Source organism: Aphelocoma coerulescens, chromosome 5 (assembly GCF_041296385.1).
Source record: "Aphelocoma coerulescens isolate FSJ_1873_10779 chromosome 5, UR_Acoe_1.0, whole genome shotgun sequence".
Taxonomy (NCBI): domain Eukaryota; kingdom Metazoa; phylum Chordata; class Aves; order Passeriformes; family Corvidae; genus Aphelocoma; species Aphelocoma coerulescens.
This window is the reverse complement of record NC_091019.1, coordinates 2,063,456-2,199,729: the sequence shown is the minus strand read 5'-3', so window position 1 is coordinate 2,199,729 and position 136,274 is coordinate 2,063,456. Positions and strand designations below refer to the sequence as shown.

Sequence of the window (136,274 nt, the reverse complement as noted above, 5' to 3'; positions counted from 1 at the left end):
TCGGTTATTCCAAGGCCTGGAAGAGCCAGAGGTAGAGAGCTTTTGTTGCATGGAACTCTTTGCCTTATGGAATCCCAGCTGGCAAGGAGAATTTCGGGATTCTCCAGGGCCTTGCTCTGACTTTGTGTTCCCCTTGGATGAGGGCGGAGGAACGGGGAGAGGCGGCTTGGGAGGTGGGAAGCACGTGGGAAGCTGCAGAAAATGCTCAGGAACGGGCGGCTGAGTAAGTGTGGAGCCTCCTGGGAATACTGGCAGAGCCAGTGAAATTCCCATGTGAGGTGGGGAGCAGGGATTTGGGGAGGGAGGTCGGGAACACGCTGATGCTGGAAGTTTCTCTGTTATCTAACGTGCGGGATGTGTTTTATCCTGGAGAAAAGGAGGATCGGGGGGACCTTCTCATTCCTTACAAATCCGTGACTGGATGTGGGAGCCAGGTGGGATTGGGCTCTTCTCCCAGGGAACAAATGACAGGACTGGAGGGAATGGCCTCAAGTTGCACCAGGGGAGGTTTAGGCTGGATATTGGGGATATTTCTTCATGGAAGGAGTTGTAAAGCACCGGAAGATGCTGCCCAGGGCAGTGGTGGGGTCCCCATTCCTGAAGGGATTTAAAATCCATGCGGATGTGACGCCTGGGGACATGGGTTAGTGGTTAATTGTTGGATTTGATGATCCAAGTCTTTTCCAACCTTAACAATTCCATGATCCTCTATGGGCAGGCCAGGTGCTCCTGAGGGGTTTGATGTTCCCAGCTCTTCCCATGTCCTTCATAGCATAACCCACGTTTTGTGTCCATGGATTTGCTGGCTCCTTGGGTGTTTGTTCCCTGGAATGGCTTGGAACCCTGGTTTCCCACCATTTCTGGGCAGGAACTCCAAGGATTGTCACTTTTAGCCTTTATTCCTTGGGACACACGAGGTTAATTTGGTCCTCAAGGGAATGATCCTGCCAGATTTTCCTTCTCCTGGGGGGCGACAAGACAAGGAAGTGAACTTTTGGAATTACGTCATCCGCAAGCCCGGTAAAGGCTCGCGGTTCTGGATTTTTAGGATACACTGAGGGGGTTCAGGCAGCGGAACTGATCCGAGGTGGCTTTCAATGGCTCCGGGCTCACCCAAATCCTTCTGGCTCAGGAGAGCGGAAGGGAATGCGCTGTGTTTGTTCACTGGATGCTCATCCCAGGGCTCGGATTAGTTCAGTGTTCCGTGGCAGCTCCGACCGGGTGGACGAGGTGCTGGGGAGGTGTCACCTGGGCAGGCCGAGGAAGAGGCGGAGTTGCCCAAGGGAACGTGGGAATCTCTCCAACACAGAGGATCCTGGACTCTCCTCAGCCGCTTATCCTCTTAAAACCTTGGGATGTTGCGCAACGGACAAGTCAGTCATAGGATATCCCAAGTTGGAAGGGATCCACAGGGATCATGGAAATCCTGCTCCCGTTGTCCTTGGTGTTCCTGGCTGCCATTGTATTTATGCTGTCGTTTTCCAGCTGCTCTCCTCATTTTTCTTTCCTTGTTAACTCTTCGTTGATCAACATCTGGAAGCGGGATATGGATTGAGGGGAGCGAGAGGTGCTTCCCACTGCTAAGGAATGAGGCCTCTCTTTCCAGGAAAGCCTAGGCAGGGGGGTTTTGGAAAACCAGGTGGAATGGGAAGAACTCATCCTGCAGCTGCAGGATTTTGCCTTGTGTGTGCCAGAGCTGGGAAATGCCTCCCTTTGGAGTGCAAAAAGCATGGAAGGGTGTGGTCGGAGCAATCCGGAACCTTTTCACCTGAAAGCACCTGATTTATGACACCAAAATCCCAATGTTCACATGGATTTGTTTGGCGAACCGGTCGGCTCTGAGTTCCCTGGGGCTGGGCCAAAACACTCCCTCCTGCCTGGCATGGAAAACACAGCCCCGGAGCCTCTGCTCCGGAGCACGAGGGCTCAACGTTCCCGAAAAACGGTGAGTTGGCCTTTCCGTTCTTCCAGCAGGTGCTGTTTGGTTTAACCTTAGTATTTAGGGAAGTTGGTTGGGTGGAGAGTGGGAGCGAATCCCCTTTTCCCTCTGGAATACTTCCATCATTCCAGTGTATCAGGGCCTGGAGGTTTTATATGGATAGGATGAAAGCAGATGGATCTTCTGCCTCAACGTCTGGAGGTGCAAGGTGTCGTGCTGGAGGGTGGGATACTGGAATTCCTGGTTGTCCAGGCCTGGAGAAGCGGGAGATCCTGTTCCCAGACAACGTGACCATTTGTTTCCCTGTTTCCCTTTACTTTCCCTGTACACCCTGCTATCCTGGTGTTTGCTCAGCTCCTTAGAGCTAGCTCCAAAGGTTTTCCAGGGATTTGCATTTCGCATTGGAACTTTTGTTTAAGCTCTGGATTTCTTGAGGAGAAAAAGTGACAAATCCAATTAGGAGAGAGGAAGAGGGAGGAATTTAGGATTACCCAAGACGTGGTGGCCCTCAGGAGTGTGGCTGCTGCTCCCTTTTTGTAGGAGAAAGGAGAGCAGTGTTCTTTTACCTTTCCCAATATTTATAGTATTCCTGCTGCTGAGGCTCCATTAGGCATTGCTGCTCCTGGAAAAGGAGATGAGGTTGGAAGTTCTCATGTTCCTATGGGAACAGGGAGTTGCAAGGCTTGGAGTTCTCATTTATAAGGAGATTTGTCAAGAAAGATGGGAAAGGGATTAAATTTTTGACTCAAGTGGGAAACCAAGATTGCTTCTGTCCCGGTTGGCTGCTGACTCTGAGTTGTCCCATTCCAGGCTGCTCTGTGGCCTCGGAGTTAATTACAAGTTGGATAAGGAGATGCCCGAATCCGCCCTGCTGTTGTTTTGCTGACTCAGCAGCCCGGTGCTCCTTTTTTTAGGGAGAGCGGCAGCAAAAAGACCACCCTGGATTCCGGATGCTTGTGGAGCAGGGTTGGGAACCCCCTTGGGATGAGTTTTCCAGGCTCAGCTGTTCCTTAATCTGCTTTTCCCACCTCCTTGGAAGTAGATAAGATGTTCAGGACAGAGAAATCCATTTTTTTTCCCCCAGTGCAGCTGTTGTTTAAGTAGCTCCCAAGGAATATGGGACTTTGCCCAGCCCTGTCTGCATGCCTCTTCCTGGGAATATCGCCCCACGTGTGTTCAGAAACGTTGGGAGTGGGGGCAGATCTGGGAAAACAGCTGCGTTGTGTGAGGGAAGAGGAACGGCCGTCCCAAAGTCCACCTGGAAAACTGAAACGGGAAAAAGACGAGAGGTCGATTAAGGGAGAACTGTAGGTTTTTAACGGGTTTCCAGCCAAGTCCAATGGAAAACAGGCACCTGCTGTGGGATGGGGCCTGGATTTCGGTGTGTTGGGATCCTGACTGAAGCAGCTGTGGAGTTTTTTCCCTGTGGGAGCTTCCCAAGGGCTCTTCTGCCGCTGCACTGTGGCTGCGTTGTGGTCAGCGCATCCGGGACTCCTGCCTGAGGGATACAATCCCTTCATTTAGCGTAAATCTGGGATTTGGGGCTTCTGCCTGAAGGTTGTCATCCCTTATTTTATAGTAATGGGCTTGTCTTTTTGCCCCCCAAATTTGGATTTTCCATTAATTAGTGGCTGTTATTAATTATGACTTGGTACTTTAATACTTCAATTTTCCATGTTTCTGGTGCTGTAGAATGGAATTTGAGTTCATCCATCCCTTTGGAGCGCAGGGAAGTTTCGGCTCTCCAGTTGAAGGGGAGCTCTGTCTTCCTCAGAGCCTTTTGCCTTGGAACTATTTTGGGAGCATGATTTCATCTTCCTCCTGGAGCGGGGGAAAAGCCCACCCCAGAAACGTGGGGGATTCAGAGCTTCTGTTCTTCCCTGCAGAAAACCACGGAATTGTGCCTCAGATTTCCCTAAAATGGGGATGTTGGAACATTGTAGGAGGGAAAAGGGGTGAGTTGCGTGCTGCCGGTGGACGGATCCGCGTTCTCCAGAGGTCACTCCTTGCTGGCAGCCCGGAGCAGGAATGGGATCCCTGGGTGCCGGCAGCTGAGGGAGGGCTGTTTTAAAGAGGCAGCTCCTGCTGGCCTCTCCCAGTGATTCCAACCCCTTGCCTCCTTGTTTTCTCTTGGATGTTTACCTCTGGATTCTTTGGCTCCCATCCTGGTCGTGCTAAATCCTGTGGTGGACTTGGGAAGAGCTGGATGAGGGCAGAGGTGAGATTTTTTTATCCCAACATGTTGCAGAGCCTGGATTGTCCCCTTCTCTCCCCGCACTGCTTTCCTGGTGGAAACACGGAATTTTCCCATTTTGCTGTGTTGTCTCCTCCCTGGCTTGTCAGGGAGAGGAGGAGGGAGAGAGGGAAGAAGGGATGTGTGGGCTGCTGGTGCTGGAATTTAAAACCTCCTCATGGAAAGGGACGGGGTCATCCCAGTGTCCTTTTTCCCTTTTCCAGCTTCACTTCAGGCTGGCAGCTGAAACACCTTGAAAATTCCAGCCAGGAAATCATGTAACTGAGGGGGGGAATTATTCCTAGTGTCATTCCATAATCTTACTCCTTGACTTGAGAGGGATTGTTTGAACTCTTCTGCTGGACACTGATCCCAGTGGGGAGCAAGGAATACGGTGGAGGGAGGAAGAAACCTGTGCACACTCATTTTTTCCAGCTTAAGGAATGCTTGGGTTCATCCTGTGCTGGACAATTCCAGGCTGGATGCTGGAGCTGGATATTCCCTGGGTCTGTCTGCCCCACTGTTTCCCTCTTTGCAATGAAAATAAAATCCTTAAATATCCATGGGATCTTGAGGTTGCAAAAATGGGACTGTCAGAAGCTGGAGACAGATTGATTTCTTTTTTTTCCCCTCTGGAGAAGGTGTGCTGTCTGTGGAATGTGGGAAAGACTGTCAGGAACATGGCTGGGAAGGTGTGTGAGAAGCTCCTGGAATTCTGGGAGCTGTTAGGAGCACTCAAGATATCCTTTCTCCAAGAGACCTTTGGAATTCTCTTGGTATTTTGGAAAAAAATCAAAGCTGTCTGACAAGCCAGGTGACAAGTGACACCTGAGTTGTGCCAGGGGGAGTTTTAAGTTGGACAGTAGGGAAAGTTCCTTCATGGAAAGGGTTGTAAAGCATTGCAACAGACTCCAGTGGCGGAGTCCCCATTCCTGGTAGGATTTAAAATCCATGTGGATGTGGCACTTGGGACAGTGGTGGCCTTGGCAGTGCTGGGGGAATGTTGGACTGGATGATTATGGTGGGCTTTTCCAACGTGAACAATTCCATGATCCGTTTGTCCTTGCTGTTGGACACACAGAAGGTCTCAGCCTGGGATTTTTTGCTGTTCCTGTGGGTTGTCCACAGGGATGCAGGCAAAATTCCTGTTATTCCCTCCCAAAAAGACTGGGAATATTTCCCCTTACTGCCCAGAAAAGAACTGTAGGAGATCTCATTTGTGCCTGTGCTCAGAATTTAAGGCTGAGGGAAGGAACTGAGGGAAAAAGAGGCGCAGGATTGGGATGGAGAGCAGTTGGACCTGGGCTGGGATAATTCCTGATCCTTGGGAGCTTCATTATTCCTTAATCAGCTGTGTTAATTACAATACAGTGTTGCTCCCAGGCCTCTGAGCTCCGATCAGGGATGAGGATGTGAACTGAAAAAGGTGGAATAAAGGAGTTTTTTCCGGCTTTGGAAGTTCACTTGCCCCGGCAATAACGGAATGAGTCACTGAACCCCAGCTCTGGTGCCTGTGATCTCTTCCCGGCTGATAAGAACATTCCCGCCAAGAGCTCTTCCAGGCATTTCCTTTTGAAGCTTAATTGAAAAAGCTCTGGATGATTGGATGCTTCATGGTTAATTATAAGATAATTAAAGGAAAGGCGGGAAAATCCACACCTGGACAAATCCTGCTGAAGGAATCACTGCAGAGGTGCTCCATTTAATTACTGGGATGGCCACGCGTTGCCTCGAGAATGAGAGGAAAAAGGAATTTCTTTTCCAGCAGCCTCAAACTGGTCGGGCTGGGAGCCAGGGGCTTGTCCTGGAGTAGATCCCAATATACAGCTTTTTTCCTTATGATCCTGTTTGGATTATAAATTCAAGTGTGGAATTCGTATCTGCTGGACGAGGGGAAAGGTGGCTCTTCCCGGAGAAATCAATTGCAAAAAGCATCTCTGTGCTGTTGGAGCAGGGATCATTCCCATTTGCCGAGGGTTGCCAGCTTCCCTGGGCAAGCTTTGAGGTGAATTTCTTTGTCTTTGGGAAAATGGAATTGCTTTCCTTTGCTTTCCAAAAGCTGCGGAGTTACTGCGTTTGGTAGAGAGGGATTGGGATCACCTGGCCGTGGTCCAGGATGCCCAGCAGCCAGGTGCCAAATCCAGGTACAGCCCGGAGGATGATCCTGCTGGGATTTGCTGCAGGAAAGGTGATGTTTTCCCTGTTCAATTCAGACATGGTTTGAGGACAGGCTGGGATTGCTGGGAATGTTCAGCCTGGACTAAAGAAGGCTCCAGGGAGACCTTAGAGCCTCTTCCAGTGCCTAAAGGGGAGAAGGCTTCCCACTGCCAGAGGGCAGGGATAGATGGGATATTGGGAATCCTTGTGAGAGGGTGGTGAGGCCCTGGAATGGGTTTTCCAGAGAAGCTGTGGCTGCCCCTGGATCCCTGGCAGTGTCCAAGGCCAGGTTGGATGGGGTTTGGAGCAGCCTGGGATAGTGGGAGGTGTCCCTGCCCATGGCAGAGGGGCATGGAATGGGATGATTTTAAGGTCCCTTCCTACCCAAACCATCTGGAATTCAGGGGTGGTTTTAGGAGGAGCACATTCTTCTCATTTTCAGGATCATCCTGTCTGTATTTTAGGAATCACGTGGTTGTTTTAGGTTCTGGATCACCTCCTGCTGCTCCTGGGTACCTCCTGCCATAATCCTGCATTCCCCAGCTCTGGAGCTGGTGCATTCCCACATGTGGCTAGTTCATCTTTCCTGCTCCCCGCTCGCTTGGGAAGGATTGTTCCCGCTTTTGTGTGGTATAACCAATTGTTAGGAACAGTCAGTTCCAATCTGTGCCTTTCAGTTCGTGCCTGCACAGCTCCTTGGAGCCAAGGAATGCTTTTCCAGGGGATTTCTTCAGCTGCAGCTCTGCTCTTGTCACGTGGGGTCTCTGCTTCTGCCTCACCTCCTTTCACCTCCCTCTTGTCCGGCTTTTCCAAATGAATTCTGGCTCCGGAGCTGGTGGCCGAGAGGGCAGGGACAGTGGCCCTGGAGTGACAACTTTCCAAGCTCTGCTGAGGGACTTCTCCTAATGAAGGGAAGCAAGGAGGGTATGGAAACACGGAGAGTGGTGGCAACAGGGAGAAAAATCCCGGAATGGTTTGGGTTGGAAGGGATTTGGAGTGTGATCCAGTGCCACCCCCTGCCTTGGGCAGGGACACCGTCCACTAGCCCAGGGTGCTCCAAGCCCCGTCCAGCCTGGCCTGGAACACTTCCAGGGATCCAGGGGCAGCCACAGCTTCTCTGGGAAATCCATTCCAGGGCCTCATCGCCCTCCCAGGGAAGAATTTCTTTCCAATATCCGTCTAACTCTGGCAGTGGGAAGCATTCCCATTGTCCTGTCATTCTATGCCTTTATCCAAAGTCTCTCTCCAGCAATCTTGGAGCTGCTTTAGGCACTGGAAGGAGCTCCAAGGTCTCCCTGGGGCCTTCCCTTCTCCAGACTGAGCAAGGTCAGTGTATCAAGGAGACACCAGGAATGTAAATTAGGGAATGAGCGTAGAAACAGGAGGAGATTCCTGGTGCCACAGCTGCAGGCAGGAATGTGTGGCCGTGCTTCCTGTGGTACCGAGTTTGCCGGATATTTGGAGAGCAGAGATGGGAATCAGCAGTTCCAACTCCAGGATCTGTAGTGATGAATCCACGGGGAGAAACAGGCACAAGGAATCTGTGTCAGCAGGAAAAAGTTGGAGTAAATATGCGTGAGTAATTCCAGGAGCAGAGCTGGGAAACCAGAGGGCTGTGGAACTTTAAGGAGGAGATGTACAACTGCCTTATGGAATTAAATAAGTCCTGAGCTTGAAACCGAATCCCTGTCTCCCAGCTCTCCCTGGGGAGCAGCGGGAAGGGCTGGATCCCTGCTGGGAGGGATGGGTGTTGTGGCTGCACGGATCCCGAGGGCCGGGAGAAACTGCGGATCAGCTCCACGTGCAGGCTGTGGGTGGTGAGGAGGAGGGATGTGTGTGCTGGGCTTTGGAAATGCAGCTCCTGGAGTGTCCAAGGAGAAGGGAATATGGAAAAATAAATGTATTTAAGGCTTAAATATGACACAGGATCAGGGAAGCCTGGGCTTGATTCATCCTTGCTTACATAAGCAAAAGGAAAAGAGGATTCCTGCTTTCCATCGCAAATCTGAGATTCAGGAAGAGGCTGGAGACCTCAGCTTGGCAGGATTCAGCCCAGGATTCCAGTTCTAGGTTGCTCTGTTGTCATTAGGGAAGCGCTGCATGGGTGAGAATTCCTGGGAAAAGGAGGAGGAAGCATTTGGTCCGTTGGTCCCAGTGGGTTGGAGAGGTGCAGGACCGGTGCCGTTTGTTCCCTGTGGTGATTCCAGCATCTTTATCCCAGCTGGAGGAAAAGCAGGCTGGTAAGTCCCGGAATTTGATTTCCACTGGGTGGGAATGGAATTTGGGACTTAATTCCCTAAACTTGGGAGAGAGTTGGAGCTGCGTGTGCTGGACTGTTGGTGGCTTTCCATGTGCTCTTCCTCGGTGATCTCTGTGTTCCTAATAGACAATGGGCCTTTCTGGGATGGGATGAGAGAGGAGCTGTTGGGGTGTGGAAGAAGGGACGCTGCTCCTGAGGGTCTCCATGAGGGCTGAAATTTTGGGCTCCCGCAGCAGTGGAAAGGGGGATTTATTCCTAGGAGCGGCAACTGAGGCAGGAAAAGTTTTCCCAAGCTGTCATTTGGGTGAGCCAGAGACCTGGAATCTGCCTCCTCCTTCCTCATTCCCTGCTCCTGCTTTCTTTGGATTTGCACTGTAATTAGCAGCTTTACGGGAGCCGGGGCAGAGCTGGCAGCTTCCTTTAGAAAACTGTTCTCCAGGCGGGAATAAAGCAGGGTTCTTCTGCTGGGAATGCTCAGCCTGATGATTTTACTTCCAGGGTTGTTCCCGTGCATTGAGGTGGAAGCCACAGGATGGGAGGGGCAGAACCACATTTCTTGGGAAGTGGCAGCTGGAAATCTGGAGTTAGACTTGAAATGTTCCCTTTGAGTTTAGGAAAAAGGGAAAGAGGATGTTGTCCATATCCATATCCAAGCCAAGGACATTTCCGAGCTGAAATTCCCACTTCTCTGCTGTTGTGCATTTAAAATTTAAAACACTATGGCAGTGTTCCTGTCCCAGCCCTTCCCCAGACAGGACTTTGGTGTTTGATCCTTGCTTCCGGGGTAAACATGGAAGTGAAAGTGGATACACACCTGGATTCAGTGAGGAAATAAGCCCTTGTATAGCAGCAGTCCTTTGGATGCTGGTGATTGTATCACAGGATCTTGCCAGAAAAACGTGGATTCAGGGTTGGATTTTTATTCATAAATATTCCTGTAGGTTCCGGTTTGTCAAATGAACTTGCAAAAATAACTGATTCCAGGATATCCTGGTGTTGGAGTGATTTTCACTGGAGGCAGGGAAAAATCTGGAGTTGGGGCCAAGAAGCCAGATTCTGCTTAATAAGGAATAAGATATTGGAAAGTGGGAATCTGGGAAGGCTTGGGAAGTAACTGAGAAGGCAGATGTGCAGCGAAACACCAACGTGGTGCTTTCAGGGAATTCACAGCATTTGGGAATATTCCCTGTTGGATGTACTCCTGCAGGATGAGCTCCTCAAGTAGCCTGTTGGTGTCTTCTGCTGCGAGTTTCACTTGGACTTTGGGAAGTATGACCTCCATGACCTCATCTTGCCAGGCTGATTTCTAGGAATGTGGGACACAGGCACATCCTCAGCCAAAGTAAACAAGCAGGAACACGGTGAGGGAAATAAACAGGCAGCACCAGGAAGATGGGACTAGGTCGTGTCCAGGTCAGGTTTAGGCTGTTTGAAGCCATTCCCAGTGTTTATGAGCCTGGAAGCGTCACAGATCCAGGATCCCCGTTTAATGAGGACAAATTGTATTGAGAAAAGATGCCTTTGCGTTTAGATTCCCAAAGAAACTTCCCAGATAGCCCCGATTCCCAGCATTTTTGACTTGCAGCTGGGCGTGTACCTGCCTAACCACTTAGCCATGGAATGTGGGAAGAGGAAAACTCCTGGGATAAGTTGTGGTGGGATGTGACGCAGAAAAAAGCACAATTTGGGAATGCTGGTGAGAGTAAGAAGCTGGAGGCCCTGGAATTCCACGTGTGTCCCTCTTTCCCTCTCAGTGCCAGGAGGGAGGGAAATAATCACTACTTGGAATTCCTTAGGATCATTCCCGGGAGGTGAGCAGAGCCAGCTATCCCAGCAGATGCACGTGGAGGGAGCATCTCCCCGGCGATTCCCAAGGCTCTGGAGCCTGGAGCTGCCTCTCCGGATGCGCTTCTCCTCTCCAGCACATTTGTGGGGAGGGGAGCAGGGAAGGAGTGCCAAGGAATGGTGTTGACCACACAGTTTTCCCGAGTTTGGCAGGGATTTTGTGTTCTCCCACTTCTTTCGCTCTCCTCGTGTTGGCAGCGGTGGTCCCGGCGCCGCTCCCGGTGGCTTTCCCTGCATGTGACTCATCCCCAGGGAATTCCTGAAGCAATGAGTCAAGTTATTGGGAAAACTGTTTGCCCACTAGCGTAAACTAGGGAGCCAAGGAGCTGCCTGCAGGACGGGAGAGAGGCAATTCCTACTGGGAATGCCTGGGCTTCTCCTCCTGCTTCCCAAAGGCATCACTCCCAGATGTGCCGGAGCAGGGATGCGCCTCCGGAGTCAATATCTCACCTGGAAATTTGCTCCTCCTACTTTTTTTTGCTCCTTTTTTGAAAGGAGGCTGAGCTGATAAGCCTTCCAGGCTGGAGTAAAACTGTCAGATAGGAATTTGCCAGGATTGCAGTGGAAAACAGCTTTTCCCAAAGAAATGAGGCTCTGTCTGAAACGCTCCTTGCGTAAGTACCGGTCACCTCTTGGATCTGCCCTTGGAATTTTGGCTATAAATAACTCAGAGGCCGTGTGGTTTCCAACCAGGAATTACCAAGTTCTGTGTGTAGCCATGGGATATTCCAACAAAAACCAAGAATCGGTGATTCCTAGTAACTATATCCAAGGAGAATGAGCTTGTTCCACAGCTGGGAGCAGATTTGGGATGCTGGGACCATTTATTGCTGTATCCATCACCTCATCCAGGTATTCCCTTTGCATTCCCTACCCCATTTCATTCAAGCTGTCCTTGTAGTAGGGGGTTTTATTCCTCTGTAGAACACGGAGTTCTGTTTCAAATCCCAAATTACTTTGGATTTAATACATTTTCCCCCCCTGGCAACTTGGCCGTTATTTTTGCCGGAGCTCGGAGTGGTCGGGAAGCTGCCTGTGGGCTCTGCTGGCACAAACTGTGGGTGGAATTGCGGAGCTGGCGGCATCGAGACAAGGATTGGGGGTTGTTTTTAACTGCATTCCTGGCAGCACGCTGGGATTGTGCTCCTTCTCCACTCCCAGATTCCCGACAAAGTGGTGGCTTCCCTTGTTTCTCGGCCAGGTATTTGTGCAGGCTTTGGCTTTTCCATAGGCTGACAAGTCTGGAGCTCCAGAGTTAAGCTGTGCTTCTGCCGAGGTCAAGGAGGAAAGTCTTGGGAACCTTGGAGCTGTGAGTGAGGCTTTTCCATCCCTTTCCAAGCATTATCCTGCCTTTCATTTGGGCAGCTGGAATGTCTCACAGTGATCCCTGTCTTTATGGACTTATCCCTACAAACCTCTTCCTTTATGTCCAGGGATGGTTGCTGAGGTCTGGAATTAATAAAGCCCAGGGGATCCTGCACACAGGGAGGACATGGAAGTGCTGGAGCATGTCCAGGGGAGGGTTTGGAGCACAAGGAGCAGCTGAGGGACCTGGGGGAGTTGGCCTGGAAAAAATGAGGATCAGGAGGGATCTTCTCCCTCTCCACAAATCCCTGGCAGGAGGGTGGAGTTGGGTGGGATCGGGCTCTGCTCCTAGGGAATAAGGGGCAGGATGAGAGGAAATGGCCTCAAATTGCACCAGGGGAGGTTTAGGCTGGGTATTAGGGAAAACTCCTCAATGGAAGGGGTTGTAAAGCACTGGAACAGACTCCAGTGGTGGAATCCCCACCCCTGGAGGGATTTAAAAGCCACGTGGATGTGGCACTTAGGGACATGGGTTGGTGGTGGCCTTGGAAGTGCTGGAGGAATGGTTGGACTCGATCTTGGAGGGCTTTTCCAGCCTTAATGGTGATACTGTGGACAAATCCTGGCCCGCGGGGTGGTGCAGGGATAGCAGGGATGTCGCTGGATATCCACTGGGGAGAACCACTGGGATCTGCACTGTCACTGGTTTGTAGGACTGGGATCAGAAGTGGTCCCAGTTGTTTGGAGCAGGTGCATTCCAAAGTGGAGAATTTCCTTGTTTCTCTTTGATTCAGTGAATTTCCTGCTTTTAACTGGGAATAAGTGCTGGGAGTGGCACCTTTGGGACTCATCCATCCTCTTGCACTAAAACCATTAAGGTTTGCAAGATAATCCCATTTTTCCTGAAAACTCTGCTGCTGCGGTCAAGTCTGTGCCAAGGAGATCCATTCTGGAGTCTCCTTATTAAAAGTTAATCATTCCCAGTGTAACAGGAAGGGGATGTTGTGCATGTTTGAGGGAAGTGTGGGATTCATGGGACCTGTTTCTACCCAAGGCAAGGGAGTTTGGAGTTAAGGAAAAAGGGGATGGGTTTAAACAAGGAGAACATGCATCGTGTTGTGTCTGTGGCAGAGGGGCTTGGAGAGGGAATTTGGGAGGAATGAGCTGGGATGGAGATGGATCAGTGCTGGGCCAACTGGGAAGTGGTTACACCAGTCTTGTGTCCATCACCATTGCAATTCCAAGGAATTTATATCAGGACTTCGGCGTTAAGCTGCTGGGCCAAAGAGGTAGGTTCTTGTTCCCTGTGTTTCGAAGGTCAGCTGATACTCTGAGATTATTTTGGGAATTGGTGTCAGTGGGCAGTGCTGGAGTTCCAGATCCAAGCTGATCCCATTAGTTCTGTCCCGATGACATTGTGGAGGTGATTGTGGTGCCGTGGCCTTATCCCGAGGGAGCTGCATCCGAAGTGTGCCAAGCCACAGGAGGCTTCTTGAACCTTTCCTGTCTCTAGGCTTCATTCCCTGACTCTGCCGCTGACTCATTTTATTCCCTTCTCCTTGGAAAACAAGAGATTATCAAGAGAATCTCCAAAGTAACTGTGAAGACATCCCAAAATTCAAATCCCTATTGATCTTTGATCCCTGCCTGGGATTTGCTTATAAACATTGCTCTTCAATGTTCCATGAATCCATGGAATATTCCTTAAAGGAGGGATCTGTTCCCTTAATCACATCCAGTGAGGGCAGAGCTCTCCTCACAAGCTTCCGGCAGCTGCTGTGCCTTCTTCCCCCTGGGAAGAGCTTTCCCTGCAGTTCCTGCAGGCACTGCTTGCAGCAAACACTTCCTGCCCCTTGGAAAAGGCAGAAAGGAAAGGACTCGCCTTCCTTTGGTGCCATGGAATTTGTCCCCTCTTGGTGTTCCATCCTGGAATGGTTTGGTTTGGAAAGGACTTGGAATGCTCATCCCATTCCACCCCCTGCCATGGGCAAGGACACCTTCCACTATCCCAGGTTGCTCCAAGCTTTGCCCAGCCTGGACTTGTCACTTCCAGGGATGGGGCATCCGCAGCTTCTCTGGGAAATCCATTCCAGGCCCTCACCACCCTCCCAGGGAAGGATTTCTTCCCAGTATCCAGTCTATACCCACACTATGTCAGTGGGAAGCCATTCCATGCCCTATTCCAAAGGCTCTTTCCAGCTCTCTTGGAGCCCCCATAGGCGCTGGAAGAGGCCCTAGGGCTCCCCGGAGCCTTCTCCTCTCCGGACTGAGCCATCCCAGCTCTCCCAGCCTGACTCCAGAGCAGAGCTGCTCCATGCAAATTCCTCTGGCCAGCTTCAAGACATTCTGTATGGATGTAACCCCATCCCCCTTCTCCCTGGAAGGCGAGAACAATTCCCAGATTGTGAGGAACCAACTCGGAAACAGAAAGAGCCTCATTTAAAGCCCTTCAGAACAGCTGGATGGGGCCCGATGGAGTTGGATCCAAGCTGGAATTGATGATTTCCGTCAAGTCCAGTAAGTGCTTGGTGGGAACGGGAGGGTTCTGGGAATGATCCAGCCTGGGCTGGGAAGCCCATATTCCATGTGGGACGTGTTGGTGACGGAAGGAAGGATTTGGGGTGACTTGATGGGGCCGGAATTCCATTGGTCAGGGAAGTGGGCTGTCCTCCTGCAGAGTGAAAAAGCAGGATGCAGCATCCCTGCTGTGCCCTCAGGACAGGAGTCTCCAGCACCTGGGCGAGGTGACCTGGATGTGCTCTCAGGGAGAAGGGAAGCGCCTCTGCTCCGGAGCAGAAAATCACTCCCGAGGAAAAGCTGCTGTGGAAGCTGCCAGGGCACAAAGATCCTTTGGTTTCAGTTTTCCAGCTGCATTTCCCACGAAGCTGAGCTGGGAGCTGGCAGGCCTGGGCTTGAACTTCCCAGCAGGACAGCAGGTTGGGACTGGGACATTCCCGGGGAACATGGTGGCATTTCAGCCAGGGAAAGGGATCCTGGGAGGGGCAGCATTCCGGGACATGGTGCTGGATTTCTGTGGAACAGCAAACAACACTTTGTCCTTTAGTGGCACCTGCAACCATCCACTGAGACTAGAAATCCCATTTCTGGGGAATTTTGTAGCCCTGAGGAGTGAAGGCAAACATCTGGCTTGTTTTGAGGGAATTTCCCTGGGTGAGTCACACTGGAGGACTCTGGAATTTGCGGAGGCCAGCTGGAAGAGGGTGTTGGCAGGGATGGGATTGCTTTGTCATACCTGGGTCGTGTGAAAGTGCCAGCAGGTGCCTGAAGGAAAAGGTAGGGAAGGAATATTGGGATAGCAGGGCTTCCTCCATGCAGACATCCCCAGGGATCTGGCAGAGGGAGGAAAAACTCCTGGCAGATCCAATTTCAGCCTGGGTTTGGCCTCCCTTCTTTTGCTCTGAAGAGCAGGAGGTTGGGAACCAGGGGAGGTTTTGGGGTGAGGGAAGTGGGAATGCTGAGTTAGCCTGTGGATGCAGGGATGGGGAATTGCTGTGGGTTGGGAACCTGTGGGTGCAAGATTGGGAATTTGCAGAGGGTTGTGAGCCTGTGGATGCAGGGATGGGGAGTTTCAGGGATGGGGAGTTTCAGGGATGGGGAATTGCTGTGGGTTGGGAACCTGTGGGTGCGGGGATGGGGAATTGCAGGGGTTTTTAGCCTGTGGATGTGGGGATGGGGAATTGCAGGGATGGGGAATTACAGAGGGTTAGGAACCTTTGGATATAGGGATGGGGAATTGCAGGGGGTTGGGAGCCTGTGCATGCAGGGATGAGGAGCACTGGGCTGTGTGGGTGCCTTGGGAATCTGCGATGCTGGGAGCTTGGAGCAAATCCTGCCTGGATTTGGGTGGAGGGAGTGGGTGACTCCGGGGGTGTTGCTGTGGTGTGGGTGGGCTCCTGGCGTGCAGGATCCAGGCACAGCCTTTTTCCTTCAGCTTTGTTTCCTTGTGTGCTTCTCCCTGAGGAGGCTCCTGTCAGGTGGGATGGGCTGTTGGATTAGCCTAAGTCTCCGAGGTTTAGCTGGAATGTTGTCGCACGGTAGCGTTTTTCTCCCTTGCTCTTTTCCCTAAGCCTTTCCCTACAGACAGCTAATTCTCCCCTTCCCCCACATCCTGTCATAGCCCAGAGCATGTCACAAGGAATTAACGGCTGGAAAGGCCGGGAGAGGCTCCTCTGGAACAGTCTCTCCTTTCTGTGCCCGGGGTGGCCCCCTCTGTGTGTCCCTTTTGTGTCCCATCCAAGTCCCCTCCCCCTGGCCATTCACTGGGGAGTCCATGGCCAGGAGCCTTTCCCAGCCCGATGCCATGGCCGTGTCCGAGGGCTCCCGGCAGCGCTCCCGCTTTCCCGGTGGGAAGAGGGAGGAGGTTTGTGCCGCTCGAGGGTTTTCCTCCTCTCCCGGCTCCGCATCTCTGACAGCATCGCCCGCTCTCGCTCCCAGTCCTCCTTCCCACAATCCACGTACAATCTCCTCAGAATAGGGATGATGTCACTTCCTTCCAGAGGGTGCTGGGGGGTGTGGAAGGGGGGAGTCACGACCTCTGGCTCTCGGCATTCCCGGTGGATAAATGAGGTGCAGGGAGGGAGTCGCTCTGAGGATGATGCCCGGCTCTGTCGGCAGGCAGATCCCAGATCCCATGCCGTGCTTCCCTTTGCCGAGTGGGATTTTCAATGGCTGCAGGAAGAGTTTGCTGTTCCCTCCTGAGCTTGTGATGCCTGTCTCCCTGGATATGCACTTTTCCTGAAATACCCTTCTGGGAGAGGAGGATGCGCAGCGGCTGGACCACATGCCATGTAAGATTCCTGCTTCCCTAGACCGAGGGGACTCCTTGTGCATGTGCTTCCCTTATTTCAGTGTTGGGAGCTTGGGGCTGCTTGTACTGGGATTCAGCTTTCAACATCCTGGGAATTTTTGGCTCTTTCCAGCAGTTTTAGGGGCAGTGTGAGGGTTCTTGCTGTCGCAGAGCCAGGGTCAGTGATCTCGGGGCTGTTTGCACTCCGACCTTCCGCTTCCTCCCAGTTCCTCTGCCGGATCATATCTTCAGCATCTTAAAACACAATTCCTGGGATTTGCTGTGCTGGGATGAAGCCGGAGAGTCCTCACAGTGAGAGCTGGTTTTGGTGGGTTTTCCAGTCTCAGACCTTCCGTCATTGTCTCCCTCCTTTCCAAAGCAGGGGCAAAGTCCCAAACCTCCTGGTTTAAATTTGGGAGTCTTTGGGAATTAATTGGGAATGTTGCCGCCCTGGGAGCCTGGTAAGCGGAGTGACAGTTCCACACTGAGTATTCCCATGTGTGACAGCGAGTGACAGGCTGCTCTGCTCTGTCCCCATCTGTTGCCGTGGATAAGGAATCCACATTGGATATTTGTTGCCGTCGTTGATATCCTGCTTCTCAAACTGGGAGAGGGTGGTGGGAACTGGGAGAGCCCAACAATCGGAGGGGTGGAAGAGTTCCCGAAAGCGCGTTGGCGGGATGCAGCCGAGGGATGACGGGAACGGAGCTGGGCTGGGAGATGCTGTCCAAAGGCAGTGAGGGAGCTGGAGGTGTATCCAGGGTTTGTGATATCCCAGCTATCCCGGCTGGTGAATGACAGGCACGATGGGGCTGGGAGGGAGTCTCCAGATGGCCCGAGCAGTGAAGGTAGAGCTGGAATGTACCCAGCGCTCTGATTATTCTGTGCTGAGGAAGTGGGAATCCAAATGGCGTTGGAATTCCGCATTCGCTTTGTTTGTGGAATGGAGCGTTTCCTTCAACCGAGGGATGGGCTGGAAGCGGCCCGTTAACTATGGAATCTCCTGGAATTTGAGGGGATTGTGTAGGTTTTCAGTAATGGGTGACTAAAATGGGTTGGAAGATCCATTCCAGTGGTCGTGGGTGTCGGCACAGGATGGGAGACTCCGGATTTGGGATGTTCTGGGAACTGGTGGGGTAACCACACCTGACTGCTGGGTTGGATTTAGTGGGACGGAGCAGGAATCAGTGCCGTGGGCTGTCCCAAACCCAACATCTGTGTTACCTGCAAGCTTCAACTTAGTTTAACTTGTGAGCAGCCTGGACTGGTGGGAGGTGTCCCAATCCACGGCAGGGAGATGGAACTGGATCATCTTCAAGCTCCCTTCCTATCCAAACTCTGCTGGAATTCTATGGATGTCCTCCCCTTTCTAATTTGTTTTACCCACAGCATTACATTAGGGCCATCATATCCAAGCACAGGGTTTTTTGCCTGGTACAGGAAGCGTTGCAGGTGATAATTCCCTCGGGAATGCTGTTGGAAATCCTGTCATAAGTAATGGATGAGGACACTTTGTCCTGGCCTGGTGACTTGCTTTTGGGTTCACAGAGGCAAAAATCCAAGAGCACTTACGGATTTGGAAGTGCAGCTTTGGAAGAGCGTGGCCACCGCAGGCCATGGATGGAGCATCCAGCAGCAGTGCCTGGATGTGGGAATTGGGAGGTTGGTGGGATTGGGAACTGAGTTGGATCAGTTGGGAGAGCTTGGAGCAGAGAGGCGCAGGTGAGGTGTGGCATTCCCTGGTAGCACAGGTAAGAGGTGGGACAGGGATTAGGGCATGGAAAGAGGGACAGGACCAATCCCACAGTCCAGAAATCCTTGGTGGCTGTGGGCAGATAGCAAAGACGCCATCCCGGATTCGGCAAAACCAAGGAAAATTCCTGGTTATGGGTCATGTGTTGGGCCAGGAAGGCAGGAGTGGGATAAGGTGTGCTGCCAGAGTCCCTCTGGAGCAGCTTGGAGTACGGCCAGCTGGGATGGAGTGGGACGGCTGTGCTGGAGGAGGCTGGAGCGCCCTGTGCAGTCTCGTGACTTTGCACGGCTCCTGTTTCTATTTTCCAAAGGGTTTGGGAAGCCCTAAAAATAGGAGCACAAACAAAACACGGGGAGGAACAGCAGCTCCTCAATCTTCCACCTCGGAATTGGTCGTGCCTGTCAGGGCTGGTGCAGATGCGACGGAGATGTGGAGCTGGCAGGATGCCCCTGCTGGTGCAGGGGGAGATCTCTTAGGAGCCAGTATCCTCACTGGAAGTGCTGTTGGGAGCCAGTCCGTAGTTCCCCAGGCGCTGCCACTGACTGTTAATGGATATTTTGGCTTCCCTGAGCCAAGTTGGGGGGGAATTGTTGGACAACAAGAGCCTGGCAGCAGGTTTGTCCACAGAAAAACACACTAATAGAGTTTTCCAGAGATTTAAGGCCAGTATGACCTGTCCCAAATCCTACGGTGGCTGCTCACCATCACAGCCTAACAGGATTCCAGGTAATCCCATGAAGTGGAGCTGGATGAGTTACACACCGGCTTCACCTAATGCTTCCCACTCCTTCAACTCCCAGCCCTCCTTCCCGAGCACGCTGTGCCCCCTGGTGCTGGAAGGAAGCAGCTCTGGGATAAACCGGGATGGCTCCCAGGTTGTGGGGCTCTCCAGAGGGGGCTGGAGAGGCTCAGCAGCGGCTTTGCTTCCATTCTTTTCCAGGAGGTGAGTGCCGTGCCTGCTGAACTTCCTGGGACCCGCCAGCCATGCCAGGGATTGTCGTGTTCCGCCGGCGCTGGTCTGTGGGCAGCGATGACCTGGTTCTGCCAGCCGTCTTCCTCTTCCTCCTTCACACCACCTGGTAAGTGAGAAGGGCACAAGGATGCTTGGAATTCGCCCAGGAATTCTTTTGGCTATTCCTGGCACGGCTGGAAGTTCTTCCTGTGCTTCTGCACGGGGCTAGAAGGTTTGGCTGGGGCATTCCTGATGGACACCAACATTTTTCCATCTTCTGTGTTTCTTAGCTAAGCTCTGTTCCAAGTTCTATCCTAGTTCCAGAGAGCCTGACCAGAGCTCCTTGTTACCCTCCTTTGTCACCCAAGATTCCCCACTGGAGTTTGGCGCTGTGTTTTTGTACAGAGGCTCAGGAAAAAGAAGCATGGAATCCTGGAACGGGTTGGGCTGGAAGATGCCTTAGAGCTCATCCCTAGGAATGATACAGAAGACTCCTGAGCATTTTGTATCTGCAGTTTTACCCAGTCATGGAATCCTGGAATGGTTTGGGTTGGAAGACACCTTAAAGGCTTTCCAATTCCACCCCCTTCCATGGGCAGGGACACCTTCCATAGGCCAAGTTGTTCTAAGCCCCATCCAGCCTGGTCACAGACACGTTCAGCTATGGGTCTGCTGGAGTTTGGGGCTGTATTCCTGTACAGGGGCTCAGGAAAAACAGTCATGGAATCCTGGAATGGTTTGGGTTGGAAGACACCTTAAAGCCCATCCAGGTGTCTTAAAGACCACCCAATTCCAACCCTCTGCCATGGGCAGGGGCACCTTCCACCAGACCAGGTTGTTCCAAGCCCCGTCCAGCCTTGTCCTGGACACATTCAAGGATGAATCTTCTGGAATTTGGGGCTGTGGTTTTGTGCAGAGGCTCAGGAAAAGCAACCACAGGATCCTGATTTGGGTTGGAAAGGACCTTAAACCTCATCCCATTCCAACCCCCTGCCATGGGCAGGGACAGCTCCCACTAGGTTGCTCCAAGCCCCATCCAACCTGGCCTTGAACACTTCCAGGAATGGGGCAGCCACAGCCTCTCTGGAGTGGTGAATCCCATGGGATAATGTGGCACAGATGAAATGGTTCTGACAGGGGTAGCAGGGCCTCTGGATGGCCTGTGGGGATTTGGGGCCCAAACGAAGATTAATGTAAGGAGCTGGGGGATGTTCCATGGTTTCCCTTGCCTTTCCTGCCCGGCAGGTTTGTGATCCTCTCGGTGGTGCTCTTCGGGCTGGTGTACAATCCCAACGAGACGTGCTCCCTGAACCTGGTGGACCACGGCCGGGGCTACCTGGGAATCCTGCTGAGCTGCATGATCGCCGAGCTGGCCATCATCTGGCTCAGCATGCGCGGGAGCATCCTGTACACGGAGCCGCGGGATTCCATGCAGTACGTCCTCTATGTCCGACTGGGTAAGCGGCCGGAGCCCCCGCCTGCTCTTCCCGGGAGCCTCCTCTCCCCGCTCCGCCGGCACGGCCAGATGGCCGCCGGGATGTGCTGTGCATCCCGATGAATCCATAGGCTGCGCCTTGTCACTGTCGGCTGGCAGACTGGCAGGCGATGTCCCAAATAGCCTCCTTTTCCTCGCATGGAATCTGCTCCCCTTCTGTCTCTCTTTTCCCCCCTACGTTTTCCAAGGATAGAGGCATAAATCCCAAAGGTTCTGACTCCGAGGTGTTGCCTCTTCACTCACCTGATCCCTCCCTCCATCCAACCCACTTCCAGGCGCCGGGAGGAAAATAGGTTTTCCACCTGCTCGCTCCTTTTTTCTTCCTATAAGCAATTCCTGTCTCGCTCTCTCACCAAAAACTAGAGCAGGGAAGAGATTATTCCTTGATCCCCTGGTTCCCTTTTAGCTTGTTTTCCCTGGGTTCTGTTGCCTTCCAGGTATGGAAATTTAATCAGATTTTTCTGTGCCGAGTGAAGATTTTAAGAGAAAAGTCTTTGGAGATGCAGAGCCAAACCCATTCCAAACAAATCATCCCGTGGGTTTTCATCCCTGCTTTTTGCTGGGTTGTTTTCCTGCAGAATCCACTAAAACAGGGATAACCTTGCTTGAAAGCTCAGTCTGGAAGACTTGGAATGCTCAGTGCAAGTCATTAATGTGAACAGCAAACAAATCTCCCTCTCCAGCTTCCCAGCCAGTCTCCCTAGGGAAGCACGGAGAGCCTGGCAGTTGGTGTTAAAACCAGACTAAATGGGGCAGGGGAGGTAGGGAGAATCCAAAGAGAGGTTTTCCTGCCCCCCCCAAAATATCCCTTTTCCTTCCTTCAACTCTCCGTGTGCTCAGGAGTGGGATTTACTCTGGATTTTGGGTCTTGTATTCCCTTTTTCCTGGGTTTTTTTTGCTCCTGGTGGTTGATCAGTTGTGCTGATGGAAGTGGGAGCGTGACCAGTGCGTGGGCAAGGTCCATGTGACTGTCCCAATTTAAGCGTGTGCTGTTTAATGCAGAGGAATTTAGGGAATTAACTCCAATGTGAACCCGGGAATGTCTCATCCCTCCTCCTGCCTCTCCTGTCCTGCAGCAGGCAAGAGGGGAGAGGAGCCAAGGGAAGCAAAGCCTGACTCAGGCATGAATTGGGTTCATCAGGAACCAGTCCCAGCCCTGATTCCCTGCCCAGGAAAGCTCTGTCTCCTGGAACTGGTCTTTCCAGGTCTGTAGCAAAGCCACTTAGGGAAAGACTCTGTGCCAGCAGGAGATAAGGAGGGTGGGTGGAATAAGCCAGGCTGGATTTAGTCGCGCGGCTCCAGCAAAACTTTGACAATCCCAAGCAAGGTGTTCGCCTTCTCCACACCCAATTGCCCACCTGTCCTTTGGAATTCTGGGGAGAAGGTGGGAGGATGGGCTCTTCAGAGCAGTTTCCCAGCTTTTTTGTTCCAGGGAAGCACTGTTAATCCCCAGTTTCTAGGTTGTTAGCACAGTCACATGCAAAACCGAGGAGCTCCTTAAGCACCGTCTCCTTGGAACCCTTATGGGAAGGGCTGCGAAGGTGCTGGGAATGTGTGCTAAGCGTAGTGAGCAGGATTAATCCTGGATCCACACGATTTATTTTGGATCCGTGAGTCAGGCCAGCTGTCGGAGGTAGTTAAGGTTTGGGTCCTGTGATTTCTGCTGCCTCAGGGAGCCTTTCCAGTGACGTGGGAGGAAGGTCTGGATCTCTGATTCATACCTGTGACACAAACAAGAGCGCCGACCCCTCCACGATCCCATTTTTTCGGAGTCGTCAGGAACATGTCGCGCTTTTGGCTCGTCTCCTTGCACATCCCCTTCCAAAGCCTTTTCATATCCTGCTAAGTAACCTGTTCCTTGTGAGAAAGTGGGGAGAGGAGCTCATCCTTAGGGAAAGGGCCGCTGTTATCCGTGCTGTTCCCGTTTTTTCCAGCGATCCTGGTGATCGAGTTCGTGTACGCCATCGTGGGCATCGTGTGGCTGACGCAGTACTACACCTCCTGCAACGACATCACAGCCAAGAGTGTCACCCTGGGTACGGAGCTGGAATGCGCCCTGGGACCATTCCGACGGATTGGCGGGCATCCTTCATTCCCGCCTGTGCCGGTTGACTCTGGGAAGTGGATGGGAGCTGTCAATGTGGGGCTTGTTTTCCTGTTTATTGCTCGGAACAGTCGTTCCATTCATCCGCCTGTGCTGCCGGCACTCAGGCAGGGATTCGTGTTCCCAGGGAAGGGCTGTCTGTAGACTCCGCTTTTTCCCCTCAGAATGGCTTTACTGTTTTCCTGGAAGCCTTTCCCAGTCTCCTGGTGGTGGGGGGGGATGATGTTAATGCTGCAGTCCCGGATACTCAGGGAGCATTTAATGGCCCCATAAAACAGCCGGAAGATTCATCCAGCTGTGGCTTAAAAGCCTTTCCAGAGGATTTCCTTTTGCTGTGGGCGTTTGGGGTGGGAAGTAAGGGCCAGAGCACCTGACTCTCGTTTTTTTTTTTTTTTCAGGAATGGTGGTGTGCAACTGGGTGGTGATCCTGAGTGTGTGCATCACTGTCCTGTGCGTCTTCGATCCCACGGGACGCACCTTCGTCAAGCTCCGCGCCACCAAGCGCCGGCAGCGCAACCTAAGGACCTACAACCTGAGGTAAGGCAGCATTCCATGGGATCCCAGAATTCCGGGGTGCCTTGGGTGGAAGGGACCTTCAAGATCATCCAATTCCAACCCCCTCTCATGTGCAGGGATACCTTCCACTAGACCAGGTAGCTCCAACCTGGCCTTGGATGCTTCCAGGCATGGGGCAGCCACAGTTTCTCTGGGAAATCCATTCCAGGGCCTCACCACTCTTTCAGGGAAGGATTTCTTCCCAAAATCCAATCTAAACTCACCCTCTGTCAATGTGAAGCCATTCCCTCTTCCCTCTGTCCCTCCAGCCCCTTGTCCAAAGTCCCTCTCCAGCTCTCTTGGATCCTCTTTAGGCACTTTAAGGTCCCCCTGGGGCCTTCTCCCGTCCGTGCTGAACATTCCCAGCTCTCCCAGCCTGTCTTCACAGCAGACTGAATTTCCCTTCTGTCCAAGAACACAAAAATTTAAGGAAAGAACCAATGGAGGGTTTCAGGGTTACCAGTGCTGTGTCCTCATGGCCACAAGCACCCAAAATCCTCCCAGAGCTAGGGAATTCCAGGATGGTTTGGGTTGAAAGGGATCTTTAAAGCCCTTAAAGCCATGGGCAGGGACAACTATCCGAGGTTGTTCCAAACTGTCCAACCTGGCCTGGAGCACTTCCAGGGATGGGGCAGCCACAGCTTCCCAGGGCAAGGTTTTTGGAAGGGTGTCCTGCTTTTTTTGGGATCTTGCCCTTCTCCTTGCCTTGCTGCAGGGAGCATTCTGCTCCGCTGAGGGGGATTTTGGCAGGCTGCAGCTCCCTGTCAGGTGCTGTGTGTGGGCACCTGCATCCGAAGGAGGCGAAGCCGTGCGGAATCCAGCTGGATTCTGCCTCAGTCACTGGATTTGTGGATCCTATGGACCCTGCTGACCACAAGAACCTGTTTGTCTGTATCCCATAGCAGCATTTTCTGTGGAAACAGTGAGTCTGTGCTTAAATTTTCCTCACTTCGAGGCAGCATCTCCTTCCAAATCCCCTTCCTTCCTTTATTTTCCTCTCCAAAATCCAACCTTTTGCCCTGAGGTTTCTCCTATTTAGTCTTGGCCACAGAGCAATTCCTTTTGTGTTGGCAGTCGGATCTTTTAATTAAGAATTGATTCCATCTTGGAGCTCCCCAGATGGGAGAGGAGAAGCTTTTCTTCACCAAGCAAAGCTTTTTCTGAAGGATTTTTTTCCAGTAGGGGACAACACAAACAGGCTTTGTTTCCTTTGATATGTGAATGTCCTTGAGGAATGTGGCTTTGGAGGGCACTGGGATCCAAGGGATGAAAAATGAGGCTTTCAAGAAATGCTCTGCAAATTTCCCATTTTTTATTGGATTTCTGTATTTTGAATACAGGCTTTTCCAGTCACTTGGAATGGGATCCTTTATGAGGGAAAACAAGGCTTTTCTAAGGATCACGTGTCAAGTTTTGTGGGAAGGAGCCTGGGTTTTATTGTGGAATGCCAGATACTCTTCCTGACCTTTCCAATATGTTACAGTAGCCTGGAATATCTGGAATTAATGCCTAGCGTGTGATTGCTGCTTGGGATCAGGGCATTCCCAGGAAGATAAGAAGGATGATACTGTGGATGTAGTACTACATCCATGGAAAAAATTCTTCCCTGTGAGAGTGGTGAGGTACTGGAATGGTTTTCCCAGTGCAGCTGTGGCTGCCTCATCCCTGGAAATGTCCAAGGTTGGACGGGGCTTGGAGCAACCTGGGACAGTGGGAGGTGTCCCTGCCCATGGTAGGGGGTGGGACTGGATGGGCTTTGTGGTCCCTTCCATCCCAAACCATTCCAGAATTCTGTGATGATTTTTCCAAAGCAGATCTGGGCTCCACAGCTTGCAAAAGTGGATTCAAACCAACCCCAAAATTATCTCCTCTGTAGGGAATTTTGAGATCCCAGAAAGCTGAGTGAAGGCCTTTCTCCCTTGGCCAGGTTTTTCCCTCCAGGCCTGCAGCATTTACAGAGAGCTTGTTCCTGCTGTATGTGGATTTTCCCTCTGGGAAGGGAATGTTAACAGCTGTTAACAAGCAAACGCTGTGGGCTATGATGTGAAAAACAAACATCAAATGTGACTGTTCCCTGCTCAAACAATTGTTTCCAAAGCGTATATTCCCAACTTCTCCCTCTTGCTGAAAGAAATCCTTTCCAAGGAATAGATGAGGAAGTTCTGTGCCTGGCTGGATTGTGTCCCACGGTGGTTTTCCTTTCCCAGTGGCATCGTGCTGTGTGTGGGCTGGGAAAAAGAAACAGCCCAATAAAAGGCTTGGCTTGTTGTGCCAAGGCTTTTCCAAGGAGCTTTGGAGCTCCTACTGAACGTGTGGAAGTTTGGCGTTAGGAAGAAAGAATTTGGGAAAAGGTGGAGGGAAAATAGCTCGGAGTACACTTGGTTGTTGAACCCCACCAGGGAAATTCTGGAGTTTTCAGGAATCTGGGGGAGGAGAGCCCTGCTGCCACTCGTATTCCCATTCCTCTTTTGGGGTCTTCCGAAAGGTTACAGAGAGCTGTGTTCAGATACTCAGGCACGAGCTGATGGATCCCTGTGGGATCTGCTCCTTCCATTTAAAGCAAATATTCCTTTGCCAGCATCTTTTCCTTCCAGGTGCAACCCACTTCCTGGGCTTGGGCTTCTCCTGATGGGATGCCCTACCAGAAAATGGAGTGGTGTTTTATTGTGGATTGCTCAGACCTGGATTAAAGCCATGTTTCCTTAAAAAAAAAAAGGAGCTGTGGACTTCAGGGTGCTTGGCACTCTGGCACAGGATCAGTCCCTACTTCCATGGCAGGGGGTGGAACGCAATGATCCTGAAAGCCCCTTCCAACCCAAAGCATTCCATGGTTCAGTGACTGGGAAAAACGGCGTGTATGAAATGGCTCAGGGTACCTTGTACCATTCCCACTCCCTCATCCCGAGGCAGATTTTTTCCTCCTGAGTGGCTGCACATCCTGGCACGTGGAGCAGCTGCCAAGCTGCAACAGGAGCTTCATTCCACACATCCCATTCAGTCAGGGTAGCAGGTATCCAAGCACAGAGCTCGATCCTGCCGGATTCACACTTCTCTGGAGCGTATCCTGGGAAGGGAACGGAGCTGGGGAAGGAGCTGGAGCACCAGGAGCAGCTGAAGGAGCTGGGGGGGCTCAGCCTGGAGAATAGGAGGACTGGGGGGACCTTATCCCATTTTTCCAGACACAGCACAGGCTGTGCCACTCCATGGATCCTATGGTGTGTTGTGCCTCTCCTCACATTCCTGCTCTCCCCTTTATTCCCAGACACCGCCTGGAAGAGGGACAAGCCAGCAGCTGGACACGCAGGCTCAAAGTGTTCCTTTGCTGCACGCGGACGAAGGACTCGCAGTCGGTGGGTACCAAAAATCTCCTGTTGGGAATCAAAGTATCCATGGGAGAAATCCCTGTTTTCCCTCAGGTTGGGATCACATTTGGCAGCACTTCCTGGGCAGCTCCCGCTTCCCTTTATCAGCCACTTCCTGAGCACTTTCTCCTGTTGTTTCCATCCGTCTCACACCCTTAAGGAGCAGAATTTGGAAATGGGAAAACAAAAACCTGGAAGTTCTTTCCAGGAATCCCTCCTGGATTTCCTGACAGTCAAAAACTACTGCTTAATCCATAGATCCACATGAAGATCATTGGGAATTTTCATGTTCTGCCGTTGGGATTTTCCCTTGCTGTTCTCTAGCAGGGAAGGGTAAAGGCCTTGAAATTCCTTCCCCAAAAGTTATCATTCCATTCTCCTTAGAATCACTGGGAGCAGGTTTGTGCCTGAGGGTGGGATTCACCAGCATTCCTGAGGACCCCCTGGAGAGGCGAGTCAAACTTTGGAGCTGGAAAACTTTGCTTTTGATTTAACTAATTTGGCTGGAATTCTGAGGATTTGAGGACTCCTGAAGGAGCCAGCAGAACCAGGGAATTGTTCCCAAAGGTAGGAGAACGTCATAAAAATCAGGAGTTTTGTGCACTTGCGGACACTGGGCTCTGAATTAGTTACAACCTCTCAGGGAAAAAGCTGGGATTTATCAAGGACATTCCAACAAAACCAGCAGTGGCCAAAAAAGTCCGCCCAGACGTTTAACTCCAGTTAGAAGGGCACAGAAAATGACAGGGAAAACACCAAGGGACCGACCACAGCCGCCGTGTCCTCACTAAATATAGCCCAGAGTTCGTGCTCCTAAAGGATGCAGCGGGAAAAGGAGCACGTTGGAAGGGATGTGAACGTGGAGAGGAAGGGAAATGAGCCTGGGATTGAAAGCTCCAAAGGGAAAGTGGAAAAATAAAGGAGAGTCAGACGAACGTTTGTTCTTCGCAGGTGCTGAATTGGATTAACAGCATTTCTTAGGGAGTGCTGGGGAATTCCAGAGCGTGGAAGGCTGCAGGAATTGTCACAGCCCTTGTGCAGAAATCCAGCACTGTGTCCTGGATTGCTGCCCCTCCCAGGATCCCTCTCCCTGGCTGAAATGCCACCATGTTCCCCGGGAATGTCCCAGTCCCAACCTGCTGTCCCACTGGGAAGTTCAAGCCCAGGCCTGCTAGCTCCCAGCTTATCAGCTGGGGAAATCCATCTGGAAATCCATCTGGAAAACTGAAACCAAAGGAGCTTTGTGCCCTGGAAGCTCCCACAGCAGCTTTTCCTTGGTGCTCTGGAGCAGAGGTGCTTCCCTTCTCCCTGAGAGAACATCCAGGTCACCTTGCCCAGGAGCTGGAGACTCCTGTCCTGAGGGCACAGCATGGGTGCTGCATCCTGGGAGAGAGAGCCCTGGCAGGCACCTGAATGCCCTGAACAACTCCCATTTTATTCAGGATTGCAAAGTATTCTAAGTATTTTGAGTTCTTCTTAGCAAACTTTCCATTCTGCAGTGATGGTTTCTCCTTTTTTTTAAAGTTTGGAATAAAAGTGGATTCCAGACGCCTCACTTTCCTTGTGCTGTCGAATTTCCACTTCACATCCAGCTTTTGAGCAATTCCCAACCTCTCTTCTCTGCAGGAACAAGCCCTGACGTTGTGTCCTGGCATGGCAGCGTGTGGAATGAATGAGCACGTAATGGATCAGAAATGAATCCGTTGCTGCCCATCCCAGACTCCATGGAAAACAAAAAAAATGTAGCAGCAGAGGATCATTGTCCTCTGGGCTGGCAAAGAGCTTTATGGGATGGACATGGCTCTGGGGAAAGGATCTGGGGCGAAGCCTGAAGCCTCAGAGCCTTCAGGGTTTGTGGCAGAGCACTCCAGGTGGACAAACAGGAATAACATCAGGTGTTCCCAGGAAAAGCTGTTCCTTTGGAGCGGAAAATCCACATTGAACTTCTTCCATCAGGGCCTTTTTTTGTCGGAGCATCCAGGGCTGTAGCTGCCACTTTGGATTAATGGGTGTTTGTCCTGTTTCCTTTGGAGGCTCTTGGCATTTCTTGTGAGCTCACAGGAGCCGTGCTAGGATTGATGAGGTCAGGATTTCAAGGATACTGCGGTTCGAATGCCGTTGGCTTTCCAAAGGCTCTGCTGGCACGGAGAGTTGGCACCTGGAGCCCCAGTTCTTACTGGGGATTTTACTGGCTTTTGTAGGGAAGTGAAAAATGACAGAAAGTCATCCCACGCTCCAGGAGTTTGGCAGGGATAAAAGGATGTAGGTCATTCCTGCAGGGAAGAGAAGGGATTTACTGTCTTGATGGTCAAAGAAGGGAGAGGAGAAATCCCGTCCTGGAGTGCTCGGGGTTCCCACAACACTTCATTCTTGTGGGTTTTGATGCTGGATAAAGGATACCATGAAAACACAGGATAAAAGTTCAGGATAAGGCTGCAATCATCCTTGTAGGAAAGGTTTTGGATGGCAGGAGTCAAATGCGGACCAGTGGTGGGTACAGCTCCACATTTTGTTGCTCCAGCCTCTGGATCACCCTTGTCCTTAGGCGGGAGTAATGACAGGTCAGCACTGACCCACATTCCAGCCCCTCTCCAGCCTCCCAAAATGTTCTCCTGTAAGATCTTGTGGGATTTTTCCCTGTAATACAGAGCAAAAAGTGGGAAAAGGACATTTCTCCTCAAAATATCTTTGTCCCTCTGCTCCGGAGCCTTTGCTTGACCCTCTCAGGTCATGTCCACTTCTGTCTCTCCTTTTTTGAGTTCAGTCACTTTCATTCTTGGGAATTCTGCATTTAATGATTCCGTTCTTCCAGGTTTTCCTTTTCAGGCCTTTTTGCTTGGGTGCCATCCAAAATAAACCTGGAAAAGCCTGGCAATATGAGCCAAAGGATCCCAGGACTGGGTTAAATATGGGCAAAAGGATCCCAGATCTGGGTTACATTTGGGTGAAAGAATCCCATATCTGGGTTAAATTTGGGCAAAAGGATCCCAGATCTGGGATAAATATGGGAAAAAGGAACCCAGGGCTAAGTTAGAGTTGAAGAGACTCTTAAATAGACAAAATTAGTGGTTTTTCCTCATGGAATGGCCTTTATTCTGCTTTTGAGGAGAAAGGATGACTCCGAGGTTGCACTGGATTGGGATTTGCTTGGTTTCCATCCCATTTTCTCTGTTTCGTGTAATAGAGAGAGCCCAAAACATTCCCTTTCCCTCCCTTTGTCCTGCCCGAGCTGTTTGGATGTCGAGGTGTTCTCTGTGCCCACGCACAGCACAAATCCAGCCCCCGAGTGGGACGGTGGAAAATAAACAAGAGACAATAATCATGTGATTAGTCCAGATCTGGCATTCCCTGCAGGAATCTCGTGGCTGTTTCGGAGGCAGAGCTCCAGAAATGAGTCCAGTTCTCGCTTTGCGTCCTGTTCTGAGGCTCCCCACACCCAAATTCCTCCTCCTCCTCCAACCCCTGTCTCCCTGGATTTTGCAGGACGCCTACTCCGAGATCGCCTACCTTTTTGCGGAATTTTTCCGAGACCTGGACATCGTCCCCTCCGACATCATCGCGGGGCTGGTTCTCCTGCGGCAGCGGCAGCGGGCCAAGCGCAGCGCCGTGCTGGATGAGGTGGGAAAACCTGGGAATCTCGGCTTCCCAGCTGCTCTGGGTGTCCCCAGGAGCAGCGCCTGGCTCTGCCCCACCTCGTTTCTGGGCTGTTCTTGCTCGCTGAGCTGGGAAAGAACAATAATGGCAACTTCAGGAGCTTTTCCCAAGTTTTTCCCTGTGGTTTTTCCCTCCCAAAGGGCTCAGCTAGTGCTGAGCCAAGTCTGGAATCTGGAATGATCCTCTCCAGGCAGGTGATACAAGGGGAGCGCTTGATCCCAAAAGGGCCTCCAAGGCCCTTTCCCAAATGAATGGGAAGATTATTCCCACTGTACAGTGATGTGGAGAAGACTCCAGCAATCTGGAAATTCCCAAATTTCCAATCCGCTACTAAGGTTTGCAGATTGTCAAGCCAGTAGGAAATGGATTTATTTTATTGGGGTTTTTCCCTTGGTTTGGGATTCAGGCTACAGAAGGAAAAGCTCCCAGTTTTCCAAGCTGCTGGTGAGGTTTGCAGATTGTCAGCCCAGTAGGAAATTGGTTTCTTTTAATGTTTTTTTTTTCCCCCTTGAGCTGGAATTAAAATCAGGCAAGAATAAAACCATTGGAACTATTTGAGGGGCCCAACTGGGATATTTGGGAGCAGATTTTAGTCTTGCTGTCACACAGGGGAATTTTTCTATGTGTTTGTGACCTCCAGGCAAACAATGACATTTTAGCTTTCCTGTCCGGAATGCCAGTGACCAGGAACACCAAATACCTGGATCTGAAGAATGCGGTAAGTCCCTGGGATGTGGGATTCTCCGAACCCACCTGAGTTCCCTGGTTTCTTTTCCTCACTGGCTTCTCTTCCTTTCTGCCCCTCTTGGAAATAATCCAAGAATTTCCACAAGAATGGAATAAAACTTGATCTCTGGAGGCTTGATGAGGTGATATTGCTGCAAGAGAGTCAGCACTGATATCCCTGATTTATCCCTGATTTAGATTTATCCCCGATTTAGATTTTCCCGCCCAATTTTTCCCCCCTCATTTTCCCGCCAAATTTCTGCCCCCTCATTTTCCCCCCGCCATTTTCCCCCTCAGCTCTTCCTCTGATTTCCCTCTGATTTCTCCCTGATGTTACCCTGATTTTCCCCTCTGGTTATCCTGCCATGTTTAACTCCAGCCCCTGATTCAGCTCTCTGGGATAACTGAGGTTTTATAGGATACAACTGCGGCACAGCCCTAAATTGGCTTTGCGGCCCTCTCTGGGCATCCTCCGGCCTGCTGGAAAGGGGATATTTAGGGAACTCGTTTCCAAATCTGCAGGAAACAGCTTCCTTGGCAGCAGGGTGGGATACCCAGAGAATTCCTCAGGAAATCAGACAGAGAAATCTTTGGGAGGGGGGGTGGCTCTTGCCTGGCATCCCCACCTCGTTGTCCTCAGTCACCGCAGTGTAGCTGGGAGAGGGGGCTGGCTCTCGGCACGTGTCTAACTATGGGAAAAGGGAATGGGGGGGGGAAATTCCAAGAGCTTCCAGGCTCAGGGAGTCCCGTGTCTTCCAGCAAGAGATGCAGCGGTACCGGGAGGTGTGTTACTACATGCTCTTCGCCCTGGCTGCCTATGGATGGCCCATTTACCTCATGAGGAAGCCCACGTGTGGACTCTGCCGCCTGGCCAGATCCTGCTCGTGAGTGCCCACCCTCACCCCTTCTTCCCTGCCTGGCTTTCCCACATTTAGAGATACCCTTTGTTTTTCCCCACATTTATTTCATCCTGTTGCTGTTCCACCCCTGCTTGATTTCTTTTCTGCCTTTTTCTCCTCATGTTTTTTCTTTCCATCTCTCCGGGCCTCATATTCCAAATGCTTCCTGAATCCCTTCCAGTTCCTCGTAAATAAACCAGCCTGTCCTCTGCTCCATCCTCTCTGGAGCATGGAACAGCCAGCGGAGAGAACTCACCTGGCACAACACCAAGTCCAAAAAGAGCTTCTTGGAGCTCAAAAATCAGGGAATTGACATTTGGGTCCTGATTAAAAGACCTCCAAGATTTGCCTGGCTTGGGCTGTGCTCCCTTGGATTAATTGGATTTTTCCAGCTCAGGATTTTTGCCCTGGTGCAGGGTTTTGTTTCCAGCTGCCAGAATTCTGTCACTAGATTCAATTTGGGGATGAGCTTTTGGCACTTTTTGGACTACTGGGAGGAAGGTAATTCCTTGGGAATACTTATATTTATGAGAGAGAAAGAAGGAAAATCAATCCGTGCTTCTCTTTTTATTTTGGGATGATTCTAAACCCGGTTTTTTCCTATAAATAAACCTGGAGCTCGGTCAGTGTTGGCTTTTCTGTGTTGAAGCGCTGGAAAACTGCACTTCCAAGCATAGTATCCTTTGAGGAGGCATCCCACCCCACCATGCTTGGATTCCTTCGGGACTGGCTGCACTGTAGCTCTCTCTGGTGCTCAGAAGGAAAACTGCACCCGAGCCCAGATTTTGAGGCTGTTCTGTGGTTTTATCCTTCCCTCGGCACTCGCTGCCGTAGGGATAGGGCTTGGAGTGTCCACCTTTCCCTTTCCTCTGGGAATGCCACTCCAAATCCAGCCTTTTTCCCTCAAAGCTGTGCTTCCCTCCCGCAGATGTTGCTGCCTGTGCCCGTCACGTCCGCGCTACGCTCCCGGCGTCACCATCGAGGAGGACAACTGCTGTGGCTGCAACGCCATCGCCATCCGGCGCCACTTCCTGGATGAGAACATGACCTCCGTGGACATCGTCTACACTTCCTGCCATGATGCTGTAAGGACAATCCCAGACCCCCTTCCCAGCAGGATTTACCCACTTCCGGCTGTAGTGGGACAAAGAAGGGAAACAAAGCCCTTTTCTCTCCATGTCCATTTGTGTCGTTTGGACACAAATCCTGTTGCTCTCTCTGCCTCCTTTTCCCTGAGGATAATCCAACGGGAATGTCTCTCCTGATCTTTTCCAGGTTTATGAAACCCCTTTCTACGTGGCCGTGGACCATGACAAGAAGAAGGTGGTCATCAGCATCCGTGGAACTCTGTCCCCAAAAGTAAGTGGGATATGAGGTGGCCTCCCCGGTGGACATTCCAGAGAGTTGGAGCCCTTCCCAGTTTGGAATCATGTCCCAGATTTGACTCACCTGAAGCAAGGTGACTGCTTTTCTTCCAGGATGCCCTGACGGATCTGACGGGGGACGCGGAGCGCCTGCCGGTTGAGGGGCACCATGGAACGTGGCTGGGACACAAGGTGGGGAAAACAAAGGGAAAATGATCCCAAACCAAACCCTGTGGATTTTTCTAATTATTTCACTTTTTAATTATAAACCCCCAAATGGTCTTAATTACTTGAAAAAGGAGTGACAGAAAGGGCTTTGAGGTGTTAAATAATTAGTGGGAATAGTTAAAATCGTTGGGAACAGTAAAAATCGCTGGGCGTGTAATTGAAAACTCCATACAATTAGAGAATTCCAAACTCGGAAGGGCATCGTGGAGACCCAGAACAAAATTCCTGGAGCCACTCAAATGATGTTTTCTCCCAACGACCTTTAAGGAATTTTCAATCAAAGCCTAAGAGTGTGCTTAAAATTCTGCTGTGGTGGGAATGTCCTCCAAGGATCCCTGCAGGACTCGGATCCGTGAAATTAGATGGATGCTCCGTGTCTGTGAGCAGCTCTCGGCTGGCTAAATCCATTTATTCCAGAGCTGACCTTTGCCCCTGTCTGGCAAAGGAACAACGTGCCAAGTTTTTAAGATGATTGGGAATTTGGCAGCTGCCAAAGCTGCAGTGCCAGGTTGGGAAAGGAAAATCCAGAGTGAAGGTTGGAAGGAACAGAGCAGTCGCTGGAAGTGCTGCTGGGGGGGATCAGGTGTTGCCCAAGGTGGGATATGGAGCTTGGAAGTCCTTGGGAGCCATGAGTTGGAAGCTCCTGCTTCCCTCGTGGCATCCTGCCAGAATGCCAAACCTTTTCCCTCTGCTTTACGAAGTAGAATCATGGAATCCTGGGATGGTTTGGAGGGGAAGGGACCTTAAAGGTCCTTTTCCAAACCCTGCTATGGGCAGGAACACTTTGGAGGATGGATCTTGGAGCAACCTGGACGAGTGGAAGGTGTCCCTGTTCATGGGACTGGATGGGCTTTTAGGTCCCTTCCAACCCAAACCATTCCAGAATTCCATGGTTCAATGAAAATCCAGGAATAGATCCTTGCAGAAACTGGCTTTGCTTTTGATCTTTATATGAAAATATTCCTCCGCCCGTGACTTCCATGGAACATTATCAGTTTATTCCCTTTGTTCCAGCCAGAGCTTTTATTTGTCCTTTGTGGTTTTTTTGTTTTGTTTTGGTTTTTTTTTTTGGGATTGCTGCCAGGAGAGGAATATTCACTTTGTCTGGAATTATTATCAATATTAATCTGCAGACAGTAATGTGCTGTGGATTCCTGAGGGAAAACTAAGGGAGATAATGGAATTTTAAAGGCATTTTTAATGTCCAGGAGCCAAGTTTAATAACCAAACAAATCCAATATCTCACGCATTTAATTTGGAAACAAGGACTTGGCTATGTGGGAGCTTTCCCAGGATCTGTTTGATTTGGGGTGTTTTCCTGCTGATTCTATCTCACCTGTCCCGGGGGTGTCCATCAGCCATCCTAAAATTCCCAGTCTTGCTGTTTACATGAGATTTTTTTGTCACAGCACAGCTCCAATGTCACAATTAAAAAGTATTTATCAGGGCTCTGAGCTATTCTGCATCAAAAAAATAGAGCTGGAACTAAAGTTTAGGGATTAGAATGCCAAAAAAAAAAAGGAATTATAACTCAAAGAAGAATCCAACTTCACTATTTTTGCAATAAAATCCTCTGATTTTATAACAAAGTTAATTCTAAAAATAATCCCGAGCCAAGGGGGTGAATCCAGATTTAATTGTTGAGCTCCCAGGACAAAATTAGTGAAAATAGGATGTTATGGAGCTTTGTTTCCTGGTGTTGAACCAACCAGGAGGACAAGAAGGAGCTGCTAGAAAGTCCTGGAAGCTCAGCCATGATCCCAGGTTGGTAGAACATCCAGTAATGAGAATTTCCTACATTTTTCTCTCCTAAATAGACCCCTCTAAGGCTTTCCCCCCCAAATCTCAAATATCCCAGAGCAGTTTTGTGCCTTTGGGATGCAAACCAATGCAGAATATTTCCATTCCCTTTCCCTAAATCCTTGCTCCATTTGTTTATTTACATGTCAACTTCCAAAATTAAGCCCAAATGGTTTTATTAACTCAAAATTGGATTTGTTTCCCAGAGAATTTATGGATGCCACATCCCTGGAAGTGTCCAAGACCAGGTTAGATGGGGCTTGGAGCAACCTGGGCTAATGGAAAGTGTCCCTGCTCATGGAATTGGATGATCCTTAAGGTCCCTTTCAACCCAAACCAGGATTCCATGAAATTTAGGAATTTTTTCCAATGGAAAATCTAAATGGAATTTTGCAGTGTCATTCCATAACAATTAAAATCCCTGTCTCCATTAGGATATAATTACCAAAAACACATCCTGAAGGCTGACTAACATCCCAGCAGTGACATCACCGTGGATTTGGGTCACGCTCCCTAAAAATAGAATCCCAAATTCATGGTGGGAATTTAGATCAGTGCCCTGCTGCTCACTTCTCATTAGGATTGGGAATGGAGACTCTTCTGGAAGCTGGGGAGCTGCTGGGAGCTGGGATAAGGCACAACCACTGCGGTGCTTTGTGGTGGTGGCAGCATCCCATATTTCCCATTTCCATGGAATAGGGTCTCCGCTGTCCTGCTTTCCCTCTCCAACATCCAGATTGGGATCAAGGGCATTTTGGATACTGAGCACCCGGAAAATTCCATGTTTCTTTGCTTTCTTGTCCTCACTGGCTTCTCTTATTCCTTTCCACCCCTCTTTGAAATAATCCAAGAAATTCCACGAGAATGGAATAAAACTTGATCTCTGGAGGCTTGATGAGGTGATATTGCTGCAAGAGAGTCAGCACTGATATCCCTGATTTATCCCTGATTTAGATTTATCCCTGATTTAGATTTTTCCCCCCTCATTTTCCCGCCAAATTTCTGCCCCCTCATTTCCCCCCCGCCATTTTCCCCCTCAGCTCTTCCTCCGATGTCCCTCCGATTTCTCCCTGATGTTACCCTGATTTTCCCCTCTGGTTATCCTGCCATGTTTAACTCCAGCCCCCGATCCAGCTCTCCAGGATAACTGAGGTTTTATATATTGTTATTTACATATATTTTTCTTTGCTTTTGGAGCCAGGAATCCTTTTATATCTCAGAGATGGAGAGTGAGCCCCCAGTAACATTCCCATTGTACTTACACCATTTTCAGGTGGGGATTTAAAGAAAAAACAGCCAAAGAGATGATTTCCCCATTTTTTCCCCCATTTTTTGGAGTTCAGGCTCACTCCCCACTGAATTAAACTGTGGCACCACCAGGAATTTATGCAACAAACCAAATTCCAGTTGCTTGTTTGTAACTGCACTTGGAATTGGATCAACTAGATTTGGTATCACCACACAGAGGGAGCAACACTCCTCAGCAGAGAGGAGGAATGTTTAGACACAGATATGATCTTCCCCATCTTCCAGCACTTCTTAACTTCTAGGGAATAAAAACTTTTAATAATTTGGGATGAATGTCCTCTGACAGCCAAATTCCCTTAATACTTATGGCTGGAGAAGGCAGGAACTAATTCCTAGTGCTGCCACTTTTCCTGTTGGTGTTTGTATTATTATCTCAGAATAATTCACACTTTTATTCCCAGATTTAAATGGAAAACTCCTTTACAGATTTACCTGGAATAGGATAATTTGGCTTTTAAAACACCGATATTCAGAATAGCCAAGTCTATTTCTCTGTTCTGCCCCAGGTCCTGGGGCCCGAAGTACCAAATCCACAATCCTGTGTTTAAGGGTTTTCCCTCTAAAAGCTCAGGAATAGGCCCTTGGAGTGTTCCTTAATTACCCCTTAAACGCCAAAATTTTGGAAATGCAGAGGGGAGTCAGTTCTCCCTCCATGCTGATGGACATTCCAGAGCTTCCTCACCTTCTGGCTGCTGGATGTTGAGATCCCATTTACATCCTGCTGTGTCTTCCTGCTTCCCACAGGGCATGGTGCTGTCTGCTGAGTACATCAAGAAGAAGCTGGAGCAGGAGATGGTGCTGTCCCAAGCTTTTGGACGGGATTTGGTGAGTATGAGTTTGTCTCTGGACAGAGGATAAGATTTCCATAAAAAACTGGGTTTTAAGGGAATCTCAGTGTCCCTGAGTCTGTTGCATTCATTTCTCAGCTCTTCCTTTAATTCCTGTCCCTCTGGATTTCCACCTAGTTACTCATTCATGGAACGGTTTGGGTTGGAAGGGACCTTAAAGCTCATCCCATTCCACCCCCTGCCATGGGCAGAGAACATTCCACAAGATCAGGTTGCTCCAAGCCCCATCCAGACTTCCCACAAGGCTTTTTTTATTTTGGAAGCACCAATAAAGCACTCTGCTCACTGCAGAGCTCCTGATTATTTTCCTTTTCCTGAGGCAGGAAGTCCCACGTGGTGGCAATGCGGGACAGGGAGCATTAAAACCAAATCAGCAGGAACTAAAATCCCATCTTTATGGAGATTTTCCTCGGAATGCCGTGCTGACTGTCCCTGTGGGCACATTCCCAGTGGCAGGGAGATGTCACAGGACTCAAGGGAAATGTTGGGAAGCAGCTTACCTTGGTTTATATGTCGGGAATAGTTGTTGAAAGGCTGCCTTGGGATATTTGGTGGATGGAGGGAGAGACAAGCCAGAATCCGGCTTTTTGGGATGGAGCTTCATTCCTCTCTGCCTAGAAAGGGAAAATGGGGGTTGTTCCTGTTACTCAGGAGGAATTTTTCCTGGCTTTAGGTCCGTAAGTGCCATCCCAGGTCCCACCAGCCCAGGACCTTGTTTCTGACGGTTGCCAAGGACAGATATTCCAGGGAAAAGCATCCAGTGAGGTGTAGAGGCACTTTCTGTGTGGGCTTGGATGTTAACAGGAAGGGCAAAAGGCTCCCATCAAATCCTGAGTAATTCAAACAGCTGATGTGCCTTTCCTTTTTCTTCCCACCTTTTTTTCTTTCAGGGAAGTGCCAGTAGGCCAAATGTAGAATTCCAGAAGTGAATGAATTCCAGCCTTCAGTGAGTCCCTGGCACAGGTTTCCCAGAAAAGCTGTCTGCCCCATCCCTGGAAGTGTTCCAGGATGGGTTGGACGGGGCTAGGAGCACCCTGAGCTAGTGGAAGATGTCCTTGCCCATGGCAGGGGGTGGAATGGGATGATCCTCTCCCTTCCCTTCCAACCTAAACCATTCCAGGATTCCAAGAAGATTCCATGATTCAGAACAAGCAAGGAGCTGTTCAGCTGGAATCTGGAGTGCTCATGTATAAAGGAAGACTCCAAAACTGGGGAAAGGGAGAGATTTCTGGGAGATAAATTCAATTTAATTTCCAACCTGACCTCTATTCCTTGTTGTTTCCATGTTTTTTAGGGAAGAGGAACAAAACACTACGGTCTGATTGTGGTTGGGCATTCCCTGGGAGCTGGCACAGCTGCCATCCTGTCCTTCCTGCTGCGCCCCCAGTATCCATCCCTGAAGTGCTTTGCCTATTCCCCCCCAGGTGGGCTGCTCAGGTAGGTGTTGGGATACACCTGGGATGTGCTGGATCCTGCTTGTGGGGCTCTAGGGAGCAGTGAAACGGACAGGCAGCCTGCAGAAGCCGAGTGTTTCCTCTGGGATATAGTTTGGAATTCAGGTTAGGACGGCAGGGGGCCGCTTTCCCGAATATCCTGGTTTATACCTGAGTTATCCGTGGCTCTGATTTTAATGGAAAAGTGCAGTTTCCTTATTCTCTGCTCACTCCCAGTTTCCCCATCTCCCTGAACAGATGGGAATAAGGGAGACACTCGAGCAATGCAGGTGTCTGCAGCAGCTGATCCGGTTGTTCAGACTCCTTTTCCAGACAAATTGGAATTGGGATGTGATTTCTGTCATACTGCAGCCTAAAACTGGTCACAGGGCTTGTTCTGGTTTCTCTCCCTTTGCCATGGGACAAAACCAGGGAGAGATTAATCCTGAATTCCTCCCGTTATAAATGGGAACAGACCTTCTGGTCATGTCATTCCCAAACAAAACATCCCATTGGATTGCTGTGAAGTGAGGGAAGGTCTTCCTAGCCCTGACAGATACCACGGGGATCCTTGGAATCAGCTATGGATCGTGAGAGGCTTCTTGTGGTAGTTCCTGCATCATATTCCAGGAGCAGCCAAGAGTTTTAAACCATCCTGCTGCTGGATCTGGATGCTGACATTCCTTGTAGTATTCCTGGGTCTTCTGCAGCCTCAGAGCTACAGAGGAGGATGTTTCAGGAGAGTTTTACAACCTTCTGCTCCAAACTTCCACTCCTGGCTCCCTTGGTAGCTCCTGACTTGTGCTGTGCCCAGGATCATCCCTAGGTCAGTGAGGCAGCCTCTTCCTGTGGAAAGTCAGAGTGGGAATCCTGATTCCTTCCCTCTTCTCTTGGAACTCAGGCTGCTGCAGAAATTTGCCATCTGAGTTCTCCCAAACGTTGGGGTTATTTCGTGCTACATTGTAGTCTCAGGAGCATGGGATATCTTCTTCCTTGGCTGTCCTGCCATTCCCAAACTACTGGAAAATGATTGTGAGGCAGTGAGTTCAAGCACTTCCTTTCCCAGGTATATCCAGAGCCATGTGCAGGGTAATGGTTGGGCCATGGGATGTGGAGATCAGGCTCTTCTTCTCCAAGGTGCAAATCCCCAAAGCCTGGAGCAGCTTGGATTGGGGTTTGTGCCCCTGGTTTCCCTGCCACCAAACTGGGAATGAAACACTGTTTGCTTCTTCTTGCTCCTGTTTCTCTTCCAGTGAGGATGCCATGGAGTATTCCAAGGAGTTTGTGACTGCGGTGGTGCTTGGCAAAGATCTGGTGCCCAGGCAAGTGGAGAAGTGTGCGAATTCCTTGATGAATCTCTGCTGTTCTGTCCCAAATCATCTGTTTCCTCTCAGAAACACTTGGATCATCTCTGTCTCCAGTTTCCTCATTTTCCTGTCCTTGCATTGCTCCCTGTTTTTCTTCCTGGTTCTGTGTCACTGTGTTTTTCCTGGACACCTCTGTTGGGGTTTTTATAGGCAAATCTCTCCTGTATGAAAGAAAAGGGGGAATGTCCTGCCTCTGGAATCCCTCCTTGTGGTACCTGGAATATCAGTACCACCTTCCTGGTTCCCTGTGTTATCTCAGCCCTGTTCTGGATGTGCTTTCACCACATTTGGACCAGTTTGTCCCAAAATCCCTGTCCCATGTCACCTTCTCTCCAAACCACTTCATTCCTCACCTTCCTCATCTCCTGGGATACGTTCTGCTGAGCAGGGACTTGGAGCGGGAGCCAGGCAAGCTGGGATTTACCTGGATGCCATGATCCTGTCCATCCTGTCATCTCCTCAGGGGCGTCATTCAGCTCTGGGACACTTTTCCAACTCACCTGTTCCGTGTTGTTCTCCACCGTCACCTCCCTCCTTTCCTGTTCACTGATCTGATCCTGGTTATTGTCCTGGTAATTCCCTGTGGCCTCTCACTCCTGGCTCCGGCTCCTGGGTGATGCCACAGCCCACCTCTGAATCCATCTGCTCCATGTTGTATCCTTGTAGTGTCCTTTGAAACACAATTCCTCGTTTTTCTGTGCTCTGTATCCTTCTTGTCCTGTTGCCTGCCCAGGTGTTGTGAACACGTTTTCCCCTCTTCCACAGTCCATCATTTTCTTCTTTTCCAGACTCACTTCTTCTTCTCCAGAATCACATCTTCATCTCTTCCAGAATCACATCTTCCTCTTTTCCATAACCACATCTCCTTCTCGAGAGTCACATCTTCCTCTTTTCCGTGATCCCATCTTCCTCTCTTCCAGGATTGGTCTCTCTCAGCTGGAGGGATTTCGCCGGCAGCTTCTGGATGTTCTCCAAAGAAGCACCAAACCAAAGGTAAGAGGGAAGAACCAACACCTGGAGATGTCTCTGAGCGGGGATGGGGAGTTTTAGTGACAGGAAGGGCAGGTTTCCTCCAGGTCTCCTCAGGATCATTATTTAGGGAATGAGAGGAATGATGGAAAGAGCTGGAGAGCTCAGTGGGATCATTCTGGCTCACATGCTGCAACTTCACCATCACAGATCCCAAATAACCAAGCAGGGAATTTTCTGTCTGAGCCTCTTTTAAAGTCTGTATTCCAACTGCGGCTTTTCCTGGCCAGTAAAAACTGGGAACACGCTGGAAGTACAGCTGTTGCTGTGCTTGTAGGAACATCCAGGTGATGCTGTTTCAGGATAAGAGGTCTGCTCATGCCTTGGAGATAGGAAATGTGGGAAGTTGTCCCTCCTCAGTCTTTAAGATGAAAAAAACCATAAAACATGATGGAATTTACCTGGAGAGGGTATATAATTGAGAAAGGAAAACCAGCTTTCACAAACACTTGGATTATCTCTGTCTCCAGCTTCCCTGTTTTCCTGTCTTTGTATTGTTCCTTATTTATTCCCAGTGTCTCTGTGTTTTACCTCGACACCTCTGTTGGTGTTTCGCACACCTTCCTTAGGCAAATCCCTCCTGTGTGAAAGCAAACAGGGAATGTCCTGCCTCTGGAATTGTTGAAATCTCTCAAATCTTATGAGGTGAATCTGCTTTTCTTTGCTTTTCTCTCCTCAAATCCTCCCTTCCTCTCTCTTTCTCTCTCTCTCTCTCTCTCTTTGTGGGGCCAGTGGCGGATCATCGTGGGGGCCACCAAGTGCATTCCCAAATCCGAGCTTCCCGAGGAGCCGGAGGAGAACTCGGTGACGAGCAACCGGCTCTGGACACATCCCAGTGACCTGACCATCGCCCTGAGCGCCAGCACCCCCCTGTACCCCCCTGGCCGCATCATCCACGTGGTGCACAACCACCCTGCCGAGCAGTGCTGGTGAGTCCTGCAGTTCCTGCTGGAATTCCTGCTGGAAAACTCTCTCTGACACAAGGAGAAGCGGATTTTCTTCCCTGCTGTCTCACGGGGACAGTGGTTGTGTCTGTGCTGGTGGAGCTAGGGAATGGTTTGGGTTGGGACTGTGGAGATCCGTGGGTAGGGATGCTTTCCACCAGACCAGGTTGCTCCAAGCCCAGTCCAGCCTGGATTTTAAAAATTCCAGGGATGGAGCAGCCATGGCTTCCCTTGGAAATCCATCCCAGTTTTCCAGTCTCACCACCCTCACAGGGAAGAGGATTAGATATCTTCCAATATCTAATCTAAACCAGCACATGTAATCTTGGAATGGTTCAGGTTGGGAGGGACTTAGGATCACCCAGTTCTACCTCCTGCAATGGGCAGGGACACCTTTCCACTATCCCAGGTTGCTCCAAGCCCCATCTAAACTGGCTTGGAACACTTCCAGGGATGAGGCAGCCACAGCTGTTCTGGGAAATCCATTCCAGGGCCTCCCCAGCCTCACAGGGAAGGATTTCTTCCCAATATCCCATCTAAACCCACACTCTGTCAGCGGGAAGCCATTTCCCCTTGTCCTGTCACTCCAGGCCCTTGTCCAAAGTTCCTCTGCAGCTCTCTTGGAACTCATTTGGGTACTGGATAATCATGTCCCTGTTGGATAATGCAGAATTTTGGAGCAGTACATATTTTAACATCTCTTCCCTCTGTTTTTCCTTTTTCTCCCTCTGCATCCTGATGTTTTCACGTGCCAAAACACTGCCCTGCTCTTCCATCCTGTTTTCCCTGTTGTCTGGACCCTTTTTCCAGCTGCTGTGAGCAGGAAGATCCCACTTACTTTGCCATTTGGGGGGACAACAAGGCCTTCAACGAGGTGATCATCTCCCCGGCCATGCTGCACGAACACCTCCCCTATGTGGTCATGGAAGGGCTCAACAAGGTAAGGCAGGGAATTGCCATCCCAAAAAACACCAGCACAGGCCAGCCTTGCCCTGGAATGCTGCTGGTTAAATACACCAGGCCATTTATTTTGGAGAAGAGGAGGAAAGGGGATGCTCCCTCTCAGTCTTGGCATGGGATGTTGGAGTGGAGCGTGGTGAGGTTTGGGAATGGAATTCCCAAAGTCCCAGAAGCTCCTGTTTCCACATTTAATGTCAGAATGACACGAGGTTGGGTGGTAATGGTTCATTCCAGGAGCTGCCATGAAACTGGAGCCCAGGTGACATCCGGGGATATGTCAGGATTTATCCATCTAATCCTATATCTCCCCGTGCTTCCAGAAGGCTCTGGGAAGAAAGAGGCCAATCCAGCTGTTGGAAAGCCTCCAGTCAATCCCTGCTGTTCCTCTGCTTCCCCTGAACAGGTCTTGGAGAACTACAACAAGGGGAAAACAGCTCTGCTTTCTGCAGCCAAAGTGATGGTGAGTCCTACGGAAGTGGATCTCACCCCGGAGCTGATATTCCAGAGCCAGCCCTTGCCCAGCTGCCCCTCTGTGCAGATCGGAACTGGAGCCATCCCAGCAGACAGAAGGAACAGCAGTACCAAGTAAGGAGGGATTTTCCATGAAATATTGGCTCCAGGTGTGGGTCCTCTACCTCTTGGAGCATTGTGATCCATGGTTGTGGGAAAGACAGATGCATGGGCTGCCTTTGTGGGAGTTAAAGCTTCAGGATGTCTTGGGGAATGTCAGGGGGGGGAAATCCCTTGTGTTGCTTAGGAATTGGAGTGCAGCAAGGTCAGAAAAAGGCATGGAAGAAACTTCCTTTTTTCTCCTTATCCAGACAGGCGGGGTTTTCCCAAGGTGAAACTTGGAGCCAAATTCGGTTTGGGTTGGAAGGGATTTAAGGATCACCCAGTTCCAGCCCTGCCATGGGCAGGGACACCTTCCACTAGCCCAGGTTGTTCCAAGCCTCGTCCAGCTGGGAACACTGTCAGGGATAGTCCACAACCTCTCTGGGCAGGAGAGAAGGATTTATTGAGCCAGGAAAAAAAGGGAGGAGGGCAACAACCAGAGTTTGCAGAGGGAGAATCCATTTGTGATATTTCCAGCTGGGAGGACAGAGCGAGAAGAGATTCCCGGGAGTTGTGGATGCCTCTGGTTGGAGGAGCTGTGTGAGGAACTCTTGGATCCTCTGGCTGTTCTGGAATTCTGCAGCCTCATGTTCTCTGTTTCCCATTGCAGGAGCAAATCGCATTCAGAAATCAGCCTGGAGGGGTTCTACGAGACGAAGCCGCTTTCTCCCGTGCAGAAAGACCCCGTGGAGCTGCTTCTCCTGGACACTAAGGAACGTCTCTCCGTGGAGCTCCAGGACCGCCGCGCCCCTCTGGCCACCATGGAGAGCCTCTCGGACAACGAATCCATCTACAGCTTCGATTCCCGGCGCTCCTCTGGTTTCCGGAGCATCCGGGGCTCCCCCAGCCTCCATGCGGTCATGGAGAAGGACGAGACGCACTGCTTTTATATAGACCCCGTTATCCCTGAGGAAAACCCTTCCCTCAGCTCCCGGACAGAGCTGCTGGCTGCCGACAGCCTCTCCAAGCATTCCCAGGAGACGCAGCCCCCGGAAAACGTCCTCAACAGCGGCGGCACCACCCCCCAGCGCCGCTGCAGTGCCGAGGGCACCGGGAGCGACGGGGAGCGCGCGTCCTTGTCCCCTCGGGAAGAGCCGGCGCTCCACAACGGCCGCCTGGCCGACGTTCCCAGCCCCCAGGTGCTGGAATTCGCCGAGTTCATCGACAGCCTCTTCAACCTGGACAGCAAAAGCAGCTCCTTCCAGGACATTTACTGCATGATGGTGTCGGACAGCTCCAGCGACTTTGCGGAGATTCCCAAATCCGTCAGCGACCAGGAGATCCTGCTGAGGGCGCAGTACGAGCCCAACTTGGTCCCAAAGCCCCCGAGGTTGTTTGCGGGCTCGACGGATCCTTCGTCGGGAATCTCTGTGTCGCCCTCTTTCCCCCTTAGTTCATCCGGAGAACTCATGGATATCACTCCCACGGGTGTGAGCAGCCAGGAATGCCTGGCCACGGACAAAATCCGGACTTCCACCCCCTCCGGACACGTAACCAGCCCTGCCAAGCAGGACGACCTCATGATTTCGGCCCTTTAGTGCAGGGGAAAGGGGTGGAGTGATCCCAGTGGGATAATCCATGGAGGAGGCTGTCATCGGGCAGTTGGGATCAGAGGAGACAGCTGGAAAAATCCCTTCTGGGGTGACACAGTGGTGGTGTCTGGAGGATGGATTGTGCTGGAATCGCGTGCTTGCGGCTGGGAGAAGATTTGCCCCACGGGGCCTGAGAGGGTCTGAGGCACTAAAGTTCCCTACCTCAGCCTGTCTCATTCCAGAGGCAGATTCCTTGCCCCGAGGCACCTGCTGAGTTTGGGAGTGAGATACCTGGATAGATGGAAGCAGGAGGGGGCCGGGCCAGACCCCTCCCCTCAGGACCGAGCCGGTGGTTTGGGAAATGAGCGGATTGAGACTTTGGGCCCTGTTGCACTACCACGGATCCGGCCCAAGATCCAATTCAGCACACTTCCATGGGGATTGCTTTTGTAGGACACTCCTGTTTTAAAGCCATTGGGGCTGTATTCCCCCCAAATCCAGTCCCCCCTTCCTGGCCAGGCGCAGCAGGAATGGGGCTGGCACCATGGTTTCTCTCCCCCGAATACTCCTGAGAGGGAAGGACGCTGTTCCCAAGAGCCCAATCCGTCTGCCACGTCCCTCCTTTGGCAGAAAGTTCTCCTGGATATCACCCTCATCTCTCCTTGGTTCCCTGGACCCCTCCGAGCCGGCGACATTCCCGTGGGACTGCCAGGAATCATCTCAGAGCTGCACGGATGTGGATGGATCAACTGCAAAATGCACCCGGTGTTGTTTTCCAGGCCCCTGCGGAGTCTGGGAGTCTCTCCTGGATCCCTGGGGGTCCTCACACCACCCATATGCAGCATCCACGGATCAGTGCCAGCCTCTGTCGTTGGGAATTCAGGGAAAAGATGGACTTTTTCCTGGTGTTGCAATCTCTTGTATGTTTACAGAGCTGCTGAGCTGGCTGGAAGGTATTTATTAAGGAAATAGGGAGGCTTTCCCGAAGGAAAATCCACAGTCATCCTCTCCTTCCCATGCTGTTCCCTCTGGGAACTGAGGCAAGAGAGGATGGGCAGGCAGGATTCCAAGACCCCTGCTTCCCAAGTGGCTTGGATTCGGGGGTAGCCGCCTGCTCCCCTCTCCCACCCTCTCTCCACCTGCACAATTCCGTGTAGGAAAGCTTGAGCAAGTTGTTAGGAAAACTACCTGAGCCTCCGGGCCCGGAGGAGCCTGCTCCACCTCTCCAGGCAGGTTTTCCAATGATGGGAGCAGGAGGAAAACTACCTATCCTAGGAAATGACACATTCTTGGGACCTGGAAAAGGCCTTGAATTGACCCAAGTCCCCCTCAGAGCTCAGCAGTTACTGATGGCTCTCCCCGGAGTTCCGTCCTCCCTCCCTGGAAAAGAAATTCCTGGTTTAACTTCCATAGAATCCTGTGGTTGCTCCCTTTCCCTCTCCTTACTGGCGCTATTTCCATTGTGGGAGGACACTGTGCTTCCCAGGAGCTCAGCTCCTGGCAAATCCCGGGGTTCCTGTTCTCCACGGGGGCTCCAGAAGCCCCAGGATGGGTCAGGGCTGTGCTTCCCGGGAGCCAGTGGGATCCGATGCCATCAAGGAGCACTTTATAACCAGCGTGCATTGATGTAAATAACCCTGGGCGCACGGAATTCCACGGGATTCTGTGTCCAAGTGCTGATGTCCCACTCCATCCAGCGTGGGGTGCTCCAGCCCCTGCTCCTTACCCGTTACAGAGCCTTCAGAAGTGCTTCAAGCGGGCAGGAAAACATTATCCCTGTGGTTTAAGGTTCCAAAGGTGACCTTTCCCTGAGTGGAATCAGAGGGAGGAAGCCCCTCTGGATTCAGAGGGATTTGGAGAAGGAAAGCTCCTTTTATTCTGAGCAACCAGAAGTTCCTTTTGTTTTTGTAGGTCCTTAAAAGAGGAGCAGGGAGCAGGTGGTCCGGGAGTACAGCACAGGGTAAGGAGGAATTCCTGCACTCAGGAAACACTACCAAGGTGATTTTTCAGGAATACGCACAAAAATCCGGGAAGCTTTGAGGGGAAAAGGGGAGCTGAGGGGCAGGGAGGCTGGGGCTAGCAGGCTAGCTCCCCTCCTGGCCCAGGAGTCGGGATAAGGAGCTCATTCCTGCCCTTATTCCCGGCGGGAATTAACCCTTAGCACTAAGGCAGAGCTTGGGATCTGCAAAGCACTTTAAAACACTAAGGAAAAGGATCATCTCTGTCCCTGGGAGCGACATGGATACCTGGGATTAGATGGAACTACTGGTGGGAGGTGCCTCCAGGTGAGGAAAAGTGGGATATCTCCCTCCTAAAATGATTCCAGTGGGAACCTGCTGATGTTCCATGGCTCAAATGTTGCACTAGAAAGTCCCTTCCCTGACGTTCCTCCGCCGTGTCCTGGAAGACTCAATCCTTGGGTGACTGTTTCCTTCTCTGTGCCATTGGAACTGTATCCCATGGGAATGGCCTTCCCTTGCCCTGGCAGGAGGCAGCCTGGAATGCCGCGGTTTTTTTGCTCTGTGGTTACTGGACTTTGGAAAAGCCTGGAAATACCTAATTCCTGGGAGCTGGGCTTGCCACAGGTCAAGGAGTAAAGGCACAAAAGAGCCCCTCTCATTGTATCCCATCACAGATAATTCCTGGTGTTTGTTGACAAACAGATCTGATCCAGTCCTCCCAAATGAAATCCACGTTCTTGGAACGATTTCTGCTTTAAATGTCTCCGTGTCTTGATCCCCATCACTGTGTCTCGATCCCCTAGCATTCCGTGTCTCCATTCCCATCACTCCTTCGCTATCTGGGCATTCAGAAAGGCTGATCTCCCATTTCCTCCTGGAAAAACACACCTTGGAATGCTGAAATAAATGCTAAAGCTGCAGCTACCTCCTTCATCTGTACTGTAAACACTTCCTGCTTTCTCTTCCCACTCTGCCTTTGGGAATACGAAGCATCTCCAGTTTTCCGAATCTCTTGGCTTCTGCTTCTTCAGCTTTGTGCCTTCTAATCTTCGGATATTCCCACAATATTCCAACAGGATGTTCCACCCTGTGCAGAGGCAGCGCTGGAAGTGCCTGACACCCCAGATCCCAGAGTCACCCATTCCATACCTCATCCTTAAAATCCATTCTGATCCTTCCTCCTTGGACTGAGTGACCTTAAAGGTCCTTTCCAACACAGACTTTTCCAAGAGTTTCTTGGAAGAGGAATGGAGCTGAGGCTCTTCTGCACCAGTAAATTGATTTTATTGTTGATTTCGTTGCAGCAGTGCCAAAAATTTGGGAAGGATCCTGCAGTGCTGGGGACATACCAGCCCTTTTCCAATATTTATCAGTATTCCTTCTCCTTCGGGACTGCCTTCTCCGTTTGGAATATTCATTTCCTCCTAAAACTTCCCTCTTTTCTTTGCTTCCTGTTCCTCTCACCTGTTTCAGGAGCCACCTCATCCCTCCTTTCTCTTGGGTGCTGGTGGCTCATCCCACATCCTTGGTAGCACATAGGAAACATGGGAAAACTATTCCCCACCATCTCACGATGATCCAAAGCAGTTAAATGGGATTCTTGGAACTTTTTAGGACCTTTTTTCCGAAGTAAACAGGATTTGTAGGAGGTACTTTGGTGTCTGCAGAGGGCTGGGATGGCACAGCTGGTGGGGAGTGTGGATATAGAATTCCAGTGATTCCCAGTTCTGCTCTTTTAGGATGTTAGATCCCAGGAATAGCTGATGGTCCCAAGCAGTATTTAAGTGGGAAATCTGTTTCCAAGGGCACATAAGAGGGAGGGAAAGCTCCAAGCGTGGGGATCCAGGATCAGTATCTAACACATTCTCCATGCACTTTGATGTTTTCCCAGCTTTTGCTGCTCTTTCCCTGCAGGCAGATAATATTTATTTCCATGGAATCGCCCACACAGCTTTCATTTACAAATTGGGACATAGGAATAATCAGGATTACTCCTGGCAATGGGAATTAGGTGGGATTAATTATCGCTGGAATGGGTGTGTTTGGATTTGTGTTTTGGGGCTGTATCCAAGAACCTCCGTTGAATTTCCATGGGCAGCTGTGTTTGCCTTGGGAATTGCTGGGTTGGAGCTCCCCTCAATGCTGGCTTTACCCTTATCCATTCTGGGATATTCTTCCCTTGGCAATAGACATCCTGGCTTTGCAGGATGGGAGCAGGAATATTTCATTCCCACAGATTATGGGATGGTGGTTGTAACTGCAGCCTTTGAGGAACATCCAAACGTTGCCAGGGAGGTGTGGACTCCCCACCCCTGGAAATATTCCAGGCCAGGTTGGATAAGGCTTGGAACAACCATGGCTAGGGAAAGGTGTCCTTACCCATGGCAGCGAGTGGGAACTGGACGAGCTTCCAAACTATTCTGGAATTCTGTGATTCCCTGCAGCGTTATGGTGCCGCAGGAAAGGGAAGGTTGGAATTCCAGCGGTGGCTCCGCATGGACTGCTCTGCTGAGAAATTCCCCTGAAGGAAGCAGCTGGAAAGCACTGCCTGGAATTGGGCTCGTTGCTTTGTTCCCAAACAAGCCTGTGCAGCGCTGACTTTTGGGAAGAGCCACTGGATTTCGGGAAGAGCCTCATTTCTGATGCCAAAGCTCCCTCTCATGGCTCCTGCGTGGAGGAGGCGATGCTCCATGGATCCTGCTGGAGGCAAACACTGCCCAGCCTTGGCAGCTGTGGGAAGGAGGAGAGGAGGGAATGTTGCAGCTGGTAGCTGGAATTTGGTCTGGGAGTCCTTTGCTCTCCAGTCAGATCCACAGTGGAGTTATGGATGGAGAGAGGGATGGGAAGGGGGCTGATCAGCAGTCACTGATGTCCTTCCCTTTCTTCCAGCTCGGAGGAACTGCTTAAGGGCTGGAAATTCCAAACGTCCAAGGATTGGGGCAATTCCTTGCTTTGTCTTAGGGAATCATCCTCAGCCTCTGAGCGCTTTGCTGTCTCCATTCCCATTGTTTTTTCCATGTTAAAATTTTGAGTTCATACCTCTTGTGCCTTTGTTCTCCCTGGCTTCAGGTCCCAGATTTCTGGGATCAGACATCTCCCACCTTCCTTTCCCACTTTTCTGGGAGTACAGAAGTGTGGCCAAGGTCTGGTAGGAGCTGTCCTTGCTCCCGAGCTGTCCTGTTCTGCCTCAGCCGGGACTTTCCCGCATCTTCCCACTTTTCCCTGCTGTCTGAGGTCGTATCCAAGTGCCAAAAGCAAATCCTGGCCTGAGGCAGGCGATTTCCTCCAACCCACATCGTGTTTCTCCCTGGCTCTGGAGCAGCCCCTTCCAGAGGTAAGCTCCCTGGGAATTCTTCCTGCTTTCCTTGCTGTGTCCAGTCCCTCTGACATCACTGTGTCATGCCGTGCTCCGTGTCCTGACATTCCCACCTTCCCAGCACACCTGTGGGATGAAGGGAAGCTCTCCCTGTCTCCACCTCTTGATTCCTGAAAATCCTTGCAGCACAGGAACAAGCCTTGATGTTGGTTTTTCTTGGGATTCCACTCCCCTGCTTCCCACCCCGGGCTTTGTGCAGTTCCGATGGCTCAGAGTCGGAAGTCCCAGGCAGGGCTGGCACAGGCCCGTCCTGCCGGAATATCCAATTTTGGGAAGTCTGTGTGCAGAGGGATCCCGGCAGGGGGTTTTTCCCAGGACACTGCCACACTCCTTGGGTCCTAACTCCTTTCCCAGGATGTCCCCAGTGCTCGCTGGTGCCGAAGTGGCCTCACCCTGCAGCTCCAGCTTCCCACCTTTCCCTCCACAAGTCCAGGGAATACTCTCGAGCTCCTGTCCTGGCGCTAAGCGGAATTCCTAATGGCACAGAGAATTTGGGGATGGGCTCTGCCTCCCTGTCTGGAATGTTGTGCCCTGCAAGCCCCTTTCCTTTGGCTCTGCCTCTCTGGAAAAGGCCTTCCTGCCTGTCACCTGTGTCCCATCCCGTGCTGGGGCAGCTCAGAGCAGGATACCTCCGGATTAATTTCCTGCTGGATCCTAATTGCCTCCTTAGAGCTGAAGCCTTTGGCATTTTTGGGAGAACCAGCCCTTCCAGGGAGCTCTGAGCCGCTCCCGCTGCCTCTGGCAGGGCTTTTGGAGCACTCGGATATGCAAATGGGGGGGAAAACAGCCCAGCATCTTGCGTCCCCATGCTCATCCCGGGAATGCTGCCCTCTGAATCCCTGCTCCGAGCTGCCCCAGCATGAAGATTCCAAGGAAACTCAAGCACTCCTCATGTGCCCTTCATTCTCCATGTGACTTTTTTTGTACCTCTGTACGAAAGATCCGAACTAATCCCGCTGTAAAGAAAGATCCGGATGAATTATAACCCAATTCCAGAAACATGGATGTATATAAATTTTCTGTATATTCTATGGCACTCTGTATAAAATGGATGTTGGAAGCATGGCTGGAGTATGTGACTATTCCCAAGGATGTCCTGGACACAGATGGTTGGGATTTGCCTGAGGTTTCTGCCTTAAAGGGTGGTGAGTGAGTGAGTGAGTGGGAGAGGTGGGAAGGACACCAGGAATTTGGTATGCAGCTCTCGGGAAGGGTCCAGGGAATCACTGGTGGTTGGTTGTCTCTTCTCCAGCTCTCTCTGCTCTGGATTCCAGCCTTTGGAGTGGGAAAACACTTGGGGGAACATCCAGAGGTTGTGGATTTGCCATCCCGCTGGCAGGTTGGATCAAGCTGGAAGTTGTCCTGGAAGTAGTGGAAGGCGTCCCTGCCCATGGCAAGGATGGAACTGGATCTTTAAGGTCCCTTGCCACCCAAACCATTCCAGGATTCCATGATCCCTGTCCCTCCAGGTCAGTTCTAGGAATCTCTCCTTCAGTGGAGAAGGAAATTAAGGAAGGAACTGGATGCTTTGAGTTATTCCAGGTTAAATTCAGCCTGTCCTATAAAAAGAAGGATTTTAGTGCAAACAAGGAATTTTTTGGGAGTGGATGGGAATAACAGGGATAGAAGAGGAGTGTGAGTGCTCTCAGACAAGGATATATCCCAAATAGTCAATCTATTGGATATTCCAGCCTGAACAGTGTGGAGATCTCCCCTTTGGATGAACATCAACGTGCTGGGATCCTTCTGTGAGCTGGGTGAGTCCAAAGTGGGATTTTCCCAGTGTCCCGCAGGACACGGCTCTGGAGCTGTAAAGCAGGGTGTCACTGCCTGAGAGCTGTTCCCAGCTGAATAATTCCACATAATTCATACTCTGGAAAAGGGAAAAGCTGAATTTATGGCTTACAGGGTCAAGGAATAAGGGCAGGAGAAGTACTGGAGCTCGCTGACCAGCCAGGAGAAATCCAGGCAGGAAAAGGAATGCCTGGAAGCACGTAATCCTATTAATGGCTGCATGGAATTGTTTTTATGGCTGCTCCTGAAGGGACTATCAGGGAATTAAGAGCTCAAAGGTGGCTGAACTACTGAGTTCCTATAAAAATGCCTATAAAAAGTGCTGGAATGTTGAAGTGCCTGATGTTTCGGGATGGTTTTGTGGGATTTTTTTCCCTACCCGGAGCTGTATCAGCCTCATAAAAGGATACTGGCTCTTCTGGAAACCCTTCCTCTCCGGGGGAAGGAAAGCATCCAACTCTGGCTGCTATCCTAGGATAAACACAGAATAATCCATGTTTAGGAGAGGCTGCTTTAATTCCGTTTTTAAGGATGAAAATATATGGATGTGGACACAGCAGGAATGGGGGATGCTGCTATAAAACCTATTAAAAGCCTTCCTTAGGGATGTAGTCGTGTTTTCCAAGGAGATTCTCTGGCTGCTGGGTGTGTTGGTGGCCTTGGGAAAAGAATTTCAGCTTATTGAGAAAAGCTGTTTCCAATCCATTGACAAAAAATCCGGAACTACAGAAGAAAAACCCAAACTTTCCAACCATTTTTGAAGCATTCCCGAGCAAGCAAAGAAAAGGAGGGAAAATAATAGGAATATTTAATGACTTAAAGCTGGGATCTAATTGTTAATTAATTCAATGGAAACCAGTATGGCACAGGGTTTTTCCAAGGATTCCAGGTTGTATTTCCATTGGAAAAGAGGGAAAGGAAACGGTGATCTGAGGGTGATGGTGCAGATGTAATTCCTGGCCTCTTCCAGCAATCTCTCCTTGGATTTTCCAGCAGTCTCTATTCATCCTTCCCACCACAGAACTTCCTTGGGAAGCACATCCAGCCCTTGTGGCCTTGTTTGTCCTGGCAGAGTGGACAGGGGTTTTCCATGGAGCCTGGATGTCCTTGTCCGGAGCGGGTGGGTGACACTACCCTGCTCCAGGCCTGGGTTGATCCTTTGCGCTTCCAGTTCCTGAGGTCTCCTGGGATGCTGAGGTCTCCCAGGATGTGTGTTCCTCCCTGAGGATGGTCCTTTATGCCTTCCTAAATCAATGGAGGTGTTCTCTCCGTCTTGGGAACGAGCCCTTTGGAGTTAATGGATAACCAGGAAGGGATTGATCTGTGCTGGGCTCCTGCCAGGAGGAGATAACGGAGGGAGCTCTGCTTCCGCCTCCAGCAGGGTTGGAAAGGACTTCCCAGGGAAGCTCTGGCTGCCCCATCCCTGGTGGTGTCAAGTCCACGTTGGAAAAAGCTTGGAGCAACCTGGGATAGTGGAAGGTGTCCCTGCCCATGGCAGGGGGTGGAATGGGATGAGCTTTGGGGTCCCTTCCCACCCAAACCATCTGGGATTGGGGTGGTGTGTGAGTAGGAGATTCCAAGTATTCCAGCATTTCCAACAGTGACACAGCAGCTTCTGTGGGACCTGGTCCCACCAGGAGAAATAAGTTTTCTATCCATTGGATATCTCTGGATCCATTGTCCCTGCTCGGCTGAGCCTCACATAAGCCAGATCTATGATTCCGACGCCCTCCCGGAGACTGAGGTGTCCGTAATCGGAGCTGGTGGAAAAAGGCTAAAAATAGACTCCAAATCCTTCCAGCCGTGCCTGTGAATCCCAGCTGGAGGTTGGGATGTGGGGAGGGATAGGGTGAGGGAGGGGAAACTCATGAATTATTGTTTTGTTGGAAACTGGACTTTGAAATTCGGCGCCGGAGGGAGCCCCGGCCGCACCTTCCATGAGTAATATCCCGAGCAATATCCCTCCCAGCGAGCCATGTGGGATAGGGAGAGCAGGGTTTGCAGGGAGTATGACCCAGAGGGGATTGGGAAGTGGCAGAAGTGTGGGAAATGTGGAGGGCAGGAGAAAGGAAAACCAATGAGGGACTGGGTTTGGATCTGCTGGAGCTGCCTCCATATGGATCAAAGCTGTACCTTTGAATTTTTGGGATTCAGAGCTCCCTAGGATCCCCTGGGGATTACACAAGTCCATCCCTGAAGTGCTGGATTCTTGGCTCGTTGCAGGAAAGGAGCTGGACCATCCCATATGGATGAGGTTGGCTCCATCCCTTGCTGTGTTTTTCCAGTGGGTCTTTTCCCTTTAATCAGGTCTGGGAAGGGGAAGAGCAGCATTCCTTGGGAGTGGGAGCTGAGCAGGACTGGGAGGCAGGAGGAAAACTCAGGTGAGGAGGACACAGATCATCCACACCTCAATTTGGGCACCAGGGAAGGGGGAAAGATGGGAAGGTGCAAAGATTCCTGGGGATATATCCAAAGGAGGGTGTTCTGGGAATGGCAGCCACGGAATGAGGGCAGAACTCTCAAATCTGAGGGTTTGAATCCTTAATGAGTCGTTCCCAAAGGGATTTTCCTGTCTGGTAAGGGGTGTGTGACACTTGGGAGCTGTCCTATGGGAAGGTTGGGATGTGGGAATGTTGACATTGTCCCTAAGGAAAGGAGGGAAGCATCATATTTTTATTGTAAATGAGTTGCTCCACAGGATTTTACACCTTAGGATGGGGAATCCCAGGCCAAGGCCAACATGGTCCATCCAGAGAGTTCCAAATCCGGACTCGGGGTCCTTTCCCAAATCTTTTGATCCTCCTTGGACCTGGCTTTATGGTCCAACGCCGTCACAGGCAGGAACTTGTGGAAGTGCTGGTGGAACTGGATGGGCTTTAAGGTCCCTTCCCACACAAGCCATTCCAGGATTCCATGATCCCTGTCCCTCGAGATCAGTTCTAGGAATCTGTCTTTCAGTGGAGAAGGCAATTAAGGAGCTGGATGCCTTGGGTTATCCCAAGTTAAAGTCACCCTGCCGTATAAAAAGAAGGATTTTAGTGCAAACAAAGTTGTTTACAAGGGAATTTTTGGGAGGGGATGGGAATGACAGGGAGAGAAGAGGAGGACGAATGCTCTCAGTCAAGGGTATATCCCAAATATTCACTATTTTGGATACTTGAGCCAGGATCGTGTGGAAATCTGCCCTTTGGATGCTGGGATCTTTCTGCAAGGAAGGTGAGTCCCAGCTGGGATTTTCCCAGTGTCCTGCAGAGCGAGGGAGTTGTAAAGCAGGATCTCACTGCCTGGGGCTATTCCCAGCTGAGTAATTCCATGGATGAGCTTTAAGGTCCCTCCCAGGCCAAAGCATTCCGGGATTCTAAATCACAGAATCATGGAATGTGGTTCTACAAATCAAATGATGATTTTAGGAATCCATAAAACCATGGGATATGGTTCTGTGGATTCCAGGATTCTGAATGACAGAATCATGCATTCTAGGATTCTAAATCCTAGAATCATGGAATATCCTGAGTTGGAAAGGACCCTCAAGGATCATCCAGTCCAATCCTGACTTTAGTGCTGGGTTTAATCTTTATTTAATTAAAATATTACGGACCAACATCTAACAGGGTTTAGGCCAGGCTGGCGCTGGGCTTCCCGGGAAAAATCTATTTTTCCCTAATTTCCCTTCCTTCCCACACAGCTTGTGCCCGAAACGGGGTGCTGAGAGCAGGAACAAGGGGAGCAGGGAATAACAATTGTCTTAATGTGGAGAGAGAGGAGAAAAAAGGGCTCGTTCTCTCCATCCCGAAATAATAGACCCATTACTGTCCCCAATCCTCAATCCCCCTCCTCTGCTGCGAGAAGAATTGGTCACTGCACAGCTGTGGGAGCGGGATAAATATATTTATATATCCCGGAGAATCTGCCCTTCTCAATTGGGATGTGGGGCTGGACAATCCCTCATTGTGCCCTGGCTGGCCCGCAGCAGAAAGGCCCCACAGTTTGGGGCTGGCAGGGCCCCGGCGCTCCGAGAACTCGGAACTTCATGGACATTATTCCCGGCGGGCCCTTATTTATTTGATTGGAGTCATTATGGGGTGGGTGGGAGCGGGGAGGGGGAGCCGGGCGTTATTGGGGATTGTGGGAACATCTGGGGAGAGCAAACCACAGCTGGGCCTTGCCCTGAGGGGGCAGGGGTTGGGGTTTGGGGTGGGATTTGGGGCTGAGTTGGGGCTGGGTTTGGTGATTTGCAGCTGGATTTGGTGTTTGGGGCAGGTTTAGGGCGATTTGGGAGCTAATTTTTGATGATTTAGGGCTGGATTTGGTGTTTGGGGCTGAGTTGGGCCTGGATTAGGGGGATTTGGGGCTGGGTTAGGGTGATTTAGGGCTGGATTTGGAGGATTTAGGGCTGGAAATTAGTGTTTGGGGCTGGTTTCGGGTGATTTGAGGGCTAATTTTTGAGGATTTAGGGCTGGATTTGGTGTTTGGGGCTGAGTTGGGGCTGGATTTGGTGATTTGGAGCTGGATTTGGTGTTTGGAGCTGGTTTAGGGTGATTTGAAGGCTAATTTTTGATGATTTAGGGCTGGATTTGGTGTTTGGGGCTGAGTTGGGCCTGGATTAGGGGGATTTGGGGTTGGATTTGGATGATTTAGGGCTGAAAATTAGTGTTTGGGGCTGGTTTAGGGTGATTTGAGGGCTGATTTTTGATGATTTAGGGCTGGATTTGGTGTTTGGGGCTGGATTAGGGGGGTTTGGGGCTGGATTTGGAGGATTTAGGGCTGGATTTGGTGTTTGGGGCTGGTTTAGGGTGATTTGTGGGCTAATTTTTGATGATTTAGGGCCGGATTTGGTGTTTGGGGCTGAGTTAGGGGTGATTAGAGAGCTAACATTTGATGATTTAGGGCTGAATTTGGTGTTTGGGGCTGAGTTGGGGCTGGATTAGGGTGATTTGGAGCTGGATTTGGTGTTTGGGTCTGGTTTAGGGTGATTTGACAGCTAATTTTTGATGATTTAGGGCTGGATTTGGTGTTTGGGGCTGAGTTGGGCCAGGATTAGGGGGATTTGGGGCTGGGTTAGGGTGATTTGGGGCTGGAAATTAGTGTTTGGGGCTGGTTTAGGGTGATTTGTGGGCTAATTTTTGATGATTTAGGGCTGGATTTGGTGTTTGGGGCTGAGTTGGGGATGGATTTGGTGATTTGGAGCTGGATTTGGTGTTTGGAGTTGATTTAGGGGTGATTTGAGGCCTAATTTTTTGATGATTTAGGGCTGGATTTGGTGTTCAGGGCTGGTTTAGGGTGATTTGCAGCTGGATTTTGGGGATTTATGGCTGGATTTAGTGTTTGGGGCTGGTTTAGGGTGATTTGCAGCTGGATTTGGGTGATATGCAGCTGGATTTGCTGTTCAGGGCTGGTTTAGGGTGATTTGGGGCTGGTTTAGGGTGATTTGCAGCTGGATTTTGGTGATGTAAAGCTGAATTTGGTATTTCAGGCTGCTTTATGATGATTTGGGGTTGGTTTAGGGTGATTTGAGGCTGGATTTTCATGGTTTATGGCTGGATTTTGGTGATTTAGAGCTGGATTTGGTGTTTGGAGCCAGTTTAGGGTGATTTGTGACTGGACTTGGGTGTTTTGGGGCTGATTTTGCTGATTTGTGGTAGTTTGGGCCTGGCTCTTGATTGTGGTTGGATTTTAGTGATTTGCAGGTGGGCTTTGTGATTTAGGGCTGTCCTGGGGTGATTTGTAGCTGGATTCCAGTGATTTGCAGTTGGTTTTGTGATCTGTGGCTGGAACATGAGGCTGCATTTTGGGGATTTCCTGGTTTTGTAATTCGTGCCTGGATTTCAGCGATTTGTGGCTTTTTTTTTTTTTTTTTTTTTAATCTGGATTCCGGCGATTTGTGGCTGCTTTTGGAATTTCTGGGAGGATTCTGGTGGTTTGTGGCTGGATTTTGTGCCTCAGGGCTGGTTTTATGAACAGATTTACTGGTTTGTGGCTGCATTTTTGTAATTTGTGGCGGGTTTGGTGGTTTGTGTCTGGGTTTTGGTACTTTGTGCCTGGGGTTTCGTGCTTTCTGGGATGGATTTTGGTAGTTTATGGCTGGATTTTTGATGGGTTTTAGCTTTTTTTTGGTGCCCTGTGACTTTAGGGACAGATTTTGCTGCTTTGTGGGTGTTTTTCAGTGGTTTCTGGACAAATTTTGGTGGCTTATGGCTGCCTTTTCTGGTGCCTCATGACTTTGCTTTGGGGCAGATTTGGGTGTTTTGTGCATGGATTTTAGTGTTTTGTGAGGGGAGTTTGGTGCTGTGTGAGGGGTTTTGGTGCTTTGGGGACAAATTTTGGTGCTTTGGGAGTGTTTTTGGTGCTCTGTGGGCAGACTTTGGTACTTTGTGGCTATTTTTTGGTGATTTCTGGACAGATTTTGGTCATTTGGGGCTGAGTTTTTTAGAGGCTTGTGGAATTTTTTTGGTGCCTCGTGACTGCTTTGGGACAGATTTGGGTGTTTTGTGAGGGGAGGTTTGGTGCTTTGTGAGTGGTTTCGGTGCTTTGTGTCTTTTTTTTGGTGGTTTCTGGACGAATTTTGGCAGTTTGTGACTTTTGGTGGCTTGTGGCCATTTTTTAGTGCTCTGTAGCTGTTTTCTGGTGATTTCTGGACAGAATTTGGCTGGATTTTTGGTGGCTTGTGCCTCTTTTTTTTTAGTGCTTTGTGGCTGGTTTTTCCAGTGGTTTGTGTCTGGATTTTTGGCTGATTTTTTGGTGCCTTATGACTTTGCTTTGTGGCAGATTTGGGTGCTTTGTGCACAAATTTTGGTGCTTTGTGAGGGGTTTGGGTGTTTTCTGCACAAATTTTGGTGCTTTGTGAGGGGAGTTTGCTGCTTTGTGCACAAATTTTGGTGCTCTGTGAGGGGTTTGGGTGTTTTATGCACAAATTTTGATGCTCTGTGAGGGGTTTGGGTGCTTTTTGCACAAATTTTGGTGCTCTGTGAGGGGTTTGGGTGTTTTCTGCACAAATTTTGGTGCTCTGTGAGGGGTTTGGGTGTTTTCTGCACAAATTTTGATGCTCTGTGAGGGGTTTGGGTGCTTTGTGCACAAATTTTGGTGCTCTGTGAGGGGTTTGGGTGCTTTGTGCACAAATTTTGGTGCTCTGTGAGGGTTTTGGGTGTTTTATGCACAAATTTTGGTGCTCTATGGGGGGTTTGGGTGCTTTGTGGCTGTTTTTTCAGCGGTTTCTGGACAGATTTTGATCGTTTGGGCCTGGGTTGGTTTTTTTTTGGGGCGGGGCGGGGGTTGTTGGTTTTGTGAGGGTTTTTTGGGGGGGGTTGGTTTGTTTTTGTTTTTTTTAATTTGTGATTTGTACGCAGGTTTTGGAGCTTTAGCAGCTGTTTTTCGGGGGCTTTAGCGGCTGTTTCTCGGGGGCTTGTGACATCTTTTCAGCGCTTCGTGACCGGATTTTTTAGCGACTTTCGGCAACCTCGGGACTCGCCGGCGTTGCCGAACCCCCTGTGCGGAGGCGCCCCGAGCGCGGTGCCGGCCGGAGGAGGAGCAGCGGGCGGGGAAGGGCAGGGAAAGAGGGAGGGGAAGAGGGAAAGAGGGAGGGGAACAGGGAAAGAGGGAGGGGAAGAGGGAAAGAGGGAGGGGAACAGGGAAAGAGGGAGGAGCGGCCGCAGCAGCCCGAGTCCGGGGCAGCGCTCGGCGGACGCCGATGGGCATCGGGCGGCCGCGCTGGGCGCCGGCACCGGGAGCCCGGCGCTGAGAGCGGGGCTCGCACGGGGCTCGCACGGGGCTAGGACGGGGCTAGGACGGGGCTAGGACGGGGCTCGGGGGTCGCGGCGGGGCCCCCCGGGCCGGGGCGATGCCCCCCTGCAGCCGCACGGACTGAGCCGGGGCCGGCCCGTGCATGGCCCAGCCATGGAGGTGGTGGACGAGACGGAGGCTCTGCAGCGCTTCTTTGAAGGTAACGGGGGGATGCGGGGGGGGGGGGGGGCACCGCGATCCCGGGCTCCCAGCCCGCTCCCGGGATCCCCCAAAGGCGGGACGCGGCGGGCGCCGTGGAATGGGGCGGGTGGGGAGGGAGCTTAAGGATCATCCAGTGCCACCCCCCGCCCTGGGCAGGGACACCTTCCGCTAGCCCAGGTTGCTCCAAGCTCCGTCCGACCTGGCCTTGGACACTGCCAGGGATGGGGGCAGCCGCAGCTTCTCTGGGAAATCCGTTCCGGGGCCTCGGCACCCTCACAGGGAGGAATTCCTTTCCAACATCCCGTCTAACCGTGCCCTCTGGCAGTGGGAAGCCATTCCCCCTTGTCCTGTCACTCCAGGCCCTTTGCCAAAGTCCCTCTCCAGCTCTCCTGGAGCCCCTTTCGGCACTGGAAGCAGCTCTGAGGTCTCCCTGGAGCTTTCCCTTCTCCAGGTTGAGCAATCCCAGCACTCCCAGCCTGGCTCCATACCATCCTAGCCTTGTCCAGCTCTGGAATGGCACAGATCCCTGTCCCTGGGGCACAGTCCAGGGGCAGTTGTGCATCCTCCAGTGCACACCATGGGTGCCAAGCTGGATATCCTGGAAATTGTGTTGTGCCGTGCGTTAGATTCCCACCACGACCCCAACAAGGACCTCGGAATGTCCCTCACCATCCTTGGAGCAGGAGCAGGCTCATGGCAGTGGCTCTGGCCTATGGATCCCAGAAGTTTTCCAGATCCTTGATCCCTTTGGACACTGCATGGCTGTGGATCGCTCTCCTTCCCACCAGGGTGGAAAAGTGGTCGGGAAGAGAATTTGGCCTCTGTTGGATGAAATGCGGTTGCTCGTGGCTGAACTGGGATGTGTTGGGAGCCTGATCCCATTGTTGTTCCTGCCTCTGCTCCATGTTCCCTTCCCTGCTCTGGCTTTCTTGGCACGCTCCGCTCTTCCTTGTGGAGTGGTTGGTTCCTCCTCTTCCCCCCTCATTGCTTTGTTTCCCTCCCTTGTTTTCCAGTGGGTCGCTTGCCAGGCCAAGGTTTAGTTGCCACGGGCTGTGTCCTTTGGGATGAGCCCCTGGCACACGGATGTGCTGCTTGAGGGAATAACGCGCCCATCCTGGCGGGGCTCCGTTGCCCCAACAGGTCCTGGGGTGGATCCCGGTCCATAGGTCAGCTCCGGAGCTGGGATCCCCTTTGGAGCAGTGGGATTGTGCAGTGAGCCCCCAGGGGCCGTTGGGGTGAGACAGTGGTGTCCCTATGGATTCTTCGGCTGGTAGAAGGGTTTGTCCTGGGAAGTGAGAACAGAAGATGCTCTTGGGAGCGAGTGGGAGCTCAAGCTGCTTCCTCCTTGCTTCCCTCTCTCCTGGCATCCATGTGATCCCTCAGCAAAGCATCTCCTCTTCTGGAAAGGAAAAAGCACCCCCTGTTAGTTCCAGCCGTGATCCCAGATTCCCAGGAGCCCCAGGATTAGTGAGGATGGGAAGCCTCACCATGAGGGCTCTTATCGGCCGCTCCCAGCCTGTGTTCCCTGCAGCCTTCCGGGGTTTCCTTTGGTTTTAGGATTTCGCTTGGGCCAAGCTCCTAAATCCTCCTCTCCTGCTTCCCATTCTGGGGGTGCTGAGCACCTCTTGGGAGTCCTGCACAGCCCTGGCTCAGCGTCCCAACTTTATTTATTATGGACCAGCTCTCCATCTCTTCAGTTGGAGACATGGAATTTCTCCCTCGCTCCCAGAGCATCTTTATTATAGTGGGGAAATTTCTTTCTTTTCCTATTTTCCTGTTCTTTCCGGGCGCTGGGGCTGATCCTGCTTGAGCAAGATGACTCCAAGAGGTCCCTGACAACCTCAGCCATCCCAGGATTCTTTCTCTTTCTCTCTTTCTTTCTCTCTTTCTTTCTCTCTTTCTTTCTCTCTTTCTCTCTCTCTTTCTCTCTCTCTCTCTCTTTCTCTCTTTCTCTCTTTCTCTCTTTCTCTCTTTCTCTCCTTCTCTCCTTCTCTCCTTCTCTCCTTCTCTCCTTCTCTCCTTCTCTCCTTCTCTCCTTCTTCTCTCCTCTCCTTCTCTCTTTTCCTCCTTTCTCCCCCTTTTCCCTCCATATTTTCCCCTCTTTTTCTCTCTTTCTCTTGAATCAAAACCATCCCGTCCCTGTAAAAATCCAGGATCAAGGAAACTGTGCCTGAAGGATATTTCTTACCCTCAGCTATAAAATCCTTCTTAAAACTTCTCTGAGCCAAATATTTCATGGAGCACAACTTTGTTTGGGCAGCTCGATCCCTTTCCCGCTGTTATTCCAGAGCATCTGTCCTGACACGGAGCCGGAGGGGGAGAAGGGAAGAGGAGAAAGTTTTACCACCAGGAATTGCTGCTCAGTTTTTCCCTCTTGTGCCTGGTTTAATTGTGGTGCTCCGAGGAATTCTGAGGCCAAACTGATCCTCTGGTTTTTTGGGAGTGAAGGTCAGGGCCTTAAGTCATGGCACAGAGTTGGATTTACTCTGGAATCTGGCCCTCCTGAGGAATTAATGGTTTCTGGATGTGGTGAACAATAGATCTGTTGGAATTTAATAATTTACAGGAATAAATTAATTATCCCATCACTCCTTTAAAATTTATCAGTGGATTCCTATCCTGAGGAAATCATTTTCCAGCCTTTTTTTCTCTTGGAGTGAAATACTTTCTTCTCACAGGTCATCCCATCCCTGAAGAGATTTCTTCCTGCAGGCTGAGAACCCTGGAATAATTTGGGAATTCTCATTCCTTTGCTTGACTCTGGTTTTCCTGGGATCTGAGCCTGCTGTAAGCAATCCTGGAAAATTTAAGAGGAATCCTTGAGCTGTCGGTATTTCCCAGTGTCAGACAAGGATTAACCGGGCTCCTCATGGAGATTCTTGGGAGTGGGGGCTGTGCTGGTGGAGCTGTGGAAGAATCCATGCCTGTGGTCGTTCCAAATCCTGGAATTTGGCTGGAATTGGTGGCTGGTCCCATCCGCAGAGCCAGGCTTGTTTTGGGAAGCGAGCGCTCCCAAAAATCTCAGGTCTGGTTGGTGCCTCCGGTTTTCCTGGCTGTGAGAGATGGGCCTGGATTTCCCTAAGTTTTCCTTGGGCAGGATTTCCTTGTGTTCCTGAATATCCTCGTTTTCCTGGATATCCTTTGTTTTCCTGGATATCCTTTGTTTCCCTGGGTATCCTTGTTTCCCTGGATATATTTCTTTCCATGGATGTCTTTGTTTCCCTGGGTATCCTTGTTTCTCTAGGTATCCTTGTTTTCCTGGATCTATTTACTTCCGTGGCTATCCTTGTTTCCCTAGGTATCCTTGTTTTCCCAGATATCCTTATTACCCTGGAATATGGCCGGCTGCTCTTTGAGGGTGAGATCTGAGGTGTGTGAGGATGGAGAAGCAGAAAAATGATGGGAAAGATCCAAGGCTTTGCTCTGGTGTTTGGGATGGGCTGGGGAAAAGCCTCTGAGGGAGAAGATGAATTGGGAATAACTTCACGCTCTCCTGGGATGAAGGTGCTGGGAATGCAATCCTGGCTTTCCATATTGAGCGTCCTCAAACTGGGCTTCTCCCACGTTTGGAAGATCCTCGCTGTCCTGGTGCTCTCAGGCACGTGGTGGAAGTTTTGGGATTGTCCTGTGTGGGGCCAGGAGTTGGATGATCGTCATGGATCATCCCTTCCCGCTCAGGAATCTTCCCAAACTCCGTGGTTTGTGTTAGCACAGCTGATCCGTGTGTTTGGAGGTGCCCAGGACCATCCTGCTGAGGAGAGCTCGGGCAAAAGTCCTGGAGCAGCGAGCCTGGGATGCCGGGGGGTTCTGGCAGTGGAGGGGAAGGAGCTTTGCATGGGTTTGGGAGTGTTCCTGGAGCGTTTGTGTTTGGATTCGAAGGGAAACGAGGGAGTTGACAGCATCTGACCCTTGGCTGGCATCCTGCTCCCAACCTTTCCCTTGCTCCCGCCCGCCCCTGCCTCAGGGAAACGCTTACGCCACGGCTCAGCTATTTGGGATCCCTCTCCTGGCTAATTTATGAGATAAGGGCTCGGGGAAGAATGTACAGCGGGAAAGATGTGCGGAGCGGGGCCGGCGGGGGCTGGGGAGCGGGAATTCGGGAAAGGAGCAGAGAAAGGAGAGCGAGCGCTGGAAGTTTGGCGGGTTTGGGGTCGAGGTGGAGCTGGGAAAGACAAGAGTTGGGTCAGCAGAAGGGGAAGATTTCCATGAGGGTTATCCAGCAACTCCACAGGTTTTCATGGAGCACAAGTGGCTGGAGCACTGGGAATGTTGTCTGTGGAGCAGGCGTGTGTCCGTGCAGGGGTTGCGGGGCTGTGTGTGCACAGGAATCTCTGAGCTCGGGGCGAGCCCGGGTGGATGGTTTTGCCTATGGGAATGTTTGGAGATGTGCACTCATGGAATCCTGGAATGGTTTGGGGGGGAAGGGACCTTAAGGATCATCCAGTCCCACATGGGCACCTTCCACTAGCCCAGCTTGCTCCAAGCCCCGTCCAACCTGGCCTTGGGCACTTCCAGGGATGGGGCAGCCACAGCTGCTCTGGGAAATCCATTCCACGGCCTCACCACCCTCCCAGGGAAGGATTTCTTCCTAATATCCTGCCTAAACCCACCCTCTGTCATCCACAACTTCTCTGGACAACCTGTTCCCATGTTCCTGGTGCTGGTAACGCTCCTGGTGATTTTGATTATGGAGTACTTGGTGCCTGTGAGGAGGAAGTGTCGCCCTGCAGGAAGAGGTCTGGAGCATTTCCCTGTTTTCCTTGGATGAAGGAATATAAAATGCTGGAGCTGAGGCCGTGAGGTGACCCCAGGACAGCTGGGATTGCCCCTTGTCCCCCGTGCTGTGCCATAAGGGGGATTTGGTGGTGGTGGGAATGACTGGCGAAGGAATTTGCTGGTCAGACTCCTGCTGGTATAAACCAGCATATCCACGAGAATCCAGGGACTGGATTCTTGCTTTGGGATGTCTTGAGGCCAGAAACTGGGAGCAGAAAGGGCAGGAGGACAGCAGAGCCTGGGGGAGTCTATCCTGGTGTCCCATGTTTTAGCTTCCTGGGTTTGATATAGAAATGCAACTACATGGATCAGGACATCACTTTTCTTGGAATGCCTTCAAAAAATGGCTCTTTTGGGGCTTCCTGCTCAGTCTTCACCCTCTGCCTGCCCCCAAATCCATCTCCGAGCCCTGATGCTGGAGAGAGCCTTTCCCACACGGAGCTGCCGTGGCAGGGGGAGAACACCTTGGAAAAGCCCAGCGTGATGCCTGCCGGGGGGGCTCCCGGCCGCGGGAGGAGCGGCTCGGGGGCGCGGTGGCGGCGCAGGTGACAGTCGCTGCGGGGCCTGGCTGGTGCCGTGGGAAGGTAAGAGGCTTTGCCCGGAGTTCTTTGGGAGCCGGGAGTCAGCCCGTGCCGGAGTGGGCCCGGGGAAGCTGGTACAGCACAAACACATGACCATCCCTGCGGGTAATCCCCTCGCAGTCCCAAATCCCAGCGCGGAGCAGCGGCCGCCCGGCCGCCTCCCCGGCCCTCCCACTCTTCCCGGAGGGAATAGAAAAACCAGCAGGCAGCGGCAGCCCCGGGAGCTGGAGGAGCTGAGCTCAGGGAATAATGACACAGGGAGAGAGCAGGGATACGGCGGGAGCTTGACATCGGCTCTCACCATGCTCAGGATGCGCTGGATCCGAGCAGGTAATGGCATGGACCCCCCAGCCCTTCCATGGCTTGCCTTGCTTTCCCCTCTGCCTCTCCATCTCTCTTCCCAGTGGGATTGTTCCCTGGTTCTCCTCTCTCTTCCCTCTGTTGGAAGCTTCCCTGCCCGCCTGGCTTGGTCAGGTGACATGAGGATGCTGCTGAGTCCAGCTCCATCCCAGGGCCTGAGCAGAGCAGGGAAGAGACAAAAACATTCCCTTGAGCTCATCACCACACCCAGGTGGCATTCCTGGACACTGGGGGGAAGCTGCCATGTCCATCCCAGCAGGAGATTCCTGGAGTCTTCAACCAAAGGATTCATCCTCGCCTGCACGTCAGGGAAAGGCTGTTGCCACACGCTGCCACTTCTGGCGTGGTCTTGTGATGGTTGTGCTGGTGCTTCTCCCTCCAATTTCCCCAAAACTCCTTTATCCTGGATCCCACAACTCCTTTATCCTGGGAAAAGGGCAGGAGACATCCAGGTGAAGTAAGGCCATAGAGCTGTTCACGGGAGGGTGGATCTCTAAAGCCTGATAAAGGGCGGGTTGGAATTTGGAAAGGTGATGTCAGCACGAGGCTCCATGAGGAGGAACTTTGCCTGGATAACATCCTGGATAATGCTCCTTCCATAGGTTGGTGCCCTGGGAGCAATGCCTGGATGCAGACAGGGAGAAGCTTCAGGAAGAGGTGGCAGTCAGGGCGGGTTCGAGGGAGTCATGCTGGAGGTGTGCCCGGGATGGAAACGGTGACACAGAGATCCGGCTGGGCCCGTGCGTGGGATGGGGCGTGGAAGGGCTCCTGCATGCAGGGATATGGGAAAGGAGTCTTGGTCAAGGAGTAGCCTTGGGATCTTGGATGGGCAGGTTTCCCTCTGCTCCCTTACCCTTCTCAGTGAGGGCCCTTCCAGGACAGAGTCATCCCAGCTGCCAGAAAGAGGGAATCAAATGGCTCCTGGGCATGGTTATTTCAAAGAAAAGAGATGGGATCCTGCACTGCTTTCCCTCTTCTGGTTGGGGGCCTCATGGATTCCTCCTGGTGAGAACGGCCGGAGTGATCTGGTGGTGAGAGTGGTGGAACAGCTTGCCCAGAGAAACTGTTTGCCCCTGGAAGTGTCCAAGGCCAGGTTGGACGGGACTTGGAGCAGCCTGGGGTAGTGGAAGGTGTCCCTGCCCATGGCAGGGGGTGGATGATCCTTACAGTTGCTTCCACCCCAAGCCATTCCAGAACTCCATGATGTGGAGCTGGGAGCTGTGCTAGGAAGGTGCAAGTGAGCCCTCAGTGCTTCCCAGCCCGTGCCTTGGCATCCCTCCCCTGTATCCCAGCCTGGGGATGGCGTTGTTCCGGCACAGCTTGGCCGCCCTTGCCGGGGAACCCTCCTGCCTCTTCCCAGTGGTGTCGCTGATTGGACTTTGCACTCTCCGATAAGAATCCCGGGACACTGAATGTGCCTGAGGAATGATTAACCAGTGTGTGCCGTGCCAGAGGACAAGGGAGCAGCTGTGGCTGGAGACACAGACAGGAATGGCCTCGTGGCTTTTGGGGCCGAGCCGGCGCTTTCCGAGTGCCAATCCCGTGCTCCAGCATCATTCAGGAGAGACAACCCTCAGCATGGGCCATTCCAGAGGGATACCAGGACTAGGGATGGACAGACAGGGATGAGACAGTGGCAGAGAGCAGGGGAGATGTCCTGCTGCTGTGGAGGGAAAATGGGAGTTCTGGGAAGTGCAGGGTGGATTGATCCCTGTAAGTGTCCGAGGCCAGGTTGGATGGGGCTTGGAGCAACCTGGGCTAGTGGAAGGTGTCCCTGCCCATGGCAGGGAATGGAACTTGGATGAGCTTTAAGATCCCTCCCAACCCAAATTACTCCAGGGTTCTATGATTGGACAGCACTCTTGGCTATCCGATGGCTCCCACTTATATTTTCATGGATATATCCTTTTATTCCACCTGAACTGGCATGCTTGGCATGCCCCTACTTATCCAGCACACCTTCCTTCTCCCCATTCTTCCTGCACAGCAGGATGTGGAATCATGGAATGCTTTGGGTTGGAAGGGACATTAAAGATCATCCAGTTCCACCCCCATCTATGGCATCTTCTCCCTGGTCCGGTGGTGGTGGATGATGTGGCCAGCCCAGGATCCCGCACTCCCGCCGGCTTCCAGCAGCACCTGGAGCGTGTTCAAGGCATGTTTGAAGGAAAGGCCTCCTTCCCGAGGGAAAATGTAACGTGACACTCAGCATCCACCACTTATCTCACTGAACTTTGGCTGCTTTGGGGCAGTTACTCCAAACAGGGAGAGGGAAATGTGGGAAGAGTGGCCAGGCCTGGCTGCTAACGGAGCAGGCGGAATTGTTGGGGAATGAGAGCGAACACTTGTGGATTTCCCTGGGTTTTGGGGTGGTGGGGAGGAGAACTGGTTGGAAAAGCCAAGTCTGGAGTTCTAAACAGCCTTGGTGTGCTCAGATCCAGCCTGGGTGTGAAAGCCAGGCATTAGCCCCAGGCTGGGGTTGATTGGATTTTCCCTGTTTTTTTCCATAGAGCCTTTGGTATCACCCCAACTTTGCTATGGAGTGGCAAGTTGTTCTGGTTTTCCTACCCAAGCAGTTTGGTGGGGAGAAGACAGTGCAGAGGGCGTGGGATGGGCATGGAACAGGATTTGTGGAAGACTCAGGTGGGATTTCCAGAGAACTGGAGGTTTCTTCCATTGATTTACAGAATTCTGGAATGGTTTGTGTTGGAAGGGACCTTAAATCCCATGTTGTTCCATGGGCAGGGGCACCTTCCACTATCCCAGGCTGCTCCAAGCCCCATCCAACCTGGCCTTGGACACTTCCAGGGATTGGGACATCCACATCATTTATGACTTTTAATCCCGAGTGCCGATTGCTCGAAATCCAGGTACACAGGGAAGCAAGCATCTTATCAGCCTGCTGGATCTTGGCTTATCTCCTGTGTTATGACAAGCCAGGGTTTATGGTCATTGATTCATGGAAGCACTAAAAAGGGCGCTTTAACTTCACTGGGAATAAAACACCTGCTTAAGTAAAGGAAAACGTGGAAAATGGAGCCTTGTAAGGGCCATCAAACCATTTTGCAGTTGGCTGCTTGCTGATAATGCAATGCTCCTGTCCTGAACAGAAATGGGGTTTTCCCGGATGACATCCCATCCATCCCAAAATCCGAGGAGGTCTGGCAGGGGGGAATCCTACCTGTGCATGTCCCCTCTGTCCTGTCTTGTTCTAATGCAGTTTTTGGGAAGGGGTGTTGGAATGGAGAGCTGGATGTGTAGTGAAGGCCAAGCTCGGATTGGACGGGGCTTGGAGCAGCCTGGACTAGTGGGAGGTGTCCCTGCCCATGGAGAAGGTGGGACTGGATGAACCTTAAGGTCCCTTCCAAGCCAACCCATGCCGGGTGGTAAATGATGTTCCACAACTCGACCTCATGGTGTTGAGGAGCCAAAAGGATACAGGGAAACAGCCCTGTGAGGACCTGCAGGCTGGGAACAGCTTTCCCAGCCCGGGATGAGGAGCTTGGGTGCTGGAAGTTGTGCTGGTGTTCTTGGGAAGAGGAACTGGACAAACTCAACCCAGTCCCATGGGATGGGCCGTGGAATGTCAAGGTAGGGACCTTTCCTACTGCCTGGTTTTTAAGCACACGGAGTGTGGCTCTGGACATCCAAGGGGTGTCTGTGGATACAACAGGCCAGGAGTGATCACTGAGAGGGATTTTTACAGGATTTCCAACCTGTAAAAAGTTGGATTTAAGTTGGAAAACCCTGCAGGATGATGGAGTCCAACCATTCCCCATTCTCATGTCGTTAAGGTGTTTTTCCCTCATTGCCGGTTGTGTTGCAGCAGGGATGAACTCACAAGGTTTTTTCCCACTGCCACAGAGAGTTCATCCATGAGATTGAGGTCACCATCCCGGTTTTGCCAGGAGAAAAAGGCTTTGCCTCCTCTTCCTTTCTTGTATCCATATAATCCCTTGAACAGGCGATTGAACAGAAACAAGAGGCCGGGAATCTTGGGAGTTTCTTTCACCCCACGTGGGAAGAGATCATGGAATCATTTAGGTTGGAAAAGCCTTCTGTGATTGAGCCCAACCATTCCCCCGGCCCTACCAAGACCACCACTATCCCCAAGTGCCGCATCCACACGGATTTTAAATCCCTCCAGGGATGGGGACTCCACCACTGGAACCTGTTCCAGTGCTTTACAGCCCTTTCCATGAAAGAATTTTCCCTAATATCCAGCCTAAACCTCCCCTGGTGCAATTTGAGGCTGTTTCCTTTTGTCCTATTCTGTGTTTCTTGGGAGCAGGGCCTGACCCCCACCTGGTTCCTGTCAGGGAGTTGTGGAGAGCAAGAAGGTCTCCCTGGAATGTTTTTGGCCCAGGTCCCTTCCTGAGGGTCTCTGCTAGGAAAATCCTTGTGCCTGGTATTTAATTTGGAGACAACTCATTCCCACCTTCCCAAGCGACCTCCTTATCCTCTCCTCCCCGTGCCACATCCTCGAGCAGCGTGCCAGGCACCTTCCCTCTGGATTTGGGCCTCTCCAGCCAGCCCAGTGCTTTGAAGTGATCCCGGGAACACCCAGGGAGCGCGTGGGATGGATGGGATCCAAGCAGTGCGTTTGGTATCTCGGCTGTATTGTCTGGGAAGTGTTTGCTAAATCCCTGGAGCAGGAAATATGTTCCAAGACGGCTCAGAGTTGGTCAGAAAAGTCAAACAAGGTTTTTTTTCAAAAAAGAGAAACCTCAGTTCGCTGTGAAAAGTGGATGTGGGAAGAGCTGGCATGGAGGTAATCCCTAGGGAATTTTGGGGTTTTGATAATGAGTTCAATTGAGTAAAATCCCGGAATGGTTTGGGTTGAAAGGGGGACCTTAAGGACCGTCCAATTCCATCCCCTGCCATGGGATCATGGAGGCAGAAATGACAGCCCTGGACCTGTCCCACTTCTCTTGGTCGTGTTAGATCCTGGGAAAAGTGGGATCCTCCTTAGGAGCTTTGTGCCACATGGCTTTGTGATTTTCTTGGGAGACAATTCCGGAGCAAATGTCCCAGCTCTGTGAGCAGCAGGAAAACCCTGGTGACCCAATGCTCCTCCTCGTGAAAGATCCGTGGTGGTTGCACAAAACTTGGGATGGCCCTTCCCAAGCCCTGGAAAAAGTCCCATCTAGATAAATGGCTCTGCTTTTTCCTCCCAGTCTCCTCTGGAGGTTGTCCAGCCTGGACAGACCTTGGTGCCTCCCAGTTGGAAGGGAGGGAATGATGTGTCCGATCTGGACGCGGTGTTCCCGGCGATGCTTGGCTGCCTCTGCTCCTGGATCCTGGTGCTGTTCCATTCTTGATCTCCCTCCCTAAGGATTGTTTTGTGCTGGAGGGGTTTCCAGGAGAGGCAGCACCGCTCCAAATCCTGAGTTATCCCGAGTTCCCTGTGTGTGTGGTGTGGATGTCTTAGAATTGGGCTGATCGTGGCTCATCCTGGATCTCCAAATTCCCTAAGAGCTTTTCCACAGGATTGCCCTGCAGCGAGGTCAGTGTCCAGGGACTGCATCCCTGGGTTCTTTCCTTGGAAGTAGCCGAGCAGCAGGAACACAACTCTGCCGTCTACTTTGTCAGCTCCTTGTGCTTCCCTGAGTGTTCCCTCTCCCGGTCACTGCTGAGAATGGGAAAGCTCTGGGCAGCTGGATCGAGTCTCTGCTTGGTGCTGGTACGTAGCTGCTAATTAACATTATTAATTTTTTATCCGTTCTGGGAGTAATTCACTCAGAGGGAATGGTGTGGGATATGGACACGGACCTTCACCACCATGGCAGCGTCCAGGAGCTCATCCACATCATGTTATCCTATGGAAAACGTCCCTCCTGTCCCCCCAAAGTTGCAATCTGGATAAAACAAGGTCAGGTGAGGCATCTCAGCAGAAGGGGTCCTCAGGAGCTTTTCCCCATCCCTGTTGTCCCCAGGGATGAGGCCCCGGCCTTGTGCAGCGCGAGCCGCCAGATGAAGTGACCTCCTCCGGTCCTGTTGTCCCTGCTCCAACACCCTCATCCCGGGAAGGGAGATAAAGGCGTTGTCTCCAAACAAACAGGGCAATGTGCCCCCCTGGGCAGGCACCTTGGAGCCTCCCAAATGGAGCCGCTGTTCCTGCCCTCGGAGAGCATGAATGGACAAGCGCGGCATTGACGGCCGCGGGGACAGGGACAAACGCGCCTCTGTGTCCCCTCTCACACCTTCCCCTCCTCCTCCTCGGCCCCCGTTCTCCCAGGACAATGGCTCCATCCATGCCAAGGTTCACAGCTGGCAAGGGCGGGGGAAAGGCCAGGACAAGGGTGGGGAGCTGCCAGGAGAAAGGGATGCAGGAGGGAGAACGGCTCTGGCGAGGGGAGATGGGAGATGGGGAAATTCCAGGAGGACTGGAGGAGAGAAGGTGCTCAGAAGGAGGGCTCAGGGAAGTTTGGGAGGGAGGAGCATCCTTTCTGCCTCCTTTTCCTGCGGAGCTTCCCAAGGAACGTGCCCATGGCACGCCATGGCACAGCAGGAAAATTTCCTCTGGCTTCTCACGCTTCCTGTGCCTTGGGATGTCTCCCACTACACTCTGCCCTCTTGGGAATGGGAATGGAGAGAGGGCCTTGTCTCCTTATCCCTGAGCTTGGGCTGTTTCCCAGGGCCTTGTCCACCTCATCCAAAGGTGCTTTTGCCAAATATATTAATCTGTGGATGTAAGCTAAGGAGCTGTGGGATCATGTAGGAGCAGAGGGAGCTTTCCAGGGAACAGGGAGATGCTGCTGCCTCTGGACACTGGGTGTTCAGGGAATCCTGGAATGGTTTGGCTTGGAAAGCACCTTAAAGATCATCCAGTTCCAACCCTGGAACTTCCCACCAAGCCAGTTCATTATTCCGAGTGTTTTGCCTCTGGAGCTGGCTCACTGTTATCCGGGTTGATGCTCCAGAGTCTCCCTGGACACCCTGTAATGCTCTTTATTCCCTGAGTCTGGGGGTTTGGCTAAATCCCACTGGCCTGGATCCCTATCCCTTATCCCTGCTTTCCCTGCATCCTGCCCTGCCTGCCATGGGATAGTTTCTCTAGGAACGCAGAGGGGTTGGATGTGGGAGCAGGGATGTTGGCTGGGAGCTCACCGAGAACTCCCAGGAAGGAGGGGGTCAGGTGCAGGTGGGCTGGGAACAATCCTGGCCCCTCCATGGAGAAGGTTTGGTGGGATGTTTCTGTTCCAAGCCCATATCCATTGCTCTGTTCATCAATTCATTTTAATTCCATGGCACCCAAATTCTCACGAATCCCCAAATCCTTAGCCCTCAGTTTGGTGTTTTCCTTGGGATCTTATCCCACAGACCCCAGAGCTGTCTTGGCTGTGTTTTTGGCATGGAATTCGGTGGAATTTGGACCTTGGGTTTTCTGCTCCAACACAAACAGGGGATGCAGGAGTTGCCCCATTGCTTTGGAGGGACAGGGCTGTCCTTGGGGATGGGCTGGCAAGGGAATGTCCCTGGGATGGAACACAGGGGATGGCTGAACCTCAGCATTGCCTGGGGCAGTCCCACCTTTTGTGATGGGAAGGGACACGGGCTGGGTTGGGATGTGTAGGGAGGAAAGGTGTCTTAATCCAAAGGAAACTGCTCAAGGATGACATTCCTGGGGGGGTGGGGCAAAGGATGACAGTAATGGGGTGAGGAGGGGCTGTGGTTCAGGGAAGAGGCCTGGGATCCCCTGGAAATGCCTTGGACAGCCAGGACTTCACTCCCGGGTGGTCTTTGGGGAGCTGTGGGAGCGCTGGCTCTGTGTCCCACTCCAGTTACAGGAGTCCCGTTTGGGGGCTGGTTATCATCCCAGTCAGGTAATAAAGAGCATTAATTAAGCAGGAATGCTGGGCCAGGATTCAGGGGGAGCCAGGGGCTCCTCCAGGGTCACTGGAGGGGGTGGAAGCAGCCCGGGGTTGGGCACATGGGGCAATAGGGACATCGTCCATCCCACTGTTCCTTATGGAAGCTGTGTCCAGCTGTGCAGCCCAAGTCTCTGGGTTTTCCGTGGAAGCAGGCATGGGAGGGACGCTATTCCCAGCTGGAGAGGCTTCTCCCTGCATGGCAGAGCCGTCCAGGATGGGAAGAAACTCCGAAGCCGAGCGCTGGCCCCGCGGCTCCCCGGGCTTAGGCGGTGTTTGGTTTGTTTGCCATGGCCCGGATTCCTGGTGCTCGCGGCGAGGCCGGCAGCCAATCCCCCCGGGCCGAAGGATAAACACGGCAGGAGGGAGAAGGGGGTGAGGAGCGGCGCGGGGCCCCGGGAATGTGCCGATGCTGCAGCCTGGCTTGGGGATTGCACAACCGAGCCCTGCTGCACGGACACAGGGATGAGCCCAGGGATGTGCCGGGGCTCTCCGCCTCACAGGGCACCGGCACTGCTGTGGTATCCCAGGTAATTCCTGGTGGAGCTTCGTGCTGTGCATCGTGCTCATCCATGTATCCCACTGGAGGACCACTAGGAGAAGGGACCGCATGGAACCAGCAGCTCCTGGGGTCTCCTGATCCTATTCCACCCTACACCAGTTTGGATATTTTATCACCTCCCAGGCCGTTCCATGCCTCAGTTTTCCCTGAAAATTCTCCGGTACGTGGCTCCAATGGCACTGGGAAGCTCTGGGCTTGGCACAGCCTCTTCTCCTCCTCCTCCTCCTCCTCCCCCCACCCCCCGGTGTCCCCCCACCCTTGGCTGATGTTCCCCAGCCCCTGCGGAGCGCTGACCTCGTCGTCATCTCCAGCTTCCCACATCTGGTTCGTGTTAGCGCATCCCGGGATGAAGTTCTCCAGCTCTCTCCCTTCCTCCCACCCCCAGGTGACCCAGGCCAGGATTAGGGGTGATTTGAAGACAGGCAACGGAGTAGGAATTGAAGAGGGAGGGGGGACTGTTATAAATAGAAATTCCATAAACTTCTCAGCCTATCACTCCAGGAGAATTCCGGGTTAAATCCCTCAGACCTGTAAATATGACAATTCACGGAGGCCAGGCTCCATTAACTCTTTCCAAGCCCTACGGCCCCGTGCCCACCTCTGGCAGCACCCAAAACCGGGACAAGGAGCCAGGAAGGTGCCAGCAGGAGGGACGAGCCAGTGGGAGCAGGGAGGAGGCGGCGGGGTGGGAAGCACCTCCGCTGGGACGTGTTTGGAGGTTTGGGGAAGGCAGAGAAAACCAGTCCAAACATTGGGATTCCTGACATTCTCACATGTCCGGGGGCCTCAGCCCGCCCGGCTCTGCTCACGAGGAGGGTGCTGAGGGTTTAACTTCTCGTTCTTCAGGCAGAGGTTGGGGTTTTTTTGGGATCGCCACAGCTCTTTTCCCAGGGAAGGGTTGGAAAGTGGAGCGGTGACATGGTGGGAGAGCAGGGTGACAACGCCAGGGACAGGAGGAGGATGGGACGCAGGGACCTGGCAGATTTGGGATGGATGAGCTCAGAGCTTCCCTGGGCTCCTTCATCTCTCCTTGGCTGGGATGAGATGCGGGAGCCTGTCCTGTGCGGAGCCATGTGGGTGTTGAGCTTCCCTCTTTGGTGGCTTCCTGCTAATCCCCACTTGGGAGGGGGAGGGAATGCCAGTGCCGTTGGGATCTCGTGACTATGGAGCAGTATTAGCTTTTAATTAATCACCTAAGCTGGCTTTGGTAAGAGCCTGGCTGCATGGAAGCTCCAGGCAGTGGGACATTCTTTGTCCCTGCCCTGATGTCCCTGGATTTGTGCAGATCCCACTGTCCTGGAGCAGAGGAAGGTCCTTTATTTCTGGTGGGCAGCCACGTCTCCCCTCCGGCCCTGACGCACCCCTCGCGTCACCGCGCTTATCTCACCCTCCTCAAGGTGACTTCAAGGAAGCAAAGGAATCCTGGAATGGTTTGGGTTGGAAGGACCTTAAACCTCATCCAGTTCCACCCTCTTGCCATGGGCAGGGACACCGTCCACTATCCCAGCTTGCTCCAAGCCCTGTCCAACCTGTCCTGGAACACTTCCAGGGATGGGACAGCCACAGCTTCTCTGGGCACCCTGTGCCAGGGCCTCAGCACCCTCAGAAAATAGGGCAGCGCAGCATCCCGCTGTCTACAGAGGGCTTCTCATCCTTTCTGGATGGTTCCTGGGCTCCTCTTCCACCACGGAGGAGCTCCTGGAGTTTGGAGGTCTGAGGGAAACCTGCTGGGGTTGGACTTTCCTTGGACAGGCTGAGTCACAAAAATTGGCCGAGCACCCTTTTTGCTGCTTTGATCGTGGATCCCAACACCGAAACTTGGGATGAAGACAAGTTTCCTGATGGCCTCTGGGGCGGGTGTTTGCCAAAGGCATCCTGTGATTTATAGCCCAGGGTTTTTTTGGCCAAGAGGGAGGCAACGGAGCAGGGGGAGGACTCCCACGCTCCTGGAGTGCTCATCCCTGGCAGGAGGTTTTGGGGATGTTATGGGATCACGGTGGGGGCCTGAAGAGGTGCCCTGGGAGATGTGCTTGTGGTGAAGTGTTGGGAACAGGCTATGGCAGAGATCCTTAGGGATGAGTGAGGGACACAGGGATGGCCACCAGTGAGCTCCCATAACTCTGAGGACACCAGGGTGGAGCTACCACATCCCAGGACCTTCAGGAGAAGATGTGGCTGTCACAGTGGAGGGACACTGGGGTTTGCAGCTCCATATTGGAGGTGCTGGCACGGCTGGAGATCCCAGAGGCTCCGCCTGCTCCGACCTCTCCTCACCTCAGTGCTCACCTGGAAGCAGCATTGTGTGGCCCTGCTCCAGATGGATCCCATGTTCACATGGAAGAACATCCTCAGCCTGTCCCCCAAGTACCCGGGCTCTGCCTCGGAGATGTCCCAAAAACGAGCGATTACGCGGGATTTTCCCCGCCTCTAGCCAGGGTTTCTAAGGCAGAGATCCCTGTATCCACACACACCCTGGCCACTTGGCAGAATTCCTAGCTGGATTTATTTCTGCCGATTTGCCTGTCTTGGTATGAAAGGGATTTGCAGAGGGAGAGCTGCAATTGGCCGGGGTGGGCTGGAGCCCCCCGGGCCGGCCTTTGCGGATCAGCGGGTGACCTTTCCCGGGAACCGGGGGGATCCGGGGGGTCAGCGGCTTCTCCTGGGCTTTCACGTGGGGTCTTTCAGGATGGTCTTCCACCGACTTCCTTATCGGAGCAGGGGGAGTTGGATCTTCTCTTCCACTTTCTTGGCAGCGCCTTTGGCACCGCGAGCTGGCTCTGGACCCGGTGGGCTCTGGACTCCCACTTGGGAGAGACAGATAAAGGAAGGATTTTCTGTCAACAAAACCCTGCCCAGCTTCCCTGGAAGAGGGCAGGGAGGGAAGGAGGAGCCCTCTGGAGAAAGGACAGGGAAATCCGCCTCCTGCCCATGGAGCAGAGGAGAGGGAAGAAGGTCGGGAGCTGATCCAGAGCTGCAGTGGAGAAATTTCAGTGTGTTCTGCAAAGGGAATCGTAGAATGTCCTGAGTTGGAAGGGATCCCGAAGGATCTGGTCCCCACCATGTGTCTGTGTCCCTGCCCTGGCTTGTCCCACACGCCCCATCTCCTGGGATGAGGCTTTACACTGGGAGGCAGTGGGTATGGACAGCTGGTGGTCCCCAGGGATCTGCTGATCCAGGGAGTGTCAGCCCTGCCCAGGGCAGGGGCTTGGAATGAGGTGATCTTTAAGGTCCCTTCCAACCCATTCCATGACTCCAGGATTCTCAGATCAGTTCCTTGACTCTGCAAGGGTCTCGTGGTGTTTCCAAGGCCCTTTCCTGTCTGTCCTTCTCCCGGCTCATGCTTCCACCTGCTCTCCCCTCCAGGCCACGACATTAATGGAGCTCTGGAACCATCCAACATCGACACCAGCATCCTGGAAGAGTACATCAGCAAGGAAGACTCTCCAGAGATGTAAGTGCTTCCCTTGCTCCACAGCAGGAGCAGTGTTCCTTGTGCTTTTTCCTTGGAGAGATCCCAGAATCTTGGAATGGTTTGGGTGGGAAGGAGCCTTAAAGCTCATCCAGTTCCACCCCTGCCACGGGCAGGACACCGTCCACTATCCCAGGTTGCTCCAAGCCTCATCCAACCTGGCCTGGAACACTTCCAGGGTGGGATAGATGGAGGTTCTCTGGGAAACCTGTTGAGCAATTTCCAGCTCTGAAATTTGAGGAGTTGCTTAGAAATCACCTCTGTCCCTCCAGAGTCCTCCTGGATTGTTCTTTCCTCCTTCACCATCCCCAGCTCTTCCTGGCTTCCTACCTTTGAGTTTTCCCAGTCTCTTTTGTTCCCTCTCTTTATCCCCCTGAGGGCACCATAAACACTTTTCCTTAATCTGAGCAATGGGCACACAGGCCCCGGGAGCTCAGATTAAATCCCCAGGACTACACAAGGATGGAGAAGGGAAGGATCTCCCTGTGTGTCCCAACTTTGGGAAAGAGGAGGGAGCAGACCTGGAGAGCACCAAGGGAATCTGGGAGCAGGGTGGGAGTGGGATCTTTGGCATAGCTGGTCTGTAAAGCATGGTGAGCAGATCCTGCTGGCTTCACATTCCTTGAGGTTGCTCTCCTGGGCACTTTAAAGCTTCCCGGGTGGATTTTGGACTCTTCCATCAATCCCACTGACCTGTTCCCTGACGTTGTCCCGTTTCTCCCTCAGCTGCTTCCCTGAGATCCCTGCTCCCGCCAGCTACGCACACCCCCAGCCCTCGAGCTCCGCCGGCATCCCCGCGCCTCCCACCAGCTCCGTCAGCAGCGTGAGCAATCCCTCTCCCACCCTCCACCTCCCTCCCGCCGGCAGCCAGCTCCCCATCCGGCATGGTCCTCTCCTGGCCAATCCCTGCGGAGCCGCCTACGGAGCTCACCTCAACTGCAACAACAACAATGGGATGGTGGTGCCCAAGGGCTTCCTGGGTGGCCACTGCCTGAACAACGTGGTCCCTCCAATCAAATCCGAGCCCAAGGCCTCCTATGCACCTGGGTAAGTGGGAATGGGATGGTGGGATGGGGGCGGGTGCTGGGATGGAGGCTCCTCCAGGCTGGTGGCACCTGGAGAGTCCCACGGAGCCGTGACCAGTGGCAGCATCGCTCGGCGGTAAGTCCTTGCTTTTGGACAAGTGGAGCTCCTGAAGCCTCCCAAAAGGTTTTTTGGGAATATCTCCCACACCATCGTAGAGTTCCGGATACCTGTGCTGGACATCTCCAGGTGGGAGAACATTTTGGAGCATTTTTTAAGGAGGAAGAGACACAGAATAAACTGGAACAAGACAAAAGTCAGTGTCCAGGATGGAATTCAGTCTCCGGGACGTTGCCCTGAGTATCCCAAAGGATAATTCACTGCACTGGACACCAGTGTGTTGTTCTTCTCCTGGCCTGATGCTGTAGATGCTCCGCTGCAGAGAAGGAAAAGATGGATCTGTCCTTTTCGACAGGCTCTGGGGAAGAGAAGGGGCAGGTTTTAGGATTGCTGATGGATCCAGCTGGAGAGTTATTCCCGAGAGGAGAAAGGATGTGGCTCCTGCTCTCTGGGCTGCAAGGAGGGGAATAGTCACATCCCAAAGTGCTGTGCTGTGCTCCAGCCGGAATCTTTAGGTGGTGGTGGCCCTGGACAGCCTTCTCCCATGGGATTATGGATGTAAGGACAGTGAGGCCAGGATGGCTCCAGTACTGGCTCTTCTCCCTCTGCCTTGTGCCCTCTAGTGTTGCCAGCAAGCACAACGTGGGGATTCCCAAATTTGGGAACACTCAGACAATGAGTTCCACCCTTTGGATGCACTTGGAAAGGCCTCCCAGGAAGATAAAAACCCAAATCTGCCTTTACTTTATTCCCCAACCAGGGGGTTTTCCCTTGCAGTGATCCCAGAAGGATACCTGGAGCTTAGAGAGGGAATCAAAAGCCTGAAGTGATGCCTTGTCATGTCCATGCACCTGGAATTCTGCAGGATGCCATGAGTAAGGATCATGCTTTGCTGTCAGAGGTGGAGACCTTGTTTGGATGGAGCTGAACTGGATCAGCTCTGATGGCAGCATTCCCTCAGCATCCCAGAATGACTCTTCCCCCTGTGCTAGGCTTTTCCCAGTGGAGAATCATGGAATGTCCTGGAAGGGGCACACAAGGATAATGGAGCCCAATTCCTGGCCCAAGGATCCCACCATGTGCACAGGGACATCGTGGTGGATACCAACAAACCCTTGCCTTGGACTGGGCACATCCATGCTACCTCCCTGTGGGAATTCTGCAGTGTCCACCTTTTCCAGCCTCCAGGATTCCCTGAATTGGGCTGCTCCCTGTTGTTACTGGCCCAAACGTGGCTTGCCGGTGCATAAATCCTGATAAATCCGTAGGAAACACAGTAAGATCTCAGATCCTGAATGGCAAGGAGCCTGGAAATAAGGCTGGGAAGAGATGCTCCAGCCAGGCATAGGAAGGGAATGATGGAAAGGTGCTCCAAGGGAAGGTGGAGGATGAGGGAAGTGTGGAGAGGGGTTTTTTGGGATCACCCTACCTCATCCCTCTCCAGCCACTGCTGTGTGCAACTTCCCATGGAGAATCCAGTTAATGGGCCTTGGGCTCCTCTGGTCCAGGAAGATTCTGTATCCTGGTTTCCAGCTGGAATTGTGGGTGTCATCAGGAGCAGAGTTGGAGCAGTGTGTCTTGTGGTCTTCCTCCTCAGTTTATTTGCTTTTTGTCTGACTTTCATCCAAGAAGCACCGGGATTTGTCTGGGATTATTTCGCATCTGTAAAGCTGATGGTGTAGGATGGGTGAATGGAGAAGAATTCCCATGGAAAATGGGAATGTGCCGTGGTCTCCCTGCCTGTCCCTGCTGTGCCACCACACAGGACCTGGTCCTGCCGCCCTGAGCCATGGATGTGCTGGAAAAGGCAGCTGGGAGCTCCCACTTTTTTTTCGATTGTGTTTCACAGTCAGGGCTAAATCCTGCTCCTGGTGACGTTGGAATAGATCCAGGGAGATACAGCAGGAGCTGTGGTGGTGCTCAGGTTTGTACAGGCAAAATCCATCCCCTGGGCTTCCCAGGTCCCCCAGAGCCTCCCATTTCGTAGGAGCATGGAATTGGTTGGGTGGGAAGGGACCATAAAGCTCATCCAGTCCCAGCACCTGCCACGGGCAGGGACACCTTCCACTAGCCCAGGCTGCTCCAAGCCTTTTCCAACCTGGCCTGGAACAGCTTCCTGGGATGGGGAGAGAGCTCCGTGCATTCCACTTGATCACTGACATTTCCCTGGGAAGCAGATAAATTTCTGTTTGGCTTCTTTTCCCTGGAATTCTCACTGTCAGCTCGACAAAACGTCCCTATTCCCGAGCTCCAGTGGAAACAGTGACAGTGATGGCAATCCTGGCTGGACACACTCAGGGTGTCCAGGATCTGCTGCAGGCACACCTGGGATTCCTAGCTGGATCCTGGAGGGTGCTTGGATCCAACTGGACCTCTTGGTTGTGCTGGAAGCTGGATTAAAATGACTTTTCCTTCTCTTTTCCCATTGCTCCGCAGCACTTTGCCGGACTCTCCCCCGGATTCCGGATCGGAAGCCTACTCGCCTCAGCAGGTGAACGGTAAGTGCTTCAGAAAGGGAGAAGGGGAGAAGAAATCCTAATCCAAACCCCAAATCCAGCATCCACCCCCTCTTTATTCCGTGAAAGTGGTTGGCTCTGCAATCTTTATCAGCTGGGAGAAAACAGGCGGCTGCACTACGTGGGGAGATTATCAGTTAGTAAATATCCCTCGGCTTTCGCCCATTGTTCCACTCCCGGCTTTGGGAAAGGGGAGAGGGATCGGCACAGAAGGCGAGCTGGGAATCCACGGACACGGAATCCGTGCTGGGAATCCGTGGGCGCAGGGAGATCGTGGCAGTGTGGCGGGCTGGGATGTGGAGCCTGCCATCCCCCTCGTCCTGCCCTCTGCCTCGGGAACACGGAGCGGGAGCACGTCCCTGACATGGAGCCCGGCTCCAGGAAGCAGCCATGAACCTGCCATTCTCCAGTAAGTTCCTTCCCAGCCTTTCCCTCCCTTCCAGCTGGTCCCCAGGATCTTCTGCTCGCACTGAAATGGCACAGGAAGCTGGGACCCCCTCCAGGGTCACTGCCAGGTACTCCTGGCTTCCCCCAGGAAAGCCACCGAGCGTTGTTTGGTCCCTCTGGTGACCTTCACTGTTCTTCCATGGAAAAACTCCTTGGGAAGGAAGGAGGGAGGGTTGTCCTGGTCTCCCTTCCCCCTCGGCAGCAGCACCCTCTTCCCCAGGCTCCAGCCCAGTCTCCACCGGGAACAGTGCCTGCTCCTTTTTTTTTTTTTTATGGAAGAGGTCAAGAGTTCTGTTTATCTTGCTAAAAAAAATCCCTGGAATTCCTCCTGGCCCTTCCTTAAATATAACAAAGAGGCCGGGTTGCTCACCATGGGGAGAACGGCTCTGGAGTGCTCGGAGCTCAGTTGGGAAGGAGAGGAGGCCCCGGAAGGCACCCACAAAGCTGGGATTGCATTCCTGGAGATGATTTTCCCTGGATTTGGGAACACCTTGGGCAAGCACATCACTTGCCTGTCCTTGGCTGGGGTGTCCCTGAGGCAGCTCCCAAAGGAAGGCTGGCCCAGGATTGAGCCTGGCAGGAGAAATCCAGCTCCATGTGTGTGGAAAAGGCACTGAGAGGTCCCCACAGGAAGCAGAAAACCTTGGAAGGGAGCAGGATGGGTGGCAGCAGCCCTGCCCTGGCAGCCTTCAGCAGGAGGATCCAGCGCAAGCACATTCCAGTTTTCCAAACCTTCCAACGGGAGGAGTTTTCCCACTCCTGTTCAAGCGCTTTGTCCTCGTTACTCAATCCCTGCCTGGGTGTTCTGAGGCCAAAGTCCATCCAGCTCAGCCTGGAAAGATCCAACAGACCCTTCCCTGCCGTCCCTCTCCGTGTTCCCAGAGGCTGTGCCTGGCTTGGCCAGTCCCTGGATGCATTTTCCATCCAGTTTTCCACATTAGGGGGTGAAGAAACTTTGTCTTGCATTTAAAATAAAGTCGCTGTCCCTTCCCACTCCATGGTTCCCTGATGTGCCAGGAGTCAGTCCCTCGTTCCTGCCAGGATTGTGGTGTCCTGTGGGGACACCTGAAGGCACAGGTTGATGCAAACATCAGGGAAAGGCTGGAAAAACAGATGGGCTTTGTCCTGGGGAAGAAAATGGAGGCTGGAGAGGGACTTTGGACAAGGGCATGGAATGCTAGGACAAGGGGGAATGGCTTCCCACTGCCAGAGATCAGGGTTAGATGGGATATTGGGAAGGAATCCTTCCCTGTGAGAGCAGTGAGGCCCTGCAGTGGATTTCCCAGAGAAGCTGTGGCTGCCCCATCCCTGGAAGCGTCCAAGGCCAGTCTGGACAAGGCTTGAAACAACCTGGGAGAGTGGAAGGTGTCCCTGCCCCTGGCAGGGGGTGGATCTGGAATGCTGAGGTGATGAGAAGCAGGGCAGGAAAGAACATGGATTTGCATGTCCCTCCACACCCCAAACATTTCTGTTGGTGCTGCTGTAGTCAAATCCACCCTAATTATGGAATGGCTTTAGTATCCCGTTCCAAATGGAGGAGGAGAAAGGTGGGATCGCATTTGAATGTCCCTTTTCATTTATTTAAATTCAGGGATCAAAGTCTCCTCCTGGTTTCAGTTAAAATGTTTAAAGTGCCCCCTCAGAAATCCTCCCTGGAAGTGCTGGGGGTGTTCAGGTCATTTCACTGGCTCTTCTCTCTCATTGTCCCAGGGAATGATAAAATCCCGGAAGGGTTGGGGTGGAAAAGGACCTTAAGGCTCATCCCGTTCCAACCCCCCTGCCATGGGCAGGGACACTTCCCCTAGCCCAGCTTGTTCCAAGCCTTGTCCAGCCTGGGGATCCAAGATATCTGGGTCAGTGCTGGACCTGGAACACTCCTAACTTTGGCTCTTTCTCCCTTTCCAGATCCTCACCTTCTCCGGACCATGACTCCCGAAAATATGTGTCACATGACTCCCCCTTCCCGCCTGGAGCACCCTCCTCCTCCGCCGCCTCCTCCTCCCCCCCCTCACCTCCAGGGTCCCCCCCCGCCGCCCCCACCGCCCCCTCACCCTCTCCAGCCGCAGCACAATTCCCACTTTCCCGGCCTGCAGCGGGATATGTTCCTGAAGGCCGAGCCCCTGATGCCTCCGTACGGCGTCGGGCCGGGAATGGCGCCCACCGAGCTCCACCATGCCCAGCAATCCCAGATGCTGCACCAGCTCCTCCAGCAGCACGGAGCAGAGTAAGGCCTGGGAGTGGTGGGGCCGAGGGAATGGAGGTGAGGGAATGGGAGCTGGAGGCGTGCGGAGTGCCCGAAGTGTGGGGTTGGGCGGCGGGAACAAACAAAGGGAATCTGTGGAAGGTGTCCCTGCCCATGGCAGGGGGCTGGAACTGGATGAGCTTTATGGCCTCTTCCAACCCAAACCATTCCGGGATTCTGTGGAGCTGAAGATTTGGCTCAGCTCATGAGCGACCCAGCCTCGGCAGTGTGGGATAAGGTGGGACGGCGCTGTGGCAATGCTGTGTTTTCCGTGTGTCTGAGATCCCGCTTGTCCTGGTCGTGGGCTGTGGGATTGTTGTCGCCTCCCGCCTCTCCATTCCCCGCTGAGCCGTTGCCTTCCCGCAGCCTCCCGGTGCATCCCGCCAAGAAGCGGAAACACTCCGAGTCCCCGCCCAACACCCTCAATGCCCAGATGCTCAACGGGCTGATCAAGCAGGAGCCGGGAATGGGATCCGTGCCACTCAATCCCGACCGCGTCCAGACGCCCCCCTGGCACCAGCCGGGTGCGCTCTCACCAGGTACCCCCGTTATCCCCTGGAATTCCAACCCTGCTCCCGCCGCGCCAGGGGCATGGCAGGAGGGAGGATGGTTGTCAGAGGTTGCCAGCCTGAGGGATTCATCCCAGTGTGAGTTCATCCTGGCCTGGACCTGGTGTTCTGGCAGTCAGGAGGGAAGCTTCAGGCAGCTCCAGTTGCTTCCTTGGGCTCCCACCCCTCTGGATACTCAGCCCAATGATGAAAATTGGGACTTTGATCCATTTTAACCATTCCCCGCAGGCCTCATTCAGGATAACGACAGCCTGAATGGCTCCTACCTGGATCCCAACTTCCAGTCCATCAAGTGGCAGCCACACCAGCAGAACAAATGGGCAACTTTGTACGATGCCAACTACAAGGAGCTGTGAGTAATTCCTCCACCTCTGGAAAAAGTGGGAAAAGCCACTGGGGTTGGGAACATCCCACTTGCAATGTGGGATAAGGATCTCCCTGGGCTGGGCTCTGTGGTGGAGATGACGCTCCCCACTGCCCCTTTCCCACTGGGAACGTTACTCCTCCACACTTTCTGTGGATAATTAAGGAATAGCAGAAAGCATTTCAGCAGCTTTGGTGGCAATTCCGCAACCACTCAGACCTTGCTCTGCTGTGGAGGGCTTTATTGGCAAATCCAGCCTTGTCCTGAGGAAAGTTGGGACCAGCAGCACTTTTTTCCCCTTCCTAGGCTTACCGGGATCCTGGATTTTCAATTCAGGATTGGGAATTCCTAGCGTGGGTGACTGGAGGTCATCCAGAGCCACTTCAGCACAGCTTGAGCAGCGTGGAAAGGAGCTGGAGGAGGAGGAGTGGGGGTGGTTGGGGGGGCAGAGGGGGAAGGAAAGAGAGGGAAGGCGTTGAGGAAATCTAGGAAGTGGCAGAGAGGCCGGAGAGGAAGGCTGGGATGACCAAGACAGGGAAGAAAGAAGTGGGAAGGTGGGCTGGGAATTGAGGCAGCAGAGGGTGGAGACAGCACACCTGGAAGGAGGAGTGCTCAGCAGGAAACCACTGTGGATCCTCCCTGCATTCCTGGGAGGTGACAAAGAGCTGGCAAGCAGCGGGATGGTTTCCAGGAACCTCTCATGGACCCTCTCTTCCCTCCCAACTCCCTCCCTCCTCCTTCCACACAGCCAGCTGGGTCCTGTGGGGGACACAGAGCAGGGAATGCTCTGGTGCCTGGGGGTAACCTGGGGCTATGATCACACTTTGCCTGGATAGTGCTGGGAATGGGAACCAAGGGCTCCAAGGACAGGGGCAGAGTCCCAGCTTTCCCACACTCATCTGCTCATCCAGGCTTTATCCCATCTTCCATGGTGGTGCCAGGGCAGGGAATTCTCTCTTGGGAGCTGGTCACCTCTTTTGGACTCTGTGACTGTTTTCCCACCCCACACTAGGAGAGGGATCATTTGGGAAGACAGTTCCTTTTGGTTTACCAAGCCATTTCCATAAAGGAATATCAGCAGCTTCAAAGCCGTCCTGCACCGATCCCTGCTCTGCACCACCAGCTTGCTCCCTGTGGATGGTGGGCTGGGGAAAGCTGAGCATCTCCCATGGATCCTGCTTCCAAATCCTGCTTCCATGTGTAGGAATTCCACTGCCACCTCCTCTGAGCTCTGTCTGGACACATCACCTCTTATCCTTTGGTTTTCCAGCCCCCCTTTTCCTTCTTGCTCCTTCCTGCTTGCGGAAAATGATTTCCCATCCCAAACACATCACAGCTTGTCCCGAGCCATTTCCAGGCGTTGCTATCCCAATTCCAGGGATTTTCCGTGCACCCTGGTGTCCACAGGTGGATTGGCAGAGACAAACTCCACGATATTTCTGCTGGGCACAGAGGAGCTGCTGGAGAACCTCTACAAACCCAGCCGTGCTCTTTGGATATTGGGATCACTTCCCTAATTCCTGCTTTTAGGATTTAGGGTAAAAGCTAGAGCAAACCCACTCCCGGGGCATTGAGGTCATCATCCCGTTGTGTAAGGAGTAAATTCCATTGAGGTGACTCCATGGAGATTTGAGGAAGCCACGTGGGCTTTGTTGTGGCTCTGGATTTGAGTGGAATTAAGGGTTAAAGGTTGATTAATTAATTTTTAGCTCCGTGTTACCTCAGGGGACTCCTCCTGCTCCTGTGCAAGCGGGACCTACATCTCTTTTTAAATGCAATATCCCTTCATTCTCCTCGTGCAACACTTTCCCTGGATAATCTATGAGAAACGCCAAAAAATCCATCTCTCCTTGCTCCTATAATGGCATTTTTTAGGTTGGTTAATTCAGATGTAGCAGGTGGGAATTGTCTCCTTCCTTTCTCCTTTTGGGTGTCCTCAGCCAGTGAGCAGCATCCACATCCAGATCCATAACTATTCCCCAATGTAGCTTCCAAGGAGCAGCCATTCCCAGTCTGGTTTCTGCTGGAAGCTGTCCCCAGTCTCGATGTGCTGTTTGAGTTCCCTGTGATCCAGGTGCCCAAAACCTTTTCACGGCCTCAGGAATGTGAATCATCTGAATTATCTGATTTTTCCTACTCTTGCTCCTAAGAAAAGAGTCTGGGAAGGAGCTGAAGGAGGGAGAGCATGGGAAGCTGTCCAGGTTCTTACCAGATGCTTAGGAGCGATTACAGGGCAAAAAATACAATTAATGCTCTTCCATGTTTTCCTCCCTTTGCACACAAAAAATGAGGTTCCACAAGGCGCTGGGGCAGGGATTAGGTTCCATTCCAGGCTCGTGTCTCAGAGTTTGCCAAGGAATCTGTGTTGTTGAAGGAGACAGAAATCCCTGGATTAATTTTTATGGATAGCATACAATTTTTTTGGCCTTTCGCTCTGATTTTGCGGTTTTCGACTCAGTGAACTTTTCCAGGGATGAGCTGGTTTCCAGCAGCGGAGCCAAAGAGGCCTGGAACCGGGCAATTCCCTAATTTACTCCTGGGAGAAGGAGCCATCCATCTCCCTGACAGCAGGCTCTGATAAATTCCAGCTCCCTCCTCCTTCTCCCAGCTTGAGGGAAGGCAGCTGGGAATAGTGCAGCCCTTCATGGAAACATCTCCATGCTGAGGCCAGGGAACTGGGGAAACTGGGAAGGTGCTGTTCTTCTCCCATCCAGCAAACTGGTGCTCTCCGGGGACTAATCCTGAGGTTTTGGGGTTGGACCCCTTGGCTGGGAGAAGCGTCGGGATAAACAGCTCCAAACTTGGCTGTGCTGCCTGTCCTGGATCTCACCGAGGGAAGGGAGACTGGTGGGGCATGGTCCAGACCTGCTGGATGTGTTTTGGGATATGTGACCCGGGGTGCTGGCTCATGCCACGGTGATGGATCATGGCTGTATCCCGGGAAGCTGAAGGGAACACGTAGGATGGACACACAGGTGGGATTTTGTGGGAGAGATGACCACGTCCTGCTGCTCAGCTGGAGTTTGTAGCAAGAGAAATCAGGGAATGCATGCAATTAGGGAATGTCCTTGGATTAGGGGTCTTCCAATAGTCTGTTTCAGGAGTGGTTTAGATATGGGGAAACCAGGAAGGAAGGAAGGAAGGAAGGAAGGAGGAGAGAAATGGGGGAATGTGAGCATCCCTGTGCCGTCCTGCTCTTGGCCAAATCCCAGTACAATTCCCTGTGGGGAGTCTGTAACCCCTCACCTTCACTGGGATCGGGAAAATCCTCCTCTGATCCTGCCCTTCTGTCCTGCCTTAATCCGCCCCTGTCAGTGGGGATGTTTGGGATCAAATAATCCATTTGACCCCAGACCTTTTATTCCTGACACTTTGCCCTTTGGCCCCTGCACCCTCCCTGGAAAAGCCAGCATGGAAAGCAGCTTCTTCCCTCTGGTCAATCCTAGTGCAGGGATCCCAGTCTGGGGGGATGCACCAGCCACAGCCATCAGGAAAATGGGAAAATCAGTGAAAAGGAGCCTCTGAAAGGGGACTGTGGAAGACCTGCAATTTCCAGAAGGCAGAGGAGGGGGAGCCAGCCTGTCTCCCCTCTGTCAGCACACACTTAGCAGCCATCAGTTTTGCAGTTTGGGAAGCATCCGTGGCTTGGAAGTTCGGACAGACCCTCCCTCTCCTTGACTTTTCCAGTTAAAAAACAGTGGGAAGGGCAGCGAACACTCGGGACAAAAAACCAGCTGGGAATGGCTTTGCCACCCTCGGGGTGAGGGTGCTTGGGTCATCCTCAGCTGCGTGTCCCAGCCAGGAATATCCAGATGGAGAATCCAGGGCTGAGGCTGGGAGGAGGTTGGGGAATTCCTCTCGTGCCTCTGGGCTAAGGTAGTGCTCTGCTCCCACCGCCCGGTTTGTGTCCGGAGCACAGCACAGCATTCCCGGCTCCCTGGGGCATAAGGAGCGAGCAGTTCCTCGTGGCCATCCCAGAATTACTCATGGCAACCTGGAATCACTCCCAGCTCTCACCCACATGAACTCCTCAGGTGATTGCAGGGGGAGAATGGTTTTATTCCAGATGAAAAGAAGTGATACCAGGGCAGAATCCCTATCTCCTGCTTCCCAGAGTCTCCTGAATTCTGCCACATGTCAGTCTGTCCGGGTCCCCTCCTGTTGCTCCGGGTAGAATCCGCGTGCCTGTCTGGAGGTGGAAGTCAGAAGTGGTTTGGTTTTGGGGGAAAAGTGCTTCTTAATTTTTAAGCCTGAAATCCAAGGGTGGCTGAGCTCCCCCTTTACCTCATCCCTTGTTCCTTAATTAAAAGCAATGGGATTTGGGTGTTCTGCAGGATGAGAGGCAGCTCCTTCCCCCCTTCCGAGGGCCCACCAGCTCAGGGTGGGCTTTGTGGATGGTGAGGAAAACGGACTCGCTGCAAAGGCCACATATTTCCCTGATTCCCATGGGAACCAGCCATTAAGGAGTTGTAGATTAAACCTTTCCAGCTGCTGTGTGTTCATGGAGCAGCCAGGACCCCTCCTCCTCGTCCTCCTCCTCCCTCTCCTCCTCCTCCGGACCTGTCAGCTGGGAGCTGGAAGCCTTTCCGCAGCAGCCAGAGCAGGTGTTTGTGATTTCAGCAGGAATTCAGGATGCAGGGGTACAGCCTGGTAGAAGGTGACACTGGGAATGCCACAGGGTGTGGGTCAGTCTGGGCTGCTTCTCCCAGTGAGCCACGTTAAAGGGATGCTCCAGGCTTTGGACAGACTGTGGAGCTTGGGATCTGCATATTCATTCCCAGTTGAGTGGGAAGAGCGGTAGAATGGTTTGGGTTGGAAGGGGCTTTATGGATCATCTGGTGCTGATCCATGGGCAGGGACACCTTCCACTAGCCCAGGTTGCTCCAAGCCCCATCCAGCCCGGCATGGAACACTTCCAGGGATGGGATATCCACTGTTTCTGTGGGAAACTCCTGGTCTCACCTGCTCCCTGTTCCCAGCCCGATGCTCACGTACCGTGTGGATGCCGACAAGGGCTTCAACTTCTCCGTGGGAGACGATGCCTTTGTGTGCCAGAAGAAGAACCACTTCCAGGTCACGGTGTACATCGGAATGCTCGGTGATCCCAAGTACGTGAAGACCCCCGAGGGCCTGAAACCCTTGGAATGCTTCTACCTGAAGCTGCACGGAGTGAAGGTGAGCGGGAGCTGAGGGGCTGTGGTGAATCCAGCTGGGAAAAATAGGGGTTGGGAGGTGGCTGGGAGCAGGCAACACCACCTCTTCATGTAGTAGAGGAATGTGTGGAATGACACAATCACAGAATTGGTTAGGTTGGAAAAGCCCTCTAGGATCATGGAGTCCAAGCCTTCCCCCAGCACTGCCAAGGCCACCACTAACCCATGTCCCCAAGTGCCACATCCACACAGCTTTTAAATCTCTCTGGCAATGGTGACTCCACCACTGCCCTGGGCAACCTGTTCCAGTGCCTGACCACCCTTTCCATGAAGGAATTTTCCCTAATATCCTACTAAACATCCCCTGAGGCCATTGAAATATGAGTCCTAAGATGAGCTCAGTCTGGGTGTCTTCAGGATTGCTTCCCACACCTTTGACTCCAGAGAGATTCTTTGGGAAGATCCTTCCACCCTCAGCTTTTCCCCTTCCAAGGGGACACTTGGACAATGCCCACACTCAGGCTGGGTTTTCCGAGTGGGATGTACCCAGTCATGGGAAGGTGGGCAGAGAGCTGGGGAAGGAGGGAGGTGGGAAGGTCTGTGTGCCGTGTGCCACATTCCCAAATCCTTCTCTCCAGCTCGAGGCCTTGAACCAGTCCATCAACATCGAGCAGTCACAGTCGGACCGCAGCAAACGGCCCTTCAACCCCGTCACGTGAGTATGTCCATGTGGGAACGAGCATCCTGTGTTTCCAGGGAGTAAGCAACAGCAGGAGGTGGGGAAAGGGTGGAGTTGGAGGTCTCCCACTCCACTGTGTGGGTGTCGCGCTCTCCAGTTTTGTCCTGTTTTCCTCTCTTTGCATTCCCAAGCCTGCTCTGCGCCCAGTTCATAGACCTGCCATGGTGGAGCAGGCCAGGAGACAGCCATTCCCGAAAGAAACCTCTCCAGGTTGTGGCTCCAGCCTCTCCATACCTGGTTCCTCAGAGCAGTCTCAGGGCACGAAGAACCTGTTTCACACCCTAGGGTTGGACCAGTGTCCAGCTGGGAATGAGGGAAGAGTGTGTTGGGTTCGAGGCCTCCAGGTGCAGGAAAACTGGGTACCTTCCCACCTAAGGAAGGAAGAGAGAGGAGAGGAGTAGGAAAAGATAGGTACCATTCCCAGACAGGCACCATCCGCACTCATTCCATCGTTTTCCTTTCCTTCCAGGGTGAACCTGCCCCCGGAGCAGGTCACCAAGGTCACCGTGGGGCGGCTGCACTTCAGCGAGACCACAGCCAACAACATGAGGAAAAAAGGCAAACCCAACCCGGACCAGAGGTGAGGGAGGACACAGGGGCCTCTTCTAGAACATCCCGAGAATCCCATGGATTTGCCTGTCCCTGGGTTGGGCAGTGTGGCTGGAGTGGGATGTGGGAGTCGGGCCTGGATTGTGGACACCAGAAGAGTGTCCCCGCTCTGGGAGGGGGTTGGGGATGCCCAGCACAAGGAGAGGGGGTGCTCCCAGCCCACCGTGGTGCCCAGGGCTCTTCCCAGCACGGGATGTGTCCCTGAGCTGTGTCCCTCCGCAGGTACTTCATGCTGGTGGTGGCCCTGCAGGCACATGCCCAGAACCAGAACTACACGCTGGCAGCCCACATCTCCGAGCGGATCATCGTCCGGGTACATCCCTGTCTCCTCCCTCGGGGCCCTTTCCCACATTCCATGTTCAGAAAACATGTGAATGTGGCACTCAGGGACGTGGTTTAGTGGTGAATGTGGTGGTGGTGCCAGGTTGGATTTGATGTCCTTAGAGGTCTTTTTTCCAAACATGATTTCCCACCTTTCCCACCTCCTCCAAACTTTCCCTGCCTTGCTTGTAGCTTTCCCTGTCCACACTGGGGTTCTGGCTCCAGCTTTTCCACACCTGGTTCCTCAAGATACAGGATAAGGAAGGAATCCCATTCTCCAATGGGATCAGTGACTGTTGGGAGTGAGGGAAGAGTGTTGTTGAGACTCTGCAGCAGGAACAAGGCCTCCAGGTGCAGGAAAATGGGATGCTTTCCCACCTTTTCATGTCCTAAGGCAGAGGAGCAGGAAAAGAAAGTCACCATTCCCAGGCTCTCCTGGGGTTTTGCTGGAGCACTCCTCTCCAAAACATGAAGGTGGGGAGTAAAACCCAAACAGGGACTTCAGACAAGAAGTCCACAGTGGATTAGGCAGCTTCCGGGATGCCCAGCACAGAATTTCAGGGAACTGCAGGCAGCCTGGAATGCTCTGCATTTGGGAGCCAGGAGTATCATCCATGTCACTTGGTTTCCTGCTGTCCTGAGTGGTTGGAACACTGATAGCTGGGATAACAGCTGAAGGAAGGAAGGTCTCCTTTAGGGAGAGGAGCAGGAAGGGCCATCCTTCCCCAAGGCCTTCCCCGTCTCTGCTTGCCAACATTCCCCTCCCTGCCTTTCAGTCCCTGTTTTCCCGTTTCTCCACAGGCTTCCAACCCGGGGCAGTTTGAGAGTGACAGTGACGTGCTCTGGCAGCGGGCGCAGCTTCCGGACACCGTGTTCCACCACGGCCGTGTGGGCATCAACACGGACCGCCCGGATGAAGCCCTGGTGGTCCACGGCAACGTGAAGGTCATGGGGTCCCTGATGCACCCTTCGGATGTCCGAGTGAAGGAGGACATCCAGGAGGTGAGAACCTGGGAAACAGGGTGGGCTTGGGGTCACCAGGAGGTCACCAGTGATCTTTGTGGGTCCCTTCCAACTCGGCGTATTCCAGGATCCTACGACTGTAGAGCAGATGGCAAGTGCCTTAGGATTCTTTCTGTCCCAAGCACAGCCAGTCCACCATGTCTTAGGGAATATTGACTCTTCCAGTGTTAGCCAGAAGTAGCAAACAGTGGGAAAAAGGTGGAAAACAGGTGGATGTGGCAGGTACCACACTGGGCCTTGCCAGCGCCTGGGTGAGAGGCTGGGCTCTGCTCTGAGTTCCTCTCAGCTGCCTAATTTGCCTGTCCAGAAAAGCTGGATACAATCATGTCACCTATTTTTGGGAGCTGCCTCTTCCCTGTGCCTGGTTCTGTGATGAGACTCGGTCTCCTCCTGATTCCCCTATCCAAGGATCTTGTCCAGAACTGGACATTAACCCCAGCGTTTGTCCTGCTCAGGGCAGGGTTCAGGGCTGTCTCCAAAGGAGTTCCCATGGGCCATAGTCCTGCTTGGTGGTGGGGATTTGAGAAGCAATATCCCGTTAGGAATTCCCTGTGCCTGTTTTGTGCCAGGTGGACACCACGGAGCAGCTGAAGCGGATCTCCAGGATGAGGCTGGTGCACTACAACTACAAACCCGAGTTCGCAGCCACTGTGGGCATTGACAGCACCTCTGAGACAGGTACATCCCGTGGGAATACGCCTCTCACTCAGGAATGTCCCGCAGGAATTCCCTGCCTTTCCCAGGGGCTGTACCCAGCTCTGTGCCAGGGCAGCCCCCCAGGTGTGGGGTAGGCAAGAGGGGCCTTTGCATGTCCCAAATTAAGGAATCCAATGAAATTCCCCCTTTAGTGAGCGGGACAGAAGGTGGCATTTCCCACAGGGAGAAGGTTTTTCCAAGTACACTATGGTGGGGTGATGGTCCCTATCCGTAGAATTTGGGGAGCAGCCTTGTCTGACTGTCCTCTGCCCTTCAGGGTCTCCAAGGAGCCCTGCACAGCTTGGAATGAGGAGAGGACAGCCCTGGTGCCACTTCTGGAGTGTCCAGAGGGTGCAGGATGATCCCATCCCATCCTGCTGTTCCATCTCCACGCAGGTGTCATCGCTCAGGAAGTGAAGGAGATCCTCCCAGAAGCTGTGAAGGACACTGGGGACCTGGTCTTTTCCAATGGGAAAACCCTGGAGAACTTCCTGGTAGTGAACAAGGTTGGTGGCAACCAAGAGGCTGGGGAACCTGGCTCCAGGGAATTGTGGAGCTGGATATGGAAGAGGGAAACTGTGATGCCTGGGAAATGCTCCCAGATGACTTTCAGACCTGGCTGGTCTTCCAGAAGTCGGGAGCAGCCCTGGGTGGATATCGGACATCGGCAGGGAGGAACCAGGCTGATGCTGGTGAAATTTGGCAGCATCTCCCTCGGGAAGGGCTCCTTGTTGGCAGCTTCCTGCGGGGAGGCTCCCAGTCCTAATCTCCCCTTCCTAGATAAGATAAGGCACTTATGTCAGGATAACCCGGAGCACCTGGTTTCCTGACCTTTCCCAACCTGTGGCAGCCTGGTTGCTGCTCTGGGAATCGAGGGGACAGTCTCCCACAGCACACATGGAGGGTGTGGATCATCCAGATCCAGGTGTGCCTCAGCCTGCTGGCCTGCTTCCCTGGCAGGAGCGGATCTTCATGGAGAACGTGGGAGCCGTGAAGGAGCTGTGCAAGCTCACGGACAACCTGGAGACCCGGATCGATGAGCTGGAAAGGTGGAGCCACAAGCTGGCCAAGCTCAAGAGGCTGGACAGCATGAAGTCAACCGTGAGCTCTGGAGCCTTCAGGTACACATGGAGCCCCATGGAATGTCCCCTTTCATCCCAGGAAGCTCCGAGGGGCGGCTCGGGTTGGGAACAGGGAGATGAGGAAGGTGTGGGATGTTGGCTGGTGTCGCTTGGCCTAGAGTGGGTTTAAAGAGCTGAGGTTGGGGAGGTTTGGAATTCCCACAGGAGCAGCCCAACAACACCCAGGAGGAACTGGTCTCCGTGTTTCCCTAAAGTCAGTGGCTTTCTCATGGCAAAGGGTTTCCCATGCTTCCAAAATCTCCATCCTGACCCCGCTTATGCCAGCTTTGGGGCAGAATTGAGGCTTTTGGGGCAAAGCACCAAAGGGGTTTGTGACTATCCCACCACAAAGAGGTTTTTTGCCTCCCAGAAAATCCCATTTTTGCCTGGGAATGGCTCAGTGAGCTGTCCCTGGCCATCTGAGCTCCATTCCTCCTTCCTCCTTGCAGCCAAACTGGGAGCCAGTTCAGCCGGGCGGGAAGCGTGCCCCACAAAAAGAGACCCCACAAAGTCGCCAGCAAGGTAAGGGATGGATCCCAAAGGAGCAGCACCGGGAGCAGGGAAGGCTCAGCCTGGAGAAAAGGAGGATCAAGGGGAGCCTCACTCTCCACAAATCCCTGGAAAGTGCCAAGAGATTGGGCTCTCCTCCCAAGGGACAGGGCAAGAGGGAACAGCCTCCAGTTGTGCCAGGGGAGGGTTAGGCTGGATATTAGGGAAAATTTCTTCATGGAAGGGGCTGTCAGGCACTGGAACAGGCTCCAGTGGTGGAGTCCCCCATTGCTGGTGGGATTTAAAAACCGTGTGGATGTGGCACTTGGGGACATGGACTAGTGGTGGCCTTGGCAGTGCTGGGGGAAGCGTTGGACTCCATGATCCTAGAGGGCTTTTCCAACCTCAGTGATTCCATGATCTTCCTTTCTGTCTCCTCATGGAGACATTGAACGACTTCTAAACTTGGGGAGTTCAGGATTTTCAGGGAGGCGGGAAGAGAGCTTGGGATGGGCTGGGGGAGATCCGTGCAAGGACCAGAGCAGTGAGGGAGCTGAGCTGATCCAGGGGGTCCTGAGCTGATCCAGGGTTCTCCCCCTTGCAGTCTCCGTCGGTTGTCCCGGAGCAGGCCTGCATCAGCCAGCGCTTCCTTCAGGGCACCATCATTGCCCTGGTCATCATCATGGCATTCAGGTGAGATCCCGCTCCTGGGCTTCTCCATCGGCTCCCTCCGGCTCATCCCTTGGGACCGTGCCATCTGTGGGGTGTGCAGCGAGGGGCTGTGGATCTATGGCTCCTTCCAGAGAATCCTGGAAAGCCTTGGGTTGGAAGAGACCTTAAAGTTTGTCTGATTCCAACACCCTGCCATGAGCTGGGAACTTCCACTATGCCAGGTTGCTCCAACCTGGCCTCGAACACTTCCAGGGATGGGGCATCCATCTCTCCTGGGCTGGGATCCCGTGGAAGTGGATCGATCCTGTGCCATATCCTTGCTCCCTGTCCCTCCTCAGCCTGTTCCTCTCTGTTTTCCAGCGTGGTGTCCATGTCCACGCTCTATGTGCTGAGCCTGCGCAGTGAGGAGGATCTCGTGGACATTGATGGGTGGGTATTTTGGGAATTGCTGGGAGGGATGAGGTCACCTGGGAGAGGCTGGAGCACAGAAAGTGGGATTGCTGAGCACAGTCCCAGAGCTGCAAACCCTGCCAAGCACAGCCACACATCCCAGTCTGACGGTGGTTGAATTACCTTCTGGAGCGAGAAGTGAGGAATAGAGAAGGAAAAGGGAATATCCTGTTAGGATGTGCTGAATGTTCCTTGGATGCCTCCAGCTGGACTAAAACAGCCTCATGCCAGCGGTGCAGTGGGGCTGGATCAGCTTTGGGAGCTCATGTAACCTGATAATGAGTCTCTTTCTCTCCCTCTTTTCCCTCTCCCATTTTTCTCCCTCCTCTCCTCCTTACATCTCTCATCCAACCCATTTTCCTTCCATTTTGTCTTCAATTTCCCCATTTTTGTCTTTTCCTTCCCATTATCTTCCACATCCTCTTTCATTCCCTGTCCTCCTGGTCATCTTCCCACTTTCCTGTTCTCCCTGTCTCCCTGCACTGTCCTGTAGCTCCTTTGCTGTGCCCACTGCCTGTCTCCTGGCCCTCTTTCGGCACGGGGGTCCCGGAATTCCGGTCGCTCTGTGTCCACGGTATGTGACTGTTTCATTATTCCCTTTTTTAATTCCTTCATCCCTTCTCTTAATTCCTCTTTTTTTTCCTGCCATCTGCACCACAGAAGATCACGAAACTGAAAGCAGAGAAAGGGATGTGAGACTTCCAGTGGGATTCCAGGAGGAAGGATTATGGATCTTGTCAGGGAAGGGAAATGAGGATTAGGAGATGGAGAAATCAATTAATTAAAGGTTAAATGAAGGAATTGCATCCTGCAGGGAGAGCAGGAGCAAGATAAGGAAAAGGGATGAGGCAGTGAAGGAACATGAGGGATAAGGGTTGGATTTAGGCTGGGATGAAGGTGGAGCTCCAGAGGCTTGTGCCCACATTCCCTTTGGGAGGCTGGCGTTGAGTCTCCTTTCACCTGGAAAAGAAATCCCTGTACTAAGAGAAATCTTGGAGACAACAAAGTGGTTTTTTAATTCCTCTAAATGAGTGAAGCTCCAGTAATCCCAGAGAAACCAGGAGCGATGCTCAGGGACAGGTAAGACATGGACACAGGTGTCCAGAAGTGCTCCTTGTGCTGCAGACCTGGGAGAAAGATTCCCTCCCCTTCCCATCTCCCTTATCCTCGGGAGATGCTCAGGTCTTGGATAGCTGCAGTGAAACACCTGGAATTCCGTGGGATGAATTTTGGGGAGGGTGTGTTTCTAAAGAACAAGGTGAGGAACAGTCTGTCTTCAAGAGATAAGGGGCACATTCCTTAGGGAATGGTGACAGCTTGGAGCCTATTGTTTCCCAAGCACCTAAATCCACCCAGGAGATCCCTGGTGGGAGTCAAATTGCCATGTACACCCTGTTCCAGGATGTTCCAGGAGTGTTGCCAGCATCCTCTGGACCAGCTGAGACTTTTCCCTGCCAGACATGGAACTGCCACACAATTCCCTGTGGAATTTCTGAGCCCTCCCTGTTGTCTTCATGGCTTGTGTGCCTTTCTCCTGCCTTTCCCAGATCCCTCCACTCTGCTCTTCTCCACGTTTCCTTTTGCTCCATGTCCCTCTTCCCATCCTCCTGCTGCAACCACTTCTCTCCCCACCTCCAAGCGACCCCGTTGTCCCCATCCAGGGGGTTTCCAGCATCTTTTCCTGCATTCCAGGTCAAGCCAGAACATCGACAAGACGCAGACAGTGCGATCCACGGCCACGTCTGACGGAGCCGGCAGCAGGGCCCCCCCGGAGCACGGTGGGTGGTGGCTTGGGATGGCTCTGGTTTCATGGAAGGGCTGCAGGACGCCGGGTGCTGCTCCCCTTCCATCCCTTGACTTATTCCCTGTGTCCCTGCAGCCCCGGAGGACACACACGGAGTGGCCCTTGGCATTCCCGGTCGTGGTGTGCTGGCCTGTTTCAGCCCTCCCTGTTTTTCCTTGTGCTGCTCCGCTGCTCCCACTGACGTCTCCTCCGTTATCCCCTCGGAAACCAGCCCTGCCCTTGCCACCAACCGGACAGGTGAGGGCCAGCCCACATTCCCAGAAATGCTGGGGCATCTGCAAGGTTTGTGTCACCTCGTGTCCCCTGCCCTGTTCCTTGTGAGAAGGTCTCCTCTGGGATGAACAATTCCAGCTCCCTCTCCCCTCCAGATGCTTCCTCATCCTCATCCCACTCCTTTGGAAGCTCTCTAACAGCTAACCCTTTCCATCCTTATCCTTGGATATATCCTTTATATCCTTCTCTGCCCATGGGGTGCAGTTCGGATCCTGTTGCCAGGGGAATGTGGGGGCTGGAAAGGATTTGGAGCTTCCCACATTGCCAGCAAAAAGTCATGGGAAGCTACACCAGGCCCAGCTCACCTGAGCAGCCCTACCTTGAGGTCTGACCTCATTCCCTCCTCATTCTATCACCCACTCCATCAGGCACAGAGGGAATGGAAGCGCTGAATCCTGGAATGGTTTGGGTTGAAAAGGACCTTAAAGCCCATCCAGTTCCTGGGCAGGGATGCCTTCCACTGTCCCAGGTTGTTCCAAGCCCTGTCCAACCTGGCCTGTCCAACTTCCAGGGATGGGGCAGCCACAGCTTCTCTGGGCAACCTGGGAAGCATCAGGATGGGGACAGGGCAATCCTGGTGCTCCCAGCCTCTCCCAGCACAACCTTCTCTCCCGTTTTTCCACAGACCAAAGCCAGCCCTCCCTCCTGCCAGTGACAAATATCAAAGCCAAATCCAGGGGCATCGCCGGGAAATCCACCTCCTACACCAAGTGGCCAAAGACTCCTGACAGGTCTCAGAGCTTCAGCAGCCCCAATGCCAGCCCCTCCTCCCCCTTCTCCCACATCCAGGGCAAATCCAAGTACATCTCCAACCTCTCGCTCTCCCGCAGCAACTCCCGGCAGCAGCGCAGCCTCCGGCAGCCGGTGAGCGAGCGGCCCCGCACGGAGCAGCCCAGCACGGACGGTACGTGCATCCCCCCTGCTCTCCCCTCCCAGCCTACTCCCTCGGGATTTTCCACCCTTTGCTGTTCCTAAACATCCTGTCCTCCCCCCGGCAGGGCCAAGCCCGGTGCTGCAATCCATCCGGATCCTGGAGATCAACCTGGCCATCCATTCCCAGTACTGCGCCGCTGCCGACGCCTGCAGGTGAGCGGGAAGGGCTGGCTGGTGGCACCTTGGTGGCACTTCGGTGGCAGCAGCACTGTGGGAGCAGCAAATAGGAAAATCTGGGAGTTTATCCAAGACTTTTTTGGGTGTTTTCTGCCATCACCTCGTGTTGCTCCGTGGGAAGAGGAACTGGTGCTCCCAGCCTTCCCTCGGGGGTTGTGTTTGGTGGTGGGCTCGTCCTTGGGACATTTGAGAGGTTCTCCACTCTGAATTCTCAGCCTGCCAGGGATTTTGGGTCCTGTCCTGGCCTTCCCACAGCCTGGTGACATCTAACGCCCTCTCTGTGTTCCCAGGACTGGGAATTTCAGCTACCGCATCCCTGTGAGCCAGCAGACGGCCGTGAACACCAACCTGACCCTGGAGATGAAGTGAGTGCCCGTGGATCATGGATCATGTCCTTTGGGAGCCCCTGGAGTGGCTGATGTGGCCACGGTGTCTCCATTGGAAAGGGACAGATGTTCCCCCTTCCAGGCTCTCATGGTGTCCTGTTTTCCCAGCTCCTCCTCCGCTGTGTCCATCTCCCTTTGTGGCCTTGTCTCCAGTGATCCCTGCCAGGATGCTGTGAGTGGGAACAGCTCCACCGACTCCGCAGATGCACAGGTAGGGAGAAGGGGACAGCTCACAAAATACACATGGAACCCCTTGAGGTTGGAAAAGTCCAACCCTTCCCCCAGCACTGCCAAGGCCACCATGTCCCCAAGTGCCACATCCACACTGCTTTTAAATCCCTCCAGGAATGGGGACTGCTCTGCTCTCCTGGGCAGCCCTTCCCATGAAGGAATTTTCCCTAATATCCAACTTAAACCTCCCCTGGAGCAGAGTCTGATCCCACCTGGCTGCCCCCTCCTGCCAGGGAGTTGTGGAGAAGCCAGAAGGTCCCCGCAGAGCCTCCTTTTCTCCAGGCTAAGCCCCTTTCCCAGCTCCCAGAGCCCTTCCTCATCCCACTTGTGCTCCAGGAAATATCCGTGGATCACTCGACGGTGCGAGGCCGTGGATTTCCTCACAAATCCGGCCTGGAGAACGTCCCCCAAGCTCATCCCTGACCTCATCCCAGCTCTCCCCCTTCCTTCCCCAGGACACCACGCACCGCTGGCCTCTGGTGATGCTGTCATTCCGGGAGTTTTCCTACCACTTCCGAGTGGCACAGCCGGTGAGTACTCACAGCCTTGTCCAGGGCCACATGGCAGGAGGGAAGTGTGGGATCTATGAAATGTGGGAAACACAGGCTTGGCAGCCACATGGCACTGAGAGCTTCCCACAGTCCTGTGGGTGGTGGGAGGATGATCTTTCCCTGCCCCAGCCTGTAATCCAGGCAGAATTCCGCCCTTGGAGTCGCACCCCTCTCTAAGCTGCTTTTCCCGTTCCCAGGGCCAAGCCGACTGCGGCGCTTCCCCGGAGCAGCTGGGACACCTCTTCACTGACTATTACTTCCAGTTCTACTGGCTCTGTGAGTGAGTCCTGGCAGCACCAGTGCCCTCTGCTTGGAGACAGGAGGGGGACTGGTGCCACTAGGAGCCTCCCGAATTCCCTGCTCCGCTGGCCCCCAGCCCCACCTCATCCCCGTGTCCTGCGGCGGCTCCGGAGCTGGAATGCTGGTGGCTGGAGACACTGAAGCTCAGCACACACAGGACCTAAAAGCCACCACCAGCCCTGTGGTGGCTCCCGGGGGGACCTTGCACCAATTCCCAGCATCCCACATCCCTCTCCTTCCCTTACGGGGATGTTTGTGTCCTCCTCCGTCACTTCCCCTCCCCTTCCAACACTGGATTTTGGAAGCAGCACACTGGACTGAGCGTGGACGGCTCTGCCACATCCCAGAGGGATGCTCCTTCCGTGGGTGGGAGCCCCATCCTGGTGCTCCCAGATGTCCCACATCAGTTCTTCACAACACTGGAATTGCTTCAACACTGGAGCCCTTTCTGAGAGGCAAACGCTGGAGTTTGGCCTGGAAAGGAGGGCTGTGCCTGGACCTACTGGAAGTCGTACACTGGAGTTGCTGTTCCTTCTGCTTGGCCCAGGGCCACTTCCCGCAGACTTCCCAGAGGCTCCCGGACCTGCCAATGGACACATTCCTCTGTGCACAACTGGAGAAGGAGCAGCTTTGACGTCATCCCCCCTCTTCTTTGTGCTCTTAAATCCCATATCCATGTGGGATATCCAGGTTTGGATGGAAAAAATCCCCACACAGGCTGCTGCTGAGGCCATGCCATGCCTGGGGACTCTTGTCCCCAAGCCAGGGGTGACAAATGACCGGGACTCACCCACATGAAGCGTGGTGGGATCCGTTTTTATCCGCTTGGAAGCGACGTGTGCGGAGCTGCCTGGTTGGCTCTGGAGCCAATGCCAACCTCTGCCCAGATGTGCAGCCCTGGCAAAGCCTGGAGTTGCCCTGCAGAGCAAGGCTGAGTCCCTGGGAACACCGGGATCTGCATCCAGGCAGGATCTCTGCCTCAGGACTGGGGTGGTGTTCTCCCAAAAGTTGGGATGGCAGCGGCTGCAGGCTGTCCCTGCCCTCACAGAGTTGTGCTGGGGGGATTTGGGATATTTTACTGTTACAAGTCCTTAACTTGCTAAACTACTGAATTCTTGTGGGGTTTAAGCCGTAAAAAAGCGGGGATTTCCTTCTGGCCCCATTGAGCCACGTGTGTCCTGTGGGAAAGTCCAGTGGCTCCCTGTGCTTCCTCCTCCCCGTCCTGCTCCTCGTGCTACAAAGGAGGTGTCTGTGTTCCTGGAGGCTCTGCCACCTCCAGGTTATTCCAAGATGGATTTCCCTGAGGAAACAGTGAGGGGGGAATGCCACATGCTGATCCTAAGGACACTCTAAAGCTGCTCCGGAAAAACAAAGGTGGATTTTGTCCAGGTGAAGTGATGGTTCCTGGGCACGTCTGGTTTTATCTCCCGTCATCCCCCTCCTGAGCTTATCCCAGCAAAGCAGCCCGAAAATTCCCTTGGAGTTGGCATCTGCCCCCAAGAACTGTTTGTAGGGAAGGCCTGGAAGCAGCAAACACTGAATTACAGTTACTAAAATCCACTAAATCCTGGGAAGCAGGGAATAGTGGGCGAGTGGGGAACCAAGCAGCCAAGCAGTTGGAAAACCCAATTTAGGGAAGCTCAGCAGGACAACAGGATGCCCCAAGGCTTGGGAACACCTATGCACAAGCAGGGGGCTCTGTGCTCAGCAGGATTCTCTGGTTTTCCCTGAAATTGGGAAGGAAACACCTGGATGTAGCTCAGGGCTCTTCCCTCCACCTGCCCTGAGTGGCTTTTCCTGGTTGTAAACTGGGAAGTGGCTTCCTTGGCAGGTTCATTCCTTGGCAGATTCCCCTGGCAATCAGTGGCCCAGGCTGGGACATCCTTCCTCAGGTGAGTGATGCCGAGCTGGGATAAAAGCCCCTGGAGGAGGAAACAGGGAATGTTGGGGGGCCAGAGCCTGCAATCACCCTCCCCTCAGCCAAGACCCCCCAGTACATCCCACCCCACTCCTGAGGGAAGGAATCAATCAGCGGTGGCCCAGGAGGAGCTGGGATCTCTCAGGTGGCCCCAGGATGCTCAGCCATGGGATTTAGGGAAGATCCCCGACAAACCAAGTGCCTGGGGGCTCGGAAAAAACATCCCTAGTGCCTTTCTCCTTATGGAACAGCCCCAGGGAACAGTGTTTTCCCACATATATTCCCAAATGCTGCCTCAGAAACGCTGCCCCGGGCGGTTTAAATGGGATGTGGCGATTCCTGGAGGGGCGAGGCCAGCCCCACCCACACAGAGCTGGCAGCAATCCCTGGGATCAGGAGAGGACAGGGATTCGGGATGAAGTTTTTAGCGTCAGTAGTACCTTATGTCTTAAAGTGGCACAGGTTGCCCAGAGAAGTTTTGGATGCTCCGTCCCTGGAAGCATTCCAGGACAGGCTGGATGGGTTTGGAGCTGCCTGGACTAGTGGGAGGTGTCCCTGCCCATGGCAGGGAGTGGGACTGGATGGGCTTTAAGGTCCCTTCCCACCCAAACCGTTCCAGGATTCCATGAAAAAAAATCATCCATCGGCTGCTTCCCAGCGAGGCAGCAACGAGCTCAAAAGGGGCTCAGAATTCTAAAATGAAGGAGTCATGGAATTGCTTCCAGGCCCGTGGAAAGAGCTGTGTGCATGGATTTCCCCCCAAAAACGCATCTCTGCCCTTTCCCTGTCCCCAATCAGTACCAAGAGAGTTCACAATCAGGCCTTTCCCTGCGTGCGACGGAGGGAGGAGGGAATTCTGAGCCTTCTGAGCCGACCTCTCCAGCCTGGGGAAATCCCTCCCTATCCAGCGGCAAAGAGACATTCCTGGCAGGAAGGAAGACAAAAGGGTGGAAAACGAGGCTGTTTGGGAGTTGTTTCAAAAGCAAATTCCCAACTCTTCTGTCCTACTGTTGGAGCTTAAAGCCTGTAAATAGAGACTATGGCACCACTGGAAGAATTAAGGAAAAAACCACCACGTAAAGCACTAATTTTGTTGGTTTAAATGTTGCTGCCACAGCTTTAATCACTGTATTTTGCCAGCCAGTTTGTAGAGTTGCATTTGTAGCAGGTTATTATTGATTCCTGGTTTTTATTTGTGGGGAACAAGCGTGGTTTCCCTCTTTTCTTCCTGATTTATATTTATATTTTGCTGAATTTGAGGGCTGAGTCTCCGGATTCCCCGGATTATTTTTGTTCTGTTTTGTTTTCTTTTGCTTATTTAGACTTTGTTTTATGCTGGAGGTAAATGTGCCCATATGAATAAAATATATAAATACTGCTTTGTATCCAAGGATGGCTCCTGGTGTCTTCCTCCCTTCCTAGGGAATAACTCAGGTGAGTGGCTGTAGAACTGCCCACGGGATGGAGGAAATTCCTGGTCTTTAGTCAGTGGAAATTTCTGGATATGCCCAGTCATGGTTCTTTGGAATGGGGATAAAACGGAGAAAGGAAGGAGGGGAAAGAAAGGAGTGGAAAATGAAGGAAGGAGGAGAAAACTGAAGAAAATAAAAAGGGAAAAGAAAGGTTAAATGGACAACTGGAAAAGGAAAAAGAAAGCAGGAAGGATAAAGAAAGGAGGAAGAAGAAAAAAATGAGAAAGAAGAAAAGGAGGGAAAAAAGGAGAAAGGAAGAGGGGAAAAAAGGAGAAAGGAAGGAAAAAGAAAGGAACAGGAAAATCTGCCTCTGCCCTATCATTGCTCACACGTCAGAGGGCAGGCTCAGATCCAGAAGGATCCAAAGGTCCACAGAAGGAAATCTGCCATCCCAAATAGGAAATCGGGACTTGAATTGTGATTTGGAGTCGTTTGAAAGATGGGCTAAACTTCCAATCTGCCTCTTAAAGACCCATCAATCAATTCCTTGTTTCTAGGCCAGGCAGGTAGTTCAGGAATTAATGACGGGCACATCCAACGAGGGGCCACAAAACTCCTGGTTCGGGATGAGAAGAGGCACAGCATTCCCAAAAAAAGGGGTGAGGGGATGCAATGGCAAAGGCGGCTGAGGGATTAAAAGCAGATTCAGGATTTCTTTTGCACAGCGTGGCTGCACCAGGACACAAGGTGGCACTGCAACACTCGTGGCCACACACAGCACTGCAATCTGGGATAACACTGGCCACATCCCAAGGCACCTGGATCTTGTGCCAATATGGAAAAAAGGAGGCTCAGGGGAACCTTTTCACTCTCCACAACTCCCCCTGACAGGAGCGTGGAGCCAGGTAGGACTGGTCTCTTCTCCCAGGGAACAAGTGACAGGACAAGAGGAAACAGCCTCAAGCAGCACCAGGGGAGGTTTAGATTGGGCATTAGGAAAAATTCCTTCATGGAAAGGGTTTTAGAGCACTGGAACAGGCTCCAGGGGTGGAGTCCCCATCCCTGGAGGGATTTAAAGCCACGTGGATGTGGCACTTGGGGACACGGGTTGGTGGTGGCCTTGGAAGTGCTGCAAGAATGGTTGGACTGGATGATCCTAGAGGGCCTTTCCAGCCTGAGAGTTCCCGTATTTCTATCCAAGCCATTTGGAAAAGCCAGGTGGAAAAAACAAAACAAAAAAAACGAAAAAAAGAAGACAAACCAGGAGTCCCCAGGCAAGTGTGTCACAGAGCCACTTTTATTCACCTGTGGGTCACTGCCTGTCGCAGACCACACCTGCTCCAGGCGTTTTCTCGTTGAAATATAAAAGAAATATAAAAAAGAGCTTCCCCGAGTCGCCCATCCAGGCCCCCCGGGGCATTCAGACGTAGATCCCGACCCAGAGCAGCAGGAAGAGGACGCCGAAGCCCATGAAGAGCGAGGCCACCAGCGAGATCAGCAGCTCCTTGTAGATGTCCCGGGTGTACTTGGTGGATGTCACCTCGTAGCTGCCGGGCCGGGGGTTAAGGTGATAACAGAGGCACAGCAAGGCGAGGGGACCCCCCCGCTCCCCTGCCCCGGGAATTAGGGCGATAATCCGGGACTGGGAGGCACAGCAAGGGGACGGCACCCCCGCCCGCTCCCCCGCGCTCAGCCGCGGGGATACACGAAGAACCAGGCGGTGAAGAACATGCCGATGGCCAGCAGCACCACGGTGAGGTGCGGGAACACGGCCGGGTTCACCGGGCTCGTGTATCTGCTCATCGCCTCCAGCTCCTGCGGGGACACGGCGCTGTTCAGCGGGGCCGGGCGGCCACCGGGCCGGGCCCCCTGTGGCTACCTCCGGTCCCCCCCATCCCCGCCCTCACCATGTCGCCGGTCCCCTCTGAGACACGTCGGCTCCGCTCCCGCCGCCGCACGTCCGTCCCCCTCCGCCGCCGGAAGTGGAAGTGAGGGCGGGAACGAGGCGCGGCGAGGGCGAGCCGCTTCCCCATTGGCTGGCGGCGGCTCCCGGCGGGCTCGGCGGCGGAGCGCGGGAGCGGCGGCGCGCGAGCGGCCGGGTAACGGAGGCTGAGGGGGAGCGGGGGCTCCGAGGGGGCAATGGCGGCTGAGGGGGAGCGGGGGATCTGGGAGGGAACGGGGGCTGCGAGGGGGCAATGGCGGCTGAGGGGGAGCGGGGGATCTGGGAGGGAGCGGGGGCTCCGAGGGGGCAATGGCGGCTGAGGGGGAGCGGGGGATCTGGGAGGGAACGGGGGCTCTGAAGGGGTGATGGCGGCTGAGGGGGAGCGGGGGATCTGGGAGGGAACGGGGGCTCTGAAGGGGTGATGGCGGCTGAGGGGGAGCGGGGGATCTGGGAGGGAACGGGGGCTGCGAGGGGGCAGTGGCGGCCGAGGGGGAGCGGGGGATCTGGGAGGGAACGGGGGCTGCGAGGGGGCAATGGCGGCTGAGGGGGAGCGGGGGATCTGGGAGGGAGCGGGGGCTGCGAGGGGGCAATGGCGGCTGAGGGGGAGCGGGGGATCTGAGCGGGAACGGCGGCTCCGAGGGGGCAATGGCGGCTGAGGGGGAGCGGGGGATCTGGGAGGGAACGGGGGCTGCGAGGGGGCAATGGCGGCTGAGGGGGAGCGGGGGACCTGAGGAGGAGGGAAGAGGGGATCTGAGGGGGAGGGAAGAGGGGTTGATGGCAGGCCTGGGGAGCTGGGAAGTAAGGAGATAAGAATAAGAAGGTGATTGGGTCCGCATGGTTGTAATGGTGGAGATAATCGAATTTCGGGGAGGGGGATTGGGATGGGAGGGGCAGAGGTAGGAAGGGGAGTAAGGATGGGCCGGGGGGGGGGGATGGTGAGGGATAAGGGTGGCCTGAGGCTGGACTCGGGATAACAGGTGCCAGTAGAGGCTGCAGCCCTTGGAGTGATGATTTGCAGGGGAAGCACTGCCCCTCTTTGCTCCCCCCCTCCTTGGGTGGCCCAGTGGTCCTCAGGCAGAGCCCGCTCCCAGCATCCCCTTTTCCGTTCCCCAGGATGGGAATCCATGGCTTGGCCAAGCTTATTGCCGACGTGGCTCCCGGGGCCATCCGGGAGAACGACATCAAGTCCTACTTCGGCCGGAAAGTGGCCATCGACGCCTCCATGAGCATCTACCAGTTCCTGATCGCCGTGCGGCAGGGAGCCGACGTGCTCCAGAACGAGGACGGGGAGACCACCAGCCACCTCATGGGAATGTTCTACCGCACCATCCGCATGGTGGAGAACGGCATCAAGCCGGTGTACGTGTTCGACGGGAAGCCCCCGCAGCTGAAGTCCGGGGAGCTGGCCAAGCGCACGGAACGCCGGGCCGAGGCGGAGAAGCACCTGCAGGAAGCGCAGGAGGCCGGGGAGGAGGAGAACATCGAGAAGTACAGCAAGAGGCTGGTCAAGGTGACCCCGCAGCATACGCAGGAGTGCAAGAAGCTGCTGACGCTGATGGGAATTCCCTACGTGGAGGCACCCGGAGAGGCGGAGGCCAGCTGTGCCACCCTGGTGAAGGCCGGGAAGGTGTACGCCGCCGCCACGGAGGACATGGATTGCCTCACCTTCGGCAGCCCCGTGCTGATGCGGCACCTCACGGCCAGCGAGACCAAGAAGCTGCCCATCCAGGAGTTCCACCTGAACCGGATCCTGCAGGATCTGCAGCTGACCTGGGAGCAGTTTGTGGACCTCTGCATCCTGCTGGGCTGCGACTACTGCGCCAGCATCCGCGGCATCGGGCCGAAGCGCGCCGTGGAGCTCATCCGGGAGCACAAATCCATCGAGAGGATCGTGCAGCAGCTCGACACCAAGAAGTACCCCCTGCCCGAGAACTGGCTGCACAGGGAGGCCCAGAAGCTCTTCCTGGAGCCCGACGTGGTCGATCCCGACGCCGTGGAGCTGAAGTGGAGCGAGCCGGACGAGGAGCAGCTGGTGCAGTTCATGTGTGGGGAGAAGCAGTTCAACGAGGAGCGCATCCGCAACGGCGTCAGGAGGCTGAACAAGAGCCGCCAGGGGAGCACCCAGGGCCGGCTCGACGACTTCTTCAAGGTCACCGGGTCCATCACCTCGGCCAAGCGCAAGGAGCCAGAGCCCAAGGGAGCGGCCAAGAAGAAAGCCAAGACCAACTCCAAGCCCAACAGTGCAGCAGCCACAAAGACTAAAAAGGGAAAATAACCGGATTGGGCACCCGCAGACCTCTGGGACTGGGTTTTTTGGGGGCTTAAGGAGGAATTTTAGAGGAATGAGAGACAGTTGTGTGTCGGTGCTGCGTGTGCTAGTGCTGGGAAGGAATGGGTGAGGCCAGGAGAGTGGAACAGCCTCTGGGCACAAACACGCCCAGATTTCAGAATTCCAAAGCTGAGCAGCTGCAGAGCAGACTCAGGACAAACTAGATTTCAGGCTGATCCCATCCATCCCAAAAGAGGTAGATGCAAGCAGAAACTGGGAAGATAGGAGTGGAAGGCAAGCTGGGATTGGAAAGGAGGCTTCAAGTAATGAGGTAAAATTCTCCCTTAAATGAGAGTTCATTAAGGTTTTTCCTTCCCTTTTCATAGTCACTCTCCTTATTCAAAACCCAGTTGTTATCTCAATTCCAGCAGTGTCCTGGCCCGCTTTTAGTGCGTAATCCAAGGAAAGCTGAGCCCAGACTGCAGCAGCTCTCCCAGCCTGAAATTTGCTTAGAAATGCTTAAAAATAAAAATAGCCATAAGCCTAGAACTGCAGCCTCTTCAGTCCCTGAATCCCAGAGGCATCTTTCCGTGTTGTACACACTTACAGGTCCCAGGATGGGAATTAAAACCTTTTATTTCTTATTTTATTCTGTATTTTCTGTAGGTTTTTTGCGTGTCAGAGCCACAGGATGGGTTTTGTTTCCAGAATAAAATTTGAACACGAGGACACTGTTTCTCTTTTTCCAGAGAAGTGGCTTAAACCATGTTTTCAAATGAAAATCCCAGTTTTAGAGGGAATTCCGTAACAGCCAACAAACCAAGTGCAGTCTGGAACATGGAGAATTCCAATTTTGAGCTCTTTGGATGCTTCGTAGACACCAAAAATCCGTGAGTCTGCCTTGGCCAGTTTGGAAAATAAGAAGCTGGCTTGTTTTGTGGGGAAATTAATATTTCATATTTATTATCCATTAATATTGCTAAAATTGGGATTTATATTTCCGTGCTGTGGATTCTCTTAAATGTTTCAATCCATAATTGGTTTTTTTTCCCCAGAAGTTTTTTAATTAAGTATTCCTCATCTCCAGATATCTTCATAAGTACAGGAATGGTTTTGTGGTGGAGGGATAAAAAATGATTTTAAAATAGTAATATCTGGAAATAAGTCTGGGAATTCTAAAAGCTGCTTTTCCACCACCCTCTCCCGACCTGGTGCTTCATGGTATTTCACTCAGTTTTTCCTCCATTTCTCATTCCAAACAAAGATTCCCTCTGCTTCAGACACTGATATTATTAATGAATTCCAGTTCCACTCCTTATCCCAGGAGCAGGTGCTGTGGGAAGCCAGGGACCCAGCAGAGCCGATCAGAGAGGGCATGGGGGATTTGGGGCTCTCAGGGTCAGCAGGTGTGGGCAGTCTCCCCATGGGAAAACTGGAATACTTTTCCACCTTTTCCCCTTTTCCACCTCTTAGTTCTAATTAAATTGAGTTTTTGACTTCCTCATCCCAGTTTTCCAGCTGGCTGGACCATGACCCATGTGTTACCCACAGCATTCCCATCCTGAATCCAAACCTGACATGTGCCAGCTCCGGGGAAGAAAGGAGCCCTGTCCCAGTGGAAACCAGAACAGTGGGAATTCTCAGACAGCTTTTGGGGGAACCCCTGATTTATTTAGCACAAAGAAAGCTATGGAGCGTGCCAGCTGCTGCCACGAGCTGCATCCTGAGCCACGACAGCCACCTCCCGAGAGCTCCCTGGAAAAGGCCGTGCTCCCGTTCCCGCTGGAGCCTCTTGTCCAGCGCCGCCCGGAGGGTCTTCTCCTGTGGCACTGCTGCAGTGTCCTGGGAGCCGTGCACTGGGCAGCAGCAGCTCCAGGACACTTCCTGCCGTGCCACTTGCTCCTGGGAACGCTTTGCTGGAATGGCCCGGGCTCCCAGTTGTGTTTCCAGGTTTTTCCTGGCCGTGGGTATCTTGTGGGTTCTGTGGGTCGCCACAGCTCCGAGGCAGGGAGGCCTGTCCGTGTGGGCTCCTCCATCTGGAGTCCAGCAGATCTCATGGAGGCTCTGGCAGGGATGGAGACCTTTGCTGTAAATATCCAAGGTGTGGAGATCTTCCTTAGCCTTGTCCTTCACAGCCGGCTCCAGGGAGCACGCTGGACATGGGAATGGCTGCCTTTGCCGCTGGAGCCTCTTGTCCAGCAGCGTGCGGAGAGTCTTCCCAGATGGCTCCGCCGCAGGATCCGGGGAGCCATGGATTGGGCACCGGTGGCTCCAGGACACTTCCACTTGCTTCTTGGCAGGAACGGGCCAGGCTCCAACTGGAGCACAACACAGGTCACAGAGGGTCTGGGCGGGAATGGAGGAGCCTTTCCGAGGGATGGACATTCTTGGAAGGGTGGAGGATCTCAACCAGTGTCGGGTTCTGCGGAGGACTGAGCCTTTTCCAGCGGCGGATGTTTTCCGATGGATCCGGGGTCTTGTTGTGCGCCGGCTCCTGGAGGGCCGGGGGCTCCCGGAGGAGCTGGAGGAGCTGGAGGAGGCGCAGCAGGGCAGGCGGCCACGCTCCAGCAGCTGCTCCAGGTCCTCCCAGGACAGCTGCCACATCTCCGAGTCCCGCGGGAAGGACACCCCGGGCCACAGCGGCGTCACCAGGTCCTGCAGCTCCCGGGCCGCCGTCGCGCAGGCGGCGCAGCCGGGGCCGCAGCCGCACGGGATGTACGGGGCGCTCCCGGGGGCAGCCGCGCCGTGCGGAGGGGTCTCCTCAGCCGGGGGGGAGCCGGGAGCCCCTGGGGCTGCTCGGCCGCGCCGGGACCCCCCGGCCCGGCTGCCGGGGCGCTTCCGTGCCTTCCAAACGCGGGTGGCCAGCAGGACGGCCGTAGTGGCCACCAGCAGGACAAGCGCGGGGAGCAGGACGCTCATGGCTTCACCCAGGTCCCATCGTGGCCGCACTGGGAGCCGGGGCTGGTGGCACGTGTCCTGTGGAGACACCGCGCTGATGTCACAGTGCTGCGGGCGGGGACACCTGTGTGACGTCACAGCCCCGGTTCCCTGGAGCCTGTTGGTGATGGAGAACTGCACCAAGATGGGATTTGGCGTGGGAAGAGGGGCAGACTGGGAACCTGGGACATCCCACATGGCACAGGGCAGGAATGCCATCTCCAGTGAAGCACCTGATTTCCCACACCTGCTCCCACGCTGCCACACGGTGCCAGCTTATCTGTGTGGTACAGAAGGGCCTGGAGGGTGGCACCGTCACCATGGGTTGGGCACGAGATGGTCCTGTCTGGCCAGTCTGATGTCTGGCATAAGATCCCATGTCCTGGAGATGATGGAAGGTGGTGGATGTTGTTTTGGGGCTGTTAGGAACCTGAGTTTGGATCCTGTCCCTCACAGCTCCTTTTGGAGATGGTGTCTGTGGAATCAGAATGGTTTGGGTGGGAAGGGTCCAGCTGGGAGCAGGTCCAGGCTGAAGGGCTGGCTGGACAAGGCCAGTGGGAGTAGGGAATGGGGCTGGCTGGAGAGCAGTTGGGACTCAGCTGGGAGGTGCTGGTGACTCCTGGCCAGAGACAGTTACAGAATCAGGATTAGAGTCAGCTGCAACCTTTGGTGACCCAGCTGCAAGCCCAGGCCACCACCTATGGATTTCCAGGGCAAAATCCAACTGGTGGCCTCAGGCGGATGCTAAGTGGGATTGTAATAATCAGACGGAGATAATTGCATCTGATTAATGCCATGGGGAGCCTCTGTGGGGATCAGGATAGGTTGAACTGAAGCACAGGAGCGTGGCCAGAGGAATGAGGCTTTGTTGATGCGCGGGGGGAATTGATCTGCGGAGTTTGGGTGAGGCTGTGTTTGTGCGCGGCGCCGGGAAGAGAAGGAGAGGAGCTGCGCTCACGGAATTCAGCAGGAAGGAAGACAAAAGGGATGTGAGAGCTGTGTTTTCTCCCAGGGACACACACACAGAGGGGCATGCTGGAATGGCACTTTATTGCTCCGTGGCGGGGTCCAGGGTGTCTTGGTGGTGTCAGTAGGTGCTGAAGACGGCCTGGATGTGCTCCCCGGCGTGTGGTTTGTAGGTGCCGACCCCTGCGGCAGAGGGATGCGTGAGGCTGGGACAAGGAGACCCCCACCACAGGCCCCACACCTCCCTGGGGCCCCCCCACACCTCCCTGGGGCCCCCCCACCTTCTTCGAGGGCGTTCCCAGCACTGAGGAACTGCCAGTAGGTCCTGTCCTCCGTGCTGGCAGCCAGCCCGTGGATGGAGGTCACGTAGGTACCCCAGGAGGTCTGCTCCGTCTGGAAGCTGCGGGAGAGGTCAGGAGGCTCAGAACTGGATGGGGAGATGCCAAATCCCACCCCAAAGCCGCCCTGGCTCTCACCTAAAGGCTTCGGGGTTCTCCTCTGCTGCCACCTCCATCACCTGGAGCAGTGTGGAGCCACTTGGGACTGTCACCGAGGTGGAATAGTGGAAGTGTTTCCCTTGGAGCGTGTTGGTGATGGAGTAATGCACCTGGATGGGGGCTGTGCAGGGAGAGAGCGGCAGGGTGGGCATCTGGCACATCCCTGCGGGGTCTGGGGGACTCCAGGTGGGACCAGGGTACCTCTGGGAATGCCGTGTGTCCCCAGAACTGGGGATAGGGACAACTGTCTGTTTGGGGACGTATCCTTGGTGGCAGCGCAGTCCAGGCCAGCCACATCCAGGTAGGACCTGCCCACCAGGGCTGGCAGCACCTGGGCAATGGCTGTGGGCTGCTGGTAGTCATGGGCAGACACCACGGAGAAGGCCTGGGCACAATCCCACTGCCGTGGGGTGTAAAACTTCCTTGTGGCCTCCAGTGCCTGTGGAGCGGGTGGGAGGTGGAATGATGCACCTGGGAATGGGACCAGCTGGCTGTGACGCCCCACTCCCCTGGCACCTCCCCTACCTGCAGGGCCAGCCCCATGCTGTAGATATTCCCGATCATGCCGTTCCCCTTCTCCTGCTCATCCAGGAAGCCGTTGCTCACTGTGGAAAGTGCCTCCCGGAGCAGATCCCGCACGTCATGGAGCTCCGCGTAGTCGTAGACGCAGGCCAGCGCCAGTGCCACCATGGCACGGGTGTCTGTGGGATCCTGGAGTCACAGCCAAGCCCCGGGATAGACCCCAGGAGTGGGAATGTGGGAGCAGAGGGTTCCCTTACCCACGGAGAGCTGGCTCTCAGGACTCAGCACCTGCTTGGCCAGGGCCACCGATGGCCCTTGGGCACCGCCCGCCTCAGCCAGGCACAGGGCCAGGGTGTCCAGGCTCACGCTGTACAGGGAAGTTTTGGGAATCCCATCGGCTTCTGCAAAGCAAAGAGTGGCAAGATGACAGGGTGTGGGGACAATGACACCCCCAGGCCCCCAAATCCCAACAAACCCAGTTTGGCCATTTCCTCATCTGTTTTCTGCTGCAGGACACGGATCAGGTCGAGGGTTTGTTCCAGGGCATGGACACGCTGGGGGTCCTGGCAGGAGGAGAGGAGGGCAAGGACGTGCAGAGCCACCTGTCCCGAGGTCATGTCTGTGGGGACAAGAGGGCAGCCAGGCTGTGCTGGGCTGGGCACCCCAAGAACTGGCGGAAACCTGGGTCCCCAGGAGCAGGCGCCTTCCCTCCTTTGCCTCCCTACCTTTCTGGGCTCTCCTCACCGCCTCCTCCTTGATCTCCTGGAGCAGCCACTTGTGGATGGGACCCTCGCTGTCCCCCCCAGCCAGGTTCATGGCCAGCAGGACGCTGGGATTCGCCGCCTCCTCGAGACTGACCGATCCCTCCAAGCGCTGGAGCAGCTGGGAGACCAATTCCTGCGGGGCCACTGGAAGGAGAGGGGAGGTCACCAGGATCCCGTGTCCCATCCGTGGTCTCTCCTGGCTCTCCGTGGGTGTCTGACACTCACCACAGCCTTCAGTGGCTGTGCAGCCCACCAGGGCCAGCAAGACCCCGATGCCCAAAGCCACACCAAGCATCCTCCTGGAGCAGGCTGACCCACTCGGCATGGCAGAATCCTGTGGGAATTCAGCTCTCTGGGCGTCCTCTCTGCTTTTAGCTGTTCCCAGTGTCCTTCTCCGGTCACCTACCTTCCCACAGCTGCCCTTACCTGTGTTATCTTATCTGTAGCTTATCTGTGTATCCAGCGGGGGAGGAGGGACGGTGATTTTCCATTTGGGGTCACTGAGGACCACTTGGACCACTTCAGTATCCACGAGGCTGTGATGTTGTATGGGGTTCATCCCAGTATGTCCCAGAAGGAACCACCTCAATTATCTAGCCAAGGTCCTGGAAGCCTGAGGAGGTCCATGCTGGCTGGGCACTCTCCAGCTGTATTCCACTTGGACTTTTCCAGGAAACTCCAGCCCTTATAATCTAACTTCAGTGCCAGGAAAAATGGTGGAGAAGGTCATACTGGACGCTGCTGGGAAGCAATTCAAGGACAATGCCTGCGTCAGGCACAGGCACCTCGGGATAACAGAGGGAAATTCCCATCTAACTGGTTTCTTATCCCGCTGCCATAAGGTCACCGGGCTCATAGGTGGTGGGAAGGCAGTGCCTGTTCATTTTTGGGATTGTAGTAGGAGTTTTGGCCCTGCCCCTCACAGAATCCTTCTGGAGGTGCCTGGCTGTGCGATGAGCAGGGACAGGGTGTGCTGGCTGCTGCACTGGCTTTGACTGGGACAGGGAGCTCTTTCTTCCCAGTAACTGGCCCAGGGCTGGATTTGGATTCAGGATGGGAATGCTGCAGATAACACACAGATGGTTTGCTGGGTGCTGAGCCCTCCTCAAGCACTTTGCAGTGTCCCATGGGACAATCCAGGATGAGGAACCATCATCGGGGGCATTCCCTGTGCCTGGGGCAGCCGCCAGATAGGAGCTGGGGGGACTTCTGGAGGCTGCCCTTCCCTCCCTTGATTTTTTCCTCCATTTTTGGGGGGATGTGCGTGTGGAAAAGGCTTTATGGAAGCATCGAGCTGCTGGCCAGGGCACTTGGACTCGTTTTGTGCCTTGTTTGGGATGGGAAGAAAAAGGGGTCGGGGAGTCTGGAGGGTGATGATGTCCCTTAGGACACCCCAGTGTGGTGGGGGAGCAGGTAAGTGAGGGATGAGGGGGCCCGGGTGAGGTGCCCCCCGAAAAGGGAGGTTACAGCCCCAAAATGCCTGAAAATTTATGAGGGGCTTGTGTGTAAAATACTGAAAGCTGCAAATATTCCCTTTTCTGTATGTATTGAGAAATAGTAATGTACTTAAAAACTGCTTCCGAAATAAAACCCGATATCTGCTGTGTTATAGACAGGATATGGACTGTAAGGAATTCCGATTACGGAGCCATAGGGTTTGAAAATACCAATATATTCGTGTTTCCGGGGCCGCGGCCCGGAAGGAAACGCCGCAGCCCCCGGAACGCAGGCGCGGAGCCGACAGCGGCAATGGCGGGGAGCAGCGCGGGGAGCAGCGCGGCCGGGCCGGGGGCACCGGGGCGGCTGCTCCGGGCTCGGAGGTGAGCGGGGACCGGGAACAGCCCCGAGCGAACGGCGGGGGCCGCGGGGGATCGGTATTCCGGCACAGGGATGGGTGTTTGGCACAGGGATGGGTGTCCTGGCACAGGGATGGGTGTTTGGCACAGGGATCGCTGTCCCAGCACAGCGGGAGCTGCGGGCACGGGGCACCGGAGCTGCCTCGGCCGTGCGGGGCCCGAGGCGTCGCTCCGGGGTGGATTCTGTAAGGGACAAAAATGAACATTTTGGGGTAAAATCTGGGTTAATCTGCAGGGCAGAGAATGAAGAGTTTGGGGTAAGAATGGGCTGATCGGTGCTCGCCGGGGGGACCAGCTCGGGCTGGTTCTGTGTTGCTGTGAAGAATTTGCTTTGTGGAAAGAAAGAGACACCTGAGACTGCCGCGGGAATCCTGGGGTGGAGCCGGGAAGGAAACCTGGTCTGAGTGCGGGAATGGGAAGGGGGGGTCAGGAGGGGTCCTGGTCGGTCACTGGAGCCGCCGCCGTGAAGGCGACGTGTAACGATGTATGGCGAGGTGTAAGGAACATATTGATTATTGGATTATCTATAACGATGTGTAAGGAGCACATTGATTGCTGGGCTATCTAATGATATTATATAACGATCGTACAAGGAGATCGATATAAAATCCTCCATCGTCATCCTTCTCCCAGCCCCGCTGTGTTCTCAGGGTCTTGGAGGCAGAGTTTGGGTCTGGACAAGGCTCTCGGGCACAGGGTGGGATTCTTGGGGTGCAGGGCCAGGATGTGGACTCGATGCTCCCTGCGGGTCCCTTCCAGCCCAGGGAATGCTGCGATCCTGTGCCTCTGGGGGTGAAATAAAGGGGATCGGTGGGGTTTTTGCCCGCTGTGTTCACGGCCCCGCCGGCTCCGGGCGGGTTAAAGGCGCAGCTGCCCCGAGACAGCGGGACCGGCCGGGGCTGCTCGCTCCCGGTGCTGCCGCCTTGTGGGGAGAGCCCGGCACTGCAGCCCGGAACGGCGCTGGACACGGGATCGGCGTGGAACAGCAGCCCAGGGAAGGCTGAGGCACCCCAGGGAATGATGAGGTATCCCAGGGAATGCTGAGGTGTCCCAGGGAATGCTGAGGCACCCCAGGGAATGCTGAGGCATTCCAGGGAATGCTGAGGTGTCCCAGGGAATGCTGAGGCACCCCAGGGAAGGCTGAGGCACCCCAGGGAAGGCTGAGGTGTCCCAGGGAATGCTGAGGCACCCCAGGGAATGCTGAGGCACCCCAGGGAAGGCTGAGGTGTCCCAGGGAATGCTGAGGCACCCCAGGGAAGGCTGAGGCACCTCAGGGAATGCTGAGGTATCCCAGGGAATGCTGAGGCATTCCAGGGAAGGCTGAGGTGTCCCAGGGAATGCTGAGGCACCCCAGGGAAGGCTGAGGCACCTCAGGGAATGCTGAGGTATCCCAGGGAATGCTGAGGCACCCCAGGGAAGGCTGAGGTGTCCCAGGGAATGCTGAGGCCTCCCAGGGAATGCTGAGGCACCCCAGGGAAGGCTGAGGCGTCCCAGGGAAGGCTGAGGTGTCCCAGGGAATGCTGAGGCACCCCAGGGAAGGCTGAGGTGTCCCAGGGAATGCTGAGGTGTCCCAGGGAAGGCTGAGGCACCCCAGGGAAGGCTGAGGTGTCCCAGGGAATGCTGAGGCACTCCAGGGAATGCTGAGGCGTCCCCTGCCTGGGGCACTTGTCAGCAAATCCCTGATGTTGAGCAGACAAAGGAAAGTTCTGGGTTAGTGGGAGGAGGTTTCTGGAATGGAGTTGGGACAGGTGCTGATCCACCCATGGAATCACGGGGTGGTTTGGCTTGGAAGGGACCACCAAGATCATTTACGCTCTGTTTGTTGTCCGATTCCACAGCAAAGAACATCCAGAACTGGCACCTCACCCTCATGGACAGCAGGAATGCCTTCCATAGCTCTTGTTTAGGAATGGGAATGGCTGTTGGGAGCTCTGGCAGGACCAGGTAAGAACAGAAATGGGATCATTCTGGCTGCTGCTGGAGGTGGTTTTCTCTTTTCAGGATGTTCTGATTGATCCTTTCACAGCAGTGTTCTAGGGCACATTTGAGGGTAATTCCAGGAATTTCAAAGCAGTTGAAAACTGGTGGGGAAAAAATGTGAACCTGATCCATTTCTAGTAATTCCAAACTTCTCCCACAGCACCGTTCCAGGGGAAAGCTGATGAAAGGATAAAGATGCAGAGGAACAAGTGCTGTAAACCCCCCTGGCACTCTGACAGGGCAGACCTTCCAGTAATGCCAGTACATCTCTCTGAGAGACTCTGGGATCACAAGGTTTTCCAGGAAAGCAAAACAGGGGCGGAGATGAGGGAATAGGCTTCCAGTTAAGAATGGTTTGGTGGGTGTAGGAATGTTTCTTGTATGTTTGATGCTTCCCTTTTTATTCCTGAATCATGTAAAAATGATTCCTTGAGTAAATCATCTAAATTTGGGAATTTAAATTGGAGAGGGAACAGTGCAACATGAATACAGGCAGAGATCATGGAATGGTGGAATGGTTTGGGTTGAAAGCCCCATCTCTGAGCCTGTTCTGGGCAGGCTCCTGCCCATCGGCCACTCGGTGCAGGTGGACATGGAAGTCATGGAGGCGTTCAGGGAACGCTGATTGTTTTTCCCTGCCTCTGGCAGTCAGGTCATTACAAAGACTAATTGACCTCTTCCAGTGGGGAGACATTTGAACAAGAGGTGCCAAAAAGAATTGGAGCTTCTGCACGCTGGAATCTGCAAGTCTCCAAGTTAAAATCCCCCCTGGATGGTCACCGGTGCGATTCCCACGGACTGGTCACCTTGGCCAGGAGTGTCCAATCCTGCTGTCAATGCACTGGACCAGGATGTCATTTTCATTTCGTGTAAAGACCCTCTGGGTGCCCCCCAGTCACTGGAAGGACCGGACTGGGCTCCCAGGGCAGCAATTCCAGGTGTTCTCTTCATGGAAATAGCACAGGAGCCTTCCCCTTGCCCAGAGGAGCAGCCAGTGCCTCCCTCAGTCCACAAATCCCCAGGACAGAACACAGGGAAGTAACAGGAATATGGAAATCCCCCACAGTGGGAGATTCTGGTGCTCTGGATTAAATTTTGGATTTATAATGTTAAAGGGAGGGGGGTGTGGAGGGGTTTTTCTCCCTCTCCTGTTCATTATTGTTACCACTGCTCTTGCTGCTCTCACTGTTATTATGTGTTGTCATTACTCTCAAATGATTGCATTTGTCTTGGTTTCCATTATTAAACTGTTCTGAGCTGGAATTTTGTCTCTGGTCTCTTCCCCATCCCACGGGGGGTGAGGGAGCAGCTGCTGGTGCCCAGCTGGGGTCCAGCTGTGGCCCCGGGCACTTCTGGGGGCTCCGAACCCGAGGGACAGGAGCGGTTTTGGGCTCACAAAAAGAGACCCAGTGCTGCGTTTCGGGGGCTCAAAAGCAGGCGCAGAGCTTAAAAACAGAGACTAAATCCTGCATTGTGGAGTCCTGAGAGCAGGCTGGTATGGCCAGAGCTGGGACTCAGAAACAGTGACTAAATCCTGTTCTCAGGGCTTGAGGAAGAGAGCGAGTCCTGTGTGTTTGGGCTCACAAAGAGAAACTGAAGTGCTGCGTTTTGCTGGACCTGAATCAAAGCCCAAATGCCGTGTTTTGATGCTCAAAGCGGGCTCTTCGGGCCAGGGCGAGTCTGTGTCTCTGAGCTCCGAGTCCTGCCTTAGGCACAGCCCGAAGCCGGGCTCCCCGGCCTCACGCAGAGCTCGGGAGCAGCGACTCAGCGCCGCGTCCGGGGCTGGCGGCAGAGCCCGGGGCCGCGTCGTGGGGCCCAAGGCGGGCTCCGGGAGGGGCTCAGGGCTGAGCGGAGCCCGGCCCGGCGCGTCGGGCCCGGCTCGGGATCCCGGGGCTGCCCGGGCGCTGGCACAGCCCCGGCTCCCCGCGGAGAGCCGGCCGGAGCAGGAGCGGCAGCGCCGGGCTCGGCCCCAGCGCCCGTCCCGGAGCGGCTCCTCCCGGTCCCGATGCCAGCCCCAATCCCGCCGGGGAAGAGGCGGCGCCGCCCGGGACCCGCAGCGGCCGCCGGCAGGACCCGGAGCCCCGGTCCCGGGAGCGGCCCCGGTGCGCGGGGCGGGTCCGGCCCGGGAGAGAGGGGCGGGGCCCCGAGCGATGGAGCCGCCCCCGTGCCGGGCAGGGCGGGCCCCGGGGCCGGGCGGGGGCCGGGGCTCTGGGGCGGTCCCGGGCGGGGCCGGGGGCGGCTTCAGGGGCGGCCCCTGATGCGGCTCAGGTGCGCGGGGCGGGGTCCGCACAGGTGCGCGGGGCCCCAGCGCGGCTGCGCGGGGCGGGGCCGAGGGGATTTAAGGGCCGGGAAATCGCCCCCGCCGCCATTTGCGCGCTCAGAGCTGGGGGAGGCTGCCGCTGGGCCGGGCTCCCCCGGCGTGTCCCGGGTGAGGCTCCGCTCCCCCTTTTTCCTCCCCCTCTTTCTCCTGCCCTTCTCCTGCTCCTTCTTCCCCCGCTTATCACCTCTTTCCTACCCCCCCAGTTTCTTTCTCTCTCCCCACACGCTCCCTCCCTCTCTCTCTCTCTCCCAGCCCCCCTCCTGCCCTCTCCCCAGCCCCCTCCTGCCCTCTCCCCTGCCCTCTCCCCAGCCTCTCCCACCCTCTCTCCCTGCTCCCCTGCGCATTCCCGACCCCCGTACCCCTCCTTTCTCCCCGACCCCTCCTTTCTCCCCTCTCCCTACCCCGCTCCCCAACTCGACTCTCCTCACTCTCTTCCCGCTCTACCTCTCCTCTGTCCATCATCCTTTCCCCCCTCGTTCTCGTTCTCCCCAACCCACCCCGACTCCTCTCCCTACCCCACCTCATCCCTCCCTGACTCTCCCCTTTCCCTCTTTCCCCCGCAGCCGCGGGGCTCGGGGCGCCGGAGAATAAAGCCCAGAGGGCCGGAGCCCGGCGCCCCTGCCCTCGCTGGAGCCCCACACGGGGCCGGACCCGCTCGGCGGGTCCCCTGTGCAAACAAGAACACGGCCGGGCTCCGGCTTTCCACACACACACTGGGGATCCCCTCCTCAGGAGGGGGTCCCGGGGGGGTGGTGGGTTGGGGTGGGCCCCCTCCTCTGGAGGGGGCCCCGGGAGGTGTGGGTGGGTTTCAGGGAGGGTGGTGGGTTGGGGTAGGGTGGGCCCCCTCCTCAGGAGGGGGTCCCGGGGGGGGTGGGTGGGAGGGTTTCAGGGAGGGTGGTGGGTTGGGGTGGGCCCCCTCCGGAGGAGGGGGTCCCGGGGGGGGTGGGGGGGTGGGGGGGCTGGGCCCCCTCCGGAGGAGGGGGTCCCGGGAGGGGGGTCAGGGTGGGCCCCCTCCGGAGGAGGGGGTCCGGGGGAGGGGGTGGGGCGGAGGAGGGGCTTTCCCCCCTCCAGTCCCCGCCCCCTCTCCCGGACCCCCTCCTCCGGACGGGGCTCTCCCCGGCCCCCTCCCCGGGACCCCCTCCTCCGGACCGGGGCCCCGGGGGGGAGGGAGGGGGGCGGGTGGGGTGGGGGGGAAGCAGAGGGGGTCACGTCACTCTGCAGCATGAACAGACATAGAGACCACCAGCCAAACCAACAGCCCCTCCCCTCCAGCCCCCCCCCCCACCCCACCCGCCCCCCTCCCTCCCCCCCCCCGGGGCCCGGTCCGGAGGAGGGGGTCCCGGGAGGGGGGCCGGGGGGAGCCCCGTCCGGAGGAGGGGGTCCGGGAGAGGGGGCGGGGACTGGAGGGGGGAAAGCCCCTCCTATGCCCCACCCCCTCCCCCGGACCCCCTCCTCCGGAGGGGGCCCACCCTGACCCCCTCCCGGGACCCCCCTCCTCCGGAGGGGCCCACCCCCCCCCCCACCCCCCCCGGGACCCCCCTCCTCCGGAGGGGGCCCACCCCACCCACCACCCTCCCTGAAACCCTCCCACCCACCCCCCCGGGACCCCCTCCTCCGGAGGGGGCCCACCCCAACCCACCACCCTCCCTGAAACCCTCCCACCCACCCCCCCGGGACCCCCTCCTGAGGAGGGGGCCCCCCCTACCCCAACCCACCACCCTCCCTGAAACCCACCCACCACCTCCCGGGACCCCCTCCAGAGGAGGGGGCCCACCCCAACCCACCACCCCCCCGGGACCCCCCTCCTGAGGAGGGGATCCCAGTGTGTGTGTGGAAAGCCGGAGCCCCGGCCGTGTTCTTGTTTGCACAGGGGACCCGCCGAGCGGGCCCGGCCCCGTGTGGGGCTCCAGCGAGGGCAGGGGCGCCGGGCTCCGGCCCTCTGGGCTTTATTCTCCGGCGCCCCGAGCCCCGCGGCTGCGGGGGAAAGACGGGACAGAGGACGGGAATAAGGGAGCAGAGGGGGTCAAAGAAGGAGCGCAGGTGGGGGGTTCGGGGTGTGCAGGGGGTGGGGGACAGGAAAGGAGGGGGGGAGGACGAGGACGGGGCACAGGTGGGGGGGGTCAAGGTGCAGAGGGGGGAAGAGGGAAGAGGAACACGGGGAGGTGGAGAGGGAAGGAAGGGTGGGGGACGGAGGGGGAGGATTGAGGACAGGTGGGGGGAATTGGGAGGGGAAGGGGAGCAGGGTGTGGGGGCAAGGGGGACCCGGGATGAGGGGGAAGGAATGGTGGAAAAGGAGAGAGAGGGTGGGGGGGTAGGGCAGGGTCGGGGTGTGTAGGGGGACAGGGAAGGGGGATGGGGGGGGACCGGGCCGGGGGGAGGGAGGGGAGGGCTAGGGGGGAGAGGGGGGGGGGGGTTGGGGGGGGGGGTGTAGGGGGGTGGGGGAGGGGAGGCAGAGGGGGAAGAACGGAGAGGATTAGAGGAAGAGAAGTAAACACAAATTTAAAGGAAAAGAAATAATAGAGATAGAGAGACAGAGATATAGAACCCGGTCCGGCCGCAACCTCTCCCACCGAGCGCCGAGCGCGCAAATGGCGGCGGGGCCGATTCCCGAGGCTTAAATCCCCTCGGCCCCGCCCCGCGCAGCCGCTCTGGGGCCCCGCGCACCTGTGCGGACCCCGCCCTTCACACCTGTGCCGGCCCCGCCCCGCCCCGCCCGCGCCCGTAAATGCCGGCGGATCCGCGCCCGCTCCGCTTTGTGCGCTGGATGCTCATCCTGCTCGTCCCGGGCTGCGGCGGGACCGTCGTTCGGAGCGCTGAGCGGAGCCCGGCACCGGGGGCTGCTCCCGGCGCTGCGCCGAGCCCGAGGCGCTGAGGTGAGACCGGGAACGGGGCCCGGGGATTCGGGTCCGGGTCCTGTCGGTGTCTGCTGGGGGTCCCGGGCCGAGCCGCTTGTCCCTCGGCGGGCGGGGTGTAGCTCCCGGGGCCGGAGAACTGAGGTGGGATTGGGATGGCATTAGGGACCGGGATCGCCGCGGGTGCGAAGAACCGCTCCGGGATTGGCGCTGGAGCCGAGCCCGGCGCTGCCGCTCCGGCTGCGGCCAGCGCGGGGCTGGGGCCCCGCCGGCGCTCCGGGTACGGTCCCGCCGCGGCCGCGGGGAGCCGGGGCCGTGCCGGTGCCGGGCCCGCCGGGCGGGCGGCGCTTCCCCGGAGCAGGCGCTGGATCGCGGCTGGAAGCGGGCGGGGCGCGGGGACCGCCCGTGCCGGCCCCGGCTCCCCCCGAGGCCGCCGCTCCCGCAGCGCCGCCCGCCCCGTGGGGCGGAACCGGAGCGGCGGCGCTCCCGGCCCGGGCCCGCCCGCAGCCCCCGCGGGGACGCGCAGCTCCCCCAGCCCCGGCGCTGCCGAGGCCGCCGCACCCCCTGCGCAGAGCAGCGCCCGCCTCCCCCCGCCCCGGGGCCGCTCCCCCGGGGGCCTCCCGCCCGCCGCGCCCCCGCCCAGCGAGCGCGGCTGCAGCGCCGCGGCCGGGAGGAGCCGCTCCCCCGGGCCGGGCGCTGGCGCCGAGTCCGCTGCTGCCGCTCCTGCTCTGACTGCGCCCGCTCTGGGGCCGGGGCTCGGTGCCGCTCGGGCCGCTCAGCCGGTACCTGATGCTCTCCTTCCTCCCCCCTGCTTTCTCTGGGGCTTGCACGCTCCAATGCAAAAACCTCTGGGTTTAAAAGTCCAGTGAAAAGTGTTTATTCTTTATTTCCAGAGCACAGGAGATCTTGAGTGGCAAAGGATACACAAGGAGCACCAAGTCGAACCCTTATGTGAATGCCTCATCTGGGGATTGAACCCACACCTGGGCATTCTCAGCACCCTGCTCCAACCAAGCCAATCTCAGCTCCTGGCAATGTCCTGCCTGGCATGGCAATGCCAAGTGCCAGCAAGGTAATTCCTATGCAAATACAGCTCCTTCTTTTATGCTAATGCTGCTTTACACACCAGCCCCTCCAATGGCCACAGGGCAGAGCTCCATGGCCAGCACCTGATCATGGAACACCACAGGTGATCAGTTGTGTGCCAGCACAAAACTCTTCCCATAACCCTGATTTCCTGTCCTTTCCAGGATTTACCCAACAGCTGTAAAGGTGCTGGTTCCATGTCCCTTTCCAGGGAGAAATGAGCAAGGCAAGTCCTGAGGGTTCACTTGGTCCTTGGCCAAAGATCTTCTGGAGAGTGTCAGAGCTGCTCCTGCCTGCAGAGGGGCGTTTCCCACAGGTGAGTGTTCACAACCCAAAATCACAGTGGCTCCTGAGGCCGGGGCAGCTTTTGTGGCCCAGAGCTGCACAGAGCTCTCAGCGACTCCTGCTCACTGCCAGGAGTGTTCCTTGGTGCTCCTTCTGTGTGTCCCAGCTGGCAGGGAATGGGGGCAGGGAGAAGGCCGGGAGCCCCAGGAAGGGAAGCAGCAGCTCTTGTGCTTTGGATTTGCAGAGAGGAGCTGTGCCTGCAGTGTCCTGCCCGTGGCACGCAGCGTGCCAAACACACATCCCGGGAACGGGCACTGGGCTGCCCGGGCAGCGCTGGGATGGACATGGATAAAGGGCTGCCCACGGCCCCTCGGCCGGGGGCTGCTCTGAACAGGCACCCGGAGATGCTTCAGCCCCGACAGACCCCACTGACACCCCAAAAATACCCCAAGGAACAGCTGGCACCGGGGAATGTCGGCACAGGCTGTTTGCAGAGGGGCTCAGACAGCAATTCCCGCTGCCGACCTCCCACACACCTGCCAGCTATGTCCCAGCCACCCAAAATGCCTTCCCTTCCAGCCTGAGGACATCATCCCTCAGCAGCGTTAAAGCCAAGGCAAGCTTCCCCCACAGCAATGAAATGCCAAGCAATGCCCTCAGAGATGCCTTCAAATGAAAGGTCAGAGGCAGAGAAATCTCTTTGGATTGAGTTGGCAGTTTTTGGGGAGCCAGCTGGAGCTGCACAGCTGATGGAAAGCTTTCCCAGGTGGCTCACACTGCAGGTGCCCTGAAGGCAGGGATGTGCATCCCTTTCCTGAGGGAAAAGAACTTCCAGAGGCCACTCCTGAGGCTCTGCAATGAAATCAGCTCCTGCAGGGAGAGAACTCCTCCCATGGGCACAGGGGCTGCCTCAGCACGGGCTGGGAGCGCGTCCGGCCAGCGCCTTCTCCTGCTTCCAAATATCACCTGGAGCCCGAGCTCGGGGGGTGCAGGCAGCTGAATTCCAGGGAACTCTGCCAGGTGCCCCCAGGGACATTGGGGGGGCTGGGGGATGAGGGTTACAAACAGCAAATTCTATGGAACATGAACCTGTCCTTGCCCTGACCCTGCTGAGCTTCCCTGGAAGCTCTGCTGCTTCCTGACACACCTGCTGTTAAATAGGCAGCTCTGCATGGGAATATCCATGCTCCAGGAGGCACTGGGAGGCTATTCCAGTGACAATTCAGCAGGGAATTCAGGGCTTTGGCTAGAATTCATGTGAACTAGCAAAGCCAAACCCCAAATCTGGGCACCACACAGGGAACAATCTTTGTGCTGCCCTGGCAGCCAAAGCCCCTGGGCTGGGAAATGTCAGCAGGCAAATGGATGGAATGATCTAAATCCCAGCATCCCCCAAAGGGACGATCCATCACCTCCTTTTGCTCCCAAAGTGTCCACTCTGTTCCCCACAGGTGCCCTGGGGATGCCAGGGAGGTCCCTTTGCCCACAGTGCCTTTCTCCTGCCCCTCTCCAGGCCGAGGCCTCTTCTCCCTTCCCTGCCAGCTGCTGCCAAGGAAGGAGGACACAGTGAGTCCTGAGTTTACCTCCAAATAGTCCTTCCCTCACCTTGAGATGACCTGAGACTTTACCCCCAAAATTTCCCCATCTGTCTCCTTTTGAGTTCCTCATTTTTTACAAGGAAGCATTCTTTCTCTGCTCTGGAGATTACCACAAGATTTGCCCCCAAAACTTTCCCCACCTGTCCACTACCTCTTTCCTCATTTCCACCTCAGTATTTTTATTCTTTGCCCTACAGATGCTTTCAATTTTTACCCCCCAGAATTTCCCTACCTGGCCATAACCAATTACCTCAGTTTACCCCATCAAGTGCATTCTCTCTGCTACAGATCACCTCAGATTTTACCCCCAAAATTTTCTGTACCTCTCCACCACTGAGTACTTCATTATTACCTCCAAATACTCCTTTTCTACCATGGAGATTCCCTCGAGTTTTACCCCCCAGATTTACCCACCTGTCCACAGCAATTCCCTCAGTTTACCTCAGGATGCTCCTGCTCTCTCCTAGAGATGACCCCACATTTTACCCCCTCAATTTTCCCTACCTGCCCAATTCTGATCACCTCCTTTTTACCTCAAAATAGGAGTTCTTTCTTCTACAGATTAACTTAGATTTTATGACCAAAATGTCTATTTTGTCCCCTGTACACTGACTAGATTGTAAAACCAAAACCACGCAGGTTCTGTCTGTCTTATCCCCAAAATATTCGTTCTGTCCCCTACAAATTAGGTCCGATTTTTTCTCAAAAACACTTCCTGTTCCTACATAATTACCTCAGGGTTTGCCCCCTAAATTCTACCTATTGTTGGCTACTGGTCACCTCATTGCTTCCTCAATATGTTCATTCTCTGCCCTACAGATCTTCCCAAGTTTTACACCCCAAATTTCCTTGCCTCGCCCCATTGACTGCCTCAGTTTATGTCAGTGGTCACACTCTCCCTAGAGATTACCTCAAGTTTAACCCCCAAAATTTTCCTTAACTGTCCACAACTTATTACCTCATTTTTACCTCAAAATACTCATTCTCAACATTTAGATTATTTCAAGTTTTTACCCCCAAAATTCCCCTACCTGTCCACTACTGATTCCCTCATTCTTTCTTCAATATTTATTTACTTTCTACCATGTAGCTTCTATCAAGATTTACCCCCAAAGTTTTCCATCTGTCTACTACTGATTACCTCATTTTTACCTCAAAATGTTCTTTCTACAGATTATTTAATGTTATTTTTATACACATTTCCCTACCTGCCCCCAACTGCTTCCCTCATGTTACCTCAGTGTGTTCATGCTCTCCCCTAGAGATTAGCTCAGATTTAGCCCCCAAATTTTCCCCACATGCTCAGTACTCATCACCTCATTTTTCCCTCAAAGTGTTCATTCTCTACTCTTGAGATTTTGTCAAGTTTTGCCTCCAAAATTTTCCTTATTTGTCTACTACTGAGTACCTCATTTTTACACCAAAATATTCATTCTGTCCCCTACAGATTACCTCAAGTTTTACCCCCCAAATTTTCCTTCCTGTAAAATATTAACTCTTTTCTGCCCCCAAAATGAGTGATCTCTCCCCTAAACATCACCTCAGCTTTTCCCTCAAAAATGCCACCTCTCTCCCCTTGACATCCCCTCCCATTTTCCTACACAAACAATTCTTGTGTCCCCTCTCAGCCACCCCAGGTTTTCAGCTGAAAATGTCTCTTCTGTCCCCTCTAAGTTATCCCAGGTTTTCCCAGTGAGGAGCTGCAAGGAATTCAGGCAGGGCCAATGACACCAGGGAACAGCTGTAAATTCAGAGGCAGAGAGAGAAGATCTACCAGGAAAGGGGAAAGGTTCAGAAAACATTTCTGCAATTAATTAATTAATTAATAATTATTTCCAGTTCCCCACTGAGAAGAACACAAACTCACAGCTGTTAAGGCCTGACGGTTCCAGAGCTCAGCACATGTCCACAAAGGCAATCCCAGCATCTGCAAGAAAGAAAGAAGCAGCAAAAGGTGATTTCTTCTCTTTCCAAGTTATTTCAAGTGCTCACACCCAAACCAACCTTTGCTCTTGATTCTGGCCGGGTGCATGGTGAGCGGTGGGCACAGGTCATGTCATCCATGCTGATGTGAGTGATGCTTTCTGGGGGAAATCAGCTGATTTCCAAAGTTCCCTTCCTGCCCCGTGCCTGATCTGCACAGGAGAAAACCCCTTCCCTGAAGGGATTGTGCTCCCTCTAATGCCATTTGCCCAGTCTGTTCCATGGGGATATTGCCAGCCTGGGGCAGCAGAGGCACCCGCAGCTCTCAGCACTCTCTGCTCCAAGCACAGCTCTGGGCTCCTTTGCAGACTGCCTCTGCCGTGGGGTTTTCTCCAGGAGAAGCCAAGGAATTGCTCATGGAAGGGTGCAGATGAAGTGATCCCAAAGGGAAGCAAAGAATCAGTACTCCAGGAAGAGCCCTTGGGAGCTGCTGGGCTGAGGTGGGAAGGGGACATTCCTTGCCTGCAGGGCCAATACACAACAACCTCCAACCCAAAGCACAGACTGGCAGGTGGGGTCTGACAGCACCACTCTGACAAACCTCCTTGTCATTCTTCCCTGCAGTGACTTTTGCAATCAAACTCTGAAGCTGACAAGCCCAGCAGCTCTGTCCATCCACTCTGGAAGGAAAGGATACTCCAGGGATGAGGCCCATTCCCAGCAAACGCTCCCAACACAGCCCGGAGGCACCGCTGGAGCTCGGGTGTGGGGCTGGGAAGGGCTGCCAGGAGCACGCAGCCCCCAGGTGGGGTGGCAGCGGCAGCAGCAAATTCCCCCAGGCTGATGGCACAACAGAGAGACAAAGGCCAGCAGTGCCCACGGGAGGTGCAGGGTTAATTCTGCTCCCTGCCCTGCCCCATCCCTGCAGGAAAGCTCCAGGGGGGAGAGAAACTCTCAGGGTGCCCAAAATGCAGCATCTGTCACCCTAATCCCGCTTCAACTCAGCATGGGGGGCCAAGCTCCCCCCACAGGTAAACACTGAGCTGAGCTGGTCAGGCTCAAACACAGCCCCAGTTCTCACCTCCAGCCTGGTGGGGCCAGAGCCCCTTGGCTTTGGCTGCTCAAACACCAAAGCTTTTGGCAAAGATGGGACGAGTTAAATGGGCTTTCCTGTCCTGAGAGAGAGAAGAAATTGTTGAAATTAAGCATGGAAATTAAGTCCACTGTGGAAGTCAAAGGCTCCTGGCTTTCCCACTCCTGTTCTGATTGCTCACTAGAGGGTTTTATCCATAACAAATGAGAGGTGGCACCAAATAAAAGAGCTCTTTTTCAACATTTTTTCCCTACTTTCTTTCATACATAAAAAGGATGTCCATTTTTTCTTAGTGCATTCTTTGCCTAATTTTAACAGAACCATTTTCCTTCTAGGCCCCACTTGTGGGTTCTTCACTCCTTTGCCATCAGACTTTGGACAAAGGAAGAGAAGGATCTGCTCCACACGGGTGTCATCCAACAGGGAACACCCCCTGTACCAGCCCCAGCCTGTGCCAAGCACACTGCCTCACTCTCCCCATTCTGGATTCTGGCTCCAATCCAGTCTGAGTTTTCCCCTGTTTTCCATGTCTCAGGACAGGAACTTGTCCTGGTCAGGGTGTAAGGCCTTAAACTGCACATTGATCTGGGGGGCTGTGACTGGGATTCCAGCAGGGAATTCATTGTTTCACAAATAGAAATTATTCCAGGGAGCTGCTGCTTCACCACACAGTGTCAGCAAAAGAGAGAAAACACCAAAGGTGTATCCAAAAAGAAGGATGAAATGATTCCTCCTGCTTTTAGTGGGATCAGGGCTTATGCTGCCCTGGAATGACAAAGAACTTCTCCCTCAGCCCCCCAGAGAGCCCTCAAAAAGCCAAAGCACAGCAGGGAAGGAAGGAAAGGCACCTGCTGGGGACAGCACAGGTCCAGCTGCTCATGGGGACTGGGAATGAGGCCGGAGCCAAAAGCACCTTCCCAGGCTGGAGGGGCTTGCCTAAAGCACCACCTCTGGGAAGCAAAGGGCTATGGAAGAAATGGAGTGGGAATTCACAATAATAATCACAATGTATTGGGAAAGAGCAACAACAGAAGCAACAATCATTCCAAGGGAGCAGGAGGGATGCTGAGCTTGAAACGAGGTTTGAGTGAGGCAGCAGCTCCTGGGAGTTCTAACCCACAGCTCCAGCTCTGCGATTCCAGGAGCACTGCAAGCTCCTACTGCCCCGTCCCCGGCTTTGCCTCCTGCCAGTACTCGGCACCTCGGGCACGGCTGGGTGCGAGTGCTCCAGTGCTGCTGCCCCGAGGGAGTGGGAAAATGGCCATTAAACCACTTCCCACTGGGCTGGCTCCGAGCTCTGGCTGGGGAAAACATTTGGCACCCCTGGCATTTCAATGAAATCAGTTTCCATCACTTTGAAGATGCACTGAATAAACCCAGGGCACAGAAGTAAACCTCTCCCCATAAGGACAGCCCCAGGGAATACACAATTATTCCTATGCCTGGCCAAACAAACCAGCAGCCAGTTTTTGGGGAGAGACTCCAGACTCTTATCTCCCTCCCTGGCTGTAAAACACTTGCAGAAGCTTTGGAGTTCATACAAGCTTGTCAGGATTTGGATACTTCATTTAAATTCCATTCAGATACTGGAATGGAAGTGTCCTGAAGGCACCTCCACTCAGACTTTAATTTTAAGCCCACTACCACCAAAGAAGTTCGATGTTCTTTTCTCAAGAACACCCCACCTCTGCTTCTTTAGGTGTCTCCATGTGGGACAGAAAATAAACGTGGACAAATTTTAGAATGCAGCTTCCAAGTCAAGTTACCTGCTAGGAAATGACTCCAGCTCTCTGGTACCTTGGGCTGTTTTAAACACAGCCTGGCCCTTCATGGCTGAGGCTCTGAGCTACACAACTTGTGAGTGGGCAAGTAGCAGCAGCTGAGGTCTCATCCCAGCTGTACACAAAAACAGGGAGTGGGGGCTGCACTTGGATACCTGCAGGCAGGGTTGGGCCCCTTCTGAAAGCTTCAATCCCTGTTTTTCAGAGATTCAATCAGGGATAATGACATTTTCACAAAGCTCTCTTAAGGCACATGAAAACCCGAGTAAGAAAATGGAATCAAACCCTTTGTTCCCCTGGCCTCACTCCCCAAATTCCAACGGGACAGACAAGTCCCTCTCCTCAGAAGGCAACGTCTCCTACCTGGATCTGTGCCTTCCCCAGCCTTTGGTGGCTGCTGTCTCCATCCTCCCACACCTCCTCATCTTCCTCCTCAGCAGGCCTGGCTTCCTCATCCTGCAGAGCAAGCACAGGGACAGTCACCAGCCTGCTCATCCCAACCCTGGCCAGCAGGGATGGACTGCTGGGACCCCCTGGACGGTCACCCCTCTGCTGGGCACCATCCCTGCTCTGCAGTCCATTCCCGTTCCTGGCCTGGCATCTCCTTTGAACGGGATGTTAAACCACAACCACTTGCTCTGCTGGCTTTTGGGACAGCAGAGACTCCCCCAAGGCAGTGGACAAAGCTCCTGTTCCCACACCCTCTGCCTCCCAAAGCCCTGCTAGGGCCAGGCAGAACAAGGGAAACCCCTCACTTCCTGCTGGAAATTTCCTCTTGTGCTCCTAAACCCAGGGAAATCGTGGCTGCCCCATCCCTGGAAGTGTTCAAGGCCAGGCTGGATGGGGCTTGGAGCACCCTGTGGATGGAATGAGGTGATCCTTAAGGTCCCTTCCCACCCAAACTATTCTGCCATTCCAGGATGATTCTGTGATCTCTCCCTGCATTTGTTTTGCATCGTTTCCTCTCTAATTTGAATTCCCAAATTGAAATTATTTTTCAAAGAAATCATTTTCAATTATCCCAGGAATCAAAAGGGGTGCATCAAACATACAAGAATCATTCCTACATCCATCAAATCATTATTAATTGGAAGCCACTTTCCTCACCTCTGTCCTTAGTTTTCCTTTCCTGGGAAACCTTATGATCCCACAGTTTCTCCAAGAGATTTTCTGGGATTGCAGAAAGCTTTGCTCTGTCAGGGAGGCAGGGGGGTTGACAACACTTGTTCCTCTGCATCTTTATCCTTTAACCAGCTTTCCCCCAGAATGGTGCTGCAAGAGAAGTTCAGAATTACTAGAAATGGATCAGGTTCACCTTTTTTCCTCACTCTTTTCCAACTACTTCCAAATTCTTGGAGTTATCCTCAAATGAGGCCTAGAAAACTACTGGGAAAACATCAATCAGAGGAACATCTTGAAAAGAGAAAACCACATCCAGCAGCAGCCAAAACAATCCCATTGCTATTCTTACCTGGTCTCCAGGTGCTCCTGCCAGAGCTCCCAACACCCATTGCCATTCCATGAGGGTGAGGAGGCAGTTTTGGACGTGTTCTTTGCCATGGGATTGGATAACAGAGCCCAGAGGGTCTTTGTGTCCCTTCCAAGCCACCCCATGACTCCATGATACCATCAGCACCTATACCAATTCCATTCTGGACAGCCCAATTCCATTCCTCCCATCAACTCAGAATTTCTCCCTTCCTCTCTCTGCTCCACATCAGGCATGTGTTGCCACGTGCCACAGGCATGGGATGCCTCAGCATTGCCTGGGAATGCCACTCAAGGCTGCCCTTGTGGCCTCAGCGCTCCAAAATGCCCAGCTGGCTCCCGTTCCAGCTGGGAATGTCCCAAACAGCAGCGTGGGCTGTGCCCTCTGCCATCCCACCCTTGGGACAGCTCCCATAGAATGTGACTGACTTACTGGGTTTGGAATTCCTGGCTTAAAAAGCAGGTGCTGGAATATCCTCTCCTGGGAATATCCAGAAGACCAGAAGGCTCCCTGGAAGCCACAGGTCAGGGACAGAGTCAGATGAACGATCCTGAACTGGTTTTCAGGGGATGCATCCCCAGCCTGTGGCTGCAAAAACTCCAGAGCTGTTCCTTCCCCTTGGGACAGCCAGGGAAAACATCCCCAGCATGGATTTCTGACAGGAAAAACCTCACTGCTCCAGGCTACTTGGCTCCTCCCAAATCCAGGCCAGCACTCCAACAGGCTCTAAGGACAAAACAACAGGAAAGACCATCTCAGGGCACACGCCACGAGCTGGGCGTCACATTCCTCACTGGAACTGGGCTGTTCCCACATCCCTGTGACAGTCGGGAGCATCCCCCGTTCCTCGCTCCTCCCTTCAGGAGAAAGAGACAACAGAGCTGTCAAACAGCCAGTGTATGTCACAGACTGAAATATTATATTTTCTGACTTCAACATTTTCTTAAAGACATTTAAAACTGTATTACAAAAGCTGAAGAGAAGACTGGAACACCCTGAATGGGGCCCTGAGGCCTGACAGCGCTCGCTGATGAAGAGAAGATAAAGTAACAGCTCAGGGCTGGGGACATTCACTGAGCATGGGCTTAACACCTCCAAGGTGGGGACCACAGCCCCAGGGCGATCAGCTGCCAGGCTCCCACAGCCCCTGCACCAAGGGCTGGAGGGAGGAGAGGCTCTGGGTGTCTTGGAAAAGCCTCTGGGCAGAGGTGCAGTGAGTGCCCATCCTCCACTGTGCAGAGCCCAGCTGAGGGGTGCTCACCGGGAGAGGGAAGCTTATCCACAGCAGAAGGGGGGACATGGCCCATCACAGGGGCCCCCAGACCCTGCACCAGAGCCCCAGAGATGATGCACCAGACCCTCAGTGTTGCAAGGGACAGTGTGTCAGGCTGGCCCCTGTAAGAAAGACACGGGGGCGTTCCCACCTGGCCCAAAGTGGGCATTAACCCACGGAATTCTGCACCCTTCGGCCTGGGGCAGCATGGAGCGGGATGGCCACGGCGGCGACAGGGGACCCTCAGCAGCAGCAGAGCGGATGGAGGGGAGCAACGAGACGTCCTTGGGACTCTCAGATGGGTGATGGGCTTCCACCTACCCCTGTCACCTCTCCCTGTTCCCCCACCCCCCACGCACACTTCTTTGCTTTCTCTCTTTTCCCTTTTCTTTGCCTCTTTTCCTATCAAATAAAATACATCCCTTTTTTGGCAACAACATCTAACCTCGTTTGGTTTTAATCTCATTTCTGGGATATTTTGAACCTTCCAAGTTCTTTCCGGTTTATGCTCAGAGACTTGGCTTGCTTTGCTTTCCTGGGTCTAAACCAGATTGGAACATCTTGATGGCGTAGTCGGCAGGATGCCCTAAAAATGAGAGTGTTGTTTCCAAAAAATCAATGAATTGCTAATTCTTATGATCGATCATTTTAGACATCTCCTAACACCTCTCTACCTTTCTTCCTCTGTCTCACTCTTTTGGTTGGTTGGTTGGTTGTGTGTTTGCACGTGTACCTGTGCCTGTATTTGTAACTTTGTTTGGTTTGGTAGAAGAGGTACCTTCCCAGAGATGAGGGGTGAGACTTTTGTACATTTGCTTTACGCTGGGCACCCTCTGGGAAAGATCACCCCCAAATTTGTGGTAACATAAAATATAGTGCATAAGCTTTGTTTCCTTTTGTTGAATGAATTTGTTGCCAGGTCATCCTCTGCGGGGATGGTCTGTGCACTGAAATGGTTGCTGTAACATCCAGGTGGTCATTGTTGTTTAAATTCTCTGCTCTGCTAGCAGGGCCAGAGTTAAAAGAGGCTGCAGGCAAAACCATCCGCCGGCTGCTGAACTTGATTGTCATGTCCAAAGAAAGTTTTGGAATGCAAATGAGAGAGAACTTTACAGGGGGAAAAACTGAGAAGTTTTGAACCTGTGACATTCTCTGAAGTGTGGTCTAAAGCAGCATGTAGACCCTGAATTAAAACTGGCAAGGGTCAGAAAATTACCACCAAAACGATACCTGTATGGCTGCTGAAAAATCGAAATTTGGCCATAAACCTGGCAAAATTAGAATCTAATCAATAAAATGTAATGAAAGCACAAAAAAAGGCTGGGTGAGTAAAAGGAGCAAATGTTATCTGCAAAACTGATAAGACTAACTGCTCCAGGCAGAAATGCCCTGGGAAAAAAAAAAAAAAAAAAAAAAAAAAAAAAAAAAGGAGAAAAAGGCATCCCGGATGCCTAAACCACTCACTCCACAGAACATCGAATCAATTGGAGGAGACCCCATTGAAAAACAAACTGTGGGACATGAAACCTAATAATAATAACAAATTGATGCAATTAACAACTTCCTTTACACAGACATATTTTGCCTGGGAAGCTTCTTTTGTCTTTCTAGGAATCCAAACATCCCTGCACTGAAGAAAAGGAGAATGAATTTGGGAGCAGCAAAACTGCAAGCAGCAGATTCACCCCTAGATGTGATAACCATCTCTTCACTTTAAGCTCTGTGACTTTCTAATAACTACAAGAAGTTTTTGTTTTAAGATCAGTCTGTAGTAGGCCGAATTTTTACTTTTCTTTTATAGGAACCTACCAACAGATGAAATAGAGCTGTGTGAGAGAACCAATGCAACTTTTAAATTGTCATCCTGACTGCTTGCCTTGTCAATTCATTTGTTAATGTTTGCAATTTGTTTGTGTTTGCATTACAAGCAAATCAATTTAATTTTATATATTGTTGAGTTCTTTTGCTGAGATAGTGTGGCAAAAGGTCTTAGGAATGTTTGTTTGTTTTTTGAAAGTTGGTACAGGAATATATACATAAAAGAAATCTTACATATATCTTTTTCCCAGTTCTACCTTGGAATCATTATAATTTGGCTAATTCTTTTTTCTCTTCAAGAATTATCAATTAGTGAACTAAAAAA

The 136,274-nt window shown here is 53.7% G+C and overlaps 6 protein-coding genes and 3 long non-coding RNA genes across 12 annotated transcripts in view; 5 read left to right on the top strand and 4 right to left on the bottom strand.

Moving 5' to 3' along the window:
• Positions 1 to 51,871, top strand: part of DAGLA (diacylglycerol lipase alpha) — a 57,059-nt gene extending 5,188 nt beyond the window's left edge. Inside the window, exons 3-21 of the mRNA XM_069016266.1 lie at positions 19,240 to 19,378; positions 20,497 to 20,708; positions 22,681 to 22,782; positions 23,249 to 23,387; positions 26,668 to 26,755; positions 30,251 to 30,385; positions 31,062 to 31,139; positions 31,907 to 32,031; positions 32,975 to 33,131; positions 33,322 to 33,405; positions 33,525 to 33,602; positions 37,491 to 37,571; positions 38,889 to 39,031; positions 40,281 to 40,349; positions 41,315 to 41,387; positions 42,156 to 42,352; positions 43,178 to 43,307; positions 43,731 to 43,912; positions 44,550 to 51,871. Coding sequence (XP_068872367.1) covers positions 19,284 to 19,378; positions 20,497 to 20,708; positions 22,681 to 22,782; positions 23,249 to 23,387; positions 26,668 to 26,755; positions 30,251 to 30,385; positions 31,062 to 31,139; positions 31,907 to 32,031; positions 32,975 to 33,131; positions 33,322 to 33,405; positions 33,525 to 33,602; positions 37,491 to 37,571; positions 38,889 to 39,031; positions 40,281 to 40,349; positions 41,315 to 41,387; positions 42,156 to 42,352; positions 43,178 to 43,307; positions 43,731 to 43,912; positions 44,550 to 45,477 — 3,096 coding nt within the window. The 5' untranslated portion in view covers positions 19,240 to 19,283 and the 3' untranslated portion in view covers positions 45,478 to 51,871. The remainder of the gene's footprint in view (positions 1 to 19,239; positions 19,379 to 20,496; positions 20,709 to 22,680; positions 22,783 to 23,248; positions 23,388 to 26,667; positions 26,756 to 30,250; positions 30,386 to 31,061; positions 31,140 to 31,906; positions 32,032 to 32,974; positions 33,132 to 33,321; positions 33,406 to 33,524; positions 33,603 to 37,490; positions 37,572 to 38,888; positions 39,032 to 40,280; positions 40,350 to 41,314; positions 41,388 to 42,155; positions 42,353 to 43,177; positions 43,308 to 43,730; positions 43,913 to 44,549) is intronic.
• An 8,396-nt stretch (positions 51,872 to 60,267) lies between these two features.
• On the top strand, positions 60,268 to 104,143 carry MYRF (myelin regulatory factor). 2 transcript variants are annotated; one of them, XM_069016265.1, is made up of 27 exons: positions 60,268 to 60,538; positions 78,054 to 78,141; positions 78,886 to 79,206; positions 81,739 to 81,800; positions 84,171 to 84,489; positions 84,874 to 85,046; positions 85,305 to 85,428; positions 90,420 to 90,615; positions 91,232 to 91,308; positions 91,802 to 91,912; positions 92,164 to 92,254; positions 93,064 to 93,264; positions 93,855 to 93,963; positions 94,378 to 94,487; positions 94,942 to 95,102; positions 95,552 to 95,624; positions 96,196 to 96,284; positions 96,624 to 96,692; positions 98,406 to 98,491; positions 98,593 to 98,754; positions 99,416 to 99,521; positions 99,621 to 99,694; positions 99,789 to 99,876; positions 100,191 to 100,265; positions 100,395 to 100,497; positions 100,973 to 101,047; positions 101,266 to 104,143. In XM_069016265.1, exons 1-27 carry the CDS (start codon positions 60,493 to 60,495, stop codon positions 101,350 to 101,352), a joined length of 3,276 nt encoding a protein of 1,091 aa, XP_068872366.1. In that variant the 5' UTR covers positions 60,268 to 60,492; the 3' UTR covers positions 101,353 to 104,143. The 2 variants fall into 2 exon arrangements, with proteins under 2 accessions (XP_068872366.1, XP_068872365.1); XM_069016264.1 differs by having other exon boundaries at positions 99,416 to 99,694.
• A 1,822-nt stretch (positions 104,144 to 105,965) lies between these two features.
• TMEM258 (transmembrane protein 258) lies at positions 105,966 to 106,747 on the bottom strand. The gene is made up of 3 exons (XM_069016263.1): positions 106,606 to 106,747; positions 106,404 to 106,513; positions 105,966 to 106,245 (listed from the first exon to the last, which is right to left on the bottom strand). Exons 1-3 carry the CDS (start codon positions 106,729 to 106,731, stop codon positions 106,119 to 106,121), a joined length of 363 nt encoding a protein of 120 aa, XP_068872364.1. The 5' UTR covers positions 106,732 to 106,747; the 3' UTR covers positions 105,966 to 106,118.
• FEN1 (flap structure-specific endonuclease 1) lies at positions 106,746 to 109,874 on the top strand. Its single transcript, XM_069016262.1, has 2 exons — positions 106,746 to 106,797; positions 107,754 to 109,874. Exon 2 carries the CDS (start codon positions 107,755 to 107,757, stop codon positions 108,913 to 108,915), a length of 1,161 nt encoding a protein of 386 aa, XP_068872363.1. The 5' UTR covers positions 106,746 to 106,797; position 107,754; the 3' UTR covers positions 108,916 to 109,874.
• A 703-nt stretch (positions 109,875 to 110,577) lies between these two features.
• LOC138110974 (uncharacterized) lies at positions 110,578 to 112,283 on the bottom strand. Its single transcript, XM_069016118.1, has 2 exons — positions 112,080 to 112,283; positions 110,578 to 111,885 (listed from the first exon to the last, which is right to left on the bottom strand). The coding sequence occupies exon 2, from the start codon at positions 111,826 to 111,828 to the stop codon at positions 110,578 to 110,580; it is 1,251 nt and encodes a 416-aa protein (XP_068872219.1). The 5' UTR covers positions 111,829 to 111,885; positions 112,080 to 112,283.
• Positions 112,284 to 112,877: 594 nt separating this feature from the next.
• Positions 112,878 to 114,996, bottom strand: LOC138112099 (cobalamin binding intrinsic factor-like). The gene is made up of 9 exons (XM_069018779.1): positions 114,821 to 114,996; positions 114,557 to 114,739; positions 114,307 to 114,450; positions 114,089 to 114,232; positions 113,835 to 114,010; positions 113,511 to 113,748; positions 113,289 to 113,430; positions 113,094 to 113,212; positions 112,878 to 112,995 (listed from the first exon to the last, which is right to left on the bottom strand). Exons 1-9 carry the CDS (start codon positions 114,918 to 114,920, stop codon positions 112,934 to 112,936), a joined length of 1,308 nt encoding a protein of 435 aa, XP_068874880.1. The 5' UTR covers positions 114,921 to 114,996; the 3' UTR covers positions 112,878 to 112,933.
• A 528-nt stretch (positions 114,997 to 115,524) lies between these two features.
• LOC138112098 (uncharacterized) lies at positions 115,525 to 119,694 on the top strand. Its single transcript, XR_011151550.1, has 3 exons — positions 115,525 to 116,415; positions 118,290 to 118,395; positions 118,592 to 119,694. It is a non-coding gene; the product is annotated as an uncharacterized lncRNA (long non-coding RNA).
• A 3,818-nt stretch (positions 119,695 to 123,512) lies between these two features.
• Positions 123,513 to 129,828, top strand: LOC138111067 (uncharacterized). 3 transcript variants are annotated; one of them, XR_011151245.1, is made up of 5 exons: positions 123,513 to 123,624; positions 124,497 to 124,675; positions 124,854 to 125,005; positions 128,412 to 128,526; positions 129,120 to 129,828. It is a non-coding gene; the product is annotated as an uncharacterized lncRNA (long non-coding RNA). The 3 variants fall into 3 exon arrangements; XR_011151243.1 differs by having other exon boundaries at positions 124,497 to 125,005; XR_011151244.1 differs by lacking the exon at positions 123,513 to 123,624 and adding an exon at positions 124,138 to 124,385 and having other exon boundaries at positions 124,497 to 125,005.
• Positions 129,829 to 131,135: 1,307 nt separating this feature from the next.
• LOC138112097 (uncharacterized) lies at positions 131,136 to 133,594 on the bottom strand. Its single transcript, XR_011151549.1, has 3 exons — positions 133,291 to 133,594; positions 132,477 to 132,641; positions 131,136 to 131,825 (listed from the first exon to the last, which is right to left on the bottom strand). It is a non-coding gene; the product is annotated as an uncharacterized lncRNA (long non-coding RNA).
• Between the last annotated feature and the right edge of the window lie 2,680 nt (positions 133,595 to 136,274).

What these genes read in the sequence shown, in the direction of transcription:
- MYRF (XM_069016264.1), top strand. Translation starts at nt 60,493, where the DNA reads ATGGAGGTGGTGGACGAGACGGAGGCTCTGCAGCGCTTCTTTGAAG. An exon ending in AAGGCCTCCTATGCACCTGG is followed by an intron (nt 79,207 to 81,738) that starts GTAAGTGGGAAT and finishes ATTGCTCCGCAG; the next exon opens with CACTTTGCCGGACTCTCCCC. An exon ending in GATCTCGTGGACATTGATGG is followed by an intron (nt 96,693 to 98,405) that starts GTGGGTATTTTG and finishes CCTGCATTCCAG; the next exon opens with GTCAAGCCAGAACATCGACA.
- TMEM258 (XM_069016263.1), bottom strand. Translation starts at nt 106,731, where the DNA reads ATGGGGAAGCGGCTCGCCCTCGCCGCGCCTCGTTCCCGCCCTCACTTC. An exon ending in CAGAGGGGACCGGCGACATG is followed by an intron (nt 106,514 to 106,605) that starts GTGAGGGCGGGG and finishes GTGTCCCCGCAG; the next exon opens with GAGCTGGAGGCGATGAGCAG. An exon ending in TTCACCGCCTGGTTCTTCGT is followed by an intron (nt 106,246 to 106,403) that starts GTATCCCCGCGG and finishes CCGGCCCGGCAG; the next exon opens with CTACGAGGTGACATCCACCA.
- FEN1 (XM_069016262.1), top strand. Translation starts at nt 107,755, where the DNA reads ATGGGAATCCATGGCTTGGCCAAGCTTATTGCCGACGTGGCTCCCGGG.
- LOC138112099 (XM_069018779.1), bottom strand. Translation starts at nt 114,920, where the DNA reads ATGCCGAGTGGGTCAGCCTGCTCCAGGAGGATGCTTGGTGTGGCTTTG. An exon ending in TGAGGAAATGGCCAAACTGG is followed by an intron (nt 114,233 to 114,306) that starts GTTTGTTGGGAT and finishes TTTGCTTTGCAG; the next exon opens with AAGCCGATGGGATTCCCAAA. An exon ending in GACACACGGCATTCCCAGAG is followed by an intron (nt 113,431 to 113,510) that starts GTACCCTGGTCC and finishes CTCCCTGCACAG; the next exon opens with CCCCCATCCAGGTGCATTAC.
- LOC138110974 (XM_069016118.1), bottom strand. Translation starts at nt 111,828, where the DNA reads ATGAGCGTCCTGCTCCCCGCGCTTGTCCTGCTGGTGGCCACTACGGCC.